The 144,179-nt window shown below is 32.7% G+C and overlaps 3 protein-coding genes across 8 annotated transcripts; all 3 read left to right on the top strand.

Moving 5' to 3' along the window:
- The first annotated feature begins 27,328 nt into the window (after positions 1–27,328).
- On the top strand, positions 27,329–44,727 carry LOC132724915 (sushi, von Willebrand factor type A, EGF and pentraxin domain-containing protein 1-like). Its single transcript, XM_060709907.1, has 13 exons — positions 27,329–27,461; positions 28,008–28,179; positions 30,861–30,924; positions 31,373–31,511; positions 31,945–32,072; positions 32,768–32,912; positions 33,214–33,387; positions 34,053–34,226; positions 34,811–34,984; positions 36,452–36,616; positions 37,220–37,378; positions 44,003–44,068; positions 44,325–44,727. Exons 1-13 carry the CDS (start codon positions 27,416–27,418, stop codon positions 44,579–44,581), a joined length of 1,863 nt encoding a protein of 620 aa, XP_060565890.1. The 5' UTR covers positions 27,329–27,415; the 3' UTR covers positions 44,582–44,727.
- Positions 44,728–65,073: 20,346 nt separating this feature from the next.
- On the top strand, positions 65,074–89,394 carry LOC132724888 (solute carrier family 2, facilitated glucose transporter member 1-like). Of its 4 annotated transcripts, none has more exons than XM_060709889.1 (14): positions 65,074–65,260; positions 78,347–78,503; positions 78,953–79,066; positions 79,490–79,730; positions 80,349–80,463; positions 80,894–81,018; positions 81,846–81,986; positions 82,375–82,512; positions 83,123–83,316; positions 83,885–83,995; positions 84,764–84,883; positions 85,459–85,534; positions 86,359–86,486; positions 87,526–89,394. In XM_060709889.1, the coding sequence occupies exons 2-14, from the start codon at positions 78,495–78,497 to the stop codon at positions 87,727–87,729; spliced, it is 1,716 nt and encodes a 571-aa protein (XP_060565872.1). In that variant the 5' UTR covers positions 65,074–65,260; positions 78,347–78,494; the 3' UTR covers positions 87,730–89,394. The 4 variants fall into 4 exon arrangements, with proteins under 4 accessions (XP_060565872.1, XP_060565857.1, XP_060565864.1 ...); XM_060709874.1 differs by lacking the exon at positions 65,074–65,260 and adding an exon at positions 66,536–66,693; XM_060709881.1 differs by lacking the exon at positions 65,074–65,260 and adding an exon at positions 67,925–68,038.
- Positions 89,395–90,463: 1,069 nt separating this feature from the next.
- LOC132724878 (solute carrier family 2, facilitated glucose transporter member 1-like) lies at positions 90,464–136,548 on the top strand. Of its 3 annotated transcripts, XM_060709844.1 has the most exons (14): positions 108,227–108,389; positions 110,523–110,543; positions 116,448–116,558; positions 117,744–117,972; positions 118,450–118,564; positions 119,072–119,196; positions 119,994–120,134; positions 120,485–120,622; positions 120,987–121,174; positions 121,685–121,795; positions 122,047–122,166; positions 124,003–124,078; positions 126,040–126,167; positions 127,823–136,548. In XM_060709844.1, exons 1-14 carry the CDS (start codon positions 108,345–108,347, stop codon positions 128,027–128,029), a joined length of 1,755 nt encoding a protein of 584 aa, XP_060565827.1. In that variant the 5' UTR covers positions 108,227–108,344; the 3' UTR covers positions 128,030–136,548. The 3 variants fall into 3 exon arrangements, with proteins under 3 accessions (XP_060565845.1, XP_060565827.1, XP_060565835.1); XM_060709862.1 differs by lacking the exons at positions 108,227–108,389; positions 110,523–110,543 and adding an exon at positions 90,464–90,675; XM_060709852.1 differs by lacking the exon at positions 110,523–110,543 and having other exon boundaries at positions 108,228–108,389.
- The last annotated feature ends 7,631 nt before the right edge of the window (positions 136,549–144,179 follow it).

The following is a 144,179-nucleotide window of genomic DNA, read 5'->3' as shown; positions in this document are numbered from 1 at the left end:
TATCAATAACATCTAACCTAGAAACAGTTTCGTTGAGTACAGATTTAATATTACTCAGTTCTCTTTTCAGGTTAATGTCTAAGAATGATAACGTGTCTGCTGTTTTCTTCGATAAGTTATCAATCAGAAGTTTAAATTCTTGTTTCAGTATATTAAATGAGTCATAGATGGATTTTAATTGGTTTTCTCGAGTATTTTCATGCGCCAAACCACGCTGTTTAGTTAGTAATAGATCTGCTTGCATAGAGGAGATTGAGTCTCTAAGAGAAGGTAACTCTTTACAGCACTGACACTGACTATTTTCCTTTGGTTGGATAGAACCTTGTACGGGCCGTCCTGGGGTAATACGATAACGAACGACCAGTCCGCGATGTACTTAATAAGCTCTTAATCAATCCCATATCTTCACCCTCCAAAACTGATAGGATAACGTGAATATCACTGGCGAGCTTCATACAGAGGGGTTCACCTCTCCGTGTCGACACTCTCTTTTTCAGTTCAGTTTGAAGGCCATATGGAAAGTCGTCACATTCTCTGAGTATGGAAAATAGCATCTGTCTCGTTTGCTCAAGCTTAACTTCACAAGAAGTATTCATCTTCAATAATTGTGCTACAAACATGTCAGTTGGGTAGTCCCTGTATAAGGATACCAGACTGTTGTATAAGTCAAGTTCGTTGTCATTCTGAGCTGGCTGTAGATGAAACCCATCTGTTTTATACGAGTCATTCGTCAATGTCATATACTCGCTCGCTGACTGCGTGTCAGCCAACCGTGACATAAACGGGATTTTCACACTAGTATTGTCAGTCATAGCTATCGGGAGTAGCTCAGTATAATCCATTCCGGACAATGGCGGACAATTTCATACCAACGCCTCCGGGAAATATCACAAGTTTTAAATCCAGCAAAACAAAAGAATGTTGATTTTTCCTCATTAACGTATTAATTGCTCAACATATTTGCTTTTTAATTTGATATCAAAAACGATGATTAATTTATCTACACTCACATATAAAATAATCCATATATTTCCCGCGTTATATCATGTAAATCCATCATATATACAGAGCACAAATCAACACGTCTAACTACTAGGAAATCTAAACGTGTATGCAAATTTTAAATAATGTTTTGTTGTTAAATAAAGTCGCAGAAAAATATCAAAATCATGTAAATACCGTAATCTTGGTCATAACTATGAAATAATTACGCAACGAAAATACCATGAAATCTCACACACGATCTTATACATGTATTTAATAAAATATACTTAAACTATAACATTATTTTCTCAACAAATGAACTTTTTAAGAAAAACTTTCATTTTTTAGTTTTGTAACTTGATGCAGAACGTATGAGTACTGTTGTTACCATGGATTGTATCAAGCAACCAGAATATCCGACCCTACACCCCTGGTTTCTCGATTATGCATTATGACATATGAATTATTTTAATGCTCGAAAAAGTAAAACTATTGCTGCTAAATACCACAACCGCCGCTAAATGTCGCAAAATCTTCTGCCGTTAAATTTCACAATTGTAACATTAAATGTCGCCAAGTGAAAATGTACTTATTAGGCTTAAAACTCCTAAACAGAAATAAGGAAGTCCTAATTAGGCTTGTTTAACTCCTTATTACGAGTTAAACTGTTTCTTAAGACCAGACGGTTCCGTACCGAAACACATTTATTTTAGAATTTCGACCATGCGACTATATGTATGCATCTAGGCCATGATGTAAGGAAAGTGACCGAGCGACCACATACAAACACCACATTATTCCCATTCTCTTAAGAGAAAGAAATTAAGATTTGTCCACGGCACACTTTAGAAATAAGTCATTGCTTTATTGTAATGGAATAGGTGACAAAAGATTATAGATATGTCTTGAATTGGGTTAAATACAACAATAGTAACGCAAACCAAGCGGGTTGTAAGTTTACGTCCTTTTAAGTCCGCTATAAGATTTTCAAATGATCATTTATAATTTTTGGAGTTCAAAGTTTTTTTCCTACTTTTAATTGTCTGTATGTAACAGAATTATTTTAATTTTCCAAAACAAGAACGTTTCAAAAAACGTTTTAAATGCATTAAAGATCCTGAAACACAATTTTTATGGTTTTCAATCATACATATGAAGCTCAAATTACGATTTATCAATATTGTAGGTTCAAAAAAGCATTATTTATAAAGATATTACCGAATTTAGCATTTCATGTAAATAATGGGGGGGGGGGGGTAAAAAAAAAAAATCTATAAAGTTTAAGTCAAATATTACAAGAATCTACCATGGCATGCACGCAAAACCGCACTAGTACATCCTTTTCAGCCTCGATAAACTATTATACAATTATTGACTGGTGAGCCATTGAATATGATGTGATATTCACCGGCAGATGACATATTGACCGGGGCTCAATCTATTTTCAGACAGGAAAAATCCAATTCAGCCTGTGAATATGATTTTATAATATATTTTTTTACGGTTTTTCTCTTTTTAACTATACGAGTAAAAACACTTTTATTAACACAAAATTAGTTCTGTTTCAATATTTGCGATGCTATCTTAGTCTAATAAAAATAATGTATTATTGTGAATACATGCATTATTCGAATGCTTTTGTTTTTCACTTAACAAAGTACACAAAGTTTAACTCCAAGGGAGATAACAGTATATGAACATTGAATCTCTGTTTTAGGCTATTTACATCCCTTAGACCATTGATACTTGGGAGATAACAGAATATGAGCATTGAATCTCTATTTAGGCTTTTTTACTCCCTTAGACCATTTATACATGACGCAAGTGTAGAATAAAAATAGCTGCATTATTTATGTACATATAGATTTAACTATAATTTGCATGTAAGTATAAATTATTCTGCTTTAACATGCGTACTACATAACCAGCAAATCGAAAAGATACAAATGTGAAATATATTTGACTTAATTTTTTATATTGAGGCAAAAAGAACAAACGTTATTTCATTATAATAATTATCTCTTTACTTATGTATTTCTATCTGCTGTTTATACATCTTAGCATGATATATAAAAATGTTTGATGATAAAATCATTCAAAAATGACCATTATAGACTCCAGTTGGTAAACACAAACTTACAAATGAATCTTTAGTCAAAATAATATGTCTCCAACTTAAATATTTACTTTTAATGTAAAAGGTTTATCATCGACAAGCAAAAGTGACCGAGTTCTGTGTTGGCTTAAACCAGCAAAAGATATCAAAAGCGTTATTGCAAGAAGTTCATTATAACTCAAACACAGATGATACAGAAAATTGGTCGGCAAAGTGGAATGAAAAATCTTACTTAAAGCGGAAATAGTACAAACAGCTTAGGCGTCGGTATCTTTATTAATACGTCTTGTAATTGTAAAATTTAGAATTTCAAGAAATTATTGTTGCATAATTCAACGAATCAAAAGTAGAAATCGAGGGAAAAGTGATAAATATAATTCAACGTTTATGCTCCAAATAACGACGATATCAATTTTTTCAATATATTAGAAACCCAATTCTTGATAGATTTAATGACGAAATGGCTACCAGTTGGCGGTGATTTTCATACTGTGATAAATCACTCTTTAGACAAACTAAACGGTAAAAAGTGATACAAAATAAACGAACTTCTAAAAAGGTTAATGAACTAATTAATACATTTGATCTTTTGTGATTTTTTAGACTACTTTAATCCAAGAACGAAAACTTTTTACTTGGCACTCTCATAATAACCCACCAATATTCTGCAGACTCGACTATTTTCTTTTTACCACTTTGTGCTCTAAAATGCAGCAACAGACTTCCAATATAAAATCCTGGTCATAAATCCGGTCATTCTATTATGATTTAGGCATCTAAAGTTTTTCAATGTAAAATACAAGATACTATAAACATAACAATTCGTTGCTTTTAGATACTGATTGTCAAAATCAAATCAAAAATCACCAATACAAGAAATAGTCATTTAATGACCAAGCAAACCAAAGGTATTATGGAATATAATCAAGAATTAGACATGAAACTATCAAATACGCTAGCATTAAAAAGAAAACATGATCTTAGAAATGAGCATGAAATTAACTCTTAAATTAGGGATCTGGAAAAAAGAAATTGAGTTAAATACAAGTTATAATATTTTGAAAGAAAATCTTAAACCTGAAAAAGGAAAACTTTATGATCTTATTGACAAAAGTATTAAAGGGCACACGCTTTTTATTACTTGGGGACCATATGCCGCTTTTCATGGAATGGCACGGAAGTGTCACATTGAAGGTTCCATGATAACCGCCGTATGAGCACATCTGCGGATGTTTCTAAATTCAAAAGTTTACTATTTCATGTTTAAATGTTGAATTCTGCTTAAGCCCGGTGCTAGGGGGCGTGGACGGTAACTTGCACTTTCCAGTACCGTCCATGAACAGGCTCAATCAAACCGAGCCTGCAACATTTTCAATTTTGCCGGCCGTGTTGGGCTTTCTTTAGGGATTCTGTATTTATCTATTTTAAAGGTATCGTGCTAAGAAGCAGTGCTGAATGCTTAGAAGGGTCAGAGAAAAAGAACATTTGCAAACCTTGAAGAAAAAAGCTGAACAAAAAAATAATTAGGCCTACTAAAAGATAATAGAAATTACATTGAAACAAATCAAAACTACACATTGACTAAGATTTAAGGATTCCATGAACGTTAATATAAAAAAGCCTCACACATAGATGATTGTGAGGATTTCATCTTTTTCACCAATGAAAAAAAATACTTTAGAAAAAATAGTGGATATGAAGAAAGGGGTCATCTTACAGAATACGAATATGGAGTTGCTCTTAACAGAACAGAACATATTTTTATTTGCTTTTTATACTTAGTCCATCTACAAAAGTAATTATCAATTAGTCAATAAAACAATGTTATGAAGCATTTATAATTATTTTTTAAAATAACAATTTGATGTAAAAATATAAATATAATTAATTATTTTAAAAACATGTTTATCATATGAAATCACTAAATATCTATATTCTCTGCATTTCTCGCAAGTACTATATACTCTATATTGTCTGCATTTTACTATAATGATCTATACTGTTAATAAGAAAAAAATAATACAAGTCTGCAAAATTCATTTTCATTATATACCTATTTTGTCTGCGTTTCTTGCAGTTTCTATATACTCTGTATTGTCTGTATTTTACTATATGTTCTATACTGTTTATAAAATAAATACAAGTCTGTAAAATTCATTTTAACTATATATCTATATTGTCTGCGTTTCTCGCAAGTACTATATACTCTATATTGTCTGCATTTTGCTTATGTTGTATACTATTTATAAAAGAAATACAAGTCTGCAAAATTCATTTTCACTATATATCTATATTCTTTGCATTTCTCGCAAGAACTACATACTCTATAATGTCTGCAGTTTACTATATGTTCTATACTGTAAATAAAAATAAATACAAGTCTGCAAAATTCATTTTTCACTATATATCTATATTGTCTGCGTTTCTATTTCGAGCTTGGGCTGAATTTTTAGCCAACTCGAAGATCAAGTACATGTACAAACTTTTCAAAAAACCAAAATTTTAAGCTGAAGTTGAATTTCGAGCCAACTCGAAGATCGAAATTTAAAAATTGAAAAAGTTAAACCACGGGCTTGTGTTGAATTTCAAACCAACTCGAAGATCAAAATTCAAAATTTGGAAAAGTTGAATTTCGAGCTGGAGTTGAATTTCGTACCAACTCGAAGATCGAAAGTCAATATTTAAAAAAAGTCGAATTTTGAGCTTGAGTTGAATTTCGAGTCAGCTTGAAGATGGAAATTCAAATTTTTTAAAACCCTAATTTCGAGCTTGGGTTTAATTTCGAGACAGCTCGAAGATTGAAATCCAAAATTTTCAGAACCCGAATTTCGAGCTGGAGTTGAATTTCGAGCCAACTTGAAGTTCGATATTTAAAATTTCCAAAACCTGAATATCGAGCATCTCAAAAGATCAAAATCCAAAATTTTTAAAACCCCAATTCCGAGCTGGAGTTGAATTTTGAGCTAGGTCGAAGATCGAAATTAAGAATTCTCAAAAGCCGAATTTTGACTTGGAATTGAATTTCGAGCCAGCCCGAAGATCGAAATTCAAATTTTTAAAAAAACCAAATTTCAAGTGGAGTGAATTTCAAGACAAGCTCGAGGATCAATATTCAAAATTTTTCAAAAGCTGAGTAAATGATATCTTAATTTATGATTTTAGTTAGACTCCAGTCAACAATCACTGTATCTGAGTGAAACTTATTTGAAAAAAAGCCCATATCAGACAACAAAAGTCATGTATTGAAAAAATAATTGTTCAACGAATATTGTAAGACTATTTTATTAAACAAAGTGTAGTAGATCAACTATGCATCTAAGATTCGTTCTTTATGAATATTCAAATAAATGATATTTATGTGTGACTGATATGCTTAATAATAAATTATCTTATACAATGTATTTACTAACAATGTCCATAATTTTCAATGTGTGTCATAAATTTTTCTTAATGTTTTACTTTAAATCGCATATAACTGTTATTCAAAGTTTGTTTTGCCTTTGTCGCTCTTGGAATGCATCCATAACAATAACATACACTTCTGTATGAAGTGAATACTGAAGGATCCTAATTTGTCATAGATGGACCCGAGCAATTTAAGATAAATAGAATTAACTATGTTCCAGTAACGAACGACTATCAAATCGACATGATGGGGATGTCATGGTGAGAACGCTGGAATGTTTTCTACAGACATTGTCTTATTCTGTAAGTAATAAAGACATGGCAATGAATACCTTTCCAAAAAACAATTGTTCTTGACAAAAACTAAAAAGCTGTTTCTTGACAGCAAAAAAGAAGACATTTTTATGCAAAAACAATTAAAGTTTTAATATATTTATAGACACATTTGGAGAATAACATTCAATTTTGATAACATAATTTAAGAAATAATATATCCCAAAACAGCATTTAATCGCTCAATAAAATCACTGTTTGGAGTTCGAACGCGAAGCATTGTATAATGCTGCGCATCCGATCGACAAACATTGATTTTATGAAGCGTTGAAAATCACCGATTTGGATATAATATTTAAATTCTAACACGACATCAACAAATAAATGCTGCCGTACCTGATATTAAGCAAATTGTTTCCGTGTTTATTTTCAGCACGTCGCATTTTAGTGGTTACGTCCAATGTATAATGAGTACGTCGTTTGTCTACACAGCGAATTTATTGCATTATAACAAATACTTTGATTCGTGTCTTTTATGTTCCATAGGGGAAAATGCGAGTCGTGTTAGATTGTAGGATTACAAGCTTTCACATGTCCTGTTTGCTTAAGACGTTTACTTACATCTAAACATGCAGGTGTAAAATGATTTCATAACTAAGTTACAATTTAAAGTTTCACTCATTCATTTGTGTTCCGCTTTCGTAACACTTTATATATTATCTGCGGAAGTAAAAATTCGACGTATAAAATAATTTAGGTTCATGCCTGATGTATTTAAAATTTTTTTCAAATGTATTAATTTTATAGAGGAGCACTTATCGCATTTTTGCTTTATCTACATTGAATAATATTTGACAATAAGTCAGAGTTTGACAAAGGTACAAATATTTTAAATACTAAACATATGTGCATATATACTAATACTCATATTGCTACTCAGGTAGAGCAATGATTATATGAAGAACATAACTAATAAAGATTTAATACGAGACTGATTGAAATTATAATGTTCAAAGTTGGAGATAAAAGTAGAAGAGCATTTCAGATTGTATGCATTGTAAAAGTAGGAAGTAACATCAATCGATTAAAGTACAGAAAAATTGATGTAGTAATCTAGAAGAAATACTGAAGCTGCAGTTTTGTAATGTAATTCTAATGTAAATCTAATCCTATCAACAAAAGTTTTAAACATGCATAACGCTGAATGTTGTTTGTTACAATTTGATTCATTGCTTGGGATTAGGACGTAGAAACATCTCTTTTCATATTTGACGGGGTTCTGTTGAAATATTTCCCGTTGGTTCATAAAATACACTGCATGCTATTCAAATCTAAATAATGCAAACTTCAATTATTTTGACACACTGATTTATATTCTTCTAATTTTACTAATCAAAACTGTTGTGTTATGTCAAAAAGTCTTAACCATCATTTTGGGTTAAAACAACAATAAAATGTATTATCTCAAACAGTCAATGTTTCATTGACGACGTTTCTACACGTATTTGACTTTACTTTGTTTGGAAGTAAACTCTATTTCTTTATTGACAAAGTCATTAAGCAAAACTACAATACTGAATGATACTTTGACGAAAGTGACAATTCGACAAAAAAGCTTAAAGATGCCATTCGAGATTAATATTTATTTGGCATTAGAATAGTCGTATTTATTGTATTTAAATAAGTATATATATCCATGAATGTTGTAAATTGTAAGTTTTACTACCAGATAAATGGAAAAAGTAAGTTTTTTTATGAAAGGGCACTTACGTGTCACATTAAAGGTTCCATGATAACCGCCATATGAACACATCTGCCGCGGATGTTTAACAACTCTAAATTGTACAAATTGTAAAATTTATTTTAGACATTTATTGTAGTATCTCGTTTATAGGTAAATGTCAACTGATTGAAAATTGACATGTTAAAAGTTGACCAAATTTCAGTTTAGATTCCGTTGTTTTTTATTTCATTAGTTGTTTGGAACATGGCGCCGTTGAGTATCCTTGGCAACTATTACGGCTATGAAAACGCCATAGGCGGACGAAATATCATAAATTCCACAGTATTCAACTGAAATTATTTTTTTCCATCATGCTGATATAACATTTATCGTTTTACGCCGAGAATATTTTGAAAAAAAAGGAAAGATAATTTCAAATTTTGTGTATAATTTGACGTTCAGTTTAGCCACATTTTTTTTCGTTATTGAAAAATTCCTGAAATAATTTTTTTCCTTTTTATACGCTAAATATTAAAATATAAAATATTAACCTTAAAGTCAGGCGTTCATATTTATTTGCTTATTCATATTATACGCGCTTTTTCGTACGAACACGCCACAGTTTCAATAGATATGCACAGAAGAAAAATCTGGAACCCAGGCTAGTAAAATGTTGATACAGGTATATTTCAATAAAGCATATAATGTGTCCTTGCAGCTAAAAAGGAACCACCTGTAGTGTACACTGTATACTCAAATTGATAAAAAGTTGGTAAAGGATAATATGTCCGTTTTCAACAGTTTCCTGAATAGGGAAATAACCAGTCTTTGTCATGGACATATTGCATATTACACCGATATTGCTTAATCTCGATGACAATGCCTTGTATCTCCCTAAGTCATCTTTCTTTCTTACATTTCATAATGCCTGATTGATTGATTTATCTGATACTGAACATGATTTTATGGTTGAGTTTCATCCTGTTTCCTTTTGCTAACGTCTTGTATTATTTTGATTATAACCATACAAGCGTACTTTTCTTGTATAATGATATTTATTGAAGAATTACCATTTATCATCTCATTAAATTTTCTATGTTTCGGGGCAAGGTAGTAGGTCAAGAGCATACATGAAACACAATAAAAATGATACATTATTATCCTATAGGTTAAGTGCATGACAAGATATTTTAAGCAAAAATAATCCAAATATCACCCACATTTAATGTCAAAGAAAATATAAATAAGTATGACATTAATTTCGTTGCTGGACATTTTCTCCTTTCCATTTTGAACCAATCTATTTCTTTTTCAGGGTTGGGCAAATACGATGATGTTGTATCAATGATTATTTCTCTCGGGGGACATATCTGGTGTCTGTAAATATACACCATTTACCTACCATTCAGAAGTGACGACGTAAATACTCTTAACAGTCGTTCAACAAATACTTGATTAAGGTTCCAAAGAGCGCTCTCTAAGGTTAATTGAGGGATGAAATGGTAAATTGGCAATACATGTAATCATACACAAGAAGATTTTTATTCTGTATATGTCAGGATGAAACAGTACAAAACAAGATCTTTGTACGCCCTAAATGTCCAAAAATGATTAGATAGATTATTAACCATCAACGCTGATGCTAGCAATAAAAATTATTGTCAAACAAAAATATTTTTTCAAAACTTTTTTAAATGGTGTTTGTTGGTAACAAAAACTTTGGAACAACAGATGTGATTCTCATGAATATTTCTTTGTAAATTACAAGATTATAAAGGGATTATATAATTGAAAGATGGATTTATTCTGATAACGCGTTGTGTCTTCTAATAATCGTTACGGAGTTCTTAGATGATATGTACCAAAGATAAAAACATTTCACAAATTAAATATGCTTTAAAGAATATAAATTCCTTTGTCTGCTGCTAAGAGTTTTCAAAATATTGTTTCAATTTTGAAAATGAATAGTTTCAAAATACCTGTATAAAAGAACATGTCTATACTTCATTTAAATTGATGGCACATGGCAGATCTCGGAACATCTTTCGAAGACTATTGTTTTAATGGCCTTAATGTTTCCTTTTTAATCATTTGTAAAAAAGAACATTTTATATAAACGACGATCGCTGGAAAGATCTGAAAAGAGATGAGGAATACAAAAAATAGCCTTAGAACCAGTATACAAAATAAAATAAAATAAAATACAAATAAATAAGAAGGTATAATATATTTTTTTCGGCGAACAGTTTAAAATCGTGTTTGAATTAATGTTGAGAAGCAAGTTCTAAAGTTTTAATGATATGACTATTTCTTTTTTAATCAGTTATAAAATAAAATTGTTTATATTTACGACAATGATTAAGAAGATCTGAAAAGATTATAGAATACTGAATGGAAAAAACTAATAATAAGAAGGAATAAGTTATTTTTTCGGTAAACAGTTTATAATCTTGTTTGAACTAATATTTAGAGATGAAGGTTTTGAAGTTTCTAGTAATATGTCCATACTGTGACATTGAGTTAGAATTTACAAAACAAAGTATAAGATTTAGGGGTACAGTGCCAGGTGTAAATAAATATTTTTAAGTTGTATGTCCACTAAGTATTCTTCGTTCAAATTGATGAAAATATAATAAAAATTGACCTTACAAGACGATAGCCAACTATCATGTTTTAGGTTTGTTGTTAATTATCTTAATTACGTCTTTCTATGTATAATTAAACATCAAAAATATATATGGCTCTTTCAACAAATGCGGTATTATGTCAATATTTTTAAAATTAACAGCGAACTTCATTTCTTTTTGTTTGTTGTAATCTTATTCTTGAGATGGTATGATAATCAAACTAGTTCAAATTTATTACTTTGGTAGAAAATCATTTTTGACCAATCAAGTCAAGATGGAGTTTTTGTCAGTTAATTGAGCATTGCCATCCTTCAATACTGATTACATTACCAGATTTGCTAGAAAATAGAAGAATGAAAAAGCGTGTCTTTCACAAGAAATGTAATAACATACAATCAAAGCACAATCATAATCTAAATAGGTTATATGACATGGCACGAGTCTAAAAGAATGTTCGTACGAGAACATTCACCCTAGTTGTGACAAAAGTTTCTGTTTTATAAATTATTTCCGTCGGTAAACAGGTATTCACTGAGTAACGAAAAATGTGTGAATTCAATCTGGTACAGCGCTATAGAAATGGACATTTTATTGTGTTGTGATACACTATTTTGCAACTATTAACCGTAAAGATTTTAGATTTTAAGGAACTCTTTTAAATCACTCAATATACAATAAATCGGAGAAAATTAATACGATTTATTAAAGCATCTTTTCTAGCCTGATACATATGAAGACACTATGGTTGACGTGTGTTTAGTCAACATTACTTAAGAAACACAATCAACAAAATTGTCATTAACGGTTGATAATGTACTGTGTTTCATGACGCGAGTACTCACATTTACACGGTAAAGAAATCTCATTTCGTTTCTTCTTGGAACTGTCATGTGCTTTAATGAGACAATATAGAGTATATAGTACTTGCGAGAAACGCAGACAATATAGATATATAGTTAAAATGAATTTTACAGACTTGTATTTATTTTATAAACCGTATAGAACATATAGTAAAATACAGACAATACAGAGTATATAGAAACTGCAAGAAACGCAGACAAAATAGGTATATAATGAAAATGAATTTTGCAGACTTGTATTATTTTTTTCTTATTAACAGTATAGATCATTATAGTAAAATGCAGACAATATAGAGTATATAGTACTTGCGAGAAATGCAGAGAATATAGATATATAGTGATTTCATATGATAAACATGTTTTTAATAATAATTATATTTATATTTTTACATCAAATTGTTATTTAAAAATAATTATAAATGCTTCATAACATTGTTTTATTGACTAATTGATAATTACTTTGTAGATGGACTAAGTATAAAAAGCAAATAAAAATATGTTCTGTTCTGTTAAGAGCAACTCCATATTCGTATTCTGTAAGATGACCCCTTTCTTCATATCCACTATTTTGTTCTAAAGTATTTTTTTCATTGGTGAAAAAGATGAAATCCTCACAATCATCTATGTGTGAGGCTTTTTTATATTAACGTTCATGGAATCCTTAAATCTTAGTCAATGTGTAGTTTTGATTTGTTTCAATGTAATTTCTATTATCTTTTAGTAGGCTAATTATTTTTTGTTCAGCTTTTTCTTCAAGGTTTGCAAATGTTCTTTTTCTCTGACCCTTCTAAGCATTCAGCACTGCTTCTTAGCACGATACCTTTAAAATAGATAAATACAGAATCCCTAAAGAAAGCCCAACACGGCAAAATTGAAAATGTTGCAGGCTCGGTTTGATTGAGCCTGTTCATGGACGGTACTGGAAAGTGCAAGTTACCGTCCACGCCCCCTAGCACCGGCTTAAGCAGAATTCAACATTTAAACATGAAATAGTAAACTTTTGAATTTAGAAACATCCGCAGATGTGCTCATACGGCGGTTATCATGGAACCTTCAATGTGACACTTCCGTGCCATTCCATGAAAAGCGGCATATGGTCCCCAAGTAATAAAAAGCGTGTGCCCTTTAATACTTTTGTCAATAAGATCATAAAGTTTTTCCTTTTTCAGGTTTAAGATTTCTTTCAAAATATTATAACTTGTATTTAACTCAATTTCTTTTTTCCAGATCCCTAATTTAAGAGTTAATTTCATGCTCATTTCTAAGATCATGTTTTCTTTTTAATGCTAGCGTATTTGATAGTTTCATGTCTAATTCTTGATTATATTCCATAATACCTTTGGTTTGCTTGGTCATTAAATGACTATATTCTTGTATTGGTGATTTGATTTGATTTTGACAATCAGTATCTAAAAGCAACGAATTGTTATGTTTATAGTATCTTGTATTTTACATTGAAAAAACTTTAGATGCCTAATCATAATAGAATGACCGGATTTATGACCAGGATTTATTTGGAAGTCTGTTGCTGCATTTAGAGCACAAGTGGTAAAAAGAAAATAGTCGAGTCTGCAGAATATTGGTGGGTTATTATGAGAGTGCCAAGTAAAAAGTTTTCGTTCTGGATTAAGTAGTCTAAAAAATCACAAAGATCAAATGTATTAATTAGTTCATTAACCTTTTAGAAGTTCGTTTATTTGTATCACTTTTACCGTTTAGTTTGTCTAAAGAGTGATTTATCACAGTATGAAAATCACCGCCAACTGGTAGCATTTCGTCATTAAATCTATCAAGATTGGTTTCTAATATATTGAAAAAATTGATATCGTCGTTATTTGGAGCATAAACGTTGAATATATTTATCACTTTTCCCTCGATTTCTACTTTGATTCGTTGAATTATGCCAACAATAATTTCTTGAAATTCTAAAATTTTACAATTACAAGACGTATTAATAAAGATACCGACGCCTAAGCTGTTTGTACTATTTCCGCTTAAGTAAGATTTTTCATTCCACTTTGCCGACCAATTTTCTGTATCATCTGTGTTTGAGTTATAATGAACTTCTTGCAATAACGCTTTTGATATCTTTTGCTGGTTAAGCCAACACAGAACTCGGTCACTTTTGCTTGTCGATGATAAACCTTTTACATTAAAAGTAAATATTTAAGTTGGAGACATATTATTTTGACTAAAGATTCATTTGTAAGTTTGTGTTTACCAACTGGAGTCTATAATGGTCATTTTTAGCTCGACTATTTGAAGAATATGAGAGCTATTGTAGTCGCCCCGGCGTCGGCGTCGGCGTCCGCGTCCGCGTCGGCGTCTGCGTTGGTTAAAGTTTTTTGTAAAGTCAAATATCTCAATTATTGCTTGAGATATTCAATTGAAACTTACAATACTTATTTATAGTAACAAGGTACATCAGATTGACAAGTTGGATAACTCTACCTACAATATTGACAGAATTATGCCCCTTTTTAACTTAGAAATTTTGGTTAAAGTTTTTTGTAAAGTCAAATATCTCAATTTTTGTTTGAGATATTCAATTGAAACTTACAATACTTATTTATAGTAATAAAGTACATCAGATTGACAAGTTGGATAACTCTGCCTACAATTTTGACAGAATTATGCCCCTTTTTAACTTAGAAATTTTGGTTAAAGTTTTTTGTTAAGTCAAATATCTCAATTATTGCTTGAGATATTCAATTGAAATTTACAACACTTTTTTATAGTAACAATGTACATCTTTTTGCAAAATTGCATAACTCTGTCTGCAATATTTGCAGAATTATTTGCCCCTTTGAAACTTAGAAATTTTGGTTAAAGGTTAAAGGTCTTCAAAGATATTTACTTGAAACTTTACACATGTACTTAGGGTCATAATTTGAGGGTCATAATTGTATGTCACTGACCAAGTTCCATAACTCTATCTTGCATTAAGGCTGATTCATATCCCCTTTTCTACTTAGTCTCTTGGTTAATGTTTACATGCAAGTTTTACATATCTCAATAACTATTAAAGATATTTATTTAACATATGCATTTAGGGTCAGAATTGTAGGTCACTGACAAAGATCCATAATTCTATCTTGCATTTAGGCTGATTTTTCTTCCCCTTTTCAACTTAGAAATTCATGGTAAAGTTTTGCTTGTAAGCTGTTATCTCCATAACTACTGAAGGGTTTGTGCCTTTTTTGGGACAATTTTATGCATTCATAATAATAAAGATGTATTATTTGAAACATGTTAATAACAAGCAGATAGAAATACATAAATGTAAAGATATAATTATTATAATGAAATAACGTTTGTTCTTTTTGCCTCAATATAAAAAATTAAGTCAAATATATTTCACATTTGTATCTTTTCGATTTGCTGGTTATGTAGTACGCATGTTAAAGCAGAATAATTTATACTTACATGCAAATTATAGTTAAATCTATATGTACATAAATAATGCAGCTATTTTTATTCTACACTTGCGTCATGTATAAATGGTCTAAGGGAGTAAAAAAGCCTAAATAGAGATTCAATGCTCATATTCTGTTATCTCCCAAGTATCAATGGTCTAAGGGATGTAAATAGCCTAAAACAGAGATTCAATGTTCATATACTGTTATCTCCCTTGGAGTTAAACTTTGTGTACTTTGTTAAGTGAAAAACAAAAACATTCGAATAATGCATGTATTCACAATAATACATTATTTTTATTAGACTAAGATAGCATCGCAAATATTGAAACAGAACTAATTTTGTGTAAATAAAAGTGTTTTTACTCGTATAGTTAAAAAGAGAAAAACCGTAAAAAATATATTATAAAATCATATTCACAGGCTGAATTGGATTTTTCCTGTCTGAAAATAGATTGAGCCCCGGTCAATATGTCATCTGCCGGTGAATATCACATCATATTCAATGGCTCACCAGTCAATAATTGTATAATAGTTTATCGAGGCTGAAAAGGATGTACTAGTGCGGTTTTGCGTGCATGCCATGGTAGATTCTTGTAATATTTGACTTAAACTTTATAGAATTTTTTTTATTACCCCCCCCCCCCACAAGCCTAATTAGGACCTCCTTATTTCTGTTTAGGAGTTTTAAGCCTAATAAGTACATTTTCACTTGGCGACATTTAATGTTACAATTGTGAAATTTAACGGCAGAAGATTTTGCGACATTTAGCGGCGGTTGTGGTATTTAGCAGCAATAGTTTTACTTTTTCGAGCATTAAAATAATTCATATGTCATAATGCATAATCGAGAAAGCATGGGTGTAGGGTCGGATATTCTGGTTGCTTGATACAATCCATGGTAACAACAGTACTCATACGTTGTGCATCAAGTTACAAAACTAAAAAAATGAAAGGTTTTCTTAAAAAGTTCATTTGTTGAGAAAATAATGTTATAGTTCAAGTATATTTTATTAAATACATGTATAAGATCGTGTGTGTGTGATTTCATGGTATTTTCGTTGCGTAATTATTTCATAGTTATGACCAGTATTACGGTATGTACATGATTTTGATATTTTTCTGCGACTTTATTTAACTACAAAACATTATTTTAATATTTGCATACACGTTCAGAAGACGCTTTGGATTTTTATTTATTCTTTTTCTGTAATCCCTGCAATACATTTATTTAAGATGACCCCATGTGTTTGAAAATAATGGTATTCCCAATGAACTATACCACAAGGGGCAAACCTGATTGAGGAAAGACCGTGCGCACTACCCCTAAACGTGTAAATAATACTTTGCCGCGTTATAATCACACGTCTGTACGATTCTCCTTAAAAGCATGTATGTATCTTTGTTGAAAAAAAACGATCTACATGTATATGATTTATATCTTTTTCCAATTTCCAATTTCAAATTTTATTGCCTGAAACATTATTAGTCAATGAATTGGTATCCATCATAAACGTTCAAACCATACCTTCAAACAACTTTTACATGTATAGAAATCCGTCATTTTTTATCATTATCATTATTTATTTTATGCTTTTCAGTGGATTACTGATTTATCCGTGAAAATTATATTTGGTAATTTCACAGTGAAAATTATCAAAATATAATTTCACTCTTTTCAATGACGAAACTACTTTTTTAAGATTTTCCCCATGTGGTACCTCAATTTTATTTTTGCTGACAATTCTGACAATGTCAGGCTGTTTAAAGAAAAAGCAAAACTGAAATTGATTAATAACTTAAATGTCAAAAGTAATAAAAACTAAAAAGAAGAAAACTTACTTCTATTCATTCAAATTCATGAAATTCCAATCACCAAATTTCGTTTTTTTGTTTCATTTTGACAGTCTAAAAAATACATTCCTTCCCCATGCAAAACTGCTCTTGATGACATTTAGGCATATTAAAGTATCCTACGAGCAATAACTGCCGTATGCTTTATGAAAAATTGAAAGCATTGACAGCCATAACTCGAAGAATAAGTTAAATCAACCCAGCGTTCTTGAGCAGGTTTCCAAGTTTTCCATTTTCCTAGCTCCTTTTCTGAATGTTTTCACATCTGTCAACACTTATTTTTTGTCTGTTACAATCCTCAAATAAGTTTTCTTTCTTTTAAAAATGTGTATGACTAACAAATCCAAATTATATCCATCTGAATCTTACACAATTATTTTCCTCCCATGAAATACACAACTTTAAAAAATGGCTGCCGCTTACAATTTACAAACCAGGTCTAATATAAATTCGCACTAAGTAACAGAAATATGGATGGATGGTTGGACTTTTTCTCCTACAAGAATTGTTTGTTTTATTATCAAAACAAGCGATCATTCATATTTTTTTTAATAAAATTAATAAATATCACCGTCATTTAATGTTGATTGGCGGACTTATTTTTCAGCTCAAGACTTCTTTTTTTTAATGAGAAATTCCAAATAAATGGGGCTCTCAATGGGGGAAACAGTTTTAATATTAACGTTAAAATTATGGAAATTTCGTTTTAACTTGTTTTTAAGCATAAAATAAAAAGAAAATTTGTCTGTTTGTTGTGTAAGATGTAATTTTATTTCATCTCGTGAACTTTAAAAACAGTATTCTCACTCGTGGCTTCGCCACTCGTGAGAATACTGTTTTTAAAGCCCACTCGATGAAATAAAATTTCATCTTACACACAAACAAACAAATATCCTCTATATATGTTACTGTATTTATATTCAATTACATACATCTAGCCGTGAGCGAAATTCAACATAGAAAAAATCGACGATTTTTATCTCTGATTAAACATAACAAATATGCATACTTACCATTTTTTCATTTATTTTAATTTATTTTATTTTAAATATTTATTTATTTAGTTATTTATTTATTTATCTATTTATTTATTTATTTTTATTTATTTATTTATTTATTTATTTATTTATTTATTTATTTATTTATTTATTTTATTTATTTATTTATTTATTTATTTATTTATTTATTTATTTATTTATTTATTCATTTATTTTTTATTTATTTATTTATTTATTTATTTATTTATTTATTTATTTATTTATTTATTTATTTATTTATTTATTTATTTATTTATTTATTTATTTATTTATTTATTTATTTATTTATTTATTTATTTATTTATTTATTTATTTATTTATTTATTTATTTATTTATTTATTTATTTATTTATTTATTTATTTATTTATTTTGATAATTATTAACCTATCTAATGCAATAGATAAAACACCCTTAAAATCTTGGTTCTCAACCTCTTTCTTAGTAAACCTTTATCCGAATAATAGAACAGTATTATATTTATTATGTTGTCATTATAAAAATTCTGTAAATATGCCTTTCAAGAAACTCCAATATATTGGAAAAACATAGCACCCACACAAACGTTAAAAAAACTTTAGATGCGGGATTCATTTTGAAAAAAGGGATATAATTCTAACCCAATCTGACTAAAGTTCAGATGTACTTGTTTCTTGTATATACAGTAACATGCCATAAACTTGTATTGGTTAAATTGGCGGCCATATTGGATTTAATTGAGCATGTTTGTAGGATTAGTTTCCCTTTGATCACATGCTGCCAATCAATGTTGACGTAAATACCACAGATATTAATAGCACAGCCATGCTTTTAGGTGTGATGTCATTTATGATGTCATCAATCACTGTGTTGTAGCATTCTTTGTGTAAACAATGTAATGGGTAGGAAAGGTCAAGAATTGTCACCAGATAAGAAGAATATTATTGTTGATTTGCATTTAAAAGGATTTAGACCTAGTAAAATATGTGAGACATTGGATATACCTTATAGTACGGTATTTAATATTTTGAAAAAATTTAAATCATCTGGTTCTGTGGAAAATAAATCAAGAAGTGGCAGACCTGCATTACTGACTGGGAGGGGTTATCGCGTTTTAGAAAGACTTGTGAAAAAGAACAGGAGAAACTCATTATGTGTAATCACATGCAAATTTAATGAAAATGCTGTGAATCAAGTATCCAAGAGGACAGTCCAGCGTCATTTACACAAACACAACTTTAAAAGGAGGGTTTTAAGGAAGAGAGTGGTGGTAACAGTTAAAAATAGGAAAAAGAGGTTGTCATGGTGTTTACAGAAGAGGTGGTGGACTGTTGAGAGACAGTGGAAAAATGTTTTATTCTCTGATGAGAGCCAGGTTGTTGTAGGCGGTGATAATAGAGTGTATGTCTGGAGAAAACAGAGTGAAGGATACAGACCGGACCTCATTCCATCAACTAAAAATAGAAAGTTCTCTGTTATGATATGGGGGTGTATATGTTGGGAGGGTGTTGGAACTGTTACACGTGTTGAAGGTAATATTGATTCACAGAAATACATCAGCATACTTGATGCTAACTTGTGGCCAGTTTTAGTCAGACATTTCCCAGGAGATAATTATTTATTTCAGCAGGACAATGCTCCGGTTCATACTTCACGGGCAACCAGTGATTTCATAGCTCAAAGTCATATAAAAACTATGTCATGGCCTGCCCAGTCACCAGATTTGAATATCATTGAAAATATTTGGTTGTTTATAAAAAGAAAATTGACAAATAGACTTACATCGATTACTTCTGAGGGTGATCTTTTCAATCATATTGAAGACATTTGGACCAGCATTTCACCTGAGCACATTCAGAGTTTGTATAAGAGCATTCCAAGAAGAATTTTACAAGTTATTAGATTAAAAGGACATCTAACAAAGTATTAAGGTAAGGATTGTCAAAAAATTATGGAGAAAGTTGATTTAGTTGTTGCTGTTTTTCAATTTTTAAAATCACCATTTACGGTGAAAATCCAATATGGCCGCCATTTTAACCAATACTTATGGCATGTTACTGTAGATCTGATTACCACCGTATTACGGTGATTCGGATTTTCCAAGAAAACTACTTTAAGCCATGCAATCAAACCGTTTTTTACAGATAGGCATTAGACGAGGTATTAATATATCGTTGTTCGTGGAAGTAAAACAAATTTTTGATTTTTGTTAGAAAAAGAAATGTTTGAAGTAATTTGAAACAAATGAACTGGAAATAACGGACATTAAATGAAAAAGATTGTTTGGCCAGTTTACCTACCGGCTATATCGTCGGTATTGGTTTTCCAGCGGTAAAAATTAGAAACCGCATCGCTTTCAAAATTGCTAAATCTCACCGATGATTGGTTTTTTTTTAAAAGCTCATGAATATGAATATTTAATAGACTAAGATAATATTTTAACTACATTTGATTTATCTAACAATGCACTGTCAATGCAATTCAACGAGAGAGCTTTTGTGCCGCCCTGTCATTTTCACGTGATGGCTTCTCTCCGCTCTGTCATTTCTGGACGGGGGCTTTGTCAGAGACGGCGTTAGTCCGAATTTGGCTTGTGTCAGTTTCCTCGGACTTCCAGATATAGTTTAAGAACACCTAATTATTACTTTAACCCATTACTTCATGAGCATTTGGTGAAAATGGCTGTTTTCATTGAAAAGTCTCCCGTTACAAGTTCAAATTGCTATAAAACTATAAAAACTGCTTCAATACTAATCAAACTTTACCAAAAATCACTACTTTGCGTTGATTTTTTCCATCAAAATTGATTTCAGAGTGCTGCAACTTCTCAATTGATTGAGATAGAGTCAAATGCTTTTCAGCGTTGGTTACACGTTACCTTATGATCTATCTGGGGTCATTTTTAGCTTCTCACAAGTCCAAAATGTTCTTAGCGATCAGCGGGACTGCAAACCACCCAATCAGAAGGGGGCACATCCCCGTTCTGGCAACCCCCTGATGTATCTTTTGGTTCGGGCCGCGCCGAAAAAGTGGTCACTTTTTTAAACATCATTTCTAAAACAAAACCAAGTGTTTGGGCCTAAATGAGGCATTTTTTCGTCATTTGAGACAACAAAAAGGGGGTGAAAAAGGCGTTAAAAGGCGTGTATATCGGGTAATGGTTTAATAAAAGGCACATTTCGCCTGCGGCCAGCGAAATGCTAACATTTATATTTATTTTTTATTATAATAATTTAAACTACGGCGCAGGGGTGTATTAAATCAAGTGTAATAACACTTTAAAGAATATTATATTTGTGTAGAGTCAATACTAAATTTATTGAACTTGTTGAATGAAACAATGTTATGCTCTACTAATCAGAGGCTCGCATGACATGATTTTATTCAACTCATTCAAAATAAATTCAATATTAATCTACACTCATTCAATATCCTCTGTCTATTATTATTACTATTTCATTACAGTATTAGAACAAAAACACTCATTGGTCATTCCGACGAATTTCTTTGCTTATTTTACTCTTTGGCAAGTGGTATAATTATTTAAGATATATATTTTGTGTTGGAAGCAAACTGCTACTTTGTTTACGTTATGCTATTTTGTCCTGTTAGGGGAGGTTTTCCTGTCTGTAAAAACGGAGTGAGCGATAGATCAACATAAAAATGGAGTAATAATGTCGGAAATTGTTTCCGGTCCCGTGGATTCGCTGTAAATTAACTTTTTTTCTGTTTGATTTTTTACGACGTACCAACACAATTCAGCGCCGAAATATTAAAAATCATTTTGTATAAACACCAGGGGTCAAAACAACCTCACTAGTCTTGATAGAGCTAAGAGATGCATAGCTCTCTTAATTTGCATCCATTTAGCCGCCTTTTACGATCACACAGTGTTAAACAGTTGCTGCAATTTTGATACCTCAACCATTAAAGGCAACCTCCATCACAAACATACATAGAAGAACAGACAAAAAGTCAAATTCTGACACTGATTAAAACAATAAAAAAATAGGCGTTAAGCCGATTTGGTTAAATCGTCTCTTATATTTTCACTATGTAAATACAAAGGTTTTAGAAATAAAAAAAAAATATTGTTTTGTAAGAAAAAGATTATTTATAAATTAATATGAGACAATGCCTCCAAGTCAAATTGTCTTTCAATAAGGTATTTTATCACCTGATATCTTTTACAAATTTAATTAATTTTGGTAATTTGACTGTTTACTGAAATTCTGAATACGTCCACGTTCGCGAACTGTTGACCGGTCAATAGATTTGACTTTTTACCGCGCGTGATCTGACGCGTGATCGGTAATTCTTTTATAAAAACATACTATTTATAACCACCTACTAAATAACTCATTTTTAAGCGTTTAGCATAATAGTGTAGTGGTAGAGTGTTCGCCCTTTGGGTGTGGAGACCCTGGTTTTTGTTTTTAGTATTTTTTACAAACAACAGGATTTCAGTTTCACGTAAATTTCATTCATACATTGCTGTTCAAGAACATCTAATTATACACACATTCGCATTCAACAGATTAAGTATAAGACAACACAGTCGTGATTGGGGTGATTAAAAAGCAATGGGAGAAAATATATATATATAGTCTATAGAAATGAGCCAAAATTGTTAAAAATGTGGTGAATAGAATTCAGAGTTTCAAACAGAATAAAATTGATAAATAAATACAGTTTATTCAATCTGTTCTATGACAGTTAAACACTAAAATACATTCAATTTTGCTTAACCGGCATAAGTTTAACTTACAATTATATAAACCATTAAAAAAGAGAAGATGAATAGTTACGTAACACACAATAAAATATTTTCTGAAAGTAAAAATCATTCTCAAATAATGTGCACAGTTGCACTCGCAAAACCATGTTTATAAGCTAAGATCTTTATAATCTGAACTCTCTAACCACTACGCTACTCAGATTTACGTGTCTATCGCCACTTTTATTCTTCTATATTGCAATAAAAATGCAAAATGTAATAATTAAAGAACTGAACAACCCATTATATCATAATAGTAGGACTTATAATAGCAAAATTATTGTTTCCATAAATTGTTTTGACAGTATAACAGAGAAAAACAATATGAAAACCTGTTCACAAATTACATATGAAATAATTGTATAATGTATATCAATATACTTTTCGATATTGAATAACGTACATTAGTACTTTTATTCTATCTTAATTGTTTATCATATCTGCAAGCTATCTTACCTACATACGCTATGATAATTATCACAGTTCATTTTGGTCAAAACTTCATACGTCATATTATTTTATCTGTAAGTTCATCATATTCATTTATTATGTAATTTTGAAATATGTATCGCTAATACGGTCTTGAAAATATAAATTGAATTTATAAATGTATAGTTGTTTGTTTTTGTTGTTTTTACTCAACAAATTGTTTAAATTAAAATCACATGCGATATGAGATGTTTGGGTAGATATTATCTGGTTATTGGGTAGATATTATCTTGTCTCAAAAATAATTGAATATTAACTTATAGAAGAGTTGACAACATGGGTTCCATATTAGTGAAAACAGTTAAATAAATAAAAGATAGCACATATTATAATATTTTTGAAATACCCTTAGAGAATTACATAATACTTTTATATGTAACAAATTATTGCACTTTTGACTATGCTTTTATCAAGCGCAATGTTTCGGGTCTATCCGCCAGTCTTCGGAATAGGACCACGCACACAATAATAAGAATACACAGAACGGATACGGCATTGCTATATGTTCAATCATAGTTGTACCGAAATAGACTTTTGTTTTTCTTAATATGTCAAATAAATCCATTTAATTTATCAAAAAGTACGGCCTTTGTTTTTGTTTACACTTAAATCTACGTGGTAGAACTTATTTCAATCCGTTTTAAGCCCGAAGTTATTATTGATAATAGCCGAGATGTTCCAATTCTGCTTTTATATAAACTATTTTCTTATGTGGTTAAGTTTCACGTCGTATCAACGCTGTAAAGGACATTTTGGCGATGTTAGAAGAAGACATCGGGTGTCCCTCTTTACATTATTTCTGAGCTGGTACCTGATTAGAAACACCGAAGTCCCGTAAGCTTCATTACATGAAGTAATCAAATGTCACTGACGGTATTTGAACCCATAGCGGTGAAGTGGTTTGAAGTCGACGCCCTTAGCAATTCATCCAAGAACGCCGCTATCAAAATGTATATGTCGCAAAAGTTAAGTAATGTTAATGCACCTACTTTAATTAAAAATACTATTTTCAATTTATTTATTTTATATCATATAATTGAGTATCTAAAACTAGAGCTTTTCCCGATTTGCCATTAAATAATGATTGCAATTTACGTTCACGTGTTGAAATAATACAGGCTGCAATTTAATGTGAGAAGTATTCATAAAAGTTAACAAAAAATAAACAATATTAACACTTAAATATCTCCATAAACAGGCTCAACCGAGCCTGCAACATTTACAATTTTGTCGTTTTGGACTTTCTTTGGGGATTTTTATTTCTCTTTTTTTTAACGGCACATCAGCGCTGTTTGTGCCGTGTGAAGGCTTTTAAAAGTCGCCCCGAACATTCAATCAGTCATGTTATATTTCTGATCCTTAAGGATCGTTCAGCACGACATTATTGTTGTGGTAGTTTTATTTTTAACCAGTTGGCATTTTCTAGTTGGGTGGTTCCAATGTCCCTACTTGAATAATATTGAAACACTCTTTGGATATATTGCCTGCTTTTTTAATTTTGTCGTTTTAGACTTTCTTAGAGGATTCTTCATTTCTATCTATTTTATACAATGATATGTGAATAATATTAGCATTATCCCGAACTGAATTCTGTAACACAAACATTCCGGAACTACAATTCATTAGCTACATGTAGAAGTTAATGCACTTCTCTCTGACCACAATTTACCATCAACAGTACTTCTTAACAACAATTCATGCATTCAAAATAAAATCGTAGAGCTATTGTTGCTAGAAAATTAAAGTCCCGATGATATAAAATATTTAGTTACTTTTACCATCAAGCTTAATGCAAATGTATTGAACCAGGTAATTTCTCCTAGATCATCACTTTTATTTTTGAAATAAATAATAATTAGAACTAGATTTTCAAGTCTTTCAGTTAAAAGGCGGGGCGATTTGTTGATCCTAGACTTAGACAGTTACGTGTCCGAAGTAATTCTTAATAACACGATTCCGTTTCAGAATCAAGCAAGAAATAATAAAGCTCTTCATTAAGGAGGTATCAACATGGTGACGGAAGCAAAAGTTAACAACTAAGTCGCTACATTTTTAATAATGATGGATAAAGATGATGTTTTGTTTAATCATATATCATTTAATGACTAAATAGAAATGCCTGCATTGGCGTTTTCAACAATGTACGTTATATAATTTTATTTCTGAAACCTACTTAAAGTAAAAATGGAAGCCGCCATTTTTGTACCACGTGACTGCTCTTCTAATTCTTTGATTCTAGGAATCATTAAAAAAAACAAGAATTGGCTAAATCGCACCGGCCTTTAACAAAACATGTCACTTCTTGACATATTATGTTTTACTGCACATAAACTTGCAAAAGATAGAGAAATAGATTAGGTCGAAAAATGATAGGAAATGTTAATTGATTTTATTGACCACTGTGACAACGGCTCTAAACGTGAACGAATGCCTCCGGGATATTGCAAAAAAACAAGGATAGCGAGAGCTTGGCAAAACATATGTTTATGAATAGGCAAAAACTAGTCGACGGTGTGTTTTAATCGTTCTTTATAAATCCATATTGAAAATACGTTAAATTTGGATTTGCTATCATAAAGACATTGAAGTCTTGTTTGTAAATTGATGATTGTACATATTAGAGAAATATTTATAATTTCAATGTATTATATATGAGACAAAAGCTTTAATAAGTTCTGAAGAAGAGCCGTCTCCCTATATTAAAACATATGATCAATACCACTTATCAGTAATACATTGTATACATCATACATTTGTTTTTTACACAAAATTTCAGTTAATATACAAAAAAATAATTTAGTTCTATTATTTCTGAACATATTAGCTTATATACACACATTCGGATCCGTTACTGGAACCAACAGGTATTTAGCAATGCATGTAAAGTTTCTAGCTCAAGGAAAAATTGCTTAACATGTACATGTTGAGTTCTCATAAAACGTAAAAAATTCTTACCCAACCGGCGAGAGACCCTTAGATTAAGAGTCCGACGCGTTTACAAGTCGGCCATGATGTAATTCAATTTGTTTAATAATATTTCACTTTTGGGTGAGGGGTTGCCTTAAAGGGTTTGTGCATCAGAATTGCAGCCACCGATTATCCCTGACGACTATATGGGTTCCATTAATCTTTTAGCTGACCCCTGGTATATTTTAAACTTGTAAGAGCCGAGGATAAACAACATTCATCTTTCTTGTTTCAGTACCAGTTTAAAAACTGGAACTTTAATTAAAGACCATTCTTTAAATGTATAGTTCTCATTGTTTACGGTGATGCCAAAATCGTTTTCTTATTATATGTAGTATCAAATATTTATAAAGGGACAGTTAATTATGCAATGCTTGCTTTAAGTGTTAAGTAACAAAATGTATAATTTACTCATTTTGTTCAAAAATGCACAAACAGAACGAAGAAAGCTGACGTTAAACGATATTCTCTCATTTGCAATCGGCACCTAAATCTATCATGGAATTTTTTGAAGACCTAAGTGGTTAGTGTAAGGTTATGTCCATGACGGTCTTTGTAAAATAGACAATATCATTAAAGTACATTATAAATAGACAGTATTATTGTATAACGTGTGTGTAAATCTATTTGGAATAATATTGTTTAAACCAAAATAGACATTTTTGCAACATTGAATACTTAAATAACACATTATGTGTTTGAAAATTGAAACTATGTACATGTAGAATATCACCACTGGCATTTGATATGAAGAACGAATAAATAAAAAAAATGAGTAATTCAATTAAAAAGCAATTAATTGATAAACAATATTTGTTATGTATGGCATTTTATCCTGCGGGCTCGACATTAGGATATATAAAGCGGTCTGGAGACACTGTTGCAATTATTCATTAGTTTATACACACGTATGGACAAAATGGGTGTTCTTAACATAATTGTTATGTGTATTATATGTAAGTATATTCATATGTTTATAATAATTACAATAATAATTACAATACGAATACATATTCGTCTTATAGTTAAGAATGTAATTGACTTAATAAATATATTATTTTTATTTTCAGTAGCGGGTAACATAGCTAGCAATTACTTTGATTGATAAAACAGGAATAAAAAGTTTTGATTGTGTATTTTATATGTTAGATAAAGATAAATTTTTAATTATAGTGACATGTGCTACAACAAATAATATAAACATATTTTGACAAAATAAAATAAGTCAACAACCGGCCGAATGGGCCTAAAGTCACCTTAAATAATAGACTAAATTACGCACATGTGATCAAATGTTACGGCATATCGCAATTGTTAGCTACACTTGTTAAGTGTATGGTGACAAATATATTTGCAATGTATAAACATGTTCGTTAAAATCACAAAGAATGTGAAAATATAACAGACGTTGTCCGGTCTGAAATGCACTAACAATACATTTTGCAGTTTTACGAATATTGTCATTAAGTTATACGCATTCTTATATAATATGATATTTGCAGGGCAAATAAACAGCGTCGGGGCACAAGAGATACGGCCCCAAAAAGCTGGCAATTTGAAGGCAGTAGAAAACTGGGTACTGTATATAAAACTCGGCAATGACGAGGTGTGCGCAGGTGTACAACTTTCTGACGATTGGGTTCTTACCCTTGCTGACTGCATTGATAAAAAAATGTAAGAAATTTTATTATATTTGTTTTAACATATTTCTTCGATATATTTACATTATTGATGATAAACAATATTTACACAATACATTTTGGGATTGGGCAGAAAGCTTTGAAAGCTTATACGTGTCCTCTCCCATATTGAATTATCATATATTTATTACTTGATGATCATTTATCTTTGTCATATTTATATTGTACCAATGCATCTAACTGTATGGGAAAGGGAAAATTCATTGGAAGGAAATAATGCAGCAAATTTACATGGAATTGCAGAATTGTTTGAGTAAGCCTTTTCTTGAGGGAAAAGTGCAACATCCCTCACGCAACCTAGCACCGGCTGATGCGGTACTCAATCGTTTGCACTAAATTTGCTGGAATCAATGATTATTTTATTGAAGGATCAGAAATCTATAACAACTCTAAAGTATTAAAAGGTCTGAGGCGACTTTTACGTCTTTAACACGGCACTTGATTCCTACTCTACAACGATTGATCACGAATATGGGATGGGATGATTATGCGGCCTGTATGGAAACGTTAATTGGGCACCTGAAAGTTGATACTTACCTGTGTTATTGTATGCATTTGTCCACTTTATCACCATATCTCGTGAAAATATAACACTTCTTGATGCATTGATGTTTCTGTTTTATACCAGAAGTTTTTATGCCCCCGCCATGTAATGGCCGGGGCATATAGTGTTACCCTGTTCCGTCATTCCGTCCTTCCGTCCTTCCATCCTTCCGTCCTTCCGTCATTCTGTCATTCCGTCATCATCAGTTTCCGTTCATTATCTTAAGAACGGTTAGACATATTCAACTCAAATTTGACATATGGATATGTCATGAGAAAATACAGGTCAAGTTCGAATTTGGTCATGGTTCGATGATTTTTGGCAGAGTTATGCCCCTTTTACTTTGAAAATAATATGAAATTTCAGTTTCCGTTCATTATCTTAGTAACGGTTGGACACATTCAATTCAAACTTGACATATGGATATGTCATGAGAAAATACAGGTCAAGTTCGAATTTGGTCATGGTTCGATGATTTTTGGCAGAGTTATGCCCCTTTTACTTTGAAAATAATATGAAATTTCAGTTTCCGTTCATTATCTTAAGAACGGTTGGACACATTCAATTCAAACTTGACATATGGATATGTCATGAGAAAATACAGGTCAAGTTCGAATTTGGTTATGGTTTGATAATTTTTGGCAGAGTTATGCCCCTTTTACTTTGAAAATAATATGAAATTTTCAGTTTCCGTTCATTATCTCCCCAATGGTACAACACAATCAACTCAAACTTGACATATTGATATGTCATGAAAAAATACAGGTCAAGTTCGAATTTGGTCATGGTTCGATGATTTTTGGGAGAGTTATGCCCCTTTAACTTTGAAAATAATATGAAATTTTCAGTTTCCGTTCATTATCTCCCTCAAGGTACAACACATTCAACTCAAACGTGACATATGGATATGTTTTTGGAATGCCCAGGTCAAGTTCAAATTTGGTCATGGTTCAATGATTTTTGGTAGAGTAATGCCCCTTTCACTTTGAAAATAATATGAAATTTACAGTTTCTGTTCCTTATCTACCCAACAGTGTCACATATTCAACTTTAATTTGACATATGGATATGTCAAAGGAATGGGCAGGTCAAGTTCGAATTTGGTCATGGTTTGATGATTTTTTGGCAGAGTTATGTCTCTTTCACTTTGAAAATAATATAGATACATCTTAGGAATAAGCAGTTTAAGTTGGAATTTGGTCATGGTTCAATGATTTTAGACAAACTTATCTTTCCTGAATGTTGGAAAAATTTTGAACTTTCAGTTTCACCACTCATTCTTTTAGCCATTATTTTGGCTACAAATATGCAATATGCTATTTCTAAAAGGTTAAGACTGAATAATTTCAGTGCTTTGAACATTGTATGGAAATAGTTTGTGTTAACATTGAAAAGTTTTAAGGGCTTTGAACTTAAAATGAAAAAAATAATTAAAGCACCATCTGAAATTTTGGCTGCATGCGGGGGCATCCGTGGCATGATGACACATTTCTAGTTTCTCTTTAAGACATGCCGATATATCGGAACTGGTTTTGACGAGAAAAAGTTAATTGGGTACCTGAAAGTTGACACATACCTGTGTTATTGTATGTGTCTTTGTCCACTTTATCACGGTATCTTTTGAAAATATAAGACTACTTGATGCATTTATACCAGTTATTTTTTTCTACTATATCGACATGTCATCAAGAATGTCATTGTTACTTACATTATAGCGGAATTCCGAAAAAAACATATGTTGCCAAAGCCTAAACATGTCGCGAGGAGGCGATGTTTTCCCACTCTTGACCAGTTCCGTTATATCGACAAGCCATAAAGAATAGTATTGCGGGGAAAAAACTTCTGGTATAAAACTGAAACACTAATGCATCAAGTAGTCATATATTTTTACGAGATACCGAGATAAAATGGACAATGCTACATACAATAACACAGGTATAGGTATCAACTTTCAGGTGCCCAATTAACGTTTCCATAGGCCTGCCAATATAAGAATAAAACCAATCTTAGTTTCCACGTAATATGTGATAAAAAGCCATAACAACTAATGAAATGAATTGTTTTATACTTTAAATACATGTCCGTCAAGTCATGTGTTTTATTACTTTTAGCAAGCTTACAAAATACAGCATTGTACACAAGGATGGTTCTAGAAAGGTCATAGCCGAAGACCGGGTAAGTGTGTTTATTTTTTCAATGGAAGAGGAATTTGTGTAAATTGCTCATATGTGGTACATCGACTTCTGTAATAAGACATGACGCTAAAATCATTTCACTTCAATTGAAAACAATGGACTCTATGAGTTAACGGCACATTTACACTACGGGGAGCGGTGGTCTAGTGGTTAGGCGTCTGCCTTTCAACCCAGAGATCATGGGTTGAGCCCCACTCGGGTCACGACCATGTTTATTCATGATACAAGGTTTGGCTGGTTCCAGGAAGCGAACTCGAAAGTGATTAATAAAAGTTGCAAGAACTTGTTTTGCAATTGATCTGTTAAAACCAAAGTCTAACTGCATTATATGATACATTATAGAAACAGAATGCATATCCTAGAATATCTGCTACAGGTGTAAGACTAATATTGAATATTTTTATTATGTTTTTTTTTATCTATTAAAGGACTCCTTTGGAAAGTTATTTATTCTTCTGAAGATGACCGATGATAAAGAAGCAACAAAAACAAAGTTCGCACAACTTGCTGACTCCATGTCACCCTCTTCAGAGTACAAGTTTAGTCTGTACAATCGGGACAATTCTGGTAAACTATTTAAATAATGAATGCAAGAGGATAAGATATACGTATAAAGTCTGTTCCATAAAATTGTTAAACAAAACACACTTTTATTCAACAACATTTCGATATCTTAGTTCGTTAATGTATTTAGATAACGCCTAGAAGTAAAGTTAGTAAATAAATGATGACTTTGTCATTCAAGATATACATTTCTTATCAACAGTGAAACATATTGAAAGAAAAAAATATATTAATATGCGATTCAGAAAATAAACAACAAACTCCTTGATAAAAAGAGTGTAACCCCTCAAAATGTTGGAGGTTGATAAGCGTTGTGAAATAGATAGTTAATTATCAACAATGAAGTTTTGAGTAAGTATTTGATAAATGCTTTGTTTTATGATTCTATTCCCGATCACTTTGGTTATAACTGTATCCTATTGGTTTAATGTTACAGATAAACTTCTTGCAAATGAAGTCGATTTTGTCAGAGGCTCTCAATGTGAGAAGGAAGAAATTGATGGTAATTTTGGTGAGACACATAAATGTGTTCAAGGCAACATGAATAAAAAAGCTAGATGTCTAGTAGGTTGAAATTTGAAATTGTGTTATATTACAGTAGTCACTACGGAAGCTTATCAGGGCCTCCACTTATCTAAAACAATCCCGAGAAGAAACAAGTTGACATGACTTGAAACTTTTAGATAAGTGGAGGCCCTGATAAGCTTCCGTAGTCTGACTTTTAAATTAAAATGCAATCATCTTTAACTTGCTATTAGATACCAAATTGTTTTTCCCTTTTTAGTAGCAGAAATCTTATTTTCATACTTACTTTTTTAAAGATGATTTTTTTCTTGAAAGATTTTGCTAATAAGTTGTGAAGAATAATATTAAGGTATGAGGCTACTTGTACGTTTTGAACACGGCTCTTTTCTTTCTTCCTTTTTTGTCAAACGCAGGGGAAAAAAGCAGGTCAATACCTTTTCTCAGTCAGGAAGATTGTCTCCACGTGAAGTGTTGTATTCTTGCTGTGCGTATTTATTTACCATAGCATATGAAATGGTTCTTATAGTATTAAATTGCAACACTTGTTTATTATTCACAATTTTTTAAAACAAAGATTAACTTTTAATTCTGATTGATGTGAAAATGCGTGCCTTGTTAGAATGTTAACTGAATTTGTAACATTTTCAACCACCTGTGACCAGGCTTTCTTGGAAAGATAGTGCACCCAGCTGCTATAAAATTAATTGTAAATATATATTTTATGAAAATTTTAGCCAGGAAGTCCAGTGTTTGGCTCCAAGAAAAAACAAATAATTCTGCAAGGACTTGCAGTCACATCAACTGATTCTTGCTCTTCACAGCTTCAATCTATTGCAGTCATAAAACCGCAAATCAACTGGATCAACTCGGTTATTAATGGTATTTATCAAGAAAAATATTATTTAAATACCATTCTCCAGTTCTAAAGATTGTAAAATTCGACAAACCAATTACTCAAATACTGTTGAAATCATCTGGCGACTTTGAAAAAAGAATTAAAAAAAAAACAACAACAACAACAATAACGCTAACTGCATTTATCCACTGTAAGCAACGATTAGCGATGTTTTCTTCAGAAAAAAAACTGTTTCTCTTAGTTTTCAACATTGTTACATACATATTGTACAACTTGCACATGTTATGCATATACTCTTTAAACGTTGTATTTAAATAATATCAGATTGTGGTCCTATTAAAACTTTTCGGAATGGCAAGGTGAAGCTGAACAAAAAATCTTCGACGGCAATAGGAGCCACGGCGTCTATCATGTGTGATCCTGGGTATGAGGCAACCCAAAAGAAAATCTCTTGCAAAGAAAACGGGAAATGGGAAAAATCCAGTTGCGAATTAAAAGGTTAGGGGTTAGCTATTTATAACACATAACATACAGTCTCACTATGTGACAGGTAACGAAATGACGTCGTATGTGGGTAAGAAGAAAACGATCAACAACCTGGTTGTGGTCAAATGATATACAGCTTACAGGAACAATAAGCTTACAACTGGTTATCTAGCTTACGTGACTTCTGCTCAAGTGCCCTTTTGTTAATGAAATAATGCACTGACGATCACCTGGAGGTCTTCGTCCACCAGTAAAACTGGAAAGTCGCCATATGACCTATACTGTGATGGTGCGTTTGACGTAAAACCCAACAACAACAACACTTAAGTCATATTACCAGTGAGAGATCTGTATAACTACTAATAATATACAAAGATAAGTTTTGTAATATTCACACACAAATGTGTATTACATTATTATCTACTTTTCTTAATTCTTACTTATAATATCTATCCTTGTTACTGTAAAACTATATAAAAGAGTTTATTTTTTTTATTTTTTAACACAGGCAGGTGTTTCTATTATTTAGTTTAACATGTTAATTTTAATTAAGTTATCCATATAGCTGAAAGTCAACATAGAATGAAATATGGATGTTTCTGGGGGGGGGTTTTTTGGGGGGGTTTGTGGGGGGGTTTTTTTTTTTTTTTTTTTGTTTTTTTTAAAATTAATTTTAGATTGCGGTTCTGTTGAAAATATCAAAAATGGGAAATTAAACTTAGACGATGCAACCAAGTCGACAATGGGGGCAACAGCCACAGTTGTATGTGACCCTGGCTATAAGGCAAACCAGGACAAAATAAAGTGCCTGAAATCTGGAAAATGGGGAAAATCAAGTTGCGAAATAAAAGGTACTTTTCAAAAGATAACATACACATAATATTGAAAGTGTTTTTTATACCAATTGAAATGTTTATACAATACAAAACAATATAGCTATTGGACAATTAACTAGAAACATAAAGACTAGATTATATTTACAAAAATGCAACAACAAAAATTTAAGAAGATATCTTTCCCGTCCCACATGATAAAAATAAACACTTAGTCTAGATATCTGTTTATAATATACTATCTGTTTATTGTATAATATATATTATACTATTGTATAGATTTTATACATTTATTTGACTTAAAGCACTGTATGGTAAATATTTCGGCAACATTTAAAAAAAATAGAACGATTTCATTGGCAGACAAAGTATTGGTCAAAATATACGTATAAGTTTTCATCCAGTAAAGTATGGTGGCTGTTTTGTGCCATTCGTGTTTTCGCCCCACGACCCCGCAAATCAAAAAGTCGAAAATAAACAAGTTAAATGGCGGGGACGGGGAGCGAAAACACTCTAATAAGCGAGATATTGATGTCATCGTTTGGTTTGCCAGTATGTCTCATTGAAAATGATTCTTACCTTTTTTCTTAAAACATTGTCAGATTGCGGACCAGTTGAGAACGTTCGTAAAGGAAAAGTAATCCTTGATAATAATACGGAATCGACGGTTGGAGCAAAAGCAACTTTGGAATGTTTTCCAGGGTATAAGCCAAATCAAAAGAAAATAGTTTGCTTGAATACAGGAAAATGGGAGGAATCAAGGTGCAAAATCAAAGGTATTTTTCAACGCAATGCTTTACACACATTATCTGATCAACATTATTATTAGTAGTAATAGTAGTAGTTTCATTTATGGTGGCATATTTCTGCCATAATTAACCATATTATAATCGCAGTTACTGTCTAACTTACAAGCAACACAAGAAATAACAGTATTAAACAGACTTACTAAATATCTTTTCTGTTAGATACATGATGAACGAGTAATTACCTAACTTCCAAAAACACGAAAAAGTCCACAGAACTGTCAACACTATCAAGTTAAATAATATATACATGTACTTAATTGTTTATCAATAAAACTTTTGTGTTACCCTAAAACTTTATATATGTATACAATGTGTTTAGAGATAACATCAGTACATACTTTTTAAGTTCACTTTGGCTAGTGATGGAAAATGTGAACTGCACCTAAAAACGTTATCCTATTCTGATTTTTCTGAATAGCCGTACATTTTGTTACTATATAAAGTAGCATAAGTATGAGTATGAGTACATAATTAAGTTTTCTTGGCAGAATAGGGTGTTTAGTCACTAATTTATTCTCTGATCCAGTTCAATAAAATAGAAACAATAGGGCCTGACAAATCGCCAGCTTTATAGAATGATGACAAAGAAACAGTTACTGACTTTCGGCTTTCACAGTAACTTTTAAACTGCTTTCTCTTCATCATAATTATAAAAGTTAATAACATTGATTCGTATGCCCCAAAACCTTAAACCGTCAGGTGATGACAGATTAATTTTGGAAAAGAAAACGACACACTTTTAAGGTTTGAATGATTACAAGCTAGGGATAGGAAACTGCCGCTTAATAAACATTTATGTATTCAGACTTTATTTTTGACTAGTCAGGACGCAAATCTGCCGTTCCATGGTAAGTTACTTGTATTCGCCTTCAGAGTTTTAGATTTTATCTAGTTTGTAATTAGGAAAGGACAAACATATATTTTTCATTGTCGTTTTTACAGGCGTCATATTAACGCTAAAAGTCAAAACTTTTTTTCCTTTCACCAGTTGTAATTATTAATTTGGAAAGCAGACTGAGCAAATGACCTACAATGTTGGACAAATGTTATATATATACAATGTATATACATAAATTGACCATTTTGTGATTGGTCGATTACCTGAACCATTTTGTGATTGGTCAATTACCTGAATATACATTGATTATATAATAATATATATATATAATGATATAATATATAATGATTATATACCTTTGAATGAAATAAAAATTTCGTGTTTCTTCATCCCAAAAACCTTAGTGAAGTCCCTTTTGGGCTTTTTCTTTTCAACCTATATAATTCACAACTTTAAATTGCGCTCAGTGAATAATATATTCCGATTTGTTTCTGTTTTTATGTGTTCTTACTCTGCACCACAGTAGCATTGAATTTAAAAAGCGATGGACGCTTGTATTTTGTTTCAATATTGTTTTTAATGCATTTGATCCACAGACTGTGGGACCCCAGCAAGTGTGATCAATGGAAATTTGAACTTTACCTCAACAAAATTTGGAGCAACTGCTTCAGTTATCTGTGATGAAGGTTCTGTCTCAAACCAAAAAACGATAAGCTGCCTGGACACTGGAAATTGGGAAACACCAACATGTACAATAATAGGTATTTTATGATTTAGATATTTTTGTGTATTTCATGATTTATAAATTGTATTTATCCGATAAGTCAAGCACAAACATTGATTATCTATAATTGTACCCTGTAAATTATAATAAATGCGTTTTGAAAAACATTCTTACACTGTTGGCGTTTTAAAACATGAAGAGAAAATTATACGGCCTGGTGCCTGGCCACATCAACAGCTTAATGGTATTTGACCTTTATCGTTGACTTCACATTCAATAACCAAGCGAAGTGACCCAATAGTACAAAAGAAGGTTTAATTGTTTTGCAACTATTTGTATGTGTCGAGAAGTAAACTAAATCATCTAACACATTTTTTCTAGCTTTAAAGGACGATAAAAAAAATTTAAAAAAAGAAGACGAAAGTATTTTTTGCTTCTAATGTTCATATGTTAATGCCACAATGACCAAAAAGTAGACACATTCACAACTAAAAACATTTCGTGATGATTGAACTTAGTAATGTGACCAATGTCTATTTCATTTGGCAGTGACAATTGTTCAAACCATTTTCTGTTGGAATTGTCTTTGCTTTTACATCCTTTCTTAATTGATTTGGATGAATATGATAATTTTCTACAGACTGTGGGTCTCCCGAAAATGTGACAAATGGGGCTTTGAACTTTACCACAACAACATTTGGATCAACAGCTGCTGTTGTCTGTGATAATGGATACGCGGCAAACAAGACAAATATAAGTTGCCTTGAAACTGGCAGTTGGGAAACAACAGGCTGCAAAGGTATTTTACGAATAGAATAACTTTGTTTAGTCTTTATATATTATGTTTCGGTATTTCCCTTCTAAAGGAAATAATGTATTCTTAAGTTATATATAAGGTTATCAGATAAAATGTAAATGATTTATTTTTTGAAGAATTAGTACATGTACATAATAAATGTAAATAATCGTTAAACCCTCTACGGCTTGTTTTATAGGATTTTATATATCCGTCTATTAGTAAACTCTTACATCCTGACTGATTTAATTCAGTCTCTCTGAATAGTATCTTAACAGATTTGTACCCTTATATTTAAAATGTGTCCCTTTAAGGTCAAAACTAACGTGTGTGTGTGTTTGGTTTGTTTACCCTTGCCACCGGAATGAACCATATGGGCGAGCACATACTTCATTTAAAACTTGCTTTATTTATATGGGAACTAATTTAATTTGTCTATAGTTTTATCGGTACATGTGTTTACGTGTGTGCCATAATTCCTACCACAAGTTCGTATAAAAGTACGCAACCCATGATAGGAATAAGATGGGATTGCTCCCATACTTAGTTAAAATGACGTGTATTTAAATTACTTAAGGTTAAAAGGGCCGAGACGTTTATAAAAAGCACCGTCTCTTATAACAGGTCAACTATTATAATATACTATGATTAAAATGAGAGAAAGAAAGTCTTTTTAAAGCAATGTCAGGAACGCATTTCCCCAATTCAATGTGGCTAGTAATTAAAAGTCTAATTTGATCAGATACATACACAAAGGAGTGTCAAAATTTTAAAAACAAGTTTGTTTTAGTGTGTGTGTTTGTGTTTGTTTACCCTCGCCACCGGAAAGAGACCATATGGGCGAGCATATACTTCATTTATAATCATTAAAAAAAATGGGGATCTGATGTTTATTGTACTTGTTATTATATCCGTACATGTGTTTATGTGCATACCATATCCCCCATGACAGGGTTGTCTCTACGTACAACCTTTGCCATGGGAGGAAGATGGGGCAGTCCCATACTAAGTTTGAGAAATCTAAAATTTATTAATTAAAAGCATTTTGATTTAAAATCGGCCAAGGACGTTTATATAGAGTACCGTCTTTTATAACAGGACTAATATTTATTTTATATAACTAAAAAGTTTTTAGAAATTTACCTATAATTGTAGAGTTCGCATCTAATGTGCGAGAAGGCATGTCAGGAACGTATTCTGACCAATTCCAATGTGGGCTGACTGTTGTTTATATTGGTATTTGTTTCTATTTACATGTTATAAACCGTATACATTGGGGATGCATATAATTAATTACATGTTTGCGTAATTAGCAGAGTTTGTTTTTAAATTTTTGTAAATTTTGTAAGTTCTACCGAACACCCGCTTTATAAAGTTAATTTTGATTGGTTTAGAGAGGATTGCCTCCTTTTGTTCTCATGTCTAAAATTTCTTCTATCTGAATAAGGAGGTCAATCCGATTTTCTTGGAAAATTATGCAAGTTTTTGTGTTGACCTATTTCGACAAGTTTGTCGCGCGGACTGGATAGAAATTTTGCGGGTGCCCGTTTGCATTCCAATGTATACGTGTTTTTACCAACTTTATTTCAAAATTAAAACAAATATGATAATTAAAATGTGGTGGAAAACGGCCTTATCTATTTCACTGTCTCATGGTCTATAAAATTATTATGCATCTAGATATCACACATAATAATAAATCTTCTATTACTTAACAATTCATAGAAGAATAAGAAAAAAAAATGTAAGTCCCAAATATGGCTAATTAATAATAACTTGGTTACCCATAATGTGATGAGATAGTCTTTATGTAACATATTTAAGAAAATCTCATGCTTGAGTGAACCCGTGATAAAACGTATTGCTCCATATGGGGGCACGGGTTCACGTTTTCAGTATTAAGGATACTAGTTTATATATACAGGAATAAAAAAGATAGATAATAAATAACACGGGGGGGGGGCAAAGGGATAATAATACAATATGGAGTCTTTTTTGACATTATGGGTAATCTGTAGCCAGCACCTCCCAATTTTGATAATAACCATGAGACTGTATGGTTAAAATAGTCTAGTGCACAGCCTATTTAAGAAATTATTCAATTAAAATTACATAGCAATAAAATTACAAAATAAATAAATAAATAAACTTCGTAATAGCACCGTTTCACGGCCACTTATTAGGGCCACTTTTAAAAATAAACACATAAAATAGGTTATGTACACTTTATACAAAGGCTGTGCACTGACTCAAAAATTTAAAACATAAAATATTTACTTTATATATCAAAATATTTATTTATTTTCGTGTCCTGTTATAGTATTGGTCAATTACCTGAACCATTCTGTGATTGGTCAATTACCTGAACCATTTTGTGATTGGTCAATTACCTGAACCATTCTGTGATTGGTCAATACCTGAATCATTCTGTGATTGGTCAATTACCTGAACCATTCTGTGATTGGTCAATTACCTGAACCATTTTGTGATTGGTCAATTACCTGAACCATTCTGTGATTGGTCAATTACCTGAACCATTCTGTGATTGGTCAACTACCTGAACCATTCTGTGATTGGTCAATTACCTGAACCATTCTGTGATTGGTCAATTACCTGAACCATTCTGTGATTGGTCAATTACCTGAACCATTCTCACGGGGGCGGAAGTGTTACACGAAGGATGGAGTTCTTATGATAACTTGTTCAGGAGTTCTTGTGATAACTGTCACGGAGTTCGTCGGAAAACATCTGTATATACTACAAAAACACTCGTCAAAAATGGTTATTTTCATCTTTCCAAAATGAGTGTAGGTGCTAAATTAAACTTTAATGATTAAGCTTGTCTTACATCTTGTATTATGTGTCAAAAACTAATTCACAGGCTATTTTTCATCGCCTCCTGCTTCAAATCTGGTAGTTTTGAGTAAAATTTCCAAATCATTTGCCAATTCACAAGTATTGACCGGTTTATTTCTGGTCTTCATCCTTGCCATACATAATTACCTAATTATAATGCAAAATTGCAACATAAGCACTGGGCTAACAGATTTATACCCGATTTTTCAAATGTCCCGGAGTTCTTGTGATAACTCTGAAAATGTCACAGAGTTCTTATGATAACTTTCGTTATTGCAAGTGTGTTTCTTGCGCTAAATCACGGCACGTTTTGGCGTTTATTATCATTCAATTAAATTGTAAATCATTATGTAATGCAGTACGATCATCCTTTGCACAAAAAATGTGGATAAAAACGTTGTCTTTAAGTGTCTTCAAAGGATAAATAGGTGATAGTCTATCATAGGCTATCATCTACAGTAACCAGCGGCCACTGATTACTCAGCAGTATAATGGCTTAAACCACAAAACAAAAATGTAATCAAAAACGTACACGTTTGTTCTCAGTTTAAGCAACCATCTTTCTTAAGCAGACAATATATAGGCATGCTTCCCTTACCTAAGGGCTAAGTAATTTGTATCATTTTATACCATAATAAATAAGTATATAAACCAGGATGATTTTCCACTTATGTCCTAAAAAGTACGATACATGATAAAAACCTCAACTGCGGTGGCTCTAACTACCGATCTCTCGAAAAAAAATTTGAACGGTCCCTCCAGGTTCCAGATTTAACCTGGAATGGGATTTCAGTTATTGTGTCACGGCATTCAAACTAGAATTCCACAAGGTTGTTGCTTGTAAGTGTCGCAAGTTCTCTAATGTAACTTAAAACAACAGACAAACTTTGAAACATACCATGTATTAATCGCTTTACTATTATAACTGATGTTTTACATAGAAAACAAATGTTTCTCAGATTGATGCAGTAACAAAGATGCTTAACTGAGAGAAAAAAAAAGACTGTATGCCTGGATGAAAATGATAAAGGCCAGAAAACTGCTAGGGGGCCAGAAAACAGCTAGGGAAACCAGTACATAAATCCTTTTTCAGTCTACGAAATCTGCGTCAAACAAAAAAAATCTATGAAAAAGAACGCGGGTATAAAAATAATATCTCTTGAGCTAAAATTCACTCAAAACAACATTATATATCCTATTTTTTGCGCAAAGGATGAGCGTACTACATTTCATAATGATTTACAATCTCAATGAATAATAAAAAAACGCAAAAACGTGCCGTGATTTTTATTTAGCGCAAGAAACACACTGCCAATAAAAAAGTTATCATAAGAAACTCTGTGACATCTTCAGAGTTAATCACAAGAACTCCGGGACATTGAAAAATCGGGTAAGGCATAAATAAAAGAAAAAAAAAAATACCCACGACATGTTAGCCGGGCTTTATGTTTGCAATTTTGCCTATTAGATTAGGTAATTATGTATAGCAAGGATGAAGACCAGAAATAAACAGCGTTCAATTCTTGGAATTTTGGCAAATAAATTTGGAAATTTTACTCAAAACTACCAGATTTGAAGCCAAGAGGACGTAAAAATGGTCTGTGAATTAGTTTTTTGACACATAATACAAGATGTAAGACAAGCTTATTCATAAAAAGTTTAATTTAGCACCTAAAACTCATTTTGGAAAATGAAAATAACCATTTTTGACGAGGTTTTTGTTAAGTTATATACAGATGTTTTCCGACGAACTCCGTGACCAGTTATCACAAGAATCCTGAACAAGTTCATAAGACTCCATCCTTCGTGTAACAACTTCCTCCCCCGTGATTTCTGTGATGGTCAATTACCTGAAAACCATTCTGTGATTTGTCATACCTGAACCATTCTGTGATTGCGTCAATTACCTGAACCATTGCTGTGATGATTGGTCAACTACCTGAACCATTTCTGTGATTGGTCAATTACCTGAACAATTCTGTGATTGGTCAATACCTGAACCATTCTGTGATTGGTCAATTACCTGAACCATTTCTGTGATTGGTCAATTTACCTGAACCATTCTGGTGATTGATCCAATTACCTTATGAACCATTCTGTGATTGATCAATTACCTGAAAACCATTCTGTGATTGGTCAATTACCTGAACCATTCTGTGATTGGTCAATTACCTGAACCATTTTGTGATTGTCGTCGATATCGAACATTTTGTGATTCGTCAATTACCTGAACCACCATTTTGTTGATTCGTCAATTACCTGAACAATTCTGTGTTGATTGCGTCAATTACCTGAACCATTTTGTGATTGGTCAATTACCTGAACCATTCTGTGATTGGTCAATTACCTGAACCATTCTGTGATTGGTTAATTACCTGAACCATTCTGTGATTGTTCAATTACCTGAACCATTCTGTGATTGGTCAATTACCTGAACCATTTTGTGACTGGTCAATTACCTGAACCATTTTGTGATTGGTCAATTACCTGAACCATTCTGTGATTGGTCAATTACCTGAACCATTTTGTGATTCGTCAATTACCTGAACCATTCTGTGATTGGTCAATTACCTGAACCATTCTGTGATTGGTCAATTACCTGAACCATTCTGTGATTCGTCAATTACCTGAACCATTCTGTGATTCGTCAATTACCTCAACCATTCTGTGATTGGTCAATTACCTGAACCATTCTGTGATTGGTCAATTACCTGAACCATTCTGTGATTGGTTAATTACCTGAATCATTCCTTTGGCAATTAGAACAATAATAGTGATTCAGTATATATATATTTAGTCGAATTTTGTTCTTGCTTTACCCGTTGCTACTTTGTGACAAATAATTTTACATTCAGCACTCCTTTCTGTAGATGATAAACAACTAAATTGCAAATAAACAATTAATTAAAAGTAATAAAACTCATACATTCCCTCCATAAAAAGGAGTTCTCTATCATTTCTAATGTGTCTTTAATGTTTCCTATTATATGTCTTTTCTTTTAGTTGTAGATGGAAGTAAGCATTCTAAAACATATCCGTGAAATATATGCTAAGCGTGTACCGAGGAATGCATATTGGCTAAATTATTCATTTACTCTATTTATAATTCTTAAATGTCCTGAGAATCTCGTATAAAATATCACTGTGGGCCCATTGTGTAACGTTTTAAGAGGAGCAAGATTTATTATAACTTAAATTAAATTTCTTCACATCGGAAAAGCGCCAAACTCTACACATTCCATAAATATATGTCCTAATTCAGTAAAAGTAATTATCAACTTGGATACATGTTTAGTATCCATCATGTCTGTTTGAAGTAAACCTTTTTATAATAAATATCTTAAAGGAACACTTCATCTTTATTTGGTCTTTTCAATATTTGTCTCTCTCTCTCTCTGTTAGTCTGTTTGTCTTTCAGTCCCTTATCATTAAATAGTGATTAGTTGTTCCGATATGCTTATTTGTATGAGTCTATTGATGGTCAATAATTTTAGTGGATGTCTACGCCGATGCCTATAATTACCTTGAAAATGTATTTTCGTAAATGACAGAGTACAGTATTAACTTACAAAAAGTTAAAAGTTATAGTAGTTTAATTATGTTAATGCGAACTGTACAAATCTTATAATTATCCTCTCCCATTATAACAAAACGCAACAAAAATCACTATATGTCAACGTTTGTTACATTATATCAAACGTTATATACATTTTACTACAAAAACACTTTAATTTATATGATTAAATCTTTCTGTGCCATTTTCCTTTGAAGACATACGATGTAAGGCAAACAACACGTGTGGATTGTCTGCCGGATCATGTAGTACTCCAGGTCAAAGTAAGTCAGCAATGATCTATATTTCTTTCAAATTTTATGTTCCCTACGGACAGACTCTGATATATTATACTTCGTGAGTTTTAATTTAAAGAACTTAACGATGATATATCAATAAACGATAATTAACAATTAGCAAATAATCTTGATGGTTTGCCATTTTCACACTGCCATATGTATATATTTGCAATGTATGTAATAAACTTGTCTACTGGTTTAAAATTAAACTTGTTTTGTAATGATATGATTTCCGTTGTAGATTGTTATATAGATGATGTTGAACTGTATATACCGAACGTACTCGCAAGGGAAACTGAACTTTTTGAACAACCTATTGCCTCAGAAGAAATTTGCAGAGAAATGTGTTATAATGCCACATCGTATCGCTGTGTTGCCTTCGCCTATTACGGGCCTTCAAACCAATGTATGACATACAGCAAAACTCCTGCTGAAGGATTAAAAACGAGTTATCATAATATTTTGGGACTGAACATTCTGACATGTCTAGATTGTTGAACCATTTAAAACGATCAGGCCTGATTAATACTTTTTATCAAAGTATTAGGACTAAATCATATTGTCTGGCATGTATTTACTTTCATTTTTAGACTTTTTGAAGTGCAATTTGCGCCATGAAATTACAAACAAACAAAATTCAATAAATTCATCTGCAAAAAAACATGCTATTTTATACTTATTTATTAATGAGTTTCCAAGTGGTAATCCTACAAATACTAAAAATTAATAAAGAGTATTATATCGAAATTAATAAAATGGTTTAAAAATCAACTAAAATAGTACAAAGCAATTCAACCTTTCCGGCTAAAAGATATTGATTTAAGACGTAGCTTGATTGCAATGCCCGTAATCTTCCAGAAGTGTTAACAATAAATGAAACAAATTTTAAGGAAGTCAACTGAGGTCCAAAAGCCTAGAAATATATATTTTCTATCATAGATCAGCTGGAACACTTTAAACAGAAAGATACGAAAACATTAATTAAGACAAATGCTCAAACTGAATAAACGTCTCGTTAATAGAAACCGCATTTGGCGCGGTTGATATCATAAGTAACAAAGGAAATGTCGTAAATTTACATTCCTTCAAAACCACCAACATCTTATTGAAAGGACATCGGAACGTGACACATTATATTTAACGACAATGTGAATGATGTTGCAGTTAAATTTTCGATGGTTCGAAAGCTGAAGTGACAAAATGACACTATAGACTTACCTAATCTGGAGGTACATACAAACTTTGCAGTTCCAGCTTCGACTAAAAGTTAATCTATTATGACCGAAAGTGTACCGTTGAATATATAAAGGAAAGCCTATTTGAACTATTTGCAACAAGAGGCATGTCAACATGGCCATCCCCCGCCGAATGGGTTTGCTTATTGGAAGAATGTTTATGTAGTAGAGCAGAATAATTCAATTTTAAGAGGTCTTTTGGTAATGAAAACTAATGGCTGAAGTGATTACCGATTTGAAACCTATGTGAATACTGATGGCTGAAAATAACAAATAGTAATAACTGAAAAATAATGCAGGGTAGAGTTATCATTCTTTTGTGCTGCATCCCTCCTCAGTAAAATCTATCCACCTATGAAGTTTCAAGCTGATACCTCAAATACTTTTTGAGGTAAGATCCGGACAAAATAGTATGAAAAAGGACAAAGGGCAATAACTCAAAATTATATAAGGAAACGTTATCATTCTTGTGCACAGCATTCCTCCTCAATAAGATCTATCCACCTATGACATTTCATGTTGACATCTCAAACACTTTTGAGTTATGCTTCACTAAGGTAAAAAATAAAGTATGAAAAGTAACAAAGGGCAATAACTAAAAAATTGTGAAAGGTAGAGGTATCATCATTCTTATGCACTGCACATCTCCTAAATGAAATCTATGCACCTAAGAAGTTTCATGTTGATATTTCAAAGGCTTTTAGAGTTATGCTCTGGACAAAAATTGATTTTGCAAAATAACAAAGGGCAATAACACAAAAAATAATGCAGCGTAGAGTTATCGTTCTTGTGTACTGCACTCCTCCTCAATGAGATCCATCTACCTTGAATTTTCAAGTTGATAACTCAAATACTTTTTAGCTCGACTATTCGATAAGAATAAGTAGAGCTATTGCAGTCACCCGAGCGTCGGCGTCGGCGTAACCACTTATGTTAAAGTTTTTGTAATAGTTCAAATATTTTCAAAGTCCATTGACATATGGCTTTGAAACTTTGCAAACTTGTTCACCATCATGACCCTAACCTGTAGACAGGAGGAGGTAACTCTATCAAGCATTTTGACAGAATTATGCCCCTTTTTCGAGTTAGAATTTACGTTAAAGTTTTTGTAATAGTTCAAATATTTTCAAAGTCGATTGACATATGGCTTTGAAACTTTGCACACTTGTTCACCATCATGACCCCAACCTGTAGACAGGAGAAGGTAACTCTATCAAGCATTTTGACAGAATTATGCCGCTTTTTCGACTCAGAATTTACGTTAAAGTTTTTGTAATAGTTCAAATATTTTCAAAGTCCATAAACATATGGCTTTGAAACTTTGCACACTTGTTCACCATCATGACCCCAACCTGTAGACAGGAGAAGGTAACTCTATCAAGCATTTTGACAGAATTATGCCCCTTTTTCGACTTAGAATTTACGTTAAAGTTTTTGTAATAGTTCAAATATTTTCAAAATCCATAGACATATGGCTTTGAAACTTTACACACTTGTTCACCATCATGACCCCAACCTGTAAACAGGAGGAGGTAACTGTATCAAGCATTTTTTTTACTATCAAGCACTAAGAATAGTCGAGCGTTGCTGTCCTACCGACAGCTCTTGTTGAGATAAGCTCCGGACAAAATAGTATGAAAAAGAACAAAGGGCAAGAACTCAAAAATTATATAGCAACGAGTTATCATTCTTGCGCACAGCATTCCACCTCAATAAGATCTATCCACCTATGACATTTCATGTTGACATCTCAAACACTTTTGAGTTATGCTCCACTAAGTTGAAAAATTAAGTATGAAAAATAACAAAGGGCAATTACTAGAAATTTATGAAAGGTAGAGGTATCATTTTTATGCACTGCACATCTCCTAAATGAGATCTATGCACCTAAGAAGTTTCATGTAGATATCTCAAAGGCTTTAGAGTTATGCTCTGGACAAAAATTAGTTTTGAAAAATAACAAAGGGCAATGACTCAAAAATTATGCAGCGTAGAGTTATCATTCTTGTGCACTGCACTTCTCCTTAATGAGATCCATCTACCTGTGAGTTTCAAGTTGATAACTAAAATACTTTTGAGATAAGCTCCGGACAAAATAGTATGAAAAAGAACAAAGGGCAATAACTAAAAAAATATACAGCCCTCAATGAGATCTACCCACCTATGACATTTCATGTTGATACTTCAAACACTTTCTGAGTTATGCTCCACTAAGTTGAAAAATTAAGTATGAAAAATAACAAAGGGCAATGACTCAAAAATTATGAAAGGTAGAGTTATCATTATTGTGCACTGCACACCTCCTGAATGAGATCTATGCACTTATGAAGTTTCATGTTGATATCTCAAAGGCTCTTGTAGTTATGCGCTGGACAAAAATTAATTTTGAAAAATAACAAAGGGCAATTACTGAAAAATAATGCAGGGTAGAGTTATCATTTTTATGCCTCCTCAATATTATCTATCCACCTGTGAAGTTTCAAGTTGATACCTCAAAAACTTTTGAGATATGCTCCGGACAAAAATGTCGGACTGAAGGACGGATGGCAGGAAGGACAGACGGACGGAGACTATTTCTATATTCCCCGCCGCCTTTCGGCGGGGGATAATAACGTATGCTGTCATGTAGTTTTCAGGTAGGTTTCCTTGGTGTCAACTGTACGATCTCAAAAAACCGTTTGCAATAGTCTTTCGATAAATCGCCAGCTCAAGAATGGATAACTTTGAAACGTAGTATATTTTTCCCAATAAATTAAAAATAGTCGAAAATTCGATACATATATCGAGTCAAAGATATGTCATTTCTTTTTTATTTCCCTTTAACAGACGAAAAAAGAATTACCATGGGGAAAAACTTTGCAATTTTAACAAATAACATTCTTAGGTGACACTCAATTTGTACATTGCGTGAATGTTTCCGTTAAGTAGACAACTTACATAATTATGTAACTATTTATTTTCAAGTGAACTCACTGCACATTATTTAGTACCAGATACAATATCATTAAACAGTATAATTTTATTGAGATAACCTAACATTTACTTTTCATAGATCATGATTGATAATATAGATATTGATTCCAATGGTGTTCCTATTCTTGTCACATTTTTCAACTCTGACTTTCATCAACATTTGGGATGTGCGTATAGTTTTGTGATGTAGAGAGACAAATCAATCTGGGTTCTTTCTTTATTCTTACATCGAATGTAAAAATAAATACTTTACTATACTACACTTTTATCTAAGGCAAAAGGCCGAGAGCATAAGAAAGTAGAAGTTAATCAATGAAAGACATAACAAGAAACATGGCAATGCCATGAAACCAGGTTTTCAATTATCACCATTGTAGATAAATATGTTGTATTTGAAATACAAATACAAGCAACAAACAATGTAACTATGTGCAATGTAAAACATGAATAATGTAGGAGGAATTGCCACTGAAGAAGTGTTCACTATAATATTATGTATAAGGAAAAAAACAAAGGGCCATAATTAGGTCAAAAACTATCCAATCACAAAACCCCGACAATATGTGCCAGGGTGCTTGATGACAAAGCTTCTGTGAAAGTTTGAACAAAATCCGTTGAGAAATGTAGGACGAGTTCAGCACAGAAGAATTTGTTCACTATAATTATATTGATAATTCTGTATAATGAAAAACAAGTTACAAAGTAGACATGAAATAATATATCATATCTTTTTTAAATTACCTCCAAAGATGATATGACCTTTGACTGCCAAATCAAGTTAAAATCATGTAAACAGGATTTTCAATGTTAATGTCACTGTGACCTTGACCTTGGAGCCAGCCATGCGGAACATGCGTTCTGCACGTCATCTTGATGTGGTAAACATTTGTCTGAAGTTTCATCAAAATTCTTCAAAGGGTTGAAGAGTTACAGAGCGGACAGGATTTTCAATGTTAATGTCACTGTGACCTTGACCTTGGAGCCAGCCATGCGGAACATGCGTTCTGCACGTCATCTTGATGTGGTAAACATTTGTCTGAAGTTTCATCAAAATTCTTCAAAGGGTTGAAGAGTTACAGAGCGGACACAATTTCGTTTGACGCCCGCCCGCCCATCCGCCCATCCGCCCATCCGCCCGCCATACCCCAATCTAATAACCAGGATTTTCAAAATTGAAAACCTGGTTAACAAAAGGAAGGAGTGTTTAAAAACAGCACGAGCTGTATTAAAAATGGTATTTTTTTACTCCTCAGGACAGTGTTTCTATTTGAGCTAAATTGTGATCCGTATGAAAAAGTAAATGCCAAAAAATCTATGTACATTAAGCCGAAATGTTTGATTTGAGATTTAATTGGTGGGATTTGTTTCCATTACAACTCATCCCGCAAGGAATTTAGAAATATTAACTGCCATAGTAAATCAAGATACTGTCAAAACAGGCGACAGAAATACTTCAAAAATATAATTTTAGGTTTTTAACAACTGAAAAAGAAGCGCTGAACATGCAGTAACGTGCTATTAAAGTAGCAAAATGTAAAAAAGTAGAATGTTGACTTCTTTACAAAACATTTAATTAAAATCCACTATTATTTTACCAATTGCCAACAGAAACAAGAGGGCCATGATGGCCCTAGATCGCTCACCTGACCCATCAAACTCATCCAAACAATTACCTAGACAAGCATTCTGACCAAGTCTCATGACATGTGAGTCAAAAATGTGACCACTACAGTGTTAACAAGGATTATCCATATTTGAGCAGTGTGACCTAGTTTTTTACCCAGGTGACCCATATTCAAACTTGACCTAGAAATCATCAAAACAAACTTTCAGACCAATTTCCAGGATACTTGGATCAAAACAGTAGCAACTAGAGTGTTAACAAGATTTTTCTATTTTTAGCTCCGGTGACCTAGTTTCACATGCGATTTCGAACTCATCCTAGCAATTACCTAGACAAGCATCCTGACCAAGTTTGATGATAATTGAGTCGAAAATGTGACCACTAGAATGTTAACAAGATTTTTCTATTTTTAGCTCCTGTGACCTAGTTTTTCATCCGAGATGACCAATGTTCGAACTCATCCAAGCTATCAACTAGACAAACATCCTGACCAAGTTTGATGATGATTGAGGCAAAATTGTGACCGCTAGTGTGTTAACAATGTTTTTCTATTTTTAGCTCTTGTGACCTAGTTTTTCATCCGAGATGACCCATGTTCCAACTCATCCGAGCTATCAAATACATAAGCATCCTGACCAAGTTTGATGATGATTGAGGCAAAAATGTGACCGCCGGAGTGTTAACAAGGTTTTTCTATTTTTAGCTCTGGTGACCTAGTTTTTCATCTGAGATGACCCATGTTCGAACTCATGCAAGCTATCACCTAGACAAGCATCCTGACCAAGTTTGATGATGATTGAGGCAAAAATGTGACCGCTAGTGTGTTAACAAAGTTTTTCTATTTATAGCTCCGGTGACCTACTTTTTCATCCGAGATGACCCATGTTCGAACTCATCCAAGCTATCACCTAGACAAGCATCTTGACCAAGTTTGATGATGTTTGATGCAAAAATGTGACCGCTAGAGTGTTAACAAGGTTTTTCTATTTTTAGCTCCAGTGACCTACTTTTTCATCAGAGATGACCCATGTTCGAACTCATCAGAGCTATCACCTAGACAAGCTTCCTGACAAAGTTTGATGATGATTGATGCCAAAATGTGACTGCTAGAGTGTTAACAAGGTTTTTCTATTTTTAGCTCCGGTGACCTACTTTTTCATCCGAGATGACCCATGTTCGAACTCATCCAAGCTATCACCTAGACAAACATCCTGACCAAGTTTGATGATGATTGAGGCAAAATTGTGACCGCTGGAGTGTTAACAAGGTTTTTCTATTTTTAGCTCTTGTGACCTAGTTTTTCATCCGAGATGACCCATGTTCGAACTCATCCTAGCTATCAACTAGATAAGCATCCTGACCAAGTTTGATGATGATTGAGGCAAAAATGTGACCGCTGGAGTGTTAACAAGGTTTTTCTATTTTTAGCTCCGGTGACCTACTTTTTCATCCGAGATGACCCATGTTCGAACTCATCCGGGCTATCACCTAGACAAACATCCTGACCAAGTTTGATGATGATTGAGGCAAAAATGTGACCTCTAGAGTGTTAACAAGGTTTTTCTATTTTTAGCTCTTGTGACCTAGTTTCTCATCCGAGATGACCCATGTTCGAACTCATCCGAGCTATCAACTAGATAAGCATCCTGACCAACTTTGATGATGATTGAGGCAAAAATGCGACCGCTAGAGTGTTAACAACAAAATGTGAACGGACGACGGACGGACGACGGACGACGGACGACGGACAATCATCGATCCTAAAAGCTCACCCTGAGCATGCTCAGGTGAGCTAAAAAGTCTGCAAAAGATAGTTTATGTATATGGTACATGAACTAAAACAAAATACAAAAAAAAGTTGATTTTTTATTAGAAATAAAATTTTAGCATTTTCGTTGTAATATGGACTTTTAATAGGACATAAAGATACATCTAATGAAATATATTTTATCAAATTAACATTACGGTTTAACTAGTTTACATTATTCAATTTATTCTAGCGTTATATGAAACTACAGCAAATATTTTCAATGTGTATTGTGACGAATGATGATAAAAACGCCGACAATGCATTACACCTATCATTTAAAAAAGAAAAATGTGTGACAGTTTCTCAGAAAACAGAAAGCAGGTATTTCTTTAACAATGGATTTCAGTGTGCCTGATACCTTTCTAGTTAGTTTGACTAGTAAACGACTGACAATCCTCAAAAACCGCCTCCGTGGTCGAGGAGTTAAGAGTCGATGACTTCTAATCCAGTTACCTCTCTGGCGTGGGTTCGATCACCGTGAGATGCTTTGGTAGTTAAGCGAGGAGGAAGATAGTCTTGTACTGGTGTAACTCTCCAGGAACGATGGTTAGGAAACTACCCGCCTATATGACTGAAATACTGTTTGGAAAAGGCGTAAAATGAATACAAAAGAAAACAAAAAACAGCGAAAGACAATTCACCAAAAGACAAGGCATCAAAACATGTAATACATGTGTTTTGTTGGGGATTTTTTTTTTTTTTTTTTTTTTTTTTTTTTTTTTTTTTTGTTTTGTTTTGTTTTTTTTTTTTGGGGGGGGTGTTTTTTTTATTTGTTCTGTCAAAGTATGGAATCGACTGTACATAGCAAATAATTAAACGCGTTATAAAGAATAACACGTACAAAATTGAATTCAATATCCCTGTTTCGATGATAATATATCAGCGACTTGCCTAAAGCAAAAGCGGGTTTAATCGATCTGAAACTTCATAGACAGAAATAATTGATTCCAATTACAAGCAATTATCTCCATGAAAATGTGAGACAGAAATTTGAGCCACCGATTTAATATTTGCGATCCAGTGAGAAATGAAAACTGCCAATTTACAGCTGTTACACACCTACTAAATAAACTTGGACTTTTCAGATCACCTTAAGAAATGAAGAAGTCGAGTTCTTCATACAAAGTCAAACTATTGGAAGCAAACCATTGTTTGCGTTTCGCCGATCTTCCTTGAAGAAAGTTCCAAATAAATATTCAATCCAAAAGGCTAGAAGGGCGATCTCATACTCTCATTCCACGTCAATAAGTTCATATGGAAGAACTTGCTTCAGATAATATTCCTATAACAACGCTGGGCCATTATCCGGAGATTGCAGGCGAGCATTACGTCGACCAACAAAACGATAAAGAAATGTGAACATGAGAAAATAATGACACTGAATCCAGCCGTACATTAACCTGCGAAAACTTACCGACATGTGACCAGAAAATCAAATGACAAGCATTTGAATAAATAACGAAATTTCGATTCCAAATCAATCACATTGAGAATCTAAGAATGTCAAGAAAAGACACAAGACTACTCAATAAGCCTTAAAACTTCCGGATGAAATTTGGTTTATGATTATCAAAATTATCTAACAAAAGATTACATCCTGGAGGTTAAATATCTAGTATGTTCGCAGATTTTGTAAAGTCCACCAGATACCACCTCGCTCTAGTGCGGTTTTAAAAGCAACGTTCACGTGTCGCCATTAAGTGAAAGGAAGATACTGAGAATAGTTGGTTCCTATAGTGGAAAGCTATAGTGGTCTTACAAAATGAATAATTCCCAATCCATATTGGGAAATCACATGACTCTTTTTTCTGGATAGTATGTGTTAGATAGAATCTTGTATAGAAATCTTGAAAAATGGGTATTAATAAATCACTCGGAAGCATTGACCCCACCAAAATTACATGGAAATTGCGGAGTTAAAATGTGCATGAGAGAAATTGTGTGCATGATGGGTGCATGAGGGGAAATAAAAAGTGCAATAATCATCACGCCTGCTTTCACCGGCTTGACAGGCGTTGAATTTTCAGCACGTAAAAGTGTTGGAAAAAAATGCACGCAAATGACCAGAAAAATATAAACAGACTGAAGAATTCAACGTAGATAAACATTATCAATTTTGAAATGTTATTTGCAGAATAAAGTTCATACAGTTTATGCCTTTATTGCATTTGCTACTCGTTTGCCTGTTTTTATTTCATTTTTATTTTTTACGCCAGAAAAACAATGCTATATAAATTCATGTGACTGCTACATTAAATTTAAACAAATGTTTTCATTACACGTCTGTTCTATGTGTTATTTTTTAGAATTTAGAGCTTAACTTATCAATGATATTTTATTAAATAATATTAAGCGAGAATCTTTCGTATCATAAACTACGACACCATAACGTTCCGTCCGTAATTTGCCCGTCTGCCCTATTCTGTTTGTTTTCCGTCAGGACTCCTTTCTGATACCAGCACTATTAAGTGTTGAGAATTGAGTACCGCACAAGCCGGTGCTAGGGGGCATGAGGGATGTTGCACGTATTCATTATCCCTCATGTACAGACTCAATCAAACTGAGTAATTTTGTTGTGATTAATCCTTCCGATGGATCATTTTGTTTCTAGATTTTAACAACTGGTATTCTCTTGAATTAGATAAAACATGTACAGTTATCAAATGTATTTTGTATACATCAATCTAACCGGTTATTCTTTTTAACATCTATAATAAACACTCACCGTACTGTCCTTATTCCTTTAATTCCCATATTGGTCCGTTTTAGTTAATTTTATTTCACATTACATGTCCCACCCTTATGTGACTCCAGATTTATGTTTGATGCCTTCTGTTGAACGTTGCCTTTGCCTTGTTGATCTTTATTCTTGTTTATTTACCAATGTCTTAGGGCCATTATTTTTTGATATTGCGGTTTACTGACCCACCCGACTCCTTATTTTGGGAAAATGAAAATAAAATCGCCCCCCCCCCCCCCCAAAGAAAAAAGATAAAAATTCTGTGTTGTCTTGAAATATGCCAATAATAAAATTAGATATTAATTTTCCATCGGGATGTATATGTCTAACCTATTTGACTTATCGAAGAAACGTCCAGCCGTTCTCACCGAAGTATAATTAGCTTGGATCATATTTTATCTATGTATGTAAATGTTTAAAAAATTATTTTAAGGTCCAAATGCGTAAAAATGTCAAAGAAAAAAAAACTACAAAAAATACGTAAGCAATTACATGCAAGGATAGAGCGAGAGCAATTTGATGCAATGATATTAATTTAGATTGACAAGATCACTATTTTCATATTTAACAAATAAAATTAGGATTTAAAAGCCAATTGAATATAGGGGTTTCAAACAAACAAAACAAAAAATGCACTTACTTTTAATAGTTTATGTAAATAATTGACCCGCTAATTATCCGATAAAAATATTTTCAACTTGGGCAATAAATGAACATGTTTACTATGGAGGGCGATCGTTGCCAAAATTCCAGACATGTTATGTGTTCCTTTTGAAAACTACTTTTGAAAATGCGAACATGTATGTCTAGCATTTTTGATTGCATTCGTGCACAGCAAATGATATGCCTCTTAATCCAATCTTTTAATTGAATGCACCCGCTTTTAAATAACAAGTTTACATGTAAATCTTAACAACTGACCTAACATGGAGAACAACAACACATTTACAAGTTCGTATCTACCATTGCATATAATACATAAGCATGTTTACACACTTGAAGATATATATCTGTACCTGAAAAACACAAATGAAATGTAAAACTCGAATGCAAAAAATATAATTTAATAAAACGTGTTTCCAGTCGTAGAACTACAACAGTACGTTTACACAAATGCATGTTTAAAATGACAAAAGTAGATTCACAAAGTTTCAAGTCATTGATTTCAAGTCATGCATGACGCTCCGCCCCTCTCTGACTATTTACGATCTTCTATCACGGAAATGTACGGACAGGTATAATACCCGTCGCCTCTCTCCTATTTCTCAATCGTCCATTCTAACTTTTTTTATTTCTATAAAAAGTCCAATATTATTGGTATCAAATGAAAGATTACTCCTTAAGCCTTCTATGAGTGCTCGGATATAAAAATGAATTAAATAGATGAATTGAATTTTTTGTTGTTTTTTTACTCTGAAAGTAACACTCTAGAATTTGTAAGAAAAACACGGCGTTCCCTCAATTTTTTTTTATTTCGTAATATATTTTGATAATTTTGGATTGAAATAAAAGTGTGCTTCATACGATTTATGATATATAATTATATAATGCCTAAAAATAAACATGAATTAAATCAAAATGAATTAACTTTTCGTTAAAAAGTTTATCATGTTACTTTCTGTAAAATAGAGAAAATAAGAATCCCTAAAGAACGCTCAAAACGACAAAATTGAGAATGTCGCAGGCCCGGTTTGATTGAGCCTGCTCATGGAAGCAAGTTATCGTCCACGCCCCCTAGCACCGGCTAAAGCAAAATTCAACATGAACTGGTACAATTTTGAATTTTGAAACATCCGCAGATGTGTTTATATGGCGATTATCATGGAACCTTCAATGTGACACGTAACTGCCATACCATGAAAAACGGCATATGATCCCAAGTAAAAATAAAACAAACAAAAAACAACAAAAAAACACACACTCTGAAATTCAGTAAGAGAAACATGGCGCCCCCTACTTACTTTTTTATTTCTTGGTCAATTTTGATAATTTTAGAATATGATAAACAACATCATCAAGGAAAGGCGGCGTTGATAATTTTAGACTCAAGTAAAAGAATCCTTTATGTGTATGCATCTAGTGATGCCTTAAAAATGAAAATTAATTACGTAGAAGCATTAAAAATTTTGTTTCTAACTTATCGTTGTTTTTTTATGCCCCCACAGAGTGGGAGCATATAGCGTTGCACTTGTCCGTCCGAGTGTCCGTCCGTACGTCCGTCCGTCCCGAAATCTTGTGAACGCAACTCCTCTTAAACCTGATGGCAGATTTTGCTTAAACTTCCAGGGATGAACAACCTTAATGTGTAGATGGTAGTAATGGAAGGAATTTTTGCTGCGACCAAATTTAACAGAATTATGGCCCTTTGTTGATTTTTTCACTATATGTGCTATGTAGAAATATTGTGAACGCAACTCCTCTTAAACCGGATGGCAGATTTTGCTTAAACTTCCAGGGATGAACATCCTTAATGTGTAGATGGCAGTAAAGGAAGGAATTTTTGCTGCGACCAAATTTAACAGAATTATGGCCCTTTGTTGATTTTTTCACTATATACTCTGTAGAAATTTTGTGAACGCAACTCCTCTTAAACCGGATGGCAGATTTTGCTTAAACTTCCAGGGATGAACAACCTTAATGTGTAGATGGAAGTAAAGGAAGGAATTTTTGCTGCAACCAAATTTAATAGAATTATGGCCCTTTGTTGATTTTTTCACTATATACTCTGTAGAAATTTTGTGAACGCAACTCCTCTTAAACCGGATGGCAGATTTTGCTTAAACTTCCAGGGATGAACAACCTTAATGTGTAGATGGCAGAAAAGGAAGGAATTTTTGCTGCGACCAAATTTAACAGAATTATGGCCCTTTGTTGATTTTTAGTTTTCAACTTGTGGCACATGTAGTCCAAAAAATATTTGACCTAGAGTCATAAGATTGACAGAACAGTGGTGTGTGGGGGCATCCGTGTCCTATGGACACATTTCTAGTTTTTCTCTTAAATCCACACTCATATATTCGGAAAAAAATAACGTCGCTTCCATTAGATACTTTATTCAAAAAGGAAATTGAATATTGAATGAAATTAAAGACGATAAGCTTTGAACAAGCATATTAAAAATCTGGAAACAAAGTGATTCCTCGGAAGCATTAATCACAACAAAATTCCATAAGAAATGCAGATTCGGTTTGATTGAGTCTGCACATGAGGAATAATGAACAAGTGCAACATCCCTCACGCCCCCTAGCACCGGCTTGAACGGTACTCAATTCTCAACACTTAATAGCGCTGGCATCAATGATCCCGAAGGACCAGAAAATATAACAACACTGAAGTGAAGTACGGGGCAACTTTTTACAGCTGCCACACGGCACAAAGTGATCCCTCGGAAGCATTAATCATTACAATATTACATAAGAATTGCAGACTCGGTTTGATTGAGTCTGTACATAAGGGATAATGAACAAGTGCAAAAAAGTTTTTATTCATACTGAAAATACCTTATTAAAGATTGTACATATGTGCTACGGATAAGCATTTTCTTGATTTCGGAAAAATCTCGATGGCCGCTTTAAAATCATATTTTTGCAAGTACTTGCATAGTTTTTTGTTGAAAATGAAATTTGTGCCAATACATTTTTCAATGATACCAATAAGAATATTGGATGGTTTTTACATTATTAATAAAATTACTCCCTTGAAGTTGGTCATTGTTTCCCCTAAAAATTTCAAAATCGCCGATGTTTCTCAGGAATATATGACAAACAAGATCAACAAGGAAAGGCGGCGCTCAATGAACGCAACCCGACATGACTCAACAAGTGGCAAGAAGCCCAGGCGGACCCCCAAACAAAATACAGGACAGGGCACTAGGCAGAGCACGGACATGCTAATCACTAAAATGATAAATAATTTGTAACTGATAAGAACACGATACTGTGTTTACGTACTTTTGTAGTCACGTTTTCTTAAACTCTATTTTCCGTATTCGAGTTTTACATTTCATTTGTATATTAAAGATCTATAAGTGTGCAAACGTGCATATGTATTGCATGCAATGGAAGATACGAACTTGTAAATTTGTTGTCGTTTTAGATGTTAGGTCAGTTGTTACGATATATAAGTAAACTTGTTAATAAGGTAACCTTTAATTAAAAGATTTAATTAAGAGGCATACAATAAAAATGGAAGGCATATAAGTTCGTATTTTCAAAAGTCATTTTAAAAAGGAACACTTTACATGTCTGGAATTTTGGCAACGAACGCCCTCCATAGTTTACTTGAATCTTTTCTTGACGCTATTTTGTTTCACACATGTGAGAAATATGTAAGTTAAAGTGTATTTAGACAATCTATGGAAAAGACAATCGATGATGAATTTCATTTCGTATCTCTATTTAGTAGTTGTGTATATGTACCTACCACATTTATCACAGTCCGGAAATGAAGATATGCTCTTGGCATTAAAATATAAATACCTTTTTTTCCCCGCCGCCGACCCTACCTTTTTTTGGAAAACATCAGTAAATCAAAATATAAAAAATAGCATTATTTGTGACGTTGGGGAATGCATGACTTCATTATCCAGTACCGTCCATGAACAGACTCAATCAAACATAGCCTGCAACATTTTCAATTTTGCCGTGTTGGGCTTTCTTTAGGGATTCCGTATTTATCTATTTCATTATTTTCTCTATTGTAAGTAACTATTTACATCTCAAAAAGGAGAGAAAATCCTTAAAGAAAGTCCAACTAGACAAATGGAAAATGTTGCAGGCTCGGTTTGATTGAGCCTGTTCATAGACGGTAATGGAAAGTGCAAGTTACCGTCCACGCACCCTAGCACCGGCTTAAGCAGAATTCATCATTTACACAGGGTAATGGTGAATTAATAACTTAGAAACATCCGCAGATGTGTTCATACGGCGGTCATCATGAAACCTTCAATTTGACACTTTCGTGCCATTCCAAGAAAAGCGGCGTATGGTCCTAAAGTAAATGAAAGCGAGTGCCCTAAACGAGAAAACAATTGGCGGAATAAAATAAAGTGTTTTTTTTTTATAGGGGATTAGGGGTTATGGAGCCTGCATATCACAGATATGACGTCAAAAAGCAGGCGTATATTACCCTATGTTAAAAGTAGGTCCTTTGCTTGTCACGGTAAATAAACCTACAATGAAAGCTTCATTAAGTAGACGACTGGTAGCCAATTGAAACACCGTAGTGCTATTAATAAACTTGACATAATAATAAATTTGAAAAATGGGTCTTGAAAAGACCACATGTCAATGCTGCATGCTAAATATCAAGAGGCTGTGATGAGAGGTTGCTAAGAAAACTGTTACGAAATTTTCGTCAAACACCTTAAATGCCTATTTCCGCGGGTTGTGTGTTTCACAGTATTTTAAAGTATTACCTGAGATTATCCTGTGGGTTAATTCGCGAAAAGAGCACTCTTATTACGGCCTATTTCCGTTGATTGCGTCCGCTTAACTGCATATTATGAGGCTATCACCTTGGGTCAACTTGCGATAAGAAAACAATAAAGAAATACAGAATCTCTAAAGAAAGCTTAACACGACAAAATTGAAAATGTTGCAGGCTCGGTTTCATTGAGCCTGTTCATGGACGGTACTCGAGAGTGCCAAAAAAGGTTACCGTCCACGCCCCATAGCACCGGCTTAAGCAGAATTCAACATTTAACATGAACTGGTACAATTTTGAAGTAATCACGGAACCTTCAATGTGACACGTAAGCGCCATTCCATGAAAAGCGGCATATGGTCCCCAAGTAAAAAAATACGTGTGCCCTCAAAAAACCTATCACTGTAGGTTGTGTTTGTTTTACTGCATTCCCAGTGGCTATCACTATGTGGCAACTTGCGATAAGAACCTTCTTAAGGTAGACCATGGGTAATGGGCACCATGAGGAACTGTAAAATTGACAACATAGGACAGTTATATGTCTTCAAGGTCACCTGTATGCAAAATTTAAATAAAATTTACCGTGTGGTTTATGAGTTATGGATATATTTCTGAACTAAGACTTTGCCATTAGAAGGACTTATTTTCAGAAATGAGGAAACTGTAAATAATCTGTAATATCATCATTATAAAAAATGTTTTTCTATTGCTCATTGTTAAGAAACAAATAATAACATTCAGGTAACACATTACACAAGCAAAATGTTTGTTTCTAAACAAAATGTGATTCTAGCCTACTAGTATTTGAATACTCTTCAAAGTGGAGGTAATGCATTACCCATGGTCTACCTTAAAGGCCTTTCACCTTGGGTGTATGTTTAACTACATTTCCTGACGCTATGACATTTGGGTCAAATTGTGATAATGCCTATAACCATGGGATGTGTGTGTGTGTGTGCGTGCGCGCGCGCGTGCGTGCGTGCGTGTGTGTGTGTGTTTTACTGCATTCATCGTGGGTTAATTCGCAGTAAGAAACCTCTACAAGGCCTATCACCTTGGATTTTGTTAGCTCTGCTGCATTCCCAGTGGCTATCATCATGTGCTAACGTGCGATAAGAATCATCTAGAGGGCCTATCACCGTGGGTTGTGTGTGTGTTTCATTGCATTTCCTGACGCTATTGCAGTTGTTAAACTTGTGATGAGTACCTTTAAAATTCCTATCATCGTTGGTTGTGAGTTTCATGTGGTTATCACTGTGGGTCAACTTAGATAAGAATCCTACCCAAGGCCTATCACCGTGGGTTGTTTGTGTTTTACTACCTTCCCGGAAGCTATTACAGTGGGTCATCTAATGATAAAATCTCTCAACCAATGGGTTGTGTGTGCCTAACTGCATTCCATGTGGCTATGAAAGTGGGTCAACTTGTGAAAAAACTCTTAAAGGCCTTTCACCGTGGTTTGTGTGTGTTTAACTGCATTACCTGAGGATATTCCCGTGGGTTGAAAAGAACCCTCTAAACGTCTATCACAGTTTACTATATTCTCTGAGGCTATCACCGTGGGTCAACTTGCGATAAGAACCCTCACAAAGGCGTATCATCGTGAACACTTCTATTTTAAGAGATACTACATGCATAGTGTTTAACCCTTTTACAGTTGGACCTCAAAGGCCTTTCATCATGGTACACCTGAGGTGTTCCTTTACCAATATATCTGGACAATAGCCATATGACCTTTAAAGTGCAAAGTTGGTATTTCTTAAAGCGCTACAAAATAAACAAAATGTAATTTCATCTTAAGTTTGGTGTCTTGATATACGAAATTGTTATATACAATGCATTCTTTTTGGTTTACTTGCATTTACATGTGATAGTACTGGCATTACCGTTTTAGTCCTCCTCCGTAGTCGAGGGGTTAGAGTCGATGACTTCTAATCCAGTTACCTCTCTAACTTATATTGTTGAAATGTTTGAGGGATTACTTGATTAAACCATACATTTATTTAATGCTCTTTGTCACAGAGAAGGAGATAAAGGCCAGTTGAACGCCGCCTCGCACGACTGCTTGCCTGGGTTAAAAGTTTATAATTTAAAGGGACTTGTATTTTGTTGTTTTTTTTTGTGTGTGTTTGTTTGTTTTTCACTCTATTTTATGATAATGTCTATGTTATTTGTGCCGTCTGGCGGCCGTAAAAAGTCGTCTGGTTCATATAATAAAAATTTAACTGTGCAGAAAACTTATAATTCTTCATGACATGTTGCTTATATCATTATTATATTTTTATAATTATTCTTACAGAAGGACTTTACTTATATTTGTTAAATTAGATGACCATTTTGAGATTAAAGAAGACCGCCATAGTAGTCAATGTGTAAATCATGTTTGATTGTTTTTAGTAATGCCTAAAAGTAATTGAAACTTAATTCCATGTAGATGAATGAACATATAATACGCTATAAACACAGAAATACTAAATTATGAAGTAAATGGTAAAGGTCAATGGTGGCCATTTTGATTTCGACTACTGCCGGGGTAGAGCAAAAAATGGATTCAGCGTTTCAGCGTATCCGAATTGTGTAAAAACAATTGACTACCTGCTTGTACTAAAAAATTCCGTAAGACTCTTAACAGAGGGTCTTTTCTGAAAATCAAACCCGTCTAAAATCAAATAGCCTTAAAAGCAGTAAACAAAGTAAAATAATACTTTATGGGGTACTTAAAATTAATGACCAAAATAAAAAATATCTAATTTACTCAAATCAAAACAAAGTCCCAGCATGATTTTCTGTATCAATTATATTTATTTTTGGTTTGAAGCGTAAATATATCTATATATGTTGGACGAAATATCGCCGCCGACAGAATCACCGAGTAGTTTTAATACTAGTCATATGACTTGAACAAACACTTGAAGTTACAATAACAGATAGTGTGGATATTGTATGATTGAAACAAACCTAATTCGTTCATTTGACGACTTTAACGTTTCTAGAGTTCACTGTGACGACAAATGTGAAATCTTTACGCTCTAACCTGGCCCACGTGGGTCAACTTAGGAAACCACCAAGGAGAAAAGTTTTGTTCCAGTGACTGCCTAGTGTATTCATTTTGAGGACATTTACAGATTAATGAATGAAAAATTCAAAACGAAGAAATGAAAATTTTGCCTGTGTCTCGCTTTAAATTAAGAAGGTTTAATTTATTTTCTCGACAATTATAAGCAATTTCGTAAGTTTTTTGCTTAATGTCCACATTGTGATATTGAGATGTAATTTGTAAGATTTTGAGCTACAATACATATCTGGGGTTGAAATCCACACATTTATAAATAGATTTTAAGTCGTATGTTTTTTTAATTGAATTCGTGTATATATAATAAAAATGGCTTAACAAGACATCATAACTAATGTTTGAGGTTTGTTTATCGAAGTAAGGTCTTAACACCAATCATATGTATGGCTCTTTCAATAAATGCAGTATATCATTGTTTGTATTCGCATTCCACTCCTTTTTGTTTGTTGTAATGGTGTTCAGATTTCATCATCAATTTTTAAAAATAACACCTTTTTGACAATTTTAGTCCAGATAAAGTTGTTATTGTTGTTGATATACAGATAGGAAAAATCGCAAGTCCAAAAAGCGAGCATTTTACTGGGATCCCTTGCTATTTTGTTGTTGTTGTTGTTGTTGTTGTTGTTGTTGTTGTTTTTCTTAATGAATCCAAGAGCAAATCACATTACAACTTTATTTTAATCTTGGCTGGTTTTCTTTTCACTTTTATAATATCGTAAATCCGTACGTCCATTTTGTAAATTGTTAAAAAAGAATTTCCTGGTTTTTCAACGTATTGAAATAGAAAACGCATTTATATCAATTAATTGGTGTCAGTTACGATTGTTTGGTACAACAACACCAATAAAATGATAAAATTCCAAACATAACAACACCAATACGAGATTAGATATCTGAAATATCATCACCGACTTATAAAAATTATAAACTATGATACTAATTCTTATATATTTTTGGTATTTACATGTAAGTATGTATTCATTTGTATTACATAATTATAGTCATATTTTTAAATGCCATTTTAAGTATTTATAAAAGAGTGCTTAACACATTACAGCATAATTTTATTATACTCGTCTGATAACTTTGGATATAAGTAAGGAAGTCACAGGGAGACAAATACAGTTAGGTAACCCCGTCATGTTGCTTTTAACTTATCTCGCATTGATCCGTAGTCTACGTATGTTTGTAACGATGTTGTCAGTACAACAGTACGATGGCGGCAGTACGATGGACTATCGCCATCGTAATGTTGTGCTTCGCCATCGTATTGTCGTACTGTCACTATCATACTTTCAACATCGTACTGTCGTGTTTTGCGCTTTTCGTTCTCTTCTCGCAGAAAACGTCCTGGCCGTAGATAGAAGGTCTCATTTTCCGTTGCCTCTCTAAGATGTTCCATTGTTTATACATTTGTACTTGTATAGATCTGTGGATCCTGATTTTTCAATTTGTATGAGCCATAAAAGTGTATTTTCTTTGACAAACGTCTGCAACATAAAAATTAAAGGCCGCTAGGCCGCCAACTTCACAAAAATGGTGAAATAAAAAAGTTTTCTCTAAGTATTTTATTCTGTTTATATATCCTTTAACCCTTTCCCCCATGAGTATATTGTGAAAAATGGCCATTTTCACTGAAAAGCCTCCTCTTACAAGTTCAAACTGCTAAGAAACTATGAAAAATGCTTCAATACTAATCAAACTTGGCACAAATGTTGACTTGACCATTGCCTTTGTAACGACATGCTCAGTCTTAAATTTCATGTTACCATGGCAAGGAGGAGACATCTCAAAATTGCCAAAAATCACTATTTTGCCTCGATTTTTTCCATCAAAATTTATTTCAAAGTGCTGCAACTTCTCAAAGGGATTGAGATGGAGTCAAAGGCTTTTCGCGTTGGTTACACGTTACCTTATGATCGACCTGGGGTCATTTTAAGCCTCTCACAAGTCCAAAATATTCTTGGCGATGAGGGGGACTCCGCCCCCCTTCAACCCCCCCCCCCCCCCAAACAGAAGGGGGCACATTGTGCATTTATAATTGTGAAACATTAGATACAACAAGTCATATTTTTACCTTTAGAACATAAAACTGTTTTGTCACATTAATTCAAGCTGGGACAGAAAGATACACATTTAAGTCCCAGATTCAAGAAATCTTTAAGTGGATGTTTTTTCGTAAACAGATCAAATAATGACAGTGTAGCCGTAAAACATATGTATTGAAATATTTTAAAGGTCTTCTCCGGAAATTATTATCACTTTTACGGAATGGAGAATGGAGGCTCCAATATGAAGGTAAGTATATTTGACTTTATATATTTTTAATAACATTTGCATCTTTAAATATCTTACTAATGCACTTCAAACCACAACATTTTAAATCATAAAATGGGGTAACTTAAAGCAGTATTTTTCCGTATATTTTACTTTTCATTTCTTCATTTCGGTTTTTTTTATTGTTTTTTTTTTTTTTTTTTTTTTTTTTTTTTTTGTTCCAGTTATTTTATTTAATATCTTTTCAATAAATTACAGGAATAATTATTTACAAAAATTACATCCAAAGTGACACATTCATTTTGAATTAATATACTGTACATGTATTTTTCAAAACATTATTTTACCTATCTGGAACGTACCTTTTCATGCCCAATTGTGCTATATCTACAGCGATAGGCTGCCATTTTCACGGGGATAGGAACAGACTATAGTCACACACTTCCGTATTGTCAGACCAGGCGTAAGTCTGTTATAAAATGTTTAAAATAGATAAAATGATATTCTGTCGTTTCATTGATATCTAAGGGGAAGAATATTTTTCATATTTATGATCAGCTTTATCATATCTGTATGACAGTAGTTTATACATGTATAATGCTCAGCAGGGCATCATAGTATTATGTTCATATCTCTAAATATTTCATAGAGCGTCTCGTTGCTATGATTGCTCACCTTGATTATATATAAAAAGATTTAGCACGTCCTGCATTTCTCATGATTTGGACGTGCAAACACGGAAAAAACCGTTTTGTTTTAGGGGAAATCGCATGCACGAAACTTGTGTAATACCGATGTATCCCTGTCCTGGATTAAACGTTTGTTTTATCTTATTAACCTACAAGGAATACAAATAAGTACGAAAGACCGGTAGGGACATTTCAACTGCATGAATTTCCGATTTCACCTTCGTCAATTCACAGTTCGTGAATTCAGGTTTTCAACATATGGAATTCAAGAACTCGCGTTTTCAACTTCATGAATTTTCGATTTCAACTTCACGAATTTACTATTTCAACTTCACGACTTCACGATTTCAACTTCATGAATTCACGATTTCAACTTCACGAACTCGCGACTCACGAATTCACGTTTTGAACTTCACGAATTCACGATTTCAACTTCACAAAAACACGATTTCAACTTCATTTATTCAACTTCTTGAAATCATGTTTTGAACTTCACAATGCATTTCAACATCGCGACCAAATTCAAAATTTCCTCATCATGAATTCGTGAATTCTGTATCGTGAAGATGAACAGTTGAAATGTCAGTGCGGGTCTTTCATAAATAGGCCACGTGGTAAAGTAATGATAATAGTGAACGAGATAGCGTTCTTTTAAATGTAACTCGGTCAGATTTCAGTTTGAATAATTCACAAACTACATGTTTTGAAAAAGAAAGTGGAAGTAAAGACAATAATTTCATGCTATTTATAGGACTGGAGTTTTAGGTAAGTGTTTAACATAATTTCCTGGTTTCATTGTTCGATTAAATGAGATTTGAATATAAAATACATCAAGTCGCGAGTTTTAAGCCTATCTTTTTATACATAATAATGTACATATTGAAATATGACACTACTGCAAGTAATATGATGTAGAATAATCTTAAACGTCGGAGAGAAATGTTAGTGTACATTGTATGATAATATCTTAAGTTAGTTCAGAAAACGTGTAATATGAACATCTTTAATATCAACTGCATATATGCCCGTTGTAAGAGATTATTTTCTATTTTTTCCTTTTTTACAAAATGTGTAATATGAAAATAAAACGTGACCCCACAAGGGATGATGAGTTCTTTTCGTATGAATTTCGAAAAAAAAGAATAAATACATCGAAGAAAAAATGGTATTATTAAAAACAAAAAATTAGAACTATAGTAAGTGTCAAGTACATAACTTGTTAGTGACGCATACAATTTACCCAAATTTATGACGAACCACTACCAGTAAAAAAGATTTTTTTCAAGCAAGGTCAATGGTGCCTTCGAGGCCAAGTGGTAAAGGTGGCTGACTTCAAATCACCAGCCCCCCTCCCAACCCTGACCCATTCCTTCAAAGCTTTCGGATCGACTCTTTAAAGGGATTTTGGATAAGAAAACACATCTGGGTTACAGAAAGGCCGGTCGTTTTACTCAGGTGTCCGTTTGTGCTTGAAATAATGCAAGGATTACGCCTAAATCAATATAGCTACATTGTCGTTATTATGACCTTTGACATCAATATTACATACAAATAAGGAAAGACTTCTATAAGACTTGTCTTTCATTCTCATCCTTTTCCATTGTGTAAAATGTTTTGTTTGTTATATATTTGTATGTATGTACATTATATATACTTTCGGGAATAAATATGTTTAAACTAAAGACGTTTTGCATTTAGTATGCTAATATTTAACTCTGGACCATAGCGTTAAGATCACGTCGCTATCATTCAAGTATATTATAATCTTTAACATTTGATCAGGATACTTATTACTACATTAAAAATAATAATTGTGTACTTGAACCTTAAACAAAATAAGTTATTGCAAGTATATATATATACAAAAGTGCATTTCTGTAGTAGTTCTTTTATAAAGTATATTTTAGTAAGTTTACTGTTATTTGTAATCTTTATACATAAGGTTAACAAATACACTTTGACATCGGGCTTATAGGTCGTTTATCCTAACAAACATACATGTATATAATCAACGACCACGTGACTAGGCATCAGATTATATACTTTGTTTAATAATTAAGAATCATTTCATATTAATACCACAAATTATGCATGGCTAAAAAGTTATTAAGTAAGTCTATAACAAATTGCTTTATATGTTATACATCCCTGTATACTTTTATTAAAAACAATATTTATTTTTAACTAAAGTAATGATTGACAGAAATTAGGCCTGTTTGTTTTTCTTACATAAACAATCAACAATAAAAGCACGTGTAAAATTGTTAATCATTTTCTTTATTGTATTGGTTTGGTATTGTTTTGTCAATGAAATGCGTTGCTCATTTCTGTAACATATTAATTATGTATTTTTTTAATCTATGCATGAAACAAAGTAGGATTAAGCTCGAATTTTCGAAGAACTATAATAGTAAATATTCAGGCGTCGGCGTTCAAAAATACTGAAACACCAGGCACTTATTGATGGTCACTGATTAATGCCCATAACTCTAACAACCATTTTGACAGAATTATGGCCCTCTTTGATCTTAGAAAATTTTTAATTGTCCAGGCTCTTGTTTTACAAATAGTCGAGCATGCTGCCCTGCTTGTTGAAAATGTAATCATATGATGAATATTCTTAATTGGAAAATCATATGATCAGTTGTTCTTAAAGTCGTTTATTGATAATAGAGAGTGAAACACCTAGTGTGTCATAATGGGGCGTCCATAAACTGGCCCGATCAAACCGAGAATGCACCATTTTTTTGTTTTTGTTTTTTGTTGTTTTTTTTGTAGTTGTTGTTGTTGTTGTTTTAGAATCTTCATTTTATCTATAGTTTTGACTTCATATGTATCAGAATCTGTCTACTTAGTTAATACAAATGTACTCAAACAAGGATTTGACCTTTTACAAAGTGTGACTGTTTTAGCGTACAACACCGCGTAATGATATGGTGACCCAAATCTTCAAAACTGAAATCACAAGATAAAACGTGTCTTCATTATTTTACTCTATCTACCCCGGAATGAGAAAGGCCGTGAATTATTATTTTGATATGTTCTTTTTAAAGCAACTCCACCGAGGTCCACAGGCATATTAAACATAATATTAGAATTTCTTATATAGATCTGCTGGGGCACCTACAATAGAAAGATATTTAAAAGATAATTTATAGATATACTCAGATATCAATTGAAATTCGTATTTTTGTACTGTGCCATTTGACACCAATACAAGTAAATTCCACGATCCCCATTTTTTCGCGTAAAATGTTTCTGTTATCATATTCTAACAACATGCCAAGTTTATAGAAATTCTATAGAACAGTTTTAATTTTGCCTATATGTCTATATGAAAACTCCCGAAAACGTCCTTAAGGAAAGGTCACAAGAAACAAAGATTTTCTTCAGCCCTATTCATATTATTCAGCAAATCGTAAAAAGCGTGTTCAAATATGTCGGATTTGCTTATCTTAAAAGGAGGTCTAGTCTACACTGGCTTCGTGTGAAGATGACCTTGTAATATATACAGTTATCATTCAGCCAATAAATGGCTCTATTTTCAAGTCTACATTAACCAAAAAGCGGACCGTAGTCTAAACAATAATCACCGCTATAGGAAATATTATTATTTGTATTCTTCATTCGGACAAAGGCATGTTTAAATGAAAATAAAGACGGTAAATTACTTCAATATCTTATTTAGAGCTTTTTATCATTATCATTTTTTTTAAGTATAGCATACAATTTGTTAAAATCTGACCCTGTGGCTGAAGGATTGCCTTTAAGGGTTAAGCGTTAGTCTTGCAGTCACCGTTTATCCCTGCGTTATCGTAAACGCGTTCAAATAACTGGAGTCTATGCATCTCTTAGCTCCAGCTGGTATGGTGATTTTACTTTCATTTCGCTGTCTTTTTGTCACACCAGATGCTAGCCAAATTTATCTTTCCTTTCTCGGTGCCATGTGACCTAAATTGTGTTGGTGCACAGTAAACAGTAAAATATTAGTTATTGGCGTCCGCGCCGAAGCGCGGCGCCCTTATGGAATGAAATCAGATTTTGTGAATGGGCGACAGCAACTTCTCGAGCCTTTTAGTCGGTCATAATAAAAGTCGATCATTCCGATCGGTATGAGGGTGCTTGATTAAAAAAAAATGTCTCGATATATACAATGAATAGCGAAGTGGAGAATTTCGCATTGCATGAAATAACCTTTTCCGTTTCTTCGTTTTTATGCTCCCCGAAAAATTTCGGGGGAGCATATAGTCGTCGGGTTGTCCGTCCGTCCGTCCGTCAGTCCGTCCGTACGTCCCGAATTCGTGTCCGGCCTATAACTTTGTTATTTGAAGTCGGATTTTAAAATTATTTCACAGAAATGATCACAATATTAAGACGACGTGTCGCGCGCAACATTTGGGTCGCTACCTTGAAGGTCAAGGTCACAGCATGACCTTGCAGCAAAATCGTGTCCGGTCCATAACTTCATTATTTGAAGTCGGATTTTAAAAATATTTCACAGAAATGATCACCATATTGAGACGACGTGTCGCGCGCAACATTTGGGTCGCTACCTTGAAGGTCAAGGTCACGGCATGACCTTGCAGCAAAATCGTGTCCGGTCCATAACTTTGTTTTTTGAAGTTGGATTTTAAAAATATTTTACAGAAATGATCACCATATTGAGACGACGTGTCGCGCGTAACATTTGGGTCGCTACCTTTAAGGTCAAGGTCACAGCATGACCTTGAAGCAAAATCGTGTCCGGTCCATAACTTTGTTATTTGAAGTTGGATTTTAAAAATATTTTACAGAAATGATCACCATATTGAGACGACGTGTCGCGCGCAAATTTGGGTCGCTACCTTGAAGGTCAAGGTCACAGCATGACCTTGCAGCAAAATCGTGTCCGGTCCATAACTTTGTTATCTGAAGTTGGATTTTAAAAATATTTCACAGAAATGATCACTATATTGAGACGACGTGTCGCGCGCAACATTTGGGTCGCTACCTTGAAGGTCAAGGTCACAGCATGACCTTGCAGCAAAATCATGTCCGGTCCATAACTTTGTTATTTGAAGTCGGATTTAAAAAATATTCCACAGAAATGATCATCATATTGAGACGATGTGTCGCGCGCAACATGTGGGTCGCTTCCTTGAAGGTCAAGGTCACAGCATGACCTTGCAGCAAAATCGTGTCCGGCCCATAACTTCGCTATTTGAAGTTAGATTTAAAAAGTATTTCACAGAAATGATCCTCATATTAAGTTGACGTGTCATGCACAACATTTAAGTCGCTACCTTGAAGGTCAAGTTCACAGCATGACCTTTCAGCAAAATCGTGTCCGGCCCATAACTTCCTTTTTTGAAGTCAGATTTTTAAACTATTTCACAGAAATGATCACCATATTAAAATGGCGTGTCATGCGCAATATCTGGCTCGCTACACTGAAGGTCAATGTCACAGCATGACCTTGAAGCAAAATTGTGTCCGGCACATAACTTCATTATTTGAAGTCGGATTTTACAACTATTTCACAGAAATGATCACCACAATGAGACATTGTGTCGCGCGCAACATTTGGGTCGCTACCTTGAAGGTCAAGGTCACATTATGACCTTGCAGCAAAATCGTGTCTGGCCCATAACTTTGTTACTGGAAGTCGAATTTAACAACTATTTCACAGAGATGATCACCATATTGAATCGACGTGTCGCATGCAACATTTGGGTCACTACCTTGAAGGTCAAGGTCACAGCATGACCTTGCAGCAAAAATAATGTCAGGCGCATAACTTTGTTTTTTGAAATCGGATTTTACAACTATTTCACAAAAATGATCACCATATTGAGACAATGTGTCGTGCACAATATTTGGGTTGTTTTTTACACTTTGAACTTTGTCTTTGACATAACTCTGACACAACAAGAGGTATACCTTCCTGTGTCCAAAACCTATTCGGGGAGCATCACCGGTTCAAACCGGCTTTTGTTTTTATTTATTTATCATTTTGTAGTACACAGTGGGTTATTATGGTATGTTAAAAAAGAATGATGAGTTGATGACCTAAACATTCCGAAAATCTATTTATAGAGGGATGTACTGCTATCGGTAATTCCCCGTCTCTCGATCCCGGTCTATTTTTTGACCGGGATTTACTAGTGACCGGCGAATAGTATCACACGTTTATTGTCCGGTCTCTCCGCCGTTTTTGGAGTAGATGTTTGATATCGTTACAGAACAGAACAAATTTTTACAGATAAATAAGCTTTTTTCCAAAATGAATGTTTGTCATTTAGTTTGGTTACAATAATTAATAAATACAGATCGAACTCTAAGATGTATTGATTATTATTATACATGAACATACAATTCGAAAAAAAAACAACAACAACAGCAATAGCATGTATCATTTTATCTATATGAAATAAAAACAATAAATTGTGCAATAATTGAGAAAAAGGTACATTTTATTGTATTAATATGACCTCCTATCATTTATCTTAAAACCTTTTATTTATCTATAATAATTTGTTATTCGTGTTTAGTAACAGATGCCGAGGAATTATTCATTCGTGTTTAGTAAAAGATGCCGAGCGGAATTATTCAAAGTTACAAATTAGATTTTATGAATTATTCAATTGATTGATAATTTTAAAAAAATGAGAAAGAAAAATACAAATGTACATGTACATTGTTTAAGAATAAAACAATATTACTATATTGAAAGATTAAGCATCAATTTTACCTGACTTTTTCCAGTTAAGTTTTGACTTATAATCGTCGGTCAATATGGGACAATTGAATCTTAAATTTATTTACAATTTTGATAAAAAAGGAGCAGTAAACGTAAAAACTCGAGTAAGTATTAAAATAGCACGTAAAACACAAAAAAAAAAATAGAAAACAATATTCATTAAAATCTGTATTTTTATATTAAAATAGATATTACAATGTTGTATAATAAACAATTATGCTGCAACATGATCACATGGTAATATAACCAGTGTCATATTTTTTACTAAGTGTGAACAGATACCTAAGAGGGGGTCTTCGCTAATAGCGATAACATACATAAAAGACAATTCCACAAGTGTGGGTGTTGATCATGCCGTTACACATATGGATTATAAATGATGGTATACATGTATATCCGTTGCTATTAATAATCACGGGATCATAAAGAAATAACAATAATATTTTAATCTCTAGCATGCCAATCAAAGTTTCATAATGAACAATGTCTTTCGTCGTTCATTCTGGTACAAAACAAATTAATCATTGAAAAAGTTTATAAGACATCATATGTCTACTAGTTCATTTTCACTTTCTGCATTTCTTGCTTGGACGCCCTTTGATGCTTTGCATCAATGCTTTTCTTGTATTTATCGTAATCAAGTCTGTGTGAAGAGCATGTGTCACAACAAATGAGGCAAACTCACCTTAATCTAACTATCACATTTCGCGCATGCGCACCCAAACTTGCACGCATTGTTCTTTTAATTCGCGTGCTTTGTTATTTTTCAATTACATTAAATAAAATATGCCTACCACAATGTAGTGCAAAATAGTCATTTTACCCTAAAGCTGTGTGACGAGAACTGACAAAAAAAGTATTGGCCCATGTACCGGTTATCAGAGAATCCAATAATGGTCTTAGCTTTTCAATATTATCGCCTCTTATCAATGCACTTTGCCCACCTGTGCTCACAACTTGTATTAAACCCTTCAAAAGGAATTTCTTATTTTGTCTTAAAGAACTCTGTACCGCATCAATGACACCTTCATTGCTTCCAAAACGTTTACCACAAGGCTTGGTTTTCAGTTTCGGAAACAGGTAGAAGTCAGAGGTAGTCAAGTCCGGAGAATAGTGATGGGGAAAAAATTTAAAAGCCACAATCAGTTTCAGCAGCAATCGCAACTTGGGATGTGTCAGCTGGCGCACTGTCGTGCAGCAGCAGAACGCCTTGAGTCAAGTTGCCTCTCCTTTTACGCGCGATTTCTTGACGCAGACGTCCCAATTCGTCTGCATAGCACGTACCGTTTATGGTACGACCTTGCTCACGATAGTCAATCAACATTATCCCCTGACTATCCCAAAATTTGAAGCCATTATCTTCCATGCTAATGGCACCCCTTTGAATTTCTTCGACGGAGTGAGCCAGTGTGCTTCCACTGCATGTTCTGTTTGTTGGGGTTTTTTTGGATTCTGGATCGAAGTGATGGACCCATGTTTCATCCTGAGTTACGATCCGGTAGATAAAATCATGTTTATCCTCGAAGCGAGACAAAATATATCTTGAAATGTCAAGCCTGGTCCGTTTCTAGTCGTCAGTCTGGGGACCCATCTAGCGGAAACCTTTGACATGCCATAGACATTTGTTAGAATTGCCTGAACTGAACCAAAGCTTATACCTAGCAATGCTTCGTAGGTCTCGCCTTCTGTCACACATGGCCAGATCGTAGTAGTTTCATTGTTGGTGACCTCTTTTGGCCGCCCAGGCCGCTCATCATCTCCATTGCTCTCCCCAGCAACCCAATTTTCACAGTACAGTGCTAAAGGGGAAGGGACTCCTTCCCAAATGTATCCATGAAGTCTTCATGGATTTCCTTGGGGAACATCCCTTTCTTACATAGGTACTTAATGACTGCTCTGATTTTAACTTTCTCCATTTGGTCTGAATGACACACCCCTCTACTGATCAAAGTGTTTTTATGTTATTTAATCTGTGTAAAATTGCGAGTAACTCGGTCAGTAATCTTCAATAAGATATTGGTATCGACGTACATATATTGTGTGTTAATGTCAGTGTAGTGGCTAGAAGTATATCGGGTCAAGAACTTTTTGATCATACCTCGTATGAAGACATAAACCTTACAGAAAAGTAAGAAGTTCACATCTGAAAGAGAATAAAGAAAGTCAAAAATGTTACGATCAATATTCATGTCTGAAATACTGACCGTAGAGGCATACTGACCGTGAGAAATCTAATCCCAGTGATATCAAATATAGTATAGTAATAACGTAATGATATCTGATTACTATAACAAGTGCATAAACAGTATTTACTCTGATTATTTAGTGTAAATAAATTGCGACAAACTGTCCCCGTGTCAACGATGACACTGTTAGAGCATCTGCTGTTATAGTAGTTCAATGTAAGTATACAATATGAGTACAATATATCGGTACTAATGCACTGTTTCGAAGTATAAAGGGTTTGCCTTTTATCCTTTTATGGGTTGAGACATCAGAATTGCAGCCACCGTTTAACCTTGCGTAATCAACAGAGGCCACTAAATGTGTTCGAATTCTTAGAGACTATGCATATATGCTCCAGCAAGTGAGATGGTTTTGACCCTTTGTGTTGCTATAAGTTTGTTACAACACCCGAGGTTAGCAAAATCATCTTTCCTGTTTCGGCACCATATGCCCTTAATTGTGTTGGTGCGCTGTAAAGTCAAACAAAACAAAAATAAAACGAAGCATGTAACATTTATCATTAGAGGCAGCACGTCCCCATATGATTTTGTGTTTTATTAAAAGAAAAAAAATGAACTAATTTGAACGAGCCTAATGCATTTACATGTACTAACTTTCCATATAAAAGGTGCTTAACACTTTTCAGTTTTGTTTTCATCATCCTAACGTAACCATGGTCACAGGGTGGCATTACTGTAATTAAATTAGTAACTTTTCTGTCATATTGGCATAATATGATCTAAGCTGCGCTTGTGTTACATTATTTAAGGTTCTAATATAGTTCTTTTTAGTTTGAAGATTACTTTCTTCATAAACATTCGCTGTTTTGTTTTTTCTCGTAGTCGAAATAGACTGTTTTTGTGACAGAAATTATATACGGCAGATTTTGTCTTTGTTTTTGAGTTCTCCTTCGACAGGCATTTGTGGACGAATGCCACCAGAAACTGACAAAGACTTGAAAATGTGATTTTGGCTCCTTATCAGAAACATGTTAGTTGATAAAGCCAGGGCTCTTTTAATGCACATAAGTAATTTGCTCCTAGATTAAAGGCCACAATTGCTATATCGACTGTATTATTATGTTGTAACTTTACTAAATTGTATACGTTTTAGTCTTCATTTAGATTTAAATAATGAACTAAAACCATTTTTTAATGATTCTCTACTAAATGAAGTTAAAGCTGCACTTGGTGGCATCTGAAAAATATTATTTATAAACATTTCATAGACTGAAACCTTTCATACTATATATGATGATAAAATCGCACTTGAGGTATTTGTATATGTAAATTTCATTGACTAAAGGGTCAAATGTTTACAAGATAAGTTAAATGGTCACCCCTTAAGTATACCGTATTTGTTTACTAATTGAGACTTAGTCGACATATGTGCTGATAATAGGCATGAGTAGGGCGGAATCAAATCAAGTTTTAACTCAACGAGGAAGGATTCATTGATAACAAAATTTATTTATAGATGAAACGCTGTCTGTTATGTGCAAAGGCGAACTTGTGCCGAATCTTTATGTTCTGTAAAAACTTTATCTTAATAAGGAATTAAACGGTTATTAAGGACATTAAAAGTCATAGTTTGGATTGATAAAATCTGAATGTTGAAACATAAAAACCTAACGAGACTAATCAACTCCTTGTTAGGACTTTCATAATTCTTAATAGGAATTGAGTAAAGGCTAATTAGGAGAAAAAGAAAACCTATGACTTTTTGTTCGTTCCTGAAAATGTTTTTTTTTAAACTCAAAACAAGTAAAATATAAAATACAATGTACTTCTATGTTTTGAAAAATCCTATTTAGGTTTTTCTTACACCTGATAAGGAATTTGAAAATCCTAATTGGGCTTTTCTTACTGACTAAATCTCATTGGAATTTGTCTAATTCCTAGTAAGGGGTTTCAAAGCCTGATAAGTAATGCCGTTGTCGATACTCCTCATTCCAAATTCAGCTTTTCTTAGTCCTTATTAAGTGGTTTGACAAACATAACTGGTGCAATTCCATCCAAACTTTACAGGAAGTCCACTTGTGCATATCGTCCACAGTTTTCAGTTTCAATTGTTTTGTCAAATTTGTCCAGTTAATGATTTCTAAGTTTTGTCCGGGCTTCTTCTCTTATACTTCTAACACAATTTGAATGAAATGTTACAGGAGCTGTCGGTTCCTCAGGTACTTGCGCATATTTTATCGGTTTTTTTATTCAATGATCTTTAAACTGTCGAATAATCCGTCAATACATAGAGGATATTGAATGAGTGTAAGTTCAGTACTGAATTTATTGCACGGGTTGAATGAAATTATATTCTGCGAGCCTCTGGCGAGCATAATATTATTTTATTCAGCGAGTTCAATAAATTCAGTTATGAACTTACACGAATTTAATATTATATTTATCACACCCAAAATAAAGACCGTTTAAAGTGAAAAAGAGTCATTTTTCACTGACGCGCCTATAGTATATCGCTAACATTTAGCGCGTGTTTACACTATGTTTGTATAACGCTTATGATGTCACGTCAAAATATATGCACGACCGTGCAATACCATTTTTACGGAGTTGAAAATCGGCACGGGTGTGTGATAAAACTGCTTAAATGGCTCATGAGACGACACATGTGTTGTTGTTGTTGTTGTTGTTGTTTCTGTTGTTGTTGGTGGTGGTGTTGATGATGATGATGATGGTGGTGGTTTGGTGGTTGCGTTGTTGTTGTTTTAAAGTGAAGTTCGTCACAGTCTGATACTTAACTTGAAAAAGGAGCGCATTAAAATAAAATTTCTACTGTTCTACAGCTGTGAATTTAAATTGAATATAATTCCCGATCGGTCACAGTCGCAGTCATTAATAGAATTTAGCTAATTAAACTAATGAAATACTTGATTATAGTTCAACCCAAACTGTAAACGTAAATAGACAAATGACGGTGAATAACTTAACTGACATATAAATTGAACATTATTACGGTGGCGTGTAGAGACGTGTTTTTTACAGATATATGGCATAATATCATCGTATGAGTGATCGAAAAAATCACGTGTTATTCAATTAAAAACAACACGTGCTTGATGCAAGTGATATTTAATATGTGAAGGGCTTTTGTTATAGGCACCCAAGAAATAATATTATATATAATGTTCAATAAATCAAAATGTTATGAATCATATTTGCTTTCATTGGTTCGGGATAAGAACTGACTTTTCCAAAAAAAATAAGTTATGATACATATAAAAAGGACAATCCCGAATCAATCGTTTAAAAGCATTTTTTCCTGAATCGGAACAAATCCTGAAAGAAATTCTGGTCCTGTTTATTAGTCTTTCTTGTTTTTTCTTCTCATTTGCAATTATTATGACATTATTGAACACGTTCGTAGTTCTCTCGGTAGATGACCGGGTTAACAGACGACATTTTAGTTGATTAAATGGCCAATATCTTTTGCTTTCAGGAATCAGCAGAAAAGGACTGTCAACCGATAGAAAGAGGGCTGTATGACAGAGTGATACGATTTCTTCTGAAAGTAGTTCCGTGTCGGCTCAGACTGGTCCTAAATATTTGAAAATATAACCTGAATATTACCATCAAAGCATTACAAAATGGGGGATGTAAGTTTTACGTTTGATCAATTAGATATATAATAAAGATATTTTGATACTTGAAAATGAAGAATCTTTTTGTTACTTTTATAAGAAAAAATAACTATTTCTTTTCCTTTCCGCTAAATGGATAGTTAACTATTTGGCACTTCGGGAAATCGATCTCAAAGCAAGTATCAATAACTTACGGTTTGTAGTAAACTAAAGTAACTCTTCGCCGATATGTGGTTCAGATCGGATGTGTGTTTTTCTTTTATTTATTTAATTATTTATTTATTTATTCATTCATTTATTTATTCATTTATTCATTTATTTATTTATTGAAATATTGAAATGCTAATGATACAAGCATGTCAACATTTTTATGGTAAATTCATTATGCTATTCATAAGCCTTTTTTAAACTGTACAGTGCCCATGAGTGACATAAAATCTTGTCATTTTATTTTTGTATTTCAGACGGAAGGGGGTGCTACGATGACATGGTGGTTGTTCCTTAGTATTACAATAAGCGTGTTTGGTAACTCCTTCCTGTATGGTTATAATATAGGGGTTGTCAATTCTCCGGCAAGGGTAAATCACTTATATACAGTACAATTTTTATAGTATACAATAATGGAAATTCAAACTGATAATCTATATGTGTCTTGCAGATGTGAAAATAATCTGACAGGAAATATCTCATAATCATGTGAATTTTTGGTTAAACAGTAATTTCAGCTTTAAAGAAATTTCTACTAGATGTTTGATACATTAATATTATTGGTTGCATAGTAAACTTTATACAATATCTGTTGTTTAATGTCATATGAACATGACTCTTTAGGAAATTATTGTAATAACACAGTGCAATATGCGTCAATTGCTTGAGTAATTTAAGTCATACACTTTAGATATTTCCGGTATCATGTTTCACTCCCCCGAACTATTTTTAGACAGAAATAGAAATGCTCAAAGCAGGCCTATATATAAAAAATTGCTCGGATTATGTTTCAGTTGATCAAAGCCTTTTACAAGATGACCTATCTCGAACGTGATGGAATATTTACATATTACAATCCTGCAGACAGAAATTTATATTTTACTTCACTTCCGGGCAACTATTCCATGTCATCCACTGCTGAACCGCTAGGTAACGCTCAAACAGTAGCGGAACCAATGGCACAACCGGAACCAGCTGATGGTTCCAATGGCACAGAGACATTTCGTAACCCTTTTATAGCTAGAACAGAGGCTGGTACGATAGTTTTCAACTTGAGTTTATTCAAAATATTACATAACTAAATATAAAGGATATAGCGATGATTGTATTCAAATAACAATACTCATCACATTGTCTTTTAAAGGCACACTATGCCTCAGAAATTCATATCTTTTGAATTCTTTAGAAATGTCAATAATGTTTTAATAATAGATTAAGAGCTTGTAAAACTTAGTGTTAATAGATGGATAAAGTAGCTCTGAATGTGTCGTTAAAGTAGCAAAATGTAAATAAGGCAGAATGTAGACTTCCATACAAAATACTAATTAACTTTGATTATAACAATTGCAAACAGAGTAAAAGAAGCAAAGATAGTTTATCTATATGGCACATGCGTATTTTTGGAAACTGTTACAAAGTGATAAACATAAATTGCTTTTTGAGAATAAAAAAAAATAGCATTTTGGAGGCTAAATTGGTTTTTTAAGATATAGTTTAAGTAATCGCTCTCAATATAATCAAATAACCAAATGTCATAATGCTTTTGTTGCAAATAACAAGCGAAGGGTACTCTGCACTTCCTTTTGTATACGACCAAACTTACCATGTCGATATGATTTAAAACCTGAATATAATATAGGATATTTTTTACAGAGATCGAGGCGGACAATGTCATTGAGATACTCTGGTCAATCACTGTCGCTTTTTTCGTTTTCTTTGGAATGATTGGTGCATTCACATCTGGTAAAATAGCTGATAAATTTGGCAGGTATAATCTTAATCATCCTTTAGTAATGATTCAACAAATAAAAAAAATGTCACGACTTCAGAACGTATACTTCAGTACTTAATCACCTATTTTTTCGTTTGTAATGATAAACAATTTTATCAGACATGTGTGTGAATATTTAATGGTAATTTTGATATAGGAAAGCACATGTGGGCTAAAGAATGCTTTCAGATGTTAACGAATTTGCCTCGTTTTCTAAGAGTCGACTTGCCTATGATTATGAAACTATCCAGCTGTTATTCGTGCCACTCAGATTTCAGCTCGATCATTGGATAATCCTTTTTCTTGAGATTCCACCGAGCTACTGAACGAATCACTAAGGGAGCTAATAATTAGTAACAAATAGCTATTTGTGTGTGTTGAAGTTACCTCCCTTTTAGCGTTACACATTTGGTTTTATTACTTACAGAAAGAAAGGCATGGTTTTAATCACATTTCTCATGTTTTTGGCGGGAATATTTGGCGGTATACCGACAGTAGCAAAATCACCTGAATGTGTCATGGTATCAAGAATTTTCGTCGGGCTTCACACAGGTAAAATAACTACCAGAAAGGAAGAGCATTTGCTTGATTTTAATATAATATCTTCAACATTATTAAGTACAGTAACAATGTTGCCTATATCACTAACATAGACAGGATACTGAAAAGGACTCCACTGAGGTTTTTTGACATGACGTTCCATAACGGAAATGGAAATAATTTTTCGTGATTAATGTTCCATTTGACGAAGGTCCAGACTAATAACTAGTGTCCAAAATTTCAGATCAGTTACTCACTCCGTTCCTTCTCCTAAATATTTATTATAATTGTAAAAATTGACCAAAAATTGAAAAGCGTTACAACGTTTTTCTCACAAATCAGGCTTAGAATAGCACATAAAATACAATTTTCCATTTGTTTCTGGGTATATTTCTTTACCATCTTTAATATATTTCTGTTTTAATTGCCTCAACTGAAATTCAATTGTTTAAGTTTTTGCACCTCTGTGGAGTTCCTTTAATATGAAAACGGTAGGACCGTATCTGAAAAGTTTCTGTTAAGAACAATGGTAACTTAAAATTTATTAATAAATGTATTTATTAAATTGACGTTCATACTTCAGGTAATCGGGGAAAATGATAGTTTCTACCTTCTACCATTCTACCCTTTAAAGCAGCACGCCTCCAGACTTATGCTTATTTTCATGAAAAAAATGAAAATGTATTATAAAGTAAAATATTGTGAAGTAGCAAAAAAGGAAGGAATTTACAGATTACAAACATCACTCGCAACTCGCATAATTTACAAACGGGCAATGTTATGTAAATACATAGAAAGTTCTGTCTTCAGTATGTTCAATTCTACATTTTCTAATACAGGAATGGGTATAAGTTTGGCATCCCTGTACTTGGCTGAAATATCACCAAAGAAGATCCGAGGAGCGGTCGGCACGTGTCATCAACTTTTTGTCACTATGGGTATACTATGGTCAATGGTTTTGGGTCTTCCAAAATTAGCTGGTTTGTAAAATTTGCGATATGTTTTTAAAAAAAAATCTCCTTCGCGCTTAACCTCTTGCTCATATTTTAAGATAAAATTATCTGGAAAAAACATTCTTATGTTTTATATACGAGTTATTAGCTGGATTGATATTTGTTTGATAATTGTTTTTTTACTCTTTTAAAGCTGCATGCCTCTAGATGCGCCAAAATAATTCCAAGAAAATAAAAATTAGGTAATGTTCTTAGATTTTAAGAGAAGTTAAAAAGATTCAAGATTAAAGTAATAATTTACATGTTTTGTGCGATTAATGACTTTGCAGTATTTGTTAATACAATTCTGCAGTTAGCCCCACTAAGTACATGAATATAAGATATTTGAACAACTACATGTATTCTTATTTACCAGGTACATGGGACGCTTGGCCGTCGCTTTTTGCTTTCAACGCGGGTCCTGCTCTAGTGTGCTTGATTTTTCTACCACTATGTCCAGAGAGTCCCAGATATTTGTTGATCAAGAAAAATGACGAGGATGGGGCAAGGAAAGGTTGGTAATATTTCTCCTATAATAGCTACAGACAAGTGTATGTTTTGTTTGTTTGTTTCATCTTACGCCTTTTCCCAACAGTATTTCAGTCATATAGGCGGGTAGTTTCCTAACCATTGTTCCTAGAGAGTAACACCAGTACTAGACTACCTTCCTCCGTGCTAAACTACCAAAGCATCTCCTGGGGATCGAACCCACGCCAGAGAGGTAACTGGATTAGACGTCATCAGACAGACAAGTGTAATGTGACGCAAATGTGAGCCATGTTCCAGTTGGCAATGAAATATGTTCCTGGCAAGCGATTGACTTCATAAAGATTTTGTAAACAATCAGTACAACCTCTGTTAAGCAACTACCTTTTGGGAGACAAAGATTTCTGTTGCTTTTAAGAGGTGTTAAATTTTTGGGACAAAAATATGATGTTGTTCAGAGATGTATGCTCTACAATAGGCCTCTCTACAGAGATTGTAATGTAAATAAAGTAAGATTACAAATTCCTGAGTTTTCGTTCTTCTCCATGTTGCTCTTCCCTTTGTTGACAGTATGTTTGCTTATGATTGTAATCAATAAATTAATGATAGCCTGAACTTGCAAGTCGTTTATTTTACAGCCCTAAGAAAACTTCGTGGTAGCAGTTATGATCATATAGAAGAGGAGATAGAGGACATGAAAGTTGAGGCTAGGAAAGCGTCGTCGGTAAAAACATTTACAATGAAGAAGCTTTTAGTAACACCAGAGTTAAAATTGCCATTAATTATAGCCATCGTCGTCCAGATAGCGCAACAATGGTCTGGTATAAATGCTGTAAGTATGACCGTTCTTTATCCGGATAAGTGTACTCGTTTTGTGTGTTTTTGATAGTTTAGTTTGATTTTGCCCATATGTAAAAGTAATTCAGCAATATACGAGTACTTACTCACTTGCACATTACTTACAAGTGTACGAAGACTAAAGTCCTTTCAATGTTTGGGGCTGACTGGAATGTCACTTTAATGTTACGAGGTCTTCATTGCTGTGTGATATTTCTTACACTATACCCCACTTTTCTAGAACATAATGGTAAAAGTTTTAAATCTTATTGATTTAATCACAAGTTTCTTGTAAAATAATCTGACAAATTAACTACATGTATATCACATTTTTTTATATATTTTTAGTACAACTGTAAGAGAAATTCCTATAAACTTTTAAAAGTATGTCTCTTAGACTAGATTTACTACCTATTGAGTACACTTGACGCGTTTTACATCAAAGGTTTTTTCTGTGTTCTGCTTTTAAAAAAAATGGTCAAATAACTTAAGCAAATAACATTTACAAAAGCTGTTACCATTATGACGTCATGTATAGATATAATGTTTACATTCCACTTCAGGCAATGGCATACTCTAGTTTTATTTATGCTCAAGCTAATGTTGATGACAGTGTCATACCATATGTTGTTGTGGGTCAAGGTGCCATGAATGTCGTGTCAACTTTAGTTAGCGTAAGTTGCAATATATTGTGTTATGATCAGTTTCAAGTTCATGTTCAAGGGAGTTAACTCGTCATGAGATTTTATTTATATTTAGTCAAGTAATTTCCCTTGGATAAGTTGCCAGATCGATGTGTGTTTTTTGTTGAATATTTATTTCCTTTTGCATTGAAATGAAACAGTACGTTTTTAAAGATAAAAAACCGTTAATCATTTCCTTAATGTTTGATAAATATATATAAGAGCTGATAACCATTACCAGAAACCAAGTAACTAAATTATTAATGATATTTCTGCAGTGCTCTGTAAACACTAATTCCTCTTACATCATGGTTATCTACGATACTGTTTTCTGCAAGGAACCGGTCAATAGAAACCAGACAATTAACAAACAATAAATGTCTACAATAAGTATACCTAAAATCCATTTTTTCTCCCAATGGAATGCGTTCATGTTCTTCTTGATTAAGTAATGTTGTTTGTTTTTTTACTCTGGCAAGCGTCTCAATCAAGCAGATGTTGTACTTCAACTGCATAATGAAAAAAAAAGATTTTTCACGTTGTCTATAAATTATGTAAGAAGCTAGTAAAAAGTCGCCATACACCGGCTCGTTCCGCGTCTTCACAATGTCAAATAAGCGTTGAAATGGCATAGAGTAACCTACAATCAAGTTAATTAGGTGCTTTTATAAATGAATTTTAGATGCTTGAATATATATTCTCTTTTTATGTATCATTTAGGTTACAGGGTGCTTAAAATGCTTAATGTTGGTTTTCCAGGTCCCGCTTATGGAGAAATTAGGTCGGCGACCACTATTGATATGGCCGCTATGTGGCATGATAGCATCTTTTATAGCACTAACTGTATGTCTCAATCTTCTACAAGACCCAGCATATGAGGTTTGTTATTTCATGTATCTAACCCTTAATCTGCTGGAACCAGTATATGGCCAGGCCAGTCTGCATGTCCGTGCAGTTTGACCTGGCAACTCATGTTTGTTTGTTTTTGAGACCCCTTCAACTTTGAACAGACTGCATGCAATACCCAGTTAGGAAATATAGCACGTTTAAAAGTCCAACTAACATGTTCTCTTAAATTTTTTGTTTTTATTTTTTCATTTACCTTCGTAAATACAAGCGTGCTGTGGCGTTGTGCTGAAAGCATATGTCTTATAATGAAGCATAATAAAATACACTGCAAAATTAATGTTACTTTTCGTTTAATTACATCCCAAAACTGTCAGAAATAAATTACGGCCTTGTTGATAATGAACAACGCGTACATAAAACTACTGTTGTCGTCGACACTTTATAGAAGTAAGATTTAAAATAGATAAAATGAGATAGATGGTTACAAGACAAATATTTTTACAAGTCATTTGACTAATTTTAACAGGATAAAAAAGAAAATCACTTAACTATGTTCTAGTATCAGTATATTTATTATCTTTTTTATTTTATTTTTTCATTTACAGTCATCGAAGAACGCTCTTGCGATCATTTCTATTGTTGCCATGTTAACATTTGTCATCGGGTTTGCGTTGGGACTTGGTAAGTAGTTATACCGTTGATTTAATTTAAACTTATTTATTTATGCTCGAATCATTGCGTAATAATTTCTTGCAATATATATTAATCACTTTCGAGTCCGCTTCTTGGAGCTTAGCAGTGCTGGTGTTATATGTGGAAACATGATAGTGACCAGGGTAGGGCTCGAACCCATTATTCCTGTCTTGACAGGACTATGCAATATCCTTTATTTATACCGTAATTGCAAGTTTATACAAAATTATTATCATGTAGATCTACCATTAAAAACAGTCAAGGTTATATGTCATTACTTGAAGTCATTATGAGCCCCCTTGTTATTGAGCAGACTGAACAATACTGATACCACGAACTCGTGATCTCAGTATAGGACTTAACCACACTTGTCCTTGGTTGAGAGTCAAGCACATTATTTTTTTATCAATACGTCACGATTAACCTCCCTTACCCATAGATCCTTCGTACGTAGTGTATCTACAGATATTGTACAGTGACTGTGTTGTTTAGAACATAAATAATTATAATTCTTTTCCGGGCAATGTATTTCGGAGAAATTGTAAGATATCTAGATAAGAGCAATGTCTTCTTTTCCGAGAACAGGAAACGGAACCAGGATGCAAACTTCTCAGAATTTTGATTTCTGAATTCTGTTACAAGCAACACACGTTATGGAATGTGACACTATTCTTTAAATTGTTAAAAATGTTTTACATCATCTACTTATCTATATGAACGCTTATCACTGGCAAAATGATTTGTTTATAATCTCTTTTTTATTTAAATGCATACATACAAATATATGGCATGAATAAAACTGTAATTTTCAGGTCCTATTCCATATACGATAGTATCCGAGATATTCCGGCAAGAACCACGTGCAGCGGCTATGAGTCTCTCCATGGCAATCCAGTGGACTTGTAATTTTATCCTGTTATTAACATTTAGGTTTATTCAGGTAATCATCTATGTTTTTGTTTTTGTTGTTGATTTTAATCGGGTGTGGAGCTAGGTTATTTAGTTAAGTTGAGGTAAATCTAAGACCTGTGTGTATTTAGGTAGGGATGAATTGGCACATGATTACAACATCTGACTTTTCGTGAGCTTTAATGGAATGGCTATCTCCTTTGCAACCCATGCTGGCGAGATTCGAACTCATATAAATAATGGCCAAGTGGTGAACATTCGTCAAATTGATAGAACTGACTAGATATCATTTTTACTTGCTTGACAGGTCTTTCCCTTCTCAAGATTTGTCCAGATGGGATTTTAACATAAAAAGTCGAGTGAGATAGATTGATAAAGTTATTCCATCACCATATAATTGAAGCACCCGCAAATGATTTCTTTAAAACAATGTCAGATGTCGATAAAGTTTTGTTACATCAGAGATAAAATTATAGTATATGTCAATAAATACTTGCGTAAGAAATCATATAAATGATGTTTACTAGTTTGTTACTAATACAGGAAGCAATAACTTGAGATATGTCTAAGTATATAGTACTTTAGTGAAAACAAAATATTTTTTAAAAAATCTGATAACACACTTGATGGTGACACACGAAATAGTTTGAGGAGGTGTATTTGTTTACCTTCTCGTGATTCGTACATGCAAAACAACAACATACTATTTACAAAACAAATATCATTTTGTCAGTTTTGATGGGAGTGAAAATAAATTCTGATTCAGTCAATAACTTTAAAATAATCTGTCTTAACAAAGTATAAAGCGCAATTTGGGAGTTGTCGTTCGTTATATCGCTATCAAGACTAAAATTAAATAAAGAGCGACAACTCTTTTGCAAATACAGTGTATAACTGAGGCTGTTGCAATGAAAGTCTAAGAACATGGCATGAAATAACGTGTCCGCGTACTGAATTCTTATGAAGAGTTACTCAAATACGCATTTTTGACTGTAATTAATATCGATTAGCTCATATCATGCTTGATTTGCTGCATAATTAATTCAATTTTCTGTTTACTCTTTTATCAGAAAAGTATAGGCGCCTACACATACCTTATATTCATCATCATCATGGTCGCCTCGTTCATCTTTTTATTCATCTACGTGCCGGAGACCAAAAATAGGACGTTCGATGAAATCGCACGTGCCATAGCTTCCGGTAGAGAAAAGAAAAAACGTCAATATAGTGAAGACGAAGAGGAGATGCAGCCAATGGAAAAACGCGAGGACTAGTCAGTTAAAACATGTATTGAACACTTAAGGCATGGTTTCTTGGAAATAATTCTTAAGCTATTTCATTGAAACGTATTTCATTCTTAGAAAAATGTTAAATTTCAAGGAAATAAAACAGTAGATAGAGAAACATTTACTGATTATAAATGATTAACAATTAAAACCACATTAAGCCTTTAAATTCAAACGAATACGATGACTTTTTCTCTGAATAACAGACAAACATGTGTTTAATAATGTTTTAGAAATTGAGTTATGTACAGCATGTTAGATGGTAATCACGCGCATACAACAATACTTTGTTTGTCTTTAAATGTAGCATAAATGAAACAAAGTGGTGTTTTGATACTATATCAGGGGAATCAAATCAAAAGGCAAAAGATGGTTTCGCTATATGACCTACGAGCTGTAACAAAACGCCCATCTTTTAAGGCATGATGAGCCCCTTAACAAAATGTTACTCTTTTACAACCTATCTAATGCTAGTTTGTATTGATTGGTCAAATGAAAGAAAAATAGCATGCTGATTAGTCAAGGCCCTCAGTGTACCACAATGTCTGTATGTGTCCTTAAACTGACCATTGCATTATAAACTGTCTTATGTAGCTTAACTAGGTATCTTATTGTTTAAGTAATGAAAATGACAAGAGTAAATTTGTTCGTGTTTAAATACAAATACGGATTTTTGTTTATGCTATGTTGTAATTTGTCATGCCATGCCATGCCATGCAAGTTGTATACTTTTTATGATGGTTTCAGATTAAAACCATACCGCTGTGTATGGTTAAAGTGACATTATGCCAAATCCAAAAGTATATAGTGAGTGAACAGGTGAAAGTCAAAATATGTTTACATTTTTCCATAATTCCTTTCAATTTTATAATTCACTTTGCATGAACAATAAATAACTTACATGGCCCAACGAAATTTCTGTAAATATTCATCGAAATATGCCTTTAAGGTTCAATTTATTAAAAAGAGTGGGACATTCTTTCAACATTTTAGACACATTTTTATTTTATGCTAAACATTTTCCAATATCGACTGTTCATCAATCACCTCCATCTTTTAAAATATATCGTTAATTCGGCTCAACTTGACGATCGAGAAATGAGCATAATGTCACTTTAGTTGGAAAACTACGTCTAAAGTTTACAATTCATTATTTGTTATAATATACATGTATATCTTTAGGATGTTGAAATTTATCATTCAGTATTTCATTTGTAAATACAGTTTTTGTCATTTTACTAGTTTATTAGATTAAAGAATATATTTTTATACTAGAAAAAAAAATAAACGTTGCAATGAAATGTTGAATGTATATATTGAAATGAATTGTTGATCATTGATCATTTTATTAGATTTTAAATTTAAAGTTTATTTTTCATAGCATATTATATAGAGCTTTTTTAATTAAAGAAAACATTTTACATGAGAGTTTCAAGGAATTTTTGATACTAGTTTTCTTGTTGTTGTTTTTTTTCCACATATTTTTATATGGAATGAAATTTTAGGAGCATATGGGGTGTCATTTGTTTTTCTTTTTTCGAGTCAATTTATACATCAGTTTATGTAGAATCTATGCATTTCTTCTTATTTTATGGCTATTAGAACATTTTAGAAATTTACAAATGAATAGAAATAAAGAATATGTTCACTTTTTCTATTTATCAAAATTCTAGTGACCCTTAACCTTTTAAATGTTTTTATTTTGTCTATTACATCAGGCAAGGCTAAAAGTTCGTGCGCTCGGATAAGATTTTATTTCACTATAACTGGCATCATAATTAATTTCAAAGTCAGAACATTTTCCAATGTTTTAATTTATCATTTATACACTAAGCAAGACTGTTCATATTCAGAAAATGTTACAAAACTTTCATTATAAATATTTGAATGAATTTTATCGGACAGTCTCCACAAGGATACAAAGATACTTAAATCCTTCCGGAACTGAAACATCCGGTTACCGTATTTAATATAAATAGTTATGTGAAACTCTGGCTTAGGCTTATGGATGATATTTCATTTATATAATGTTTAAAATTGCTTCATCATTTATTTTATTTTACAATTTAACTCTGTACTCCTTTAGATGACAAGTACAAGTATTTAAGAGATCTAATACATTTGATTAGTTTCATAGTGTAGTATAAGCAATGTTTTAAAAACTGTGCAGTTTTAAACTGTTCCTGAAACAGAATAATATATGCCTATATGATTATTAATATTTTTCTTGGGATAAATCAATTTTATTTTTATTTTAACCATTCTTGCAATGTATTTCTTTATTGTTGGGTTCACTGCAAAAATCCTTTTTATGCCAGCCTTAAAGATTTATTCAAAAGTAAAGGAATCAAACTGAAATAACATTTAACATTTTCAGCGTAGAATTACAGTTTTATCTTAACTTGAATGTTAAAATTTAAATGTCGAATATATTAAGGAAGTTTTTTTCTGTGTAAATTTTATGACACCCAAACTGTGCAGGAAGTTTTAACATTTTATTTGACCATTTAAACATTTTAAAATTGAAATAATTTAACAAATTGCCAGTCAAATACGGGAAACCGAATTATCTTTAAATATCAACTACTTACTGTTTCCGCTCTGCGCGGAATCAAAAGGTAATTTATTTATCTGTAAATTATATAAAAACGAAAAATGAACAATTTTGAAGATCTAATCTAAATTATAAATGTTAAAGCTACGCTGTCAGAATAGAGCCCGGATTATTCCAACATAGTTTTTTTTTTCAATATTCACCCTGTGTGTAGCCTCGGCTACTCAACCATGCTTTAATACTACTATACTACACTGAAAACTCCAATAACCATTCAAGATTTTGTGTTGTGTGTATACATACAAGCGAGAAGGTCTTTTCCGCGTGTGTTTTCTATTTATAACTTCTCAAGGGCATTAAAAGGCATCAAAATGGCTGAGGTAAGATTTAAATTTCCATCACTATCAAATTACACTTCTGATTGTTATATTTAGCATAAATTACATGATGTAATCGGTTATTTATTGCTGCATGTTTTGATTGTATTGATTCGTCGTGACACGTGGTCTCTTCAGGTCAAAATGGACGCTGCAGTACATTGGATGTGCTGTAGAAATTTTGACCAATCAATATTGATGTAATGAGACACACCTTTTCAAAATTGTGACCTAGTTTCCCCATGCATCGATCGATACGGCTGACAGCTGCACTAATTGATGCAGTAGTGTAGCTGTACTGATTGGGAAAGGGGCTCATATTTCATATATAACAGAATGTTCAGAAATGATTTATGCAGAAAAAAAATATGAATACTGACCCAAGAATTGTGCTAGTTTTAGAAAAAGTTAGACCAATTCGTAATCAATGTATTCCACAACGGCACAAGCAAATTTACTTTTTGTGTCGCCTTGAAAAGGCGACATATAGGGGTTACTTTTGTCGGCGGCGTCGGCGGCGTCTGTGTCGGCGTCGTTGTCGGCGTCGTTGTCGGCGTCGTCGTCGGCGTCCCCTAAAGCTTGTCCGGAGCATAACTCAGTCACTATAAGTCTGATTGACTTCAAACTTGGTATGCATGCTTCTTTCAATAACCCGAAGTGCAGTGCACAAGGACCGGTACTCTGCAGTTCTTATTTTTTGAGTTATTGCCCTTTGTTAATTTTCATACTTTAATTTTGTCCGGGCCATTTCTCTAAAACTAAAAAAGCTATGGACTTGAAACTTCATAGGATGATAGATCTCATTTAGAAGAAGTGCAGTGCACAAGAACCAGTACTCTGCACTTCCTAATTTTTGAGTTATTGCCCTTTGTTAATTTTCATACTTTATTTTTGTCCGGGCCATTTCTCCTAATGTATAAAAGCCATGGACTTGAAACTTCATAGGATGATAGGTCTCATTAAGAAGAAGTGCAGTGCACAAGAACAGGTACTCTGCATTTCTTATTTTTTGAGTTATTGCCTTTTGTTTATTTTCATACTTTAATTTTGTCCGGGCCATTTCTCCTTAAGTATAAAAGCTATGGACTTGAAACTTCATAGGATGATAGATCTCATTAAGAAGAAGTGCAGTGCACAAGAATCGGTACTCTGCATTTCTTAATATTTGAGTTATGGCCCTTTGTTGATTTTCATACTTAATTTTTGTCCAGGCCATTTCTCGGAAAGTATAAAAGTTATGGACTTGAAACTTCATAAGATGAAAGATCTCATTAAGAAAAATTGCAGTGCATAAGAACTGATACTCTGCATTTCTTATTTTTTGAGTTATTGCCCTTTGTTGATTTTCTTACTTTATTTTTGTCCTGGTCATTTCTCCTCAAGTATGAAAGCTATGGACTTGAAACATCATAGAATGATAGATCTTATTGATAAGAAATGCAGTGCACAGATATGCTGCTCTGCACTTATTATTTTTTTAGTTATTGCCCTTTGTTATTTTTCATATTTCATTTTTGTCCTGGCCATTTCTCCTAAACTACATTGTTCACAAGGCGACACATCCGACTCGCGGAGTTCTAGTTTCTATCAAATTGTTTAATGTATTGGTAATTTGTAGATTACTTACATAGAAGTGTTGAAGGCAACATTTAATTAATGTTTCTATATCTAATAAGATCTTTGTGTCACACCACGAAACCGTCTGTCTAAAATATGAATTAATATAGTCACAGACATAATAAAAATATATAAAATATATAAATAGAAATGTACTTTACCCGTAAAATTCGATTACAAAATAACAATTTATATCAAAATAATATGAAGAGTACTGCTTATTATAATAATAATACATGCAGTATCATTTCGTGTCCTGTTTTTTCCTCTCTTCTAGTTATCAGTATCAACAAAATACAAAATAAGTATTTTCATTAACGTATTGTAACGTAACGTAAAAACTACATACCGCTAACATAGCATATTCTTTTATCTACCCACGGTACCATTTCAATTAATGCAACGTATAAGTATATATCTAGTGAAGGACCTGATTTCATACAACAAAGAACATTTTGATAATTGAAGTTAATAACAATAAAAAGTATTCCAAGAATGTTAGTACTTCACTGTTAGTTCCTGTGTGTTATAGTTAATTTTTAGGAAGTGGATGCAGATATGTACATGTATATGAATAAAAAAATCACATAAAGGAGTCTTTTTTCCTTATGTGGGTCTAGAATTATAAAGAGACCTTTCTGGGAAATCCAGTGAATAAATGCATATTTTTTTTATTTAGGTTTAAGTTATTATATTTGTGTACACGTTTCCGTGCACCCAGGTCACAAGACGCTTTTGCTTTTAATTGGTCATTGAAAAGCTTGGTAATGAATCTCATATGCCACAGAAAATGTAGGAATATAGTACATTTTTTCTTCTGCACTACTCATTTTCCGCGTGGTTTAACATGCATGTTACTAGTACACAGTACTTGTTACAAGTGTAGGTAATTAATTATGATGAGATAAACACGTGACGTATACAAGGTTACTGATCTATTTTGTGAAGGTAAAATGTTACTGGTATGCCCTCAGCATCTGTAAATTCAGTAAAGAACTGAGAAAATCTTAACTATTTAGGTAAGCAAGTGTTCGAACCATTAACACAACAGTTAGGATAGGATCAAAGAAAACAATAACTATGATAACTATACTTTAAAATTGTGTTTCATACGAGCAGACCAGTACTCGGTATGTATTTATATAAAGAAAGGTTTGCATGGTACATATTCGCCAAAACAGATGTTGACTCAATTCTGTAATAATAATAACAATAGATTTCAGGCTTGAAGGTGAAATTCTCTCACTGTTGTATCATATTTTGCAACTACAAGATCTAAGTAGGTGTTAGTGCCATTAGTGGGGTCAAATAAAGAGAAAAAAACAAAGAATCGGGACTGAATCTGGTGGTCTTAAAAATGGATAAGCGAGGTGGTCTTAATTCTGGATCATGCAACCACTGCCATAAAGAACAGAAAAATTCCGTTCTTATAAAAATGTTCTTATATAGCTAGGTGGTCTTAATTCCGAGGTGATCTTAAGTAGGGATTCTACTGTACTAGCATTAAGGCAACAGTTAGGCAATCAGTGTCTTGCATTGCGTGTTCAACCTCAAGATGCGCGAAAGAATTTGCACCACATCGCAATTTTATTTTTCACATTTTTGCATTACTGATGCATGTATTTCCATTATTTGAAGCAAAATTAGTATACAGTTTGAAGTTTCATTTTACTGTCTTTCTATGTCACTTACGAATGATACGTCATATGTCATCAGGAAAATGAATGAATAAAGATTTATAGCTCTGTATTTACTTCTTTTACATAACACTTTGCATTATATCAACATATTCGGTTACCTTTTGATATTAATGCTTTACATGTATGTCAAGCCGACCTGTTACTCAAAAATAAAAAAGCAACAAGGTCACGACCTCTTAGTTGTTGGATTAACCATTACACATGGCTTAATATGTTTAATAAATTACTTTACAAAAGCATGGGTTCGTTTCAATACTTAAAACTGCAGTGTTTAATTTAAAGCTTAAGAAAGTTAGTTCAGTTTTCAATGAAACTCCAGAATACGTCCTTCAAAGCTTTGAGAGTTTGGACCCCTTCGTAACGCGTGATGTAAGGGCAATAAGAATTTTACAAACCTTAGTTTCAATAAATATTATTCTGCTGAATGTGATAGGTTCTTCCTTTGCGACTATTCATGTTTGTTTGCAACGTAATTCCTTATTTGTGTTAAGCATTCAACCAGCTTTAATTTTGCGTCAAATTGACGTTTGCAGGGGTTTTCCTCTCTATTTAGAACTGTTGTAAGAGAATTCAATAATTACTCGTCCGTTAAAACTTTGCAATATCAAATCTTAAAACAACCAAAAAATAAATGTAAAAAAACACAGGAACCACAGACGATTTACATGAAATCGTGAAAATTCTTGGTTTAAATCATGTATTAATTAAGGGTACCTTAAAGACGTTTTCCGGAGTTTTCATATAGACATATAGGCAAAATGAAAACTGTTCAATACAATTTCTTTAAACTTGGCATGTTGTTAGAATTCGATGACAGAAACATTTTAAGCGAAAAAAATGGGGTAATTGGCCTATTTTTTATGAATTTAAAGTACCTTTATTTTCATTGAAAAAAAAAACAGAAACAATAAAATAAATTGCGTGTGATTGTGTTTTTAATTCAAGAATAAAAAGAAAAACATTATCCAGAAGTTAAAACAAGAATTCATTCACGTATGTATAAATTATCTGCCCTTTAAATGACCTCAAATAAGTAGAAAATTCTGATTCAGGGGCAGATAACTCAAAAACCGAGAACGGTGACCCCAATATTTTTTCGCTCATCGAATTCTAACAACATGCCAAGTTTAAAGAAATGCTATTGAACAGTTTTAATTTTGCCTTTATGAAAACTCCCGAAAACGTCCTTAAACGTTCTAAAAGCACATCAATGTGTACATTTACTGGCAGGAGATTCTATATTATAATGTAGGCAAACTATTGTGTAAATTGTGTTCAATTTTGTTTTGTTCTAGCGACTCACTTCTCTCTCCCACGGCCTCGAGATGTGTCCCGCGGCTATATCAGATAATAATATTCAACACAAAAGTTGCAGATTTCACACCATAATGTTATTACTTTGTATTAAAAACATTAAAAAAAAAGTTTGAAAAACGTTAGAACGTTACATGTTTACGCAAAAGTCCCATGGGCGATGTTGTTGTAACAACTTAATTAAAACTTTGGTAACATTTATAAAGTCCATGTTTGTTACTAAATACAAAATCAAGCAGTGTCTAGTGTTTTATCCAAATTAATATATGTTTTAGATGTATGAGAGATAAATGAGATCTATCTGTTTCAAACTAGTACATATACATGTATATAAAAGTTAAGATTGATATTGTGTGTTTTCTTACCACTATAATAATTAAGGCAATCCATTGACATTTTATGGGACTGAAAAAAAAATGAAAGCAAAATTTGACCTTAAGGCTTTCTGGGGTTTGTACCCACAGTCATCGGTTGAATGCATTTAATATTTACTGTATATTAAAGCCGATATATTGCATTAGAAGTATACTATGTTACGGTCAACTTCTTTTAACCCACAATTCCTTTTGCTTACGAGGTAGGGTAGCTTAACTAGCTTTGTAACACAGGTGCTGAAACAATGCATGGAGGGGCACATGATTATGAGATAGTTAAGCCTAAACGTCGTCATTTGACTTGTTCAGAAGTTGGTGCATCGTAAAATCCAAACAAAAAACTCAGCAACACAATTGTGTCAGACGATAAAATTCGGAAATTTTTACCACTTGCTGTGCCAAGTAGAAAAGTTGTACAAACTTTAGCAAATGAGATTTTAGACAATGTTTTAAGCATCAGTTTTTGCCAAACTATAACATACTGATGCCAAGGGTTTTGTATGTAAGTTCTGCCAGCTTAATGTGCAACTTGCGTACAGAACACTTAAGTTGGGCTTAAACTGGAGTGGATGCGACTCTTCAAAAGGCAATTCATCATTACATAACTCAACTTACTTCTACCTGTACTACATAAATAATATTATATATATCGTGTAATAAAACTTTATTTGTTACGTTCTGTTCAGATTATTTATCTAGACAGGACGGATCACCCAGACAAACAAAAATCCGTCAAATGAAAAATACGCCGGATACATTTGATTATTTAACCTTAAAAGTGCATTATATATATATTTATATGGATATGACTTTTATAATGTTTCAAGATTAGATTCAAGTATGGTGTTAGGGTAGGTTAGTTGCTTATCACCTATGAAAGTAGCACTGAGTCATAAAATGTAACAGAGTGTAAACAAAGTAGTATTTTGACTTCCATAGAAAATACTATTTTGACTTCCATAAAATTTAATTGTCATATTAAATCATTTGTGTAACTATGGCAACTGATATAATTATTGCATTGTCCTAATGCGTACCATCATTTTGAGAAATGATAAGAATGTACATTGGAAATTAAAATCCCTAAAGTAGAACATCGGACAAGCATTATGTAATTCTGAACGCTGTTATAGAAATATGTGACCTTGACCTTGAAGATTTTATATTGACCTTTCCATACAGCAGCGTTTCAATGTAGTGAGCGTGCGTTCTATATTACTGACAAAATAAGTAGCGCAAGGGTAAATGTACTGAAGAACGGACTCACTGTCGGACGAACGGACAGTCGTACTGTTTCAAATCGTTGTTATAGTTATTAGAGAATGTTTTCCTGAAGCGGACTCGATAAAAGTGCGGGAAACCTTTTTTATATAAAGATTGAAGGTTTGACAATTTGTCAAAAATGTTAATGCGGTTTTATGTTGGGTTAAGTTTTAGAACGTAGAATATATAATGTCTGATCCGAGATTAGCCCACTAATAAAGTTGAATGTATCATGCAATTGTCCTATTACATTATATCTGATTGCTATATTGTTTTTAAGATCCGTATTGATATTTATTGTTCTTTAAATACTCGAATATTTGGGTATATTTTTGTGTGCGAACCGTTTACAGCACGATGATATCAAGTCATATTTGCCTGGTAAGAAAGTATTAATGACGGAATTTTGACAACAGATCTTTAAAGAATCATGAATTTTTCGCATATTTATCACTTAGAATATACATATGCATGATACGTTTTACAGGTAATGACTGTTTAGTGTTTTTCCTGACTAAAAGACATTCTCAGTCTGGTCTCGTGATCATTATGAATGTTCGGGATGCGTTGGGTTTTTTTGCCAGCTATTGTATCACCTTCCATGGTCATGTTATTATTAAAACGAATATAAAGCAAACTTGGCTATTTCGAACACGAGTGACCTCGTACACTGATATAATGAACACTGGATATAACGGAAACTTTTGTGCATGTTGAATTTAGTACATGGTTCATCGTTTACTATAAAAAGCCTATGAAATGTATGTCAATATTTCAGTATTTCGTCTTCTTAGAGAAATGCATGTTCATAAGATATATCAGAAAATGATAACATGTCAGTTGAAAAGCAAACGGCATATTTTCATCAGGGCTTTTTTCGAACTACTTATAGTATAAGGTCGTTTTGATAGGAATAAAGCCAGTCTGCTACAGGTGCTTTACATCACGATGGTGTCACATCATTTTTCTTTTGTTAGTTTATATTCTTTTTGCATGTCATTAATTACGGAATCCCAGAGGACATGGTGGAGGCATTTCATTCATGTACACAAACTTATCTTTTAAGTGGCATTGACCTATTCAGAAAAGCAAATACAAACGTAAACGGTGTCAGATCAAAGGTAGATTTTGATCATTCTATCTGTGTATGAACCTTATCACCAACATCTTTAACTAGCTCACGTAAAATGACAAAACACAAAACCGTAAATCACTCAAGTAACTAGCTATCACATGTAGGTCTTTGATAAAAAAAATAACTTGGCTGAAAAAAAGTCAATGGTATGTTATCATATTTTGTTACCAGCAGTTCACCATAGACATGTAGTTATGGACACCGAGCTAATTTCCGTTTCCGGTTTTAACCGGAATTATCAGAATATTCTTGTTTTAATACATATGTGTTGTAATTTATCAGCTTTTGTAATCAAATGAGTCTTGTTTTACATTTCATATGTCCCCACACTGCCTTACTTTGTGGGGGAATTTGGTGGGGGTAGACACTAGTGCCCAGCATGATGGGGATTTAAACACGGTTTTACTGGGTCATTTTCCCGCTATTCAACAAGGACGCGGGCTACAAATGTCTCGTGCATATATTTGTCGTTTATTGTGACAAAGCAGCACATTATACCTCTTAGTTTAATGCGATTGCTTGTTTAAAAATATTCCTTGTCCAAAAAGATTCCTTTAAATTAAAATGCAATTAAGAGGAATATAGTATATGGCAAATTATACATCTGTTATGTAGATAAAAAAAATTATTAAGGACTCTTCAGCGCATCATGAATGTATTTCACATATACATTTATTTCCATGACGGTGAGAAATGCATTCGTTCCCGTGATTGTTCGACCACACATCAATGCATTTTACAGAAGAAAATGTTGTGCTAAGTGTCTTTAAGCCAAAAATGTCCGCTTAAATCATGCAGCATGCATGCGTCATTTAAAAAATTAAGCAAGGTATACAAGAATGTATTACAAGGGCAATCAATGCAAGGGTTACTGTGTGACTGAACAAATCTTTCCACCTGATTATCTTAATTATATTTGATCAACGACTGCTTATCGCAATGTTAAACAGTTTATTGATTGCTTTAAGAAATTTGAGAACAAAAATGTAGATAGTGCATTGAAATTGGCATGTTAAATGGTATTGAAATAAGTAGCTTGTATTACCTCTTAGGTCGTATTTTTCTTCAAAGTATCTCATGAGTGGAGAATTTGAAATTGTATAGTTCCTGGTATATATAGAAAAACTAGTTCCTGGTATAAATTACGTGTCCAATGAAATAAAAATAGGATTGTCATAGAAATACATGTATATTAAATGACGTTAAATTTTCTTTTTTGTATGAGTGTATTAAGTCATATCTGATGATATAATTTAATGATAATAATTCAAAAACAGTAAAATTATGTTATTTTCATAACGTTATGGTCGATTTTTGAAAGATTTTAAACATAGAATGTTTATGTTATTTACTGAACTAAACGGAATAAAATGTGGCGGTTTAAAATAGGGCAATGACTTAAAACATGCCCAAATCGCTTTCGACATTTTATTTCTTGTATTCTAGGTTTCTTGTAATCATTTTAATTACAATATTTTTTATAATCAATAGACAACAAATATATAGCTGTATACACTTTTTCTGACAATTGAAATTCATTTAAATATTATGAAATAATAATGATGATGATTAATAATAATGACATATCACATTATGATAATTCAAGTGATGATGAAAATGGCAATGGAAGTGATTATTATGTGATGATGATGATGATGATGATGATGATGATGATGATGATGATGATGATGATGATGATGATGATGAATGTTTACTATAAACCTGCTATGTCTTTTCACTGCATTGCTCTTTTCGTTTGACGTTTGCCTAAAGTAAGTTTACGCCAGCGTAGAATCATTATCGTTTCTAACTGAGAGAAGTATACCGTTTACTAACTATAGAAATGTTTTTGATAAAAATCACTATTTTGATGTAATATGTTGGTAAAGTCTTTTTTATACTATTAAAATTGTTAGGAATTTATTTGTTTAGCATGGGCGATTAAATTACTGTGTTTATCTGTAAACTTTAGTTCGCATGTCCTTCAAATGTCTTTATCAAATGTAAGGCAGTAACTCAGTAGGACAAAATGCGTCGTTTTACAACAGTTCAAAATGTCTTTTCAGCAATTAATAGGCCTTTAGAAATTTGGCGGGAATCCAACCGTTGTTAATCATTTGTAACAAATGTCATGAGAATAACTTATCGTCTGTAAAAGGTTTAAATTTTGTAAGCTTAATTTGTGCATTGTCCAGGTTTGAATCTTTATACCTAATGCGTTTTTCTATCATTGAGAGATAATTGCATGTGAATTTTACGACATAACATTTCCGCCGTTTGAGTATGTAAACAAATAAAATATAGAAGAGTTATGGCTCCTTGAACTGTAATAAATTTGGTGATCTTCAAACTACCAGTCGCTATTATATAACTTTTTTTTAAACGAAATCACATGCACGAGGAGCACGCGAGAACTTTTACCGGTCGTAATTCACCAGTCAAGTTTGATATTGACGATGAGCTCCATCGCATCTTATCGGCCCTTTCCGTCAAACTTCGGACATGTTTTTTTATCGATTAAAGCTGAGTTGTTTCGATTGCAATGAGCCTGCTTGTCTGCGCACTGGCAGGCCAGTGCAATGGTTGAATTTTAGTGCCAGATTAGCGGAAATTGTGTCCATTTTCAAGTTTAAAGGCATGTAGGGGCATTCAGGCGAATAGGGGCATTTAATGTTACGTCACATCACGTTACGTTACGTTATGATTATCCAAAAAAAAACAGTGGTAAAGTCTGGTACACTCGCTTCGTAACTCCCTGTTGGTACCATATATTGGTATATTTTGTACATAGACGCTCATCTTATGCAATAACCATTCTTTTCTGTAATATTTGAGAAATACCATTCCAAAATAGACATTTCCCATGTGTTTACTGTACTGAACAGAAGAGATTCGTAAAAGTTTATTGAGAGCAAGAGTAGTTTAACCATTCAAAGTAAAACATGTTAAGCCTTTTCATTCGCCTATATTAACATTTGCGTTGTTTCAAATACTATTTCTGCTAGAAATTCCTATGTGAAAGTTACATTTGTAAACGATATGTAGTGTTTTATGTATGAACAAAGAATCTGCATGTTGGTGATTTATCACAGAAAAAAACACCTCAAGGACTAGTTGTGAACATGACATTCAACTGCATGATGCGTATACTTGTCAAGGACCAACATTATACAAAATAAAATAGTGTCACAAGGCCACGTAGTCAACAACAACAGCATGTTGAAAATGTTGCTGAAACTTCAGATTTCTCATTTATTCTTTTTTTTTCATATTTATAAATTTACTAATATGTAACCAGTTTTATGACATATCTATATAATTCGCAAAATATAAATTCTGAAACTGAATTTCATATTTTAGATAATGCCTTTCAATCGGATCAGGCACTAAAATGTAAAGACAGAAACATTGTGTATGTCAGACGGTCTTAAATTATTGATAAATAGGGTCCAACTATTGCTTTCTGACGTGTCCCTGACCTTTTACAATCACGTGATCATTTAACTTATCCAAAGATACCAGCGTCCGATGTCAATGTTTTATTACTGGAATCTTTAAATCAATTCCCACAATTCCCATAATTCCCAAAGGTACTCTGGTGAGCGATTAAACGCCTCTATACGTTCTTGTTCAGTGTTTCATCGATGACTATTTTCTTGCTTGAAATATGTTTACCTCTTTCTTCTACCGTATGGTCAAAAGTGTTGAGGTCAAAGTACGTACGGACAACATCAGTGGGTCGAATTTGGCAATGTAAAATGCTATTGTTTAAGATCGACAATAAAATGTTAAATTCTATATCCGGTATAAATTGTTCTGCGTGACATCAGCTATTCTTCAAGTTTAAACATTTAAATAACACCGTTAACCATCAATAATTATTTTTATTTTAAAACATTGACTCGAATTCAGTGGTGTGATTCAGCGATCGATTCAAATCACTGTTCATGTAATTGTAGTATTTGCTGGCCAACCAATATAACAATCAACACTGAATGTACGTGTGTTGTTGTTTTTTTCCGACTCCATGACATTTCTAGTATTCTGAAATTAACTCTATAATAGTCTAGCTTCTAGTCTGAAAACACTAGCTTTGCTAATATCTGTCATTTTATTAGACGGAAAATGTCTTCTTTTACAGATTGCAAATTTCAGAGAAACTTGCGTAATTCCGTTTAAGTTTGTCCTTGAAGGGAAATTCTAATCGATTTCAGACGTATTTACATCTCAATGAATGTCAAGGACGGAATTATTCAAGAGACAAAGTTGTCATCTTGCTCCTAGGATATTTCCAGTTTATTCCAGATGTCTATTGTCCTCCAGTTAAAATGTTTTCCTTCATTTACATTGTACATGTAGTTATTCCATTGGAAGTATTACAAGTAAGGTATTTAAGATAGTAATTGATGTAAACAGGCCACCATTTTATCTCTATTATTAAGGGCACACTGTTAAGATAGCCTCTATATAGACACCGGCCTCCAAGAAAGACCATACTTTTGCATGATATGTCCTTCAAAGACAGGTTTTATATAGGCAAAAAATGCAACAGAAAGAAGGCTTTTCGTTACAACAAGTTATCTCCCCTAAATTAAAAAAATGATGAAAATATTTATTGAAAATGTTTACTTATTATTATGACTCAGAACGTTATTTAATGAAGCATATCCAAGAGAAAATATTTAGCGCTAATACCTGATGCAATGAAAGTATGTATGTAAATAAAAGAAATGACCGTGAAAAGACTACTGCATGTATTATTTCATGATTATTTCATGATATAGGCCTACTGTTTCATAATATCCTGATTTCAAAATATTGATTTATTTAACTAACCATTGATTAAATTTTACTTGTTATTACAAAGCCCTGTATAAACATTCGTGATTAAAAGAAAGAAGATGAAATATTTATTTAAATTTGATATTCCTTACGAAATGCTGCGTAGATATTGCATACGCAATTGAACAGAACCGTTTTGTTTGCCCTTGTCTGAAATATTCTTGACCTTGTATTTATGTTGTTGAATTCATCGCATGTTTCCTAGCAATTCTCACTGATTCCTAATGACGCTTTATAGCGTTGCCCTGGCAACAGCAGTATCTATTTCTGGAAACAACGGTACAGCACAGCTTTTGTATTTAACAGTATTGCGTAATATGTGCGTATTTTTGTAATTAATGTGGTGTTATTTTATTTATGAGTATATTATTAAATGCTACACTTAATCTTAAAAATAAAATGTATTGGGCGTACATTATCACTTAAGGTTTAGGTCACAGTGGAAAAAAACGTTATCAGAACAGAACAGAACATTATCGAACCGCGTGTAACATCAATTGCGCTATGCCCGGTTCAATAATGACTATAAATTATTTATGAAATAAATAGTCTATAAAAATACATTTTATCCCTTAGGATGTCCTGCTGGTGAGCGTTTATTTTAGAAATATCCATTTGGGGTCTAGGTTATTTCAATATCGAAGTAGTAACATATTCAGCAGACGACATGTTTAGAGTCTGGTCAGACGGCACGTACTGGTACCATACATCATCGCCGCTTACACTTTTCGGGTACATATAAACAGTACAGTACAGTAACAGTGCAGTACAATAAAATACAACACAATATAATACAACACAATATAATACAACACAATATAATACAATATAATACAACACAATATGATACAACACAATATGATACAACACAATATAATACAACACAATATGATACAACACAATATAATATAACACAATAAAATACAACACAATATAATACAACACAATATGATACAACACAATATAATACAATACAATATTGAATCCGTATATCCTTAAAAGTAGTACACTTGTAACTGTTCAAATACTCGTCGTATATTTTGACCTATTTAAAGTCAAGTACAAAACAATAAAATCAACACAATCGTTTGATGTTGAAGAAAAGTAAACAAAGTAACTATTTATAGCAATTCATTCATACTTAGTATATCAATAAATCTTCTGTCATATTTCTAGTTTAGACATTTCTTGTACTCGGCAGTCTATTTATGGAAAGACCACATTTTCAGTGCCATAAAGGGAGGTAATAAACCAATATAAATACATCGCAGTAAATGAATTATGAAAGCGCTATAAATGTAGGTTTGTAGACCACACGTTGTGGTATTTTATGTACGTATAATTAATATATCACATGAAACAATGTTGTAATTTACAGATTACTAGATTTCTGTTCTTTTGACATCTTGTCAAAAAAGTGACCTACTGTCCGGGTCACTTTGTATAACGAATAGAATTAGTACTGCATTATGTACTATAAACCTGCGGTTTTGGGAGAGGACATTTATAAGCTTTATAGCTTTCTGCCCAATCCCAAAATGTACTTTGTAAATATTGTTCACTTGCTAAATGTTTTGTTGAATAAATATGTTTAAACCAAACCTGCGGTTTGGCGTATATCTTTATTTCCCCCCCCCCCCCCTTAAACCACATTTTTTTGCATAGTAAATTCAATGTATATAGCATTGAATGTTTTATTAATGATGCAATCTTTTTTAATGACATTTTTGTGACCTTTAAAAAAATGTAAAGGTTATTTCATTAGATTTAGGAAACGAGTCTTATGTAATACGCAGGCAGGGGATATTTTTCATGTTTTATGTGCTTTGAAAAGGATTTCTTATCTTATATTTATCAATTAATCCATTTATTTCATAATTAAATGAAATGAGACACGTGGATTGCAATGAATGAAACGATTTTACATTTACAATATAGTTCCTTTTTAGATATTTTGTCATATTCTTGTTCTTTATTTAGAAACAAGTCACCATTCAAGTTTAGCGATTTCGTAAGTAATAATTTGAAGTAAAAAATAGCTATATTATCGTCGCCAAATCTATTCAAACAAAATGTTAAGAGAAAATATCTAGTTAAAAAAACTGTGCAACGCAAAAGAGTTCCAATGGTTTATTTCCCATTCCTTCTAACTTTTGACATGTGAAATAAATTTAAGGTAATTTACAATTCAGGGAGACACGCACATTTTAATAGCGCGTATATATATTATGTAACATGCGTTCTTTTAAAGGGACGCCACTGAGGGTTTTTTTTTATCAAAATGGGACTGGAAACAGTTTTCCTTGATTTGTGTATCATTTGATGTAAGTCGGACCAAATAACTTGTGCGCAAATTTTCAGCTCATTCCCCTACCACAGTTTTCCAGAATAATCATGTTTATTGTGCTAAATGAACACAAAATGAAAATTGTTGCAACGCTTTTTGCTCAAATTAGACTAAGAGTGGCTCTTACTACCGATTTTCTACTCAATTCTGTGTATATGTCTTGTTAATCCTTTGCTGATATTACCTCTGAAAGTGCTTAACTTGATCTATGTAAAAAATCAAATTATATGTTTTTAGGCCTTCGATCCAAGTCGAGCTCCTTTAATTTCCATAAGCACATTATTGTTGGCCTCAAAATGTATGGTAAAGGCACGTTTTATCTTTGATATTTAAAGAGACGGGATGTTTTCATTCTATGCTTGGCATCTACCAAGAGGTGACATTCACGATCACGTGTGGAATATTTGGCAACCACCTCCGCAGCTTTATTTATTTTTTCATCAAACATGTTGCTTGTTTTTGTTCCAGGCTAATTCAAGTACGTGGTTTAAGTTATAACCTCCGGATACACCCCCGCACCAATTTCTTTTAAAATAGTCAAAAAGATATATTTGTTTTTGTATTTTGTTAAATGTATATCGTCAGAAAACGTGTTATGTTTCAATTCAACATGTTCATATTATGTACTTTTTATTGTAATTTAATCGTCCCGTCAGCTGCATCAACTATCGTGTTCACATCATTTAGATCTACATTTGATAATATCAGTTTCAGACCAACCTCGACTAATATCTATTATGAAATGTTTAAGGGCCTGTGGTAAAAATATACATGTTTGTCAAAAAACTTATAAATTGTGATGGAGGAGCTTTGGTTAGCTCACCTGAGCACGTAGTGTTCTAAAGTAATCGTCTAGTCCCGGTCTGTTGTCCGTCGAAAGTTACCAAAATTTGTGTCCTGAACATTCCAGAGATCACAGTTTTGATTAAATCTTCATTATTTTTTTAAAGAATGTTTGGCTAAATTATATCTTATAGAGGTTCTATGTAGCATGTGCCATCTTCGAATCCTAAAGACAAGTTTTTAAGGTACTTCGAAGTTGATAATGTATAGGCTATTCAAAGTATATAAACATGAGTCCACTTAAGTCACTGAGAAAACTTGGTCACTGGTCACTGCATGGCTGAATTGATAGGACAAATCTTCTTTTCTGCACAGACTTTTGCTTCGGTACACTAATGAGAATGGACTTACTTCAGGTGAGCGTTAACGGGTCATTATGGCCCTCTTGTTGGAATTGGCACCTCGGATGATGAACTGTATATTAATAGTATAAAATCATCGAGATAAACATAATCATGATAGGTCTTTAAACGTTATGTTAATTGCATTCCTAGACTAGACATATGTTATGTATGAATTATGGATAATAAATGCGCTGGTAGGGTCTATTAACATTTGAATGAGCAAGTATTTCATCATCCTAATAGAATAATGTAATAATGTAAAACTAGGTCATGGTGTACGTCAAAGTCACCTACAAACGTACAATATCTACATTAAAATATAAATTTGATATTGTTCTATTGATGTGATCAATAAATGATGATATCTACCAATTTTAATTAATATTTAGCCAGAAGGTATCTTAAATGGCTATATTTTTATTAAATTTAATGCAGATTAAAATTGGTAGTTTTAAAGTAAACTCAACATCGAATTCTGCCTAAACTTGTTAGAATGCTGACACTTCATACTTACTAGAACATTTTATGGAAAATACTACATGAAATAACTCTTATACACGATATCTCGGACTTCTTACAATAGCGTTTCCTGCCTCATATTCGTTCCCTGCCTCATATTCGTATTGCATGTCAGTTGTATTGAATAGTAACCTCAAGTAAAGTTCTTTCTTTTTTTGGGGGTGGGGGGTGGGGGGGGCTCTCTTTTACATTAAAATCATATGTCCCTTCCTCACGGAGCCTCAACCTCTCAATCAAAACTTCCTTTACACAAGCTGTCGCACCTTAAACTGTTAAACACTCCCCGATTTCCTTTTTGTATTGTATACATTATAAATTTATAAGCGTGGGTTAACCTGGTGCAGGATGATGAAATAGTTGCTCATACAAATCGATATAACCGTCTCTGTATGTATATCGAAGGTTAAAACCAATATTTGCTTTTCTTTACAATACAACCTCGGTAAAATATAATACAAAAACTTGTGTTTGCTCAACTACGAAAATGTAGAAGTTTTGAACATGCCGTTCAAAGTTATTTCCCTTATAACCTATATAATATACATGGGGTACAAAACAGGGGGAAATTTGAATGTTTTAAATAAAAAACAAAGTGATTGGTTTTCGGTTTATTTATTTATTTTATTTGAAATCGCATTTTTTCGTGTTATATTAATTTTAATTTAAAATGTTATTTTAAATAACTGTTTAATGCAATGTAATCGATTATATTTTAATTGTTTTGAACATAATTATTCCTAGGACGAATGATACGAAACGATAATCAGGCAAACCATTTCATAAACAATTTCAAATAAATTCCAGAAATAGTCTTGTTATTATTGAAATTTACATTTGGTTTCCAGTCATAATCATATAATAAGAATTTTGACAGTATTTTTATGAAATTCACACACGCTTTGCACACTGGTACTTGAATGTTTTTATAACACAAGCGGTAATTATCATTTCATTGAAAATGCATTTACACGTAAAACATTGATACTCGATTAAAACATGCATTCGCAAAAAATACTACATTTAGTAAAGCCAGATAGTGAAAAAAATATTTATCTAAATTAACCATATCCTCAAATAATAATTGAAAAATTCCTAGATAAAGTATGTAGACGTATATAAACACATCCTATTTTACAAGAAACACTTTTAAAGTGCTTAAAATCCAAATGTAGATGACGCATTTACCAAATAAACCAATAACGTTCAAGTCGGGGTATATATAATGCGCCTTCTTGCTGATCACGCTCTCAGTTCGTGATTGCATCAGAAATAGTGATTGGTTAAAATTATTAAAGTTCTTCATCGGATATATTTATAATAAAAAGTATAGAGACAGTAACAATAAGTGTGAAAAAGTAGGTCACTATTGTTTACATGATGGAGGAAATGAATGGAAAGGCGCATGCGTCACCAATAATAGTAAGTAAAATCAAAAATGATTTTTAAACGAAATTTGAGAGAGGTGAAAAAAATCCTTTTTAAAAATTAAAAAGCCGATGCAAGCAGCTTTTTAAAAAAAATAAAGAATTGCTAAAAAGAAGAAATATTTCGGCAATTGCTTATAGCATAGTACATATAAGCATATGATTATAAATAAATGAAAATCACACTTAAGTGTCCTTAAACCGAGTATCGTTGACTCTGCCATTTATAAATATTACATATACATGTATTATTTTGTTAAAAATAAAATAGTTAGATGGAAAAAAAATTACGTTTTGTTTTATTTGTACCGAGTTTTAAATTTTACGTTTTAGCGGGTTCGTAACTCGATTGGTATTTAAATTACCAATGAAGGTTATGATTATTATTTAACTATACAACTTCATATATTGAGAATTTACATTTAGTCAATGAAATAAATGTTGGTTTACATAAACTATGTATATATACATACATTCGATTTTGAAATCGTACGTCATTGAAATACAGGAGCGGCAATTAAATACATTTTGTCGGTGTATTTATATATAAAATATATCAATATGCGTGCATTAAAGCCATACACGTGTCTGCACACCATACGTGGCTATTTAAAAGAAAAGAAAGATTAGTTAAAAGACTTTTTGTGTGACTTTGGTCCATAAAATGTAAAGAAAAGAATTTGATACATATGTAAAGGTTACATTCTTGTTCTGATAAAACAAAATACAAATGTTATAAATGTTGCGATATTTGACAATGTATATAACTTCCCGTTCTATGAAGGTCCGTTAGTTATAAGCGTTACGAACGTGTTTAATAGTATTACTATGTTAAAGCACTGTAACAGTCGTTTTAAAATCATTTTAATTGGCATTAATAATCTACTCTAAAAAAGTGTCATTTTAATTATTCTGAAAGATATGCGTCACTTTTAAATACATGTAGTTTTAAAGTTCTTTTGAAAACCTTCCATGATTTTTTATTGGAGGTGGGGCTCTCAGAGCAGGTATAAGGCCTACTTTAAACAACATTTGGGTTGGAGACTCCCTTAGACTATCGTGAAGTCTCGAACATGTCTGAATTTTCGATTAAAGTAAAATCTTGAATTCTCGAAAGGCATTTGTTCTAATGTTTTGAAGTGTTTTGATGAAGGCAAGTTGTTTCATTATATAGTCGACTTCACGTATTTTGTTAGGAATAGGTAAATGGACGAAATGAAAATCAGCTTAAACATGTATAGAAAGTACAGACGTTCGGTAAATTTGCCTTGTCAATAATGACAATTTATCATAAAAGCAACTCCCCTTATATATATGACAGGTGCTGGATAGTTATTTTGTTCAAGGGGAGATAATTTTATGATAATTTGACCATTATTGACAAGGCAAATGTGCCGAACGCCTGTGTAGAATAGTAATGTATATATATAAGAAGGTTAAGGACTTTAAATATCTACTACACTGCTAATGAGTTGTAAGTCTGAGCCTCGCTAAGGTTCCGCAATGTTTCGTCACATGGCACTAAGTAAAATTTAATTAAGTCAAGGTATTGGACTTGAAGGTGGTTTCTCTCTTTATATATTGAAAGAACTTGTTCAGTTTTAATTATGTTTGGGAAAAAAACTCCATTTAGAATGAGGAAAAAAAGTGAATGACTGATAACAAAACATTCTGTCCAACCCCACCCGCGGCCCCAATGCAGCTTCACTGATACTTCCATATTTGTAAAATAACGAATCATGAATAATATTCATTCGCTGCACAGATAAGCCAATTCCTGATCTTGTGTGCGTTTGATTTGTCACTATTCATTGCAGATATAGACATTTTTCTCACATGGATTTCTAATGATTATTTTCATAGACATTATTGTCCGGAAGGGAAATAAATAATGATTAATAAGTCCTGTTTATCATACAGTAGTCACGTAATGTCCCGGAATGCCCCCAAGAGTTTCGAGAAATTCTTTTCCACTTAAAATTTAATAACTTTTACAAATATGGAAGTGAAAGTGAACACCAGTCATCTGACATGAATCATTTTGTTGAATGATATATATTGTTTACTGTTGTTTATTGTAAACACTTACGTATTTCTATTGTATTTCTGTGTGCACTTTTGTTCACAGGATGGACGCGGTAATGCACGGGTCAGTATATTACATATGTAGCCACTGTATATCAATTCATCGCACGCCTTGTAAAAGGAAGTACTTAAATGTGATCTTTTTTCAAAACTTCCAAATATAGACATACTTTTATATATACACCTCTCGTTCATTTCAAATGTGGCTTTTCTTTGTAACATATATAGTGCAATATCTTTCGGACACAACATGTCCAGATACAGTAAACCGTTACGAACGTTATATTGCCGAATCGTCATAAAGTAGATCGATCTTATAAATATTGATGTTTTTATTTTTAGTTTGACTTAAGTTCAGATCTACTTGTTTAATTTCTTACATAGGAATCTTGGAGCTGGTGTTAATCAGACTGAAATGGTTTAAATCTTGGATTGATGAACATTCATTAGAACATTCAAACAATGCATACTTTCAACAATTCATTGTTTGTTTGGATTTTTCTTCCTTATAAGTGTAATTTCCCACAGTTATCCCCTTGATATATTGAAACACTTAAAATAAGTGTGGAGAAAATGCACCTGTTTTTCTTCCTCAAACTTTGCATTTAAGATGTTTCGATGAAACCGTGGCCTCTAAGCTTCCACGAACTGAGCTTTAAATTGCATGATGAAATAGTTTCAGCATCTCTTAATATAAGGCTGATTAAGCTTCTGAAAATAAGTAGAATTTTCTTTTTGTACAAAGGAAAAACATGTATTCTAATGATATTATTACGGTTCTAAGGTTTTAGAACGTAAGAAATGCTTATCACCTGAAGAAAATGGCACTGAATGTGAACTAATATGTAATAAAGGTAGTGAAATGTTAACAATATTCATGAATGTTGATTAAAATATAGAAAATAGCATATTTAATGTCTGAAAGAACCTTTAATAAAACTCCTATGGTAGTTTTGCTATGTTTTTTTACCAAATTACAATGAACGTTATTGCTTTCATTTAAACTAGCTTTGAACTTTTATTTCTTGAACACAGTTTATGTATTATGTTGCCTGGCCTAACGTGATATTTACTAACAATAATCATTAAACCAAAAGGTGGGTCTGTTCTTAGATTAACCGAGTGCATCGAAATGTGCATGGTTTTATTTATGTACGTCAATTGGGTAGTGCAAACATAATATTATATTAACTTATGAAATATGAATTAGTGTCACTATCATTCTTAATATCCATTCAAAGAACCCATCCCCAATGATGAATGGAAGCAGACGATCGATGTGTTTGCCAGTCGCAACTTTTCGGTCCTTTCCGTCAATCTACGAGGTGTTCCGATTGTTTCTAAACCTTATTATCCTATTTATAAGTGAGCACCAAAGTCCAACTTGGGTCTTTAATATACATGTTCATAGTGTGATAAAAAAATGTGTATAAAAAAATAATGTATAAAAAAAGTGACAAAAGTATTTTATATAACTTTTATAACTCACTTATTTCTCTATCCTTTTTATATAACACCATTTCTCGCTTGCGCATGCCCAAAATAATGTAAAATATACAAAATTTGAGCCTTCAACTTGTATAAACTTAATATCATGTTATTACAAAAGCATTGGATTTTCTTTACATGTACTTTTTGTACGCCCGTTTAAAAAAAAGATAGAAATATGAAGATGTGTATAGGGACGATTTAATCATCATTTATTGAGGGATTGTAACACAAATGGTCATTATAATGACTACGGCTGTGACACATGTACTTTAGGTCAATATATGCAAGGTCAAGGTCACTAAAGATGGTGAAATATCCAGATTTTGTCCGGAGCATATCTCCTACATGTATGGAGGGATTTTAATGAAACTTCATATAAATGTTCACCACTATGAGGAGCAGTGTCGCGCACATGAACCAGGTCTCTAGGTCAAAGGTCAAGGTCACACTTAGAGCTCATTGAAAAATGCTTGTCCGGAGCAAAACTTCCACATGTATAGAGGGATTTCAATATTACTTGGCACAAATGTTCACCATTGTGAGGCGGAGTGTCGCGTGCAAGATTCAGGTCCTTGCGGCCAAGGTCAAGGTCACACATAGAGGTCAAAGTTCAGATAAAAATATGAAGATGTGTATATGGACCATTTAGTCATCATTTATTGAGGGATTGTAACACAAATGGTCATTATCAAGACTATGGCTGTGATACATATAATTTAGGTCAATATATACAAGGTCAAGGTCACTAAAGATGATGAAATATCCGGATTTTGTAAATAGAATTTAATCAAAGGGAGACAACAAAGTTATTACTTTGTTCATAAATGACTTACACAATTACTCCCCTTGATCTATTTTCACTTTCAATTCTAAAAATAGAATTTAATCAAAGGGCATGAAATAATCCTCTTTCTTGGACTTGAGTATGTTCTAAAGAATGTAACATTTATTTACACATGTTTCATTCATTGGTCAAGATTCTTAACTGTGATAACTATGGTGTTCTGTAGACTTGGTATTTGTTCATAAAGATCATACAGTAATTACCTTATCAAATGTAAATACTTTCTCATAGAAATTTAATTATATTTTAATTTTCAAGTAAATATCAGTTCAGCTCATTCAAAGATTAAGAATTGTAATGAAATGTATTTCCCTAGAATAAAATCTTAAATCAGAATTTTTTAGTTATTAAATTACATGTACTTTTTGTACGCCCGTTTAAAAAAAAAGATAAAAATATGAAGATGTGTATAGGGACGATTTAATCATCATTTATTGAGGGATTGTAACACAAATGGTCATTATAATGACTACGGCTGTGACACATGTACTTTAGGTCAATATATGCAAGGTCAAGGTCACTAAAGATGGTGAAATATCCAGATTTTGTCCGGAGCATATCTCCTACATGTATGGAAGAATTTTTATAATACTTTATGGAAATGTTCACCACCATGATATGTATTGCTCCATGCATGATCCAGGTCTCCAGGTCAAAGGTCAAGGTCACGCTTAGAGCTCATTGAAAAACGCTTGTCCGGAGCAAAACTTCTACATTCATAGGGGGTTTTCAATATAACTTGGCACAAATGTTCACCATTGTGAGGCTGAGTGTTGCATGCAAAATTCAGATCCCTGCGACCAAAGTCAAGGTTACACATAGAGGTCAAAGTTCAGATAAAAATTTGAAGATGGTTATAGGGACCATTTAGTCATCATTTATTGATGGATTGTAGCACAAATGGTAACTATCATGACTACAGGTGTTACACATTTAATTTAGGTTAATATTTGCAAGGTCAAGGTCACTGGAGATGATTAAATATCCAGATGTTGTCCGGAGCATATTTTCTACATGCATGGAGGAATTTTAATGTTACTTTTATAGAATTGTTCACCACCATGAGACGTAGTGCCCTGCACATAAACCAAGTCTCTAGGTCAAAGGTGAAGGTCACAGTTAGAGCTCATAGAAAAACACTTGTCTGGAGCAAAACTTCTACATGCATAGAGGGATTTCAATATAATTTGGCACAAATGTTCATCATTATGAGGCTGAGTGCCGTGCATAAAATTCAGGTCCCTGCGACCAAGGTCAAGGTCACACATTCTGTGCATATCTTCCCTATTGATTTGTTTTAAGGTTCATTTAACAACACAGTGCCAAGAATAAAAACTTGCTTGCTAGATAACACTTATCCATAATGCCCCCATCTCCATCTAAAGCTTTTTCGTAAACGGGCGTATTTTGTGACTATGGCACCCTTGTTTAAAACTTTGAAACGCTATTTTCTAAAAGGAAATTTTTGTTATGCTTTCATGGCGTATATACTATATTTAGTATCGACTAAGGCCTATATTTGCACGCGAAACCTTAACCGTTCTCACAACTGAAATTTTCACAGGACAGTTTCAATACTGAAAAGGATGAAATTAAATTATTACCACGAGCAAGAGAGAGGCTCTAGGCCATTAAAGGGAATAGTTTTAAATGAAGCATTTTAATATTCTATGTACTTTTTTCCCACTGCCCTTGACTTCACGCAGAGAGATTAATATTTGGTTAATAAATGGACATGAAATGATGGATAGTACATGAATTGTTATTTGAGATGGCTTCACACTGTCTATTTACCTTTCATATACTATATGGAAACCTTGACATCGTGGATATCAATCAAATCACTCATTCACGCCGAACATAAATATTGACCAGCAGTTTAATTCAGCGAAAAATATCACGAACCTCACTTTCATATGTTGATATACTTATTATACTTATCAAAGACATGTAACATTGCATACAAATGTTTGAATACGAGTATACGTAAGTTTTTTAGGTAGACATCTGTTATTGAATATTGATAATCTATATTAGTGTAAGTATTCACGGGATATCAAGTAGATAGTGTATATGTATATGAGTGTTTGTGTTAAGGTTGCAAACGTACTATAATGTCTTGAGAAGCCAGCTTTTTTCGTCATATTCGGCCACTTTCCGTTTTACCGAAGCATTTTCTGGTATTTTTTGCCACTTTCATTGTCTTTACTAATACCATAAAGCGGCTACGTAACCAGAGTGTTGAAATTCAGACTACAAGCATTAACTTACTGAAACGCCTGTCATATTTTTATATGGAAAGTGACATTTAGTTAACTTATTTTATTCAATCAATTGTACTTGCCTTGCTTAAATGCAGTTTATGTTATCTTTTTACCTAGAACCAAGGCGACAACATGATGAATGATAATGTTTCGAAATTCAAGGTTCTTTCCATAATCTAGACCAGGATACCATATTGTGATGTTGATATTAGATTTTGGCTGGAAATATTAATGCTATTACAGAATGTTATACATATTTACAAAATATGAGTTTAACAGACTACCGAGTTCATGTTTCGTAGTTAACTGCGCCACTGGCTCATATAGTGGTTAAGAACTGTGTCTGACGCTGAACCCAAGTTTAACTCGGATCACGATTGAGCGGACTAAACTTGCACTAAAATGATGGAACCAGCATAAACCTGTTTCACAGAACTTTAATAGAGCGTTTAGTGCTGACGATGGATTACAAAAATGCGACTGCAGTTGTTTGTCTATTTGAAAAGAATCGTAGGAAATTAGTTGACTATCCCTGGTAATAAGTGAGAGGTCTAGCAGATCTGATATTAATCACGATCAAAAAATTACGTGACTGAATCAACGTCTAGACTTCGTAGAAAAATAATGTAGACTGTTTTGTGAGTGTTGAAACTCCTGCTTGAATTACGTGACTGAATCAACGTCTAGACTTCGTAGAAAACAAAATTAAATACAGAAAAGCATCCCCCAATTATCGATTTATAGGTTTTTCAAGGATAGGTCATAATGAAATTTTGCGTAAAATACTTGTTAAATGGGAGGTAACTCGAATATCATGTTTAGTATAAAACTATAAAAGTTTCCTCCCTTTACCTGCTGTTTCAGTGTAGTCTGAATTTGACATAGTTGATCAAACGGATAAACGTATTTGTTTACATCTGTTTTGTATAATAATCTAAAAAGTTATTTGCGCATTGTTTTCAGAACATTTATGTATTTCTTGTGCTACTGTGCATATTTGTGTATTTAAGGATATGTTTGTATTTTGGTATACCTTTGTATATAAATTGTGTATATTTAGCATAAATTTGTGTATGTCTTATGAGGATATATTTGTATATATGAGCCGCGTCACGACAAAACCAACATAATGGATGCGCAGGCTGGTTTGGATCCATGCTGGTCGCAAACACACTATGTTGGTTTTGTCGTGACGCGGCTCATAGGATATATTTGAGGATATATGAGGATTTATTTGTATATTCTAGCATTTATCTGTATATGTTTTAGGGTATATTTGTATATTTCAGGATATATTTGTTTAAGGATATATTTGTATATGTTAAAGGATATATTTGCATATGTTTAAGGATATTTTTGTATATTTCAGGAGAGGGAAGCTAAGATGACAACCTGGCTGTTTTTCAGCATTACTGTTTGTGTGTTTGGGAATTCTTTCTTATATGGTTACAACATTGGAGTGGTAAATTCCCCGGCCAGTGTACGTATCTTATGAGTGAATGTTTTTTTATCCTACCATTTAAAAATTATGACTTTGCCCACGTCCAGTCTTCATAAACAACTTATTCTTTTTTAAACGTTTATACCTTGGTCTGCATGGTTTGATGATAAAACCCGGTCTTTCTTCTAGTAGGACAGTAACGGTCTTACTTCTAGTCAAGATAACGGTCTTACTTCTAGTAGGACAGTAACGGTCTTACTTCTAGTCAAGATAACGGTCATACTTCTTGTCAAAATAATGGTCTTACTTCTTGTCAAAATAATGGTCTTACTTCTAGTAGGACAGTAACTGTCTTACTTCTAGTAGGACATTAACGGTCTTACTTCTAGTCAAGATAACGGTAATACTTCTAGTAGGACAGTAACGGTCTTACTTCTAGTCAAGATAACGGTAATACTTCTAGTAGGACAGTTACGGTCTTACTTCTAGTCAAGATAACGGTAATACTTCTAGTAGGACAGTCACGGTCTTACTTCTAGTCAAGATAACGGTAATACTTCTAGTATGACAGTTACGGTCTTACTTCTAGTCAAGATAACGGTAATACTTTTAGTAGGACAGTAACGGTCTTACTTCTAGTAGGACAGTAAAGGTCTTACTTCTAGTCAAGATAACGGTAATACTTCTAGTAGGACAGTAACGGTCTTACTTCTAGTCAAGATAACGGTAATACTTCTAGTAGGACAGTTACGGTCTTACTTCTAGTCAAGATAACGGTAATACTTCTAGTAGGACAGTCACGGTCTTACTTCTAGTCAAGATAACGGTAATACTTCTAGTAGGACAGTCACGGTCTTACTTCTAGTCAAGATAACGGTAATACTTCTAGTAGGACAGTAACGGTCTTACTTCTAGTCAAGATAACGGTAATACTTCTAGTAGGACAGTAACGGTCTTACTTCTAGTCAAGATAACGGTAATACTTATTGTCAAAATAATGGTCTTACTTCTAGTAGGACAGTAAAGGTCTTACTTCTAGTAAAGAAAGTGGTCAAACTTGCAAAATATGGAAATTATAGACTGTACCATAGTAAAAAGGTTATTGCAAAATCATTAAATACAAAATGTTAATAAGTTGATGATACCAAAGTATAAACATATTTTAATTTAAATTTCAACTTGTTTATAAAACAAAAGTTTATACACATTTTCTTTAAATTTCAGCTTATAAAAGCGTTTTACTTCAAAGTATACTTGGCACGTGATGGTATTGAAACCGATTATTATGTAGATGATAAAAGTCTACATTACTTATCACTACCTAATCAAACAACAACAATAGCTACTGTTGTTAACAACAGTTCTCTGGGACTAAATTACACAGTCAACAGTAACGGTACAACAGTTGCGCCGACAACAACCGTACATCCGTTGTTAGCCAAGAGCGCTGACGGTAAGTGTGACGTATTAATGACGTCAACATCCCCTTAGGACCACTTATTTAAATTTGAAAGTTTTAAACAAGTAAAGTGTCATGGTTGAATTGTTCATTCTGTCCTTTTAAATAAAAAATATGCAATCTGTGTGAGAAAGCAATCTAGATAATGAAAGATCACTGTTTTATAAATGGTATCCCTTTGTGATTTAAAACATGGAAAGCTGCCTTTCCAGTTGAAACAGATCTTTTTAGTTATATGTAAACTTGCGAAGGCTGCCTTATTTATCTTTAATTTATCTCCTTAATGCATAATATGAACACATTTTCTGTTATATATTAATTTGTAGTAAATCTATAATGTTGGACTATATATATCCATGTTGTATGCAAGTCTTAAAATTCTCGGGATTCTTTTGTAAACTGTCGCTGCTTCTGTTGCTATTTTAGCTTTTTGTTTATTATCTACGGAAAACGATTCTATCTTTTTTCCAGAAATTAAAGATGACAACTTTATTGAGTTGATGTGGTCTATAACAGTAGCTTTGTTTGTCTTCTTCGGTATGGTGGGTGCTTTTTCCTCGGGACGAATTGCCGATTATTTCGGACGGTAAGACATTCGAATGGCACAGTTAGATTTGAAGTATCAATGAATAAAAAAAACAATAATTGTTGAAGAATGTACGGATTTAGATAATGAAGTCAACAAACTTAAAAGAGTTCAAGGGTTCAGAAAATCACTAGTAAGAATTGTGCGTAATAGTTCAAGTAGACTCATAAGCGTTTTCATTTCAAATGATGAATTTGAGAATTACCTGTAATTTCTGTGGTAAAGTTTTACTTTTAAGGGATTAAGATATTAAAATACATAAACATTCATTCAGACTGGCCTGGCTCTATTTTGGGACCAACAGCTAATCACTTTTATGAGGTTAAGTGTAAAATTTCTATAATTCACTTGTCCTTATTCATTATGGACTACTCAGTAATTAATTGTAAATTAAAAGAATTTCTCCAGCTAGAATTAATCAGTTGACCGCAGTCACAGTGTATAGCATGGACACGTTACTTTAATGGTGCCATGTTTCCTTACTAACACCATTATTTGTATTTACAGAAAGAAGGGGATGATAATAATCACAGTTTTAATGTTTGTTGCGTCCATTTTTGGGGCAATAACATCCGTCGCCAATTCTCCAGAATGTCTGATGGTCTCCCGTGTCTTTGTTGGACTCCATAATGGTAAGTTTATTGTTTATAGCTTGTTAGATCATTATTACTTCCCTTTGTAATTTCCTCACTTTGTATTTGCTGTTATGTGTGAATTTTTATGAGCATTCGCAATTATCACTCCAGCAACTTTGAAGTTTGTTCCTGGACAGGTAGTCAAGCAGTTTACCAATACTTATTGCCTTCACTTTCACAAGAGTAACTACTGTACATGCCAGAGCAGAGATACTGTGCAAATGACTGTGGAAAGGATTTAATGATAAATCATGTACCGACCGAGTATCGAACCTGAGTCGCCCGATTTACAGTCCAACGCTCTACCACCTATTGATTAAACCGGACGGTCACACTGAGTCTCGTCTGGTGTCTTGCTTTAATATAACGTTAATATACGTTTAAAGTTAAAAGTACCCTGTAATATTTGAAGAAAATAAGACAGTTATAATAGATTTCTGTGTTGCATTGTATATCATGGCCACGTAGTCTTATTGTCTAATAAATGTATTGTTATTGTAGTTATTGAAGGAAATCACACAGGAGAGTATAACAAAAATCTATTTAAGCCGCGTCATGACAAAACCAACATAATGGGTTTGCGACCAGCATGGATCCAGACCAGCCTGCGCATCCGCGCAGTCTGATCAGGATCCATGCTGTTCGCTATCAGTTTCTCTACTTGTTATACGGTCTGTTAGCGAACAGCATGGATCCTGATCAGACTGCGCGGATGCGCAGGCTGGTCTGGATCCATGCTGGTCGCAAACCCCTTATGTTGGTTTTGTCGTGACACGGCTCATTTATCGTTTCAGGTATCAGTGTAAGTTTAGCATCACTCTACCTCGCCGAGATCTCGCCAAAATCAATCCGAGGTGCTGTAGGCACCTGTCATCAGTTATTTATCACCATAGGAATCCTGTGGTCCATGGTGCTTGGTCTACCAGACCTCTGTGGTAAGTTTAACAAATGATCCAAATTGTACACAAAAGTAAAAGTAGTACTAGATACGAAAATAAAATTAATTCATTGATATCTTTTAAATTGTGGCGTTGAATGTATCAGAATTAAAATTTAAATAGCACAAAACAATGCGTTTCGTTTTAAGCTTAGATTAATACATGTATATGATTTTGTAAGTAATGGTAATTGAAAGAATATTTATACTGTAAAGGAATAATGAGTTTAAACAAAAACATCCTCTACAGAAAACTGCGAATTGTACATAAACTGTTTCACTATTTCTAATGTTTGTTTTCTGAAAAAAATATTCAATAAGTATAGATAAATCATGATTTCAATACAGGTACTTGGGGTGCTTGGCCAGTACTGTTCGGGTTTAACGCTTTGCCTGCACTCGTCTGTTTGTTGTTGTTCCCACTGTGCCCAGAGAGCCCGAGGTACATGTTGATAAAGAAAAATGACGAAGATGGCGCCAAGAAAGGTATTTTTTTTTCGCCCGAATTTTTGATTCAATTCAATTTATATCTAAATATTTACAACATTTATTTGTTATCAGAAACGTGTTGATTAGATAATTTAATGGACAGAGTGACATTTCTTTCAGTATATACTCTCAGACTTGAAGTAATAAAATCTAAATATATCAAAATATCTTCACTTTGAATTTTAATAGATGTAATATGTAATCAGTTTTCAATATAGTTCATTACAATAGTGTAACTGTTACGGTAATTTCAAAGCCGTTTCTTTTATGGTAAATAATGTTACTTTTCGGCAAATATTTAAAATTATTTTAAGAAAGTAATAGAACTAACGCATTAAAGTCTAACACTTTGTTTGAACAGCTCTGATAAAACTTCGTGGGTACTTGGATGTGGAAGACGAGCTAGAAGAAATGAGAGCGGAAGCTAGAAAAGCGTCGTCGATTGAAACTTTCACCCTGAAAAAGTTGTTGTCGACCCCTGAATTAAAATTACCCATAATTATTGCCGTGGTGATGCAGATTGCCCAGCAATGGTCTGGTATTAATGCCGTAAGTTTTCTGATTGGTTGATTTAAATATGCTGTGTGTCAAGGCATATTTCTTACCGGCTTTGTAATACTGCACGTAACACTTACGAATCCGTTCCTGGAACCAACCAGTACTAAGCAATGAGTGGAAAGTGTCTTGCTCAAGACAACAACGGCTTGCAACTGACTGGATTTGAACACACGTGGCCAGCCATCCTTAGATTACTAGTCAAACGCATTAAGCACTCGGCCATGTCGCCACACATTAACATAAACATCGCCTGCCAACTTCTAATTTCACGTTTTTCAGATCCTTACTGCTTTATATTTTTTTCTTGACAATTTTGTATCCAGCCGCCATATTTGAACATAAAACAATTTGTAACTGTCAGATATCTATTTAAGTAAATGTAATTACGGTCAATCTTTGTCCATCAAGAATGTAATTTCTTTTACATACTTCAAAATGTTGATTAACAAAAGTACTGTTGATTGATATTTTGACTAACAATATTTATCTTTATTATCATAGGCTATGTCCTACTCCAGTTTCATCTTTGAACAAGCCCAGGTTCCGGACCAGACCATTCCATACGTTGTGGTTGGGCAGGGTGCTATCAATGTAATTGCCACTATTATATGTGTAAGTAATGATTTTTTTATTATTGTTAATCAAAACCATGCTCAATATATGTATTTCTAGACAAAAATAACATTTTCAAAATATTAACTGACAAAAAAGCTAACAGTGCTGAAATGGTCTTAAGATATAATGTCGTAGGAATGAGCTGTGCACAAATCTGCAGACAGACCCGGTAAATAAAAGTCATTTCCGGTCTCAGCAAGTTTCCGGATTAGTTACTATTTTCTCATTTTATTTATCTGTTTTGACAGGTGCCATTAATGGAAAAGTTAGGTCGCAGACCACTATTGATATTCCCAATGGGAGGAATGGTGCTGTCATTTTTGGTACTCACAGTGTCTCTGAACCTTCTTACGTCGGGAGATTTTGATGTAAGTGTGGCATGTTGCATTTTGCTGTTTACTATTAAAGTCGTGTATTTTTTTTTTGTAGATTGTATTTTTTGGACATTGTAGTTTTCACTATGTTTGTTATAATACAATATTAGACTGACTTATTATGAGATGTCCGTACCATTTGAAAACACGTGCATGTTTAAATTGTAGTTATACATAAACAATTGTCAAGATGCAAAATAGTAATACTTTTAGTCATAAACAGTTGATATATTTAGTTTTGTTAATTAAAGGCCCAATATGCTTCAGAAATGCTTTAAATTTTATTTTTCAAAAGTTTTCTATTTCGATGTCGTGTTATAGTTTCCAAAATGTTACTCATTGGCCAAGTACCTGAAACATCTTTTGCTTCAGTTGCTTTTGTTAATTAAAGTTCAGTTATAATGATTTGGTACTTTGTATGTAAGTCAAAATACAACTTTGTTTACATTTTGCTACTTTCATGACAAATAGTTCACATTCAGTGCTTCTTTAAAACATTTTAAAATTTATTTAATATTCATTTCTGAGGCATAATGTGCCTTTAAAGTGTTTGGCATATAGAACTGCATTTTTGTATTACACGCGGCGTCTAGTAGATATGCATTTGTCCATACAGCAATTGTGAACATTTTAGACTTGATTTTGTGTATTTTTGGGGGGTTTAACAATATCACACTGTTTTCAAAATTTCTAATAAAAATAGCTTTTCTGTCACAGAGCTTTAAGGGATTAGAATAAACGTTTAACTGAAGTGATAGTGCCATGTTTGAATATCATATTCTTTTTATCAGTATACTCACTTCACTGGTTCCGCCTCTGTTGAAGTTCGGCTCCGCCTTAAATTGTCGCCAATTTTAATATGATGCTCCGTATTGCTAGCATTTCGCCTTCGTTGACGGGCCGGAAGGAAACCAGGACAACTTTGATCAATATCACTTGTCGATTCATTAATTACAAGTTACAAAGCCTAAACCACGCCCACTATCAGAGAGGTGGTTAAGAAAGTACGCCATACTCTGCGCACCGGTTACGCTACGGTTAAGAAAGTACGCCATACTCTGCGCACCGGTTACGCTACGGTTAAGAAAGTACGCCATACTCTGCGCACAAGTAAGAGGAGATCACTGCAGAACAGTTCGTCCTCAAAATTATTCGGACATTATGCAATTCGTACCAATATTTAAATGGACATATTCTCGGCACATATTGTCTTGAATTTATTGTAAGTATACCAATCATTTCAAGTTTGCTTGTTATCCAATTTATTTTGCTTCGACCAGACGTTTCAATCGACAAACATTTCAGAATTTCAGACATGGCGTTACTTTGTGAATTTATGCATTAGGTTCCACTTTTTCACGAAAATATGTAACGTAATTAATATGAAAAAGGCAAAGCCTCAAAGCGAGCTCGATTTACTTTTACCGTGAAATAGTATAAAATAAAAAAATGGTTCCAATATAAGTGTGCAGGACACCAGTCTACGCTTCCGTTTTCAGTCAAAATTCTGCTTTCATCCTTATCTTGTAATTCTAAAAGTTGCGATGTGTCAATTCAGTACTTCGGACGAACGTTTTTAAGACCAGCACATTCTAGTAGGTACTCGCGTTACCGTTAAGCTCGCTTTGCGAGCAGGCCCTTCGGGCCAGCTCTTCGAGCTCGCTATTAAACAACGAGCACATACCAAGAACATGGAGAAAAAAATTATTTGTGCTTCGGATATTCAACTGTAATAGAGAACGATTTTCAATGCTGATTGACTGTTCACATAATTTGGCGGCGTCTTTGATGTGCAGAATCAACATTTAACTTGTTTATACTTATCTACAGGAGCACAAGTTTGCCCTTGCCATGGTGTCTATTACAGTGATGATGACGTATGTCATTGGTTTTGCTGTCGGATTAGGTAAGACTTATAGAATTTTTTTCTATTTATAGCATTCTATTTATAGCATTTAATTATTATAATTCTATTAATAGCATTCTATTTATAGCATTTAATTATAATAATTGATTATTATTAAGCATTTGTCTAAAGACTTCTAGATAAAACCAACTTTGTGATCATTAAAATTCAAATTTTTTTAAAGAAGCTATAATTTTATATACATGTATATTATATATAAACAACATTAATTAGCTCACCAGAACCGAAGGTTCAGGGTGAGCTATTAGTATCAAAGGGGGATGATCCGGCGTCCGTCAGTCCGTTGTCCATCGTCATGCGTCAACAATCGTCTTTTTCTCTGAAACTGCTGGGCAGATTTACTTCAAATTTGGTCTGTAGCATCCTTGAGACAGTCACACTTAAATTTGCTCATGTCATTTCAATTGGCCCCTTTTAGGGGTCAACAGAGCCAAAAATTGAAAAACCTTAAAACATCTTCTACTACAGAACTAATTGATGATCACCAAACTTTGTCTGTAGCATTCTTAGGTAGTCTTTTATCAAAGTTGCTCATATTAATTTGATTGGCCCCTATTAGGGGTCTCTAGGGCTAAAAATAGAAAAACCTTCAGACATCTTCTTCTACAGAACTAATGGATGGATGATCACCAAACTTTGTCTGTAGCATTCTTGGTTCTTGGGTAGTCTTTTATCAAGTTTGCTTATATTAATTTGATTGGCCCATTTTAGGGGCCACTGAACCTAAAAATAGAAAAACCTTTAAACGTTTATTTCTACAGATCTAATTGATGGATGATCACCAAACTTTATCTGTAGCATTCTTAGGTAGTCTTGACATATTAATTTGATTGGCCCCTTTTAAGGGCTGCTAAAGCTAAAAATAGAAATACATTAAAACATCTCCTTTTACAGACTAATTGATGGATGATCACCAAATTTTGTCTGTAGCATTCTTGGGTAGTCTTTTATCAAGTTTGCTCATATTACATGTCTTAATTTGATTAGCCCCTTTTAGGGACCGCTTAAGCTAAAAATAGAAGAAACCTTTGAACATCATTTCCTACAGAAATAATGAATGGATGATCAACAAACTTTGTCTGTAGCATTCTTGGGTAGTTTTTTATCAAGTTTGCTCATATTAATTTGATTGGCACCTTCTAGGGCCGCTAAAGCTTAATATAGAAATACCTTTAAACGTCTACGTTCTATTTTGTTGTCAAGTTTGCTCATATTAATTTGATTGGCACCTTCTAGGGCCGCTAAAGCTTAATACATGTATAGAAGTACCTTTAAACGTCTACGTTCTATAGAACTATTTGATGGATGATCACCAAATTTTGTTGTAGCATTCTAAGGTAGTCTTTTATCAAGTTTGCTCATATTAATTTGATTGGACCCTTTTAGGGGCCACTAAAGCTAAAAATAGAAAAACCTTTGAACATCATTTCCTACTAAAATAATTGATAGATGATCAACAAACTTTGTCTGTAGCATTCTTATGTAGTCTTTTATCAAGTTTGCTCATATTAATTTGATTGGCCCCTAAACTGGGCACTAAAGCTAAAAATAGTTATACCTTTAAACGTCTCCTTCTACAGAAGTAATGGATGGATGATCACCAAATTTTGTTTGTAGCATTCTTACTAATCTTAGGTAGTCTTTTATCAAGTTTGCTCATATTAATTTGATTGGCACCGTTTAAGCTAAAGCTTAAAGCTAATAGTTAAATGCCCCAGGTCATGACATTTCTTCAAATTATTGTTTAAAGATATTATATGCTCAAATTTACTATTAGAAAATATTTACAATGGATAAAAGCAGTTGTTTCTGGTGAGCGACTCAGGGCCATCATGGCCCTCTTGTTAATTTTCTTTTGTCAATATTTAAAAATAAGATTGTTTCCATTCATCTTATAAATGTGCGTTACATTTTAAAAGGATAACTCTTATTTTTCACAGGACCAATTCCATTTATTGTTGTGGGTGAAATTTTCCGGCAAGAGCCACGTGCTGCTGCCATGAGTTTCTCGTTGGCGTTCAACTGGATATGTAACTTTATTCTCATGTTAACGTTCCGGTTTATTCAGGTTAGTACTGGAAAGCATGTCTCTTTTTTTCTATATCACCATCTAAAATCAATCGAAATTAATGCACTTTCCCAAATATATATTGACCCAAGGCTTATGTCTTCTTTCTTTTTGCATGTTGGTCAGTCAAGAATTAAACAAAATGACATACATGTATAGTGTAAGGATAAGTTTTGAATTTTATAATTTAACGTAAGCAATCATACTCTTATCACTTGGCTTATTGTTTTTAGAAAATTAGCAACATTTTTAGCTCGGCTAACACACACAAAGACAAGTGTAAGGTTTTATGATCGCCTTTTGTCTGGTTTCCACTTCCTTTGCGTAGGTCCATACGTCTGTCGGTCCATGCGTCTGTCGTCATCGTTTCATTTTAACAATTTCCATTTAACCATTTGGTCAAATTTAAAAGAAACATTCCTGATATGTTTTGACTGGTACCAGTCTTTTATACATGCATGCCTTAGTAACATTATTAAAATTGTTCAAATTGTGTCCCTTTCATCAACATCTATATGCGATCTCGGAGGTAGGTTGTTTTGCTTATACATGTTGTATATTTTTGAAACATTTTTGTCATAATTTGCAAGGGCGTATTTGGTATGTACTATAATCACTTGATCTCTATCGAAATTGTTCTTACTGTGCCCCTAAGGTCAAAGTTTGCTACGTCATGGCGGTTACTTGAATTTTTAAATATTACCTATACGGAGAAGAAAAGCTTATTTTTCCCAGACCTGATAGTAAATGCTTCACTCTTTAAAATTGGACATAAATACACATAAACATTTGAGCCGTGCCATGACAAAACCACAAACAAACGCACTTTGTTGGTTTTGTCATGACGTGCTTCATTTAACCTTGTGTCTAGATTGAATGTGAGTTGGATCGAATGACATTCATTTACTTTTATTTAAGCTTTAACTTCTCATATATAGTACTTTTTCAGTAAAAGGTTTGGAATATCTTTGAATATCTTCACCCAGCTGCCTAACTTTAGTTTTGTGAAGGGATGTCCTTCATTGTTTTTTCGTATAACAAACAGTTTGAATGTTTTACCTTAAATTTGAGAAAATGACCTTCCTTTGAAGCTGTTAACTTTTATACTTTACATTAAAATGATTTAGGGGAGTTTTTATTATTATTTGGAAAGTAAACAGTGACCCTTCATGGCCTTGACCGAGTGACCTACATCCGCATTTTAAATATTAATGCCTTCTCTAGTAAAAGTTCTTAGGTGAGCAATTTTAGGACTATAATAGCCTTCCTTTTTAATCAATTCCAACAATGACTGTGTGTATATATTTATATAGTCAAGGGCCAGGACTCTGCAGTTTCTTTTCTTTTAGTTTATGACTCTTGGATTAGTGTTTGGTTCGGGTAGCGTTATGTTGTACTAATACATTGAAGTTTTGAACTTCAGTGACATCGCTTGCTATCATATGCCTGTTTACAGACATATTTTGCTATGTTAACATCCATTTTATGAAGTTAGCTTCCGGAAACGGAAGTAAAACTACTTTTGAACGATAACATGTATCTACTGGTCGACATGATCTCGTTGCGATCACCGGTTGTCCGTGTTGTATAGAACATGCTCCATGCTTTCAATTTTCGATGTTATAAACGCTGTTTTGTTATTTTTCATATTACAGAAAGGCATCGGCGCATACACGTACCTCATTTTTATTGTCATCCTGGTTGCTTCTATTGTATTTATCACCATCTTTGTTCCGGAGACAAAAAACAAAACATTTGACGAGATTGCGCAGTCGATCGCCTTCGGGAGGCAGAATAAAGGGAACGCGTTCGGACAAGACGCCGAGGAATTGCAACCAATGGGTGACTCTAAGAAAGTTTAATGATAGCTTCACAATAGGAGTGAAATGTTTACTTTATAATATGTGGTTATATTATGAACAAGATAGGTTCAACACCGGGTTTAAAACACTAAGAATAAATGATGTTGAAAATTTACTGTCTATAAGTTTTGAAAAATTTAGAATAGTTCGGTTGTGCACACATTTACTTTCAGCTGTCACGTTTTTAATTTTTGATCTGTTAACATTGTTAATATCATTTTTTGTTTTGCATCAAACGTACTTCCATCCAGCCTGTCGGCGACTAATTTTTAGTTGTGAATGTAATGAAAATAAGGTTACGTCTTTCATTTTGTTCATGAAATCACGAGGTTTTTTCATGAGAAATAATATCTTTTTAATTAAGTATAGGCAAATTTGTTTTAGGAAAATAAATTTTTTTAGGGAGACAGTGTTTTTTGACCGTGTGAATGATTATTTATTTATTGAATGTTTTTGTTGTTTACAAATGATAATCTTGAACAAAATTAGAATAGCGGGCATTCGACTTTGTCTTGGCTATAAGCCAAAAAAATTCTCGTCGCAGACAAAAGAATTGGCAATTTACAGCTCAGTATTTTATGATTCCGAAAAGGTGCACATTAAAGAAACTGTAGCATGTTTATTGTTACCATTTTATGAGATAAACATCATTGCTACAAGTTGTAAACTTTTTATTTCGAGGTGACATCCAGTGCTTTTGAGTTTGTTTGTTCGTTATTAAGAACTCATTTGCACGAGAGTCGCTCTCGGCGTAACAAGTTTAAAACTTGTATCAATAATAGCTTCTCTCATGCAAATGAGTTTTAATAATCTTGCAGCAGACGAAATATGTAATTGCTTGTTTCATGTAAATGAGTTTTAAAACCTTACTGTTGACGAGCTAAGATATTCGCTAGTGATACTCACAGTGAAACATTGAATCACATTTGTAAAACAGTAAACAATTCATGTTTTTGAAGCATTTATTCTTGTGACTTGTGTAATTGTGTTGCTATGTATTTTGTTGTTTTTTGTGTAGTTACAGTAGAATAGGGATTATTGTTTGACATTGTTTGACTTAGAGATCTTATTATATTGTTTGTGAGTATATACAGTAGACACAAAATATTCTACTTATATTTCCTTATTGTTATATGTTAAAAAGTGAACATGTTGATTATGAACTGTGTTAAAGTATGAATGAAGAAAATTTACATATTTGAATGTGAACATATAAGGTATGCTTTACCTGAGAACATAATATGGGCACTCTGTATCCGTTACCTGCCGAACGTGTGAATTAGACTTACCCACCTTGCAAAAGATTGCAATATCAAAATAGAAACATTTAGCAACCAACAGTATAGAGCCTGAGTCAGACTTCACGGATGTGCAGGCTGGCCTAGCTTTATACTGGTGGCAAGGACTAATCACATTTGTTTCGGTTAATTGTCAACAATTTACATGAAGTCTGAAATGTAAACATATGAGAATTTCTCGTATTAAGCCAAGTCTTACATGTGAACATATTATAGTATTAAGTCATGTTTTACATGTGAACATATGATAATGATAATTTCTCGTATTAAGCCAATTCTTACATGTGAACATATACAAAATGTAAATCTTTCATGTAAACATGGAAGAAAATACTGTTCACGTGTTCATTTTAGATCAAACTTGCTTTGAGATCAATAAAAAATGAATAAGTTGTATAAGCGTAAATATTAAATATATTTTACATGTGAACACTTTAATTTAATGTCAAAAATGTGAACATCAATGTAACGTCATGTCTAGAACGGTTAAACATGATACATTTTTATGTCGAGTTATTGCGAACATAATTAAAATGTTGTGTTATTTCTCTTTTTTTTCAAGAACATAAGAACATGATTATAGTATATCAGTTGTGAACATGTTTGTAAATGTAGTGAACATTATCTATGTATTTATGTTAACATATTGTATATACTAGCTAGATGTAGTGCAGGTTCGTATGGCAGCTAGTACATATCTATTTTTTCCCTGTTATATTTTGCTATTCCTGTTTACTGATATACTTTATGGTAAATAAATTTAACATTTTTCTCCCATGATACAGTGGCTAAGTCAACAGACTTGAAATTTAATGTATTTTTTTTTTACTTGAGTGACCCCCATAGTTTCTATAATAACTATATCAACCCAAATTGAATCCCACATTTTATTCTAGAAATGATATATAAATGTATGACCGTGGTATTTTGAATTGTTTATAAAGTCAGAAGATCACGTAGGCTTTGCCATTGATGAAAAAGGGAGTTGCATTACGGAAATTCCACTAGTATTTAAAATTCGGTGGGTCCGGGCTAGGGGTAGAAGGGGGTGGGGGTAAGAACCATGCCTTTTTTCTTGAATTTATAACGCTCCTGGAATGAGATAAATGTAACAATGTATCAAAAACATTCTTAAAACCTTGGGGTAATGAAGTCATACATCGACAGGCGGGGACGGGGGTAAACTACCCTCAGTGTGTTGTTTTTTGTTGTTGTCGGGGTTTTTTTTAGGGGGGGGGCACTGACTTAATTAACACGAGTTATTTATTGCCAGTAAATAAATGAAATATCACTATAGATACCAAGATATACCACAGTTACACATATATTATTGTCTTTACAGATATACTTTGCTCATCTTTGAATAAAATAATTTTATCGCAGATATTTATTGAAAGATATGTTCATATTATGGCCTCCTATAGTGTGCAGAGTTTAAAACATAACATACCTACTTTGTGTGAAGTCAAAAGATTTTGATTTTATATTTAAAAAGAGACGGTGCAGCAATTATCAATATTTTCAAATTTTATATCAAATTTGAGCACAATATATCTTTAAATTTACGACTGAATCATTACTTCCATGATGAAATGTTAGATTATGAATCTCACATTATTCCCCCAGCGTATGTGCTATATACATGTAGTTGTTTCATGTTTTACTCTTTGTCTTGAACCGAATATGTCGGCTCAGCAAAGAAATATAACTTTAGCTTTTGTAGTTTAAGAAATTTTGTTAAGTGTATGTTGGTGTTACGTGTGATTGTTATGATGTGATGTGTCTATATGGTTATTGCTTTTTTTTGGTAGAGCCGTTGTGGCGTGATTATCGCGCACATGATATTTTTATCCGGCATTACGACATTGCAAATGTTCCAATTAAATAATTAATTTACGGTTTGGAAAGAGTGCTATTCAGTATATATACAGATTTTTTTTCATTCAACTGTAATTATTGTGCTTAAAACTTAGTCTGCTCTTTTAACATCTTCGTGATATCTTTTAATTTTACATATATTTCCTTTAAAAATATTGCGTCTCTAAAGTTATTTACTTTGAAAGTGCTCAAAACTTTTACCTGTTTTAACCTATATTTATTTATTTTTACAAAAATTAGACTCTTTTAAAAGCTTATTTTCTTAAAGTATATATTTTATGTTTTTAAAGTAATGTTGATTTGTTAAAGTTATTTTGATTTGATGACTTGAATGTTGACAATATGGCTACGGTCATTCTATCTCCACCAAATTTGTCGAGTGGCGAAGTTGGCTGTTACATGTTGAGTAATAACTGGTACAGATTCCTGGGAGTTGGTCAGTGGATATCACTAAAATACGCCTAAACTGTCATCAAATACAAAATAAACGGAAACAGAAAATTTACATACTTAATAATATTTATTTATAAGAAGCCTGTTCAAAAAAAAAAAAAAAAAAAAAAAAAAAAAAAAACAACATGTAATGTGTAACCTTTATTAATTGATAACAAAAACAAATCCACGAAAATGTCGAAAAAATAGATCAAAAGATCTTATATAAACAGTTTTGTTTTCTGCTTTATTTCAAACATTAAAAAAATAATCTCTGTTTTGGATGTTATTTGTTTGTTAAATTATACCCAGGTCTGCATTTTATCTTTTAATAATCAGCTAGTCACATGGCTTCGTGTACCTCAATAATATACATTTAAAGCTTTCTTTAACGACCACCTTCAGAGAAATATATGGTTGTCTTATTTGTTGAAAGACGACTGTTATTTAAAGGTTTTAAACTCGTACATGTATGAATCTTGGTGATTTAGCCACTTTGGTCTATGTTAACAGATGGTCTTTAAATAAAGGTTTGCATGTATATTATTTTATTTATTTTGAAAACACATGTTAACAGCGTTTATCAAATTAAGTATTTAATGTTGTAACTTAAAATGTCTCATTTTTGTGCCTCATTTTGAACTGCTTCATTCAGTATGCTAAAATGTCATTTTAATTATTGTAATCAACTTTAACTGGTTCTTAAAATATGTTGTTTTCCACTATTCAATCTATTTTTTTCGTGCTTTATTTTAAACTGCTTAAACTACACAAAATGACAGAAACTCTTCATAGGTATCATAGTCACTTTATGTAAGCATATTAAGTTTTATGTTAATGTATAAGGAAAAACAACAAACTGTCATCTGTCACGTTAGTTTACGTAGAAAGAAAGTTTAACATTTTTACATGGTGAATCTCTTCTGTACAAATGCTAAATTAATCTGTACAATTTATTTATCTGCCAGGAGGTCAGAATCTCATTTTTGAACAAAAACACATGTTATAGTTGTAATGTTGTTGGTTTTGTTTTCCTTTTTTAAAAACGAAATACAGAAACATACCAAGATTATCGAATAAAAAACTATTATATATTTGTTATAATACAAATGTACTAAAAAGTCATATATTTTTGTTAAAAGAATCTCTAACCGTACTTAAATACTCTTAAATGTCTATGTTCTGCATGTTCTGAGCAAGCTCTATTACTTTGAAAGTTTTCTACGAATGTTTAAATTTGCTTTTTATTACACATCCATTATTATTACGTTTGAATAGAGAACGGTTTCCGGTAAGCATGCGAAGCTTCTGTTAAAATTTATGAAGAAATTGAAAATTAACAGCAGTTACCTCTTCAAATTTTGACTAAACGGTGCTCTTTTACCTTTAAATGACGTCATGTACTAGTAATATGTCGCACGTTCGAATCTGACCTATTGTAATACAGCTCTCAGTTTCTTTCTTTTTTTGCACATATTTTATTCTCTATGAGTTTACTAACATATTACTTACTCAGATTTCTGACTGGACTTTGACTAGCTCTCTGCTTTGTGTTTTTAGAACTTTCTATTGATATGTTAGTTGTTTACAATAATTATAACGAGCCTGGTCTGATTGCATGAACCGTGGGTGTGCAATTTGGCCTGCCTTTATACTAGATCTAATAACAAAACATTTCATTATAACTATGCTGCATTGTTTACAAGTATTTTTGATTTATGTTTACTGAACAGAACAGAATGTACATGTAACTTTTATTTTGTATATGATGATGATCGTCGGATACCCGCGGTTTATAAACATGTAACTGACAAATGTTAATGTTTCGGTCCGGCCATGGGTATCCGACGATGATGATGATGTACTATGTACAAATAAAAAAAGTTCTGTTCTGTTGTTTATTTTTACTATCTATCGCTATTTTAGTGTTTTTCTTCATGTTAGTTTTACCTTTGAGTTTTTTTTATTTCTATTTATGAGATATTTTATCTATATCTTTATTTTAGAAAATGATTGTGTTATTGGCTAACGTTATGTTTATTTTAGAATTATTTTTAAAATTCTTTTGACAACTTTTGAAGTATTTCCATGACATGGACACCGCTTATTTTATATAATGATTTTAACTGCTTTAAGACAATTTTGTATGTAAAAGATATTTTAATTTTTTTTTTAAACTATTGGAATTTATTTTAAGATACCTATTTTATATTGTGATGTGATAAAAATTTATTACTTTGTATTAGTTTACACGAAATATCAAAGGTTTATTTCATATGAAAAATCAATCGCATCCCATCGGCTGTTTCCGTCAAACTTCGGATAAGAAAACTATATATGATAGCCGAGATGTTACGATTGGTGAACAATGTATCTTAGTCATTATTTCGACCATACCAATGTTAGCGAAGAATTTATCAGTTAATAATAGGTATTTAAAAACGCCGTAAATTCGTAGAAATTTATTTGACTTTACCAAGAATTTACACGAGTTACCGTAGTTATTATACAAACAGTCCTATTATTTAGAAAATTGCATAACCAGTAGTTAAAAAATATCATGTCACCAATTTTTTGTCTTGTTTTTATAAAGGAATGTTGTTGATTTATATAAAGGGAATATTTAACAAACAATTGTAGTACATACATAGTGTTTAGAGTTGTGCGTATGTGTGTGTGTTTTTTTGCTACACTCATCGGTTTTGTATTATGGTTTTATGTAGAATTTCTTTTTATATATTACATATATTTAACTTATTGCAATAGAATCCTGACCAATCTTAGCTTTATTTATTTCGTTAAAATGCTTCCTTTGCGACTATAGTTAGCAATAATTTTAAGGTTATGATATATTGGCAATCTGCAACCACGGTGCAGTTGGCCAGTTTTAGTAAAGGACCAACTGTAAATAAATTGAAAATTGAAAAAACTTTCTTTGCAAAGATGAACAACAGTTATCTTTATGGCTTTAAGTGGTACACGAATTTTGGGTGTATAACGATTATAGGTCTTATAATGGGAATATAATAACAATTTTACATCAAATGACATTTATTAGTCCCCTACCGGTTTAACCGGAGGGGACTTTAGGTTTACCCTCCGTCCGTCTGTCCGTCTGTCTGTCTGTCTGTCCGTCTGTCCGTCTGTCTGTCTGTCAGTCTGTCAGTCCGTCAGTCTGTCCGTCCACAAAACTGGATCCCTCGATAACGCAAAAAGTACTGAAAATATTTTAATAAAACTTGAAATAGGTAGATGGCAGTATGGAGATTATGCACATCTTTTTCTTTTCTTTCTATGTTGAAAATTCTGGTTGCTATGGCAACAAATAGACTGAAAATATGGCAAATTTAACACATAAACTAGATCTAGTGATAATGCAAAAAGTTCTGAAAATATTATTATGAAACTTGAAATATGGATAGATGGCAGTCTGGAAATTATGCACATTTTTTTCTTTTCTTCCTATGTTGAAAATTCTGGTTGCTATGGCAACAAATAGCCTGAATTTCAAGATTTCTGATTTAAATTTTTCAGCTTTTTCACTATATGTTCTTTATTTCTTAAGGTGTTTACTTCAAACTTTAAATATAAGTTCCTGGTCATCAACCACATCATATGTGACAAGGTTTATAACTCTAGCACAAAAAATATTAATATTACCTCCCTTGAACTTAGATTTTTTAGGGGAAAAAATGTTGTCTTTTTTAAATAACTTCTTTATTTCCTAATGTATCTACTTCAAACTTCATATATATGTTTCTTATTATCACTCGACATTTTTTGAGAAGGTTAAATACTCTAGCAAGACTATTTTCCAGAATTATGTCCCCCTTAAACTTAGATTTTTTTCGAGAAACTGGTATTTTCACTCCAACTTCTTCATTCCTTATAGGATTTACTTTAAAATCCCACATCGTAATAATATGACAAGGTTGTATAAACATAATTTCCTTACTAAGCATGGAAACTTAACACATTACTGTGATATAGACAAACTTATTTTATTATGTTTTGTGATCGATATTTTCAAATACAGACTTCATCCTCAAATTCATTATAAATGGCAATACACAGGAGTGTATGACAATTAAAGAACTTTTTGAGGGACCGGTAGGGGACTACTGTATTGCCCGCAATACTATCAAATGCTTGTTATACTTTATTTCAAATAAAATTTTATTTTATTATAAACTTATAAATGAAATATTGAGAAATATTGATGAAATAAAATGCGTATTTCCATTTTCACTGTAAAAAAATTCACTGCAGAGAAACATATTTTCCGTATTTTCACTGGTGTCTTGCGGGACTACTTTCTTCTAAATTCTGTCAGTAAACAAAATTTAACGGAAACTCTTTCAAATTGTAATGTCAAAAAAATGTATATTCTAAGCAGAAAATTCAAGTTATTTTTGTCTTTAAATACAGGATATATTTTCATCTTGTGGTGTAAAAATTATCATATTTCACTCGTGGCTATCGCCATTCTGACTCGTGAAATATTTATTTTCATACCATTTGATGAAAATAAATTCTGTATTTAGAGAAAAAACTTGAATATCCTCTATTTATTGGAAAATATACCTGTATTTTTGGTAAATAACAGCAATAAGGGATTGAGCAAGAATTTGAAATACTATGACTAAAGAGATAAAGCAAAGAATTAGAAATAAATTGTACATGTTACTTATTATAACAGATGTGAGTGTAGCTAATTGCGTGAAATATAAATGAGTGCATGGTGTTTTAAAACCGTAGAACAATGTTTACATAGTGGTGGACAATATTGTATATATATATGTCAAAATATTAAGTTGCATTGTTAAGGATAGTGTTATTATATAAGTATTTTTTGGTGATTTTGCAATGCTTGTATACTTGTGGTAAATAAATAAACACATTAAAAAGGTATTTTATCTTTCAGCCTTTTTCCTCCCTACATATTATATAATTTGTAAAACAAGAAGATGTTTGAAGAATTCCTGAAAAGAAAGAAAATGTATCCCGGGACAACCAATATTCAATCAGTTAAGCCATTTTTAGTCAATAATAAATGGAAGGAGAAATTATACGTTAAATTTATTTTAGCTATTAATGGATCTATCAACACTTTTTCATTTTAAGGTTGGTACATTTTCAACAAGTCTTGATCTTTCTTAGAAATTCAATAAAAACGATATGACCCACTCGGGTCACTCTCAGAAATATTTTAACCTAAATTCAAACAGCAGGGTAATCACTATGGAAAATTTGTTCAAGATAAATCAGGGCCACTTAAAATTGTAGAAAATTTCACAACAGTCTATTCAACTATTTTCAACAGTATTTTCAAGATTTTAAAAAACTTACACTAAATGTTATAACATATGTAAAGTACAATGCATTAGTATGACTACTGTTAATGTGTATAAAAAGGCAGTTAAAGGTGTCACTTCTTAGTACGCTATTTGGGGTGCAAAATGATAAATGCATCCAATCTTTACAGCATTTTACCTTCCCCACTTTATAATACTAGCAAATACGGAAACTTGTCTAGATCTGCCAATTGCTATCGCCTACAAAACAATTATTCTACAATCATCACATGAAAAAAATTGATAACAATATAAGATTTTATTAATAAGGACCCCCATGTAAAGTCTGATGAATATTTAGTGGTACATCATATAAATAAATGCTTTAAATACACCTAGGACTGAGGTAAATGGTAAAACTCTTTAGCCAATACTTTTATAAAAAAAATTAACTTGCTTCGAAAAAATTTTCCACTATTTTAAACAAGTGACTATTTTGATATAGTTGAAGTTGGACAATTTATATTGTGTCACTTAAAACAAACAGTTTCTTATTGTTTTACTGATAACAACTGACAATTAATCAAGTATGGCATTTCTGTCAGTTTTGAAGTTAATACAACATGTGACTTTATGCAATTTAGTCAGACGTGACATCAGTGCCACAGAATTAAGAATGTGTTTGAATTTAGGTTGTGATTGAAAATTGGTTGTTTCGGGATATGGCAGATAGGAAGAAACTTAATGTTGTTTACTTTCCCTATAAATTCTGAACTTGCATAAGGCGAATCGTTAAAAAATTAAAACTTAATAATAGAATTAACTATTCTAATGTAATGGTAATATTTCTTGCATAGCCAACTGGCGTTTCCGTAAGTTTAACCCATGCCGGAAATTTCATCTGGCATGGGGGAGCTAGATGAGTCGCGTGCCATACAACAACATCATTTTAGCGCATTTTATGAATGAATCGCGTTAAAATGACCTCATTTAAGAAGGGAACTATTGAGCAAGAATTTGAAATACTAGATAAAATACAACCCCATGCCATATGGAATTTCCGGCATGGGTAAAACTCACGGAAACGCCAGTCTGCTATGCAAGAACATACATGTATGACAGATATTATTAGTCTTCTACATATAGAATCTAGTTCAAATATGTTGATTTCCAAACAATCTCTATAGTTCAAGAATGGACTGTGAAATTGTAATAAAATGCCGGGGAAAATGATTGGATAAATGAAATGTAATGTGGATGATTTATTGTACAAATGCTAAATTGAAGGTAATGTCAGGATAAATGAAATTGTTATTGTTATTTATAGTAAAAGTGTTCAAGACGTACGGTAAAGATTGAGTAGATAAAATGTATTGGTAATGAATCGCGTTGATTTAATGACTGGAAAAATGAAATATTAATTGTGATTTATCGTACCAGTTTAAAAGTTGATGTAATGACTGGTTAAATAAAATGTATTTGTGATTTATCGTTCCAGTTTTAAAGTTGATGTAATGACTGGGTAAATAAGAAGTTATTGTGATTTATCGTACCATTTTTAAAGTTGATGTAATGACTGTGTAAATGAAATGTTATTGTGATTTATCGTACCAGTTTAATGTTGATGTAATGATTGGATAAATAAAAAATAATTGTGATTTATCGAACAAGTTTAAAGTTGATGTAATGACTGGGTAAATGAAACGTTATTGTGATTCATCGTACCAGTTTTAAAGTTGATGTAATGAATTGGTAAATGAATGTATTTGTGATTTACCGTACCAGTTTTAAAGTTGATGTAATGACAGGGTAAATGAAACGAAATTGTGATTTAACGTACCAGTTTTAAAATTGATGTTATGACTTGGTAAATGAAATGTATTTGTGATTTATCGTACCAGTTTTAAAGTAGATATAATGACTGGGAAAATGAAATAGTATTTGTGATTGATTGTACCAGATTAAAAGTTGATGTAATGACTGGGTAAATGAAATGAAATTGTGATTTATTGTACAAATTTAAAGTTAATGTAATGACTGGGTAAATAAAAAATTATTGTGATTTATCGTACCAGTTTTAAATTTATGTAATGACTGGATAAATAAAAAGTAATTGTGATTTATCGTTCCAGTTTAAAGTTGATGTAATGACTGGATAAATAAAACGTAATTGAGATTCATCGTACCAGTTTTAAAATTGATGTAATGACTTGGTAAATGATATATATTTGTGATTTATCGTACCAGTTTTAAAGTTGATGTAATGACTGGATAAATAAAAGGCAATTGTGATTTATCGTACTAGTTTAAAGTTGATGTAATGACTGGGTAAATGAAATGTTATCGTGATGTTTTGTACAAGTTATAAAGTTGATGTAATGACTGGATAAATAAAACGTAATTGAGATTCATCGTACCAGTTTTAAAATTGATGAAATGACTTGGTAAATGATATGTATTTGTGATTTATCGTACCAGTTTTAAAGTTGATGTAATGACTGGATAAATAAAAGGCAATTGTGATTTATCGTACTAGTTTAAAGTTGATGTAATGACTGGGTAAATGAAATGTTATCGTGATGTTTTGTACAAGTTATAAAGTTGATGTAATGACTGGGTAAATATAAAGTAATTGTGATTTATCGTACACGTTCTAAAGCTGATGTAATGACTGGGTAAATGATATGTATTTGTGATTTATCGTACCATTTTTAAAGTTGATGTAATGACTGGGAGAATGAAATGTTATCGTGATGTATTGTACAAGTTTTAAAGTTGATTTAATGACTGGGAGAATGAAATGTTATCGTGATGTATTGTACACGCTTTAAAGTTGATGTAATGACTGGGTAAATGAAATGTATTTGTGATTTATCGTACCGTTTTTAATGTAATAGTGTTGAATTTTTGTACATGTTTTCTGTAAAACTTATATGTCTTTGTTACTAGTATACTGAAATTCATTGATAATTCAGTTAATATTTCAATGCTGATTATGAAATATTTCACGGTTTGTTTTTTTCAAGAAAGAAAAAGACAGGGCAACGTTCTTCTGAACTTGGTATGTCTTTATATATCTTTATTGCTGGATAATTATTCTTTGTTATTTTATTCAGAAGTTTTGCCTGACAAGAATTGTGTTGCTCCTTGTCACATAAACAATCATTGTTAGATACGGAAATTGCCGGAAACTAACGGAATATACCGAATGTATACGAATTTATCATATTTGGCTACAGTTATTTCGCGGAAAATATATTAAATTTGAATATGTAAGACCTCATCCTGTAACACAGATTGAAAAATACCGTTGATTAAATCTCTCTTTTTTTATAAACAAAAATTATTACAACAGACAAGGTCGTTATTATCCAGCAATAAAAGTTTTGTAGTTTATAGCTGTGAAATGAAATGTGAAACATTTTTGTAAACAAAAATTTCAAAAAACTGTGTCAACAAAATAACTTAAATAAAATATATTTTTTACAATCCTGCACTACGAGAATGTAAGTGGTGTCTTGATGACTGATAAAAAAGGTCATGTAGGTGGGGTAAACTGGAATGAGCGTGTCCATCTGGGCGTCTGGCATTCGGGTTTTGTTTACACGAGACATAACTTGTAAACTATTTGAGTTCTTATATAGACATGGGAACTATAACTCTTTTACAAAGAATAAGAGTTAAGAGTTATAACCCCTTGAAGTTTGCCATACCTAATTTTTGTACAGATTCTCTCAAGAAGAGAAAGTTGTGTGGTGCATTGTTTAAGAACGATAACTACTAGTATCTTAACTTGTGGTTCATTTAAAGAGTTATTGCCCTTTGTAATTCTTCATCCAAGGTATAACTTTTTTAGATCCCAATTTTAATCTTTGCATATTCTTATTTAGGAAGAGTACATTGCGTAAGAATCGTAACTTTCTTTACATAAGTTTGGAGTTATTGCTCTTTGTAATTTTCAACCAGGCATGACTTTTAGAAGAATTGGAATCAGCTTCATTTTGCCATATCATTTCAGTTCTTTATCGGTAAAGAATATGTTTTGATTATGTAAGTGAATAAATATTCGCATTATTTCAGACACCATTCAGCACATTATAGAGGAGAACGCTCGGCTCCGAGAATTTGTTATGTGTATCTGCTGCAAGGAACGCCATCGTGAGGTCGTGTATATACCATGTGGACACTTTTTGTATTGTTCCATTTGCGACAACTTGAAGTATCACGGCCAGTGTCCAGTTTGCCATACACAAATAAGGGGTTTTCTCTATGTTAACTTATAAATCGTTGTCTTGTATCGTCTCATGTGGTCACGACATGGTTTGGTCTCGTATTGTCACGTGATGTCGCGCGTGATCTCACGTGACCTCGTGCACATGCGTTTCCAGAGTTATTAGGATGTATTGTGATTATATAGTTATGTGACAGTTTTAACACGACGATGATTTGCAGTTTATCTCCGGTATTATTTCAAAGAATAGGGCATCTCTGAAAAAAGATCACTGTGTTTTCTATTCAAAGATATATAAAAGGTATATAAGGTACATGCGTTAACTACTGCAAGAAATAGTACCTTTGTTTTGTTGTAAAGTTTTACGAGTCTACAGAATCGATAAAATAGTGAAGTAATCTAAGAATAATTGCTGTAATGCTTCTTTAAAATGTAGCGACCATTTCTGTGAACAATAACATGGTACCTTTTTATAAAATTGGCTGTATCGTGCGTTAAAGTACTATAAAGTTGATTACATGTTTATTATGATTTAGTATAAGATTAGTGGTATATTTTGCATTTCATTAAAATTGGCACTTTCACACCTCCCTTTAAAATTGACGATACGTGTGCCTTTTTTCATAAAATGGACCATATGAAATTGACAACATCGTGCTTTCTTTTAAAAGTGGGGTATATCATGTCTTACTATAAAATTGGTGCTACGTTGAAATCGTTTTAATATTGTGTTTACAAATACCATAACTACCGCCAGACATCTTGTTTGAACGCAATTTAACTTATTACAAACATCTTATTACATATGCAAAGAAACTGTTAGTTTAAAGGTCCACTATGGCTCAAAGATGCTTAGAATTTTGTTTTTCAGAAGCTTTTAATTTCAGTGTACTTCTAGTTTTTCAAAACGTTACTCAAAGGCCAATAACCTGAACAATCTTTTGCTTCTGTTTCTGTTTGGCTATTATGTACTGTTCAAGCGATTAAGTATTTTGTTTGGAAGTCAAAATACTACTTTGTTTACATTTTGCAATTTTTATGACACATTATTTCACATGTATCGCTTCTTTTGTCATGTGACAAGCATCTAAAGTGCTTAAAACCATTAATTAAATGGTATACAATTGATGTTTGCCCTTTTTTAAAAGTAAATAATTATTCATTTTTAAGGCATAATGTACCTTTAAGCGTTGAAGAAAGAAACATAGTCACGTTATGTACGTTAGGCCCATGAGACAAGCATTAATTTTGTTTTTACTCGTATTAATAATAATTCACGGTTGTTACGTCGCTTTTCATTGGATAACCGTGACGTTTATATATGTAGTCTTATATACACGGCTGCTGTAAATTTATGATGGAATCTCACTTTTCTTTTCATAAATAGAAGTTTGCTGTATTATATATTCGTTATAAATATTCCTGACAGGTTATATGACCGTATATAAAAGGCTCGGGTTATATTTACAAACAACCGTTTACATAGGGCCATATATAACCTGTCAAAAAATTTTATAACTAATGTTATTAATATTCTGTATGTATATTACTTTTGCTAAGCTTTACACGATTTGTTGCAATAATTATATATAAGTGATAAGTGTGATTAACAAAACTGTTATGTCATAACTATGTTTTTGTTTTTATGATTTTATTGTCACATTTTTATTTAGAAATAGAATATTTGTTATTTATTTTATTTTTATTTTTTTTTATTTTTTTTTTTGGGGGGGGGGGGTGCAATTGCATAATCAAAAGATGTGTTCTTTTCGTGCTAATACTAAGGGATTGCATAATTATATGAAATAACCATCAAAGCGTTTAACTTGTATCTGATTAATAATAAATTATCATTAATGAACGCAATGACGCCACGAAGTCTTCAACCAGGTGCTTGAAGTCAGTCCGTGAAGTCATTTTGTAAAGAGGTGTATGGAACGCCGTGACTGTCTTATGTAATCAATGTTTTTGTTATCTTGTAAAACGATGATATTATTTTGTCGTTTGAGCATGTTAACATGTGCAATTTACATCATGTCTTGTCAAATGAACATGCTGACTTGTACAAACAGCATGTTAACTTGTCAAACTATTATGATGACATGTGCAGACAACATGCTATCTTGTCAAAGTATCGTGATGACTTGTGCAAACAACATGTTAACTTGTCAAAGTATAATAATGACTTGTGCAAATGACATGGTAACTTGTCAAAATGTAATGATGACTTGTGCAAACGTCATGTTAACTTGTCAAATTATTGTGATGACATGTGCAAACAGCATGTTAACTTGTCAAAGTATAATGATGACTTGTGAATAGGACATGTTAATTTGTCGAACTATCGTGATGACATGTGCAAACAGCGTGTTAACTTGTCAAAGTATAATGATGACTTGTGCAAACAGCATGTTAACATGTCAAATAACCATGATGACTTGTGAAGACAACATGTGAACTTGTCAAAGAATCGTGATGACTTGTGCAAATGACATGTTACCTTGTATCATGCTGACATGTCAAAACGCACTGTTAACTTGTCAAAGTATCATGCTGACTTGTGCAAATACCATGCTAACATGTCAAAATTCAATGATGACATGTGTAAACAGCATGTTAACTTGTCGAATTATCGTTATGACATGTGCATACAGCATGTTAGCTTGTCCAAGTATCATGATGACTTGTGCAAACGACATGTTAACTTGTCCAAGTATAATGATGACTTGTGCAAATGCCATGCTAACTTGTCAAAATTTCATGATGACATGTGCAAACAGTATGTTAACTTGTCAGATCATCGTGATAACATACGGAAGCTTGTATGTACCCCCGCTATGAAGACATGAAGTTGTCTCCCTCGACTTATAGAACACAACAAGTCGTCAAAATTACGACGACAAGTTTATATATACCATGTCATTTTGACAAAATATATGTCATCATGTCGAGATACGGCATCCCGACTTTCTTACATAAATAAATTTGTCGACTTGAAGTAACATGTATGTCGACAT

Source organism: Ruditapes philippinarum, unplaced genomic scaffold, assembly GCF_026571515.1.
Source record: "Ruditapes philippinarum isolate M1 unplaced genomic scaffold, ASM2657151v2 ctg502_1_1_1_1, whole genome shotgun sequence".
In the NCBI taxonomy this organism is placed as follows: Eukaryota; Metazoa; Mollusca; class Bivalvia; order Venerida; family Veneridae; genus Ruditapes; species Ruditapes philippinarum.
Note: the sequence above shows the minus strand (reverse complement) of the source record. Positions and strands in the feature narration are given on the sequence as shown.

Coding starts and splice junctions, on each gene's coding strand:
- LOC132724915 (XM_060709907.1), top strand. CDS start 27,416: ATGGACAAAATGGGTGTTCTTAACATAATTGTTATGTGTATTATAT. Junction 34,227..34,810: donor ATCAAGTTGCGAAATAAAAG/GTACTTTTCAAA, acceptor AAACATTGTCAG/ATTGCGGACCAGTTGAGAAC. Junction 36,617..37,219: donor ACCAACATGTACAATAATAG/GTATTTTATGAT, acceptor AATTTTCTACAG/ACTGTGGGTCTCCCGAAAAT.
- LOC132724888 (XM_060709889.1), top strand. Junction 79,067..79,489: donor TTGTCAATTCTCCGGCAAGG/GTAAATCACTTA, acceptor ATTATGTTTCAG/TTGATCAAAGCCTTTTACAA. Junction 79,731..80,348: donor TATAGCTAGAACAGAGGCTG/GTACGATAGTTT, acceptor TATTTTTTACAG/AGATCGAGGCGGACAATGTC.
- LOC132724878 (XM_060709844.1), top strand. CDS start 108,345: ATGATGGAGGAAATGAATGGAAAGGCGCATGCGTCACCAATAATA. Junction 121,796..122,046: donor TAATTGCCACTATTATATGT/GTAAGTAATGAT, acceptor CTGTTTTGACAG/GTGCCATTAATGGAAAAGTT. Junction 122,167..124,002: donor TTACGTCGGGAGATTTTGAT/GTAAGTGTGGCA, acceptor ACTTATCTACAG/GAGCACAAGTTTGCCCTTGC.